The sequence below is a fragment of the Eublepharis macularius genome, chromosome 13, assembly GCF_028583425.1.
Source record: "Eublepharis macularius isolate TG4126 chromosome 13, MPM_Emac_v1.0, whole genome shotgun sequence".
NCBI lineage: Eukaryota > Metazoa > Chordata > Lepidosauria > Squamata > Eublepharidae > Eublepharis > Eublepharis macularius.
The window spans coordinates 44,201,501-44,309,261 of record NC_072802.1 but is presented as its reverse complement, the minus strand read 5'-3'; the positions used below and the strand labels follow the sequence as shown (position 1 = coordinate 44,309,261).

The 107,761-nt window shown below is 48.7% G+C and overlaps 7 protein-coding genes across 15 annotated transcripts; 1 reads left to right on the top strand and 6 right to left on the bottom strand.

Annotated features, from left to right (window-relative positions):
- Positions 1–1,617: 1,617 nt before the first annotated feature.
- ITGB1BP2 (integrin subunit beta 1 binding protein 2) lies at positions 1,618–10,842 on the bottom strand. Its single transcript, XM_054996374.1, has 11 exons — positions 10,688–10,842; positions 8,486–8,535; positions 7,962–8,018; positions 6,982–7,121; positions 6,427–6,545; positions 5,872–5,927; positions 5,464–5,534; positions 3,304–3,406; positions 3,026–3,145; positions 2,542–2,604; positions 1,618–2,167 (listed from the first exon to the last, which is right to left on the bottom strand). The coding sequence occupies exons 1-11, from the start codon at positions 10,749–10,751 to the stop codon at positions 1,889–1,891; spliced, it is 1,122 nt and encodes a 373-aa protein (XP_054852349.1). The 5' UTR covers positions 10,752–10,842; the 3' UTR covers positions 1,618–1,888.
- A 994-nt stretch (positions 10,843–11,836) lies between these two features.
- LOC129340901 (mitochondrial ornithine transporter 1-like) lies at positions 11,837–19,225 on the bottom strand. The gene is made up of 7 exons (XM_054995801.1): positions 19,137–19,225; positions 16,134–16,250; positions 15,321–15,579; positions 14,687–14,827; positions 14,224–14,396; positions 12,737–12,895; positions 11,837–12,364 (listed from the first exon to the last, which is right to left on the bottom strand). The coding sequence occupies exons 2-7, from the start codon at positions 16,201–16,203 to the stop codon at positions 12,237–12,239; spliced, it is 930 nt and encodes a 309-aa protein (XP_054851776.1). The 5' UTR covers positions 16,204–16,250; positions 19,137–19,225; the 3' UTR covers positions 11,837–12,236.
- A 1,168-nt stretch (positions 19,226–20,393) lies between these two features.
- On the bottom strand, positions 20,394–30,214 carry NONO (non-POU domain containing octamer binding). Of its 2 annotated transcripts, none has more exons than XM_054996235.1 (11): positions 30,106–30,214; positions 29,195–29,353; positions 27,635–27,855; positions 26,272–26,573; positions 25,951–26,046; positions 25,434–25,630; positions 25,241–25,325; positions 24,616–24,718; positions 23,737–23,779; positions 22,746–22,855; positions 20,394–21,269 (listed from the first exon to the last, which is right to left on the bottom strand). In XM_054996235.1, exons 2-11 carry the CDS (start codon positions 29,343–29,345, stop codon positions 21,132–21,134), a joined length of 1,446 nt encoding a protein of 481 aa, XP_054852210.1. In that variant the 5' UTR covers positions 29,346–29,353; positions 30,106–30,214; the 3' UTR covers positions 20,394–21,131. The 2 variants fall into 2 exon arrangements, with proteins under 2 accessions (XP_054852210.1, XP_054852211.1); XM_054996236.1 differs by having other exon boundaries at positions 27,635–27,828.
- Positions 30,215–38,423: 8,209 nt separating this feature from the next.
- Positions 38,424–66,872, top strand: ZMYM3 (zinc finger MYM-type containing 3). 7 transcript variants are annotated; one of them, XM_054996208.1, is made up of 25 exons: positions 38,424–38,501; positions 43,577–44,443; positions 44,907–44,950; positions 45,667–45,739; positions 46,578–46,869; positions 47,105–47,282; positions 48,172–48,384; positions 48,826–48,976; positions 49,475–49,590; positions 50,897–50,983; positions 51,288–51,438; positions 51,903–52,075; positions 52,666–52,831; positions 54,285–54,343; positions 54,599–54,758; positions 55,531–55,646; positions 55,731–55,905; positions 56,443–56,589; positions 62,001–62,104; positions 63,147–63,315; positions 63,433–63,584; positions 63,829–63,946; positions 64,884–65,138; positions 65,223–65,340; positions 65,810–66,872. In XM_054996208.1, exons 2-25 carry the CDS (start codon positions 43,594–43,596, stop codon positions 66,009–66,011), a joined length of 4,269 nt encoding a protein of 1,422 aa, XP_054852183.1. In that variant the 5' UTR covers positions 38,424–38,501; positions 43,577–43,593; the 3' UTR covers positions 66,012–66,872. The 7 variants fall into 7 exon arrangements, with proteins under 7 accessions (XP_054852183.1, XP_054852186.1, XP_054852184.1 ...); XM_054996211.1 differs by lacking the exon at positions 38,424–38,501 and adding an exon at positions 38,952–39,024; XM_054996209.1 differs by lacking the exon at positions 38,424–38,501 and adding an exon at positions 39,448–39,537.
- An 869-nt stretch (positions 66,873–67,741) lies between these two features.
- On the bottom strand, positions 67,742–68,659 carry LOC129341422 (gap junction alpha-3 protein-like). The gene has a single exon (XM_054996612.1). The coding sequence runs from the start codon at positions 68,657–68,659 to the stop codon at positions 67,742–67,744; it is 918 nt and encodes a 305-aa protein (XP_054852587.1).
- A 2,605-nt stretch (positions 68,660–71,264) lies between these two features.
- GJB1 (gap junction protein beta 1) lies at positions 71,265–79,316 on the bottom strand. Of its 2 annotated transcripts, none has more exons than XM_054996114.1 (2): positions 79,110–79,316; positions 71,265–73,370 (listed from the first exon to the last, which is right to left on the bottom strand). In XM_054996114.1, the coding sequence occupies exon 2, from the start codon at positions 73,356–73,358 to the stop codon at positions 72,522–72,524; it is 837 nt and encodes a 278-aa protein (XP_054852089.1). In that variant the 5' UTR covers positions 73,359–73,370; positions 79,110–79,316; the 3' UTR covers positions 71,265–72,521. The 2 variants fall into 2 exon arrangements, with proteins under 2 accessions (XP_054852089.1, XP_054852088.1); XM_054996113.1 differs by having other exon boundaries at positions 79,171–79,311.
- Positions 79,317–89,293: 9,977 nt separating this feature from the next.
- Positions 89,294–96,536, bottom strand: LOC129340945 (G-protein coupled receptor 143-like). The gene is made up of 9 exons (XM_054995840.1): positions 96,296–96,536; positions 95,898–95,977; positions 95,434–95,528; positions 93,970–94,062; positions 92,968–93,089; positions 91,289–91,397; positions 90,826–90,940; positions 89,835–90,078; positions 89,294–89,520 (listed from the first exon to the last, which is right to left on the bottom strand). The coding sequence occupies exons 1-9, from the start codon at positions 96,534–96,536 to the stop codon at positions 89,405–89,407; spliced, it is 1,215 nt and encodes a 404-aa protein (XP_054851815.1). The 3' UTR covers positions 89,294–89,404.
- Positions 96,537–107,761: the final 11,225 nt, after the last annotated feature.

Genomic DNA, 107,761 nt, shown 5'->3' with positions numbered 1-107,761 from the left:
GGTCATAGAGATCTGTTCCCCTGGAGAAAATGGTTGCTTTGGAGGGAGGACTCTATGGAATTATGTCATGCTGAGCTCCTTTCCTCCCCCAAAGCCTGCCTTCTCCAGGCTTCATCCCTCAAATCTCCAGGAATTTCCCAGCCTGGAGCTGGCAACCCTACTTCATCCAAACCGTGATTCTGTGCCAGGAGAAGCTGTAGCTAGTGGAACAAGCTTCCCTTTCAAGTTCTCTCAGCATCTGGAAGCAATGCCCCCACCACAGGTGCAGATAGCACAGAATCCTGGGAGTGATTGTGCCTAGCCTATGGCCAAGACTACACTAGCAGGCATTTATTAGACAAAGGCTTTGGGGGTTGGGTGGTGGCTCTCCCAAAGTCCTGAGGAGGGAATCGGTGGATATTGGTGCCACTTTATATAAGAGTACCAGCCCCCTTTTTAAAAAAAAGCACTGGAGAACTATCCAGAAACAATTTGGTGGGTGGGGTGGATTCTTGCAAATGCTTCAATATGCAGACAAATGTACAGAGATTCGACCAAACATACAATTTTTGCATCAGGGCAAAGGAACAAGTAGACACTTTAAAGGCAGGGGAACAAGTAGACACTTTAAAGGCAGGGGATACATATTTAAATAAATATGAGATGAGACAGAACACAAAGATATAGATCTATAGCCAACACAGAGCATGGCCTAGAAAGAAAGCAGGTTGTAATAATTTAGGCATATGTACTCAATACATGTTTCATAGAAGTTGGCCTCTTTAAAAAGAGATCATTGTGCATGTTTTGTCCTTCTCTGACCATGTCCACTTGGGCAGACTTCCATTGCAATCTTTTGGACTGTCACTCTTACCAGATAATTTTGTTACCTACTTGCAACATCCTTCCAGGGCCTTTAAGTGCCTCATGTGATACACCATGGTAAAAAGACATCACGGACCCTTTCTCCTATTTCCAACCAGGCTATTCTAATTTGCAGGCTCTATAAAGCAGCAACATCAGCATCAGAGGGAGTCAACCTGGCCTGGAAGGGGTTTTTCAGTCCCCTGAAGGAACAAGTCTGTAGTTTAGGATTGCTGATGGATGCCACTGGAGGCCCAAGTTTTTAGTAGTCTGTTCACTTTATTTGTATAGTGCATTATGATCATCATGTTTTAGTTTGTGAGTCGCCTTGATCAGGTTCCCTGGAGAGGTAACATCTATTTTTAAAATAAATACTTTCCTTTCTACTCATCTACAAACTGATTCATTCGACTTCATTCTCTTCCATCTTGAAATCTTTTAGCACTGATGAAAATTTTCCATTAACAGCATTAATAACAGCCCTGCCTCTGCTCCTTCTGAATCCCCTCAAATTCTGACAATATGCTGTGCAACGTTTTCCAGCATATTGCTTTTGTCCAATATTGCTTAAACTATGCATTGTTTTCCTGCTGTAGGAGAGTCCTGTTTTTCCAAGTAGGGTTGAGGGGCGGTCAAATTAGTTTGGCTGCATGAAATCAACCCTGACTCAAAAAAGAAATCCACAGAGCCATGGGGGAATGGCACATGCACGCTGCCCCACCTGGCCAGTTTCACTCCCGTATAGTCAAGCATGAATAAATACAGTGGTAAGGGTAACAGTTGCAGAACATTTTCGGTCTTCTCCCATACTCAAAGCATCTTTTATTTCAGAGGTAAGAAACAGCTGTACAGTAAGAGCCTAAAAGACTATGAGAAATTGTAGGTGCCAGTTCCCAGACAACTCTAAAGCTTTAGCCAGCAGTGGGTACTCCTGCCATACCCCAGGGCTACTGCCCTTCTGTCTTGCCCTAAGGAGTAGTGCCTTAAATGGAAGACAGTCCATTCTCTCCTGTCCCCAGTCCCATAATCCAGTGGCCATGTGCACTCAGTTGCCATTAGAAACCAGGCTGGAAAGGGTTGCATCCTGGCCTCCTTCCCACTGCTCCTCGTCTTCCTCTGACCAGCTCAAGCTGTCATCCGATTCCTCCTGGGAAGCTCCTCCAGCCTCCTGATTTCCCAAGTCATCTGCCTCCAGCTGCTGCTTTCCTTGAGGTCTGCTCTGTGGGTGCTCCAGCCTGGCCCAGGTGACCGGGCTGTCCTTCTGCAAGGTAATTTCCACCTTGGAAGGCACCATAGTCACACAGCTTTTCTCCACATTGATGACCTGGAAGAAGACCACAGAAATGGTTCCTGACCTTTGGCAGCAAGTGTAGCAGAACACTAAGCCGGGATTCTTGGAAAGGTCTCGTTAGCAGACACGGAACACACAAGGCTGGCCACCACTGCAACACCCACAGGTCCACTGGCACCTGCTAGGGAGCCAGCTCAGAGGCAGAGTCTCTTCATCCTCACTCACTGGAACTGCACCTATTAGGGAGTTTTTGTTCCTAGCACAGTTCCAGTGTTTAACAGCTGCACGACAGGCAGACATTCAATATGTTAAGCTTCCCTGCACATCACTGCAGGTACTCTCTGTCCACAGCCTCTTCTCCAAAGACATTTTTTTCAAGGAAAGAGACAAACAAAACTGAGACTTACCCCCCAAAGATCCATCTTTGCCTGGAAAACCTTATCTCCCTCAAAGATGATATGGATGTCAAGCTGGGGAAGAGGGGGAGGATAAGAACACGCATGAAATCAGCCCTCTACTGAGACAGACCAACGGTCCATCAAGGTCAATATTGTCTACTCTGAATGGCAGCAGTCCAGGAATTCAGAGAAAGGTCTTTCACTTTGCCTACTACCTAATTCTTTTTCTAACTGGAGATGCTTGGAATGGATCATGGGACCTTCTGCTTGCAAAGCAGAGGCTCTACCACTGAACTATGGCCTAGGAGAAAGGAATTACCTTCATCAGTAATCTGGGCTGTACCCTAGCTCAGACATGCTGGAGGAACCTCTCTCCTTGCAGGTCTCATTTGGAGTCACACCACAATGGTCCATCAATACAGATTCCCCATGCACAGTAAGCACCAAGGCTTCTTCACAACCCAGCTAGCATCAGTTGATATCTCACACTTACTACAGTACGGTTGGCCTTCACAGAGCTGAGCTTTGGCAGAGGAGTCTTGGCATAGATAGTTACCACCACTTGGCTGCTGGTTTGGTGCCAGTCTTGCCGGCAAGACACCAGTTTCTTGTCCTGTTCCCAAAAAGAGATAATTAGAAAGAGAACTCCTCTGCTAAGGTGTGTCTTGGGGTCTGATGAGAGCCATCCACAGTCTTCAGCAGCACATCATTCAGCCCCCCCTCCCTGAGATCTACCCCCTAGGCAGAGGGACTCATGGGGCAATCCCTCACCTGCTTCTTCAGCCAGGTGTGCTTCCCTCTGCTGCAGCCTTTCTGCTCCAGGAATGCAGTGAAGTCTGTTGTTTTAATTGCACAGCAGCTCCAGTATTTCATGCTGGGGAGGAGCAAGGAGAGAAGTACAGGAATGAGACAGAGGGTTTGGGTTCAAGAACTAAGTCACATTGGCCAGAGAAATAAGACTGTGGCAAAATGAGTAGGAATTTGACTGTTTTCTCAAGATGCCCCCTTTTTAGATGCCAAAAACTGCCTGGGCATTAACAAAAAGAAGCAATGTGCTCCAAGAAGGTCCTGAAGGACTTTTTCCTCCTATGTTACCCAGCCTGCCAGTTAAGCGCTGCCTCTCAAGCCCTGTTCTCTGTGCCCCTGCCTTCAAAGGTGAGGTGGGTGGTAACGGTACAAGGCGTTTTCTGAGGCAGCATCTCACTACTGGTACACTCTTCCCCTTGAGTGTACCACTCACACTGACTTTACCTTCTTTTAGGCCCCAAGGTAAAACACATCTTTTTACCCAGGTTTTTAATTAGGGGTTTTATTTTACCAGCTTTTCAATACCTGTTTCTATTTCATAGTTTTTAGGCTGCTTATGTCTAATGGCTTGGGGTTTTTAATTGTAAGCTACCTTGACCAGGATCCTGAAAAGGTAACTGTTATGATCTTTACTTTCCTTGGGGTAGATTTTCTTTTAATCTATCCCTTAACCCTCTGGGTAGTCTGCTGCCACCAGGAATATTTTATTCCAAGATATTTTATTTAAATTTTCCCTTTGGTAACGTTCCCAAAGCGTCAGGCTCCTTCAAGGTTCTATGTGGCCCTGAGGATAGGAATGGAATATAGCAAGGACAGCTGCACTGGGATATAATAAAACAAAATAAACTTTTATTTAGTTAAGAAGCGTATTGGTTTCATAAACGTAGATCTCGGTTCTTAAAGTTACTTCATTTACTCTCATTCACACACAGTTTGCCTCTTTCTCTAACTCAATATTTGTCTCACAGAAATGCTTAAAACTCCTCAGGCAGCACACAGCTAGCCTCTCTGACTCTTATTCACAGAAATATTAAACCTGCTCAGGCAGCACACAGCTGGCCTCTCTTTCCCTGACTGAGTGTCCTTTCACAAACATGCTCAGTTCAGGTTCCACACAGGTTATATTTCTCTCATAAACACTTCAACATGTTCAGGCAGCACACAGCTAGCCTGCTTTCTTCTGACTGAATATTTTCTCTCTGCCCTGTCAGTCTCTAACTGCATTCACTCTGCCCACACTCTCAGTCATCAACCAATCACATCACTCACTCTTCCCTCTCTCACCCCCACTCTTCACCTAGCTCAAACCAAGCATTTAAAGACACATGCACCCATTTCTTGAAATCGTTACAGTAACATAGAAATATTCTAAATGAATAAATAAGCAAAATTCTGCTGCTTTTGTAATGTATCATGAGTCATAGCCATATGCAGATGGCTAGAAGGTAGGTTTACTCTATGCAAAGGAAGGAAAGGGAAATATTTAGAGATCTGTATTTTTAGCAAATGTTGCTTGGGCCCAGTACTGCCTGCCACCTTGTGTGCTTGCTTCTGTCCACTGCAATGAGAGTTGCCAACTCTCAGTTGGAAAATTCATGAATATTTGAGGGTGGAACCTGGGGAGGGACCTCAACAGGGCATAATGTCATAGAGTTCACCCTCCAAAGCAGCCATTTTCTCCAGGGGAACTGATCTCTGTAGTCTAGAGATCAGTTGTAACTCTGGAAAAATCTCCAGGCCCCACCTGGAGGTTGACAACCTTGCCCACATAGCTTGTGCAGTTTGTACATAACAGGGTGCTGAAAAGCTTCTAATAGAGAGTCTCCAGCACTCTGAAGCAAAGTGGCCCTGCAGAGGCTTCCTGGAATGTCTCACTGCTCAGGTGAGGAAGTACAAAAAACACATTCAGGAAAATATAGTGAGTGCTGCTGCCTGCACTAGACCAGCAAACAGAGCATTTTGCCAAATGCGTGGAAGAGGATAAACTGGGAGATAAATCTCTGCGCTGGCAGGGGGTTCTGCCCATAGCAGATGGAGTCCAGAAGTTCTAGGTTTGGTCATTGATCTGGGCAAAGCAGTTGGGGAAAGGCAGTGAAGCTGATTGGTGTACCCCCCCCCCCTTACCCCTCATGGAAGACAGGGATCCCTCGGTGGAATATGCAGGTCTCTGTATTGCTCTCTTCCCCTTGATAAACCTGAAAGAACCGTGAGAAGAAGGATCAGCAAAGCAGCCCAGATGGCACCTGTGCCACACAGATGGCACCTGTGCCCCACCATGTACCACAGCCTCTACCTTAACAAAACATTTCTTCTGGCAGCCAGCAAGTACAGCTGGTGGCTCCCCCTGCTGTCCCAGAGTTAAGGAGCCATGCTTTCCCATAAAAGTCTTGCCTCCACAGTTTTGGCTAGAGAGGAGGGGAGGACTCTGACAATGGAAAAACACAACCTCCTTGCGGAGGAAGTTCTAAGGCCAAGAGTCCACAGGCAGGTCCAGCAAGAGTCCACAAGGGGAGTGGCAAAGTCACAACTCACCGCCTTGCAACCAGAGTTCTTGCAGGTGGTGCCAAGGTTCACCTCCAGGACAGCACCTGCGACAACCAGAAACAGCATCAAGGCATTTGGGAAGAGCCCAAATTGTAGCCTTCAAACTCTAGCCAGAGGATGCAACAGTCAATCCACTGGCTGCATTTAATGAGTAGCACTCTGCACAAGCTCAGCATAGGTATATTCCTCACCTCTCGAGCTTCTAAACAACAGAGAAGGACCCTCAAACTTAGCAGGAGGCCTATTCCACAGTTTAGTTATTAACATTAATCCAGCCCTAGCAGTAGAGATGTGGACTGAATTCCTAACTTTTCTCCCCCTGCCCCCACAGCATGGAGCCTCCCAGAACCAAAGTCTACTTCCAGCCAAACACACACAATGTAGAAGTTTGGCCCTTTACACCTACAATTCTTCAGTCCTCTTTTCTTATCCTAGGAGGATGCAGCCTTCAGGTTCTCCTTGAGGGCTCAGATAATGACACACAAATCTCAAGTACAATGCCCATCCCTTCCAAGTCCTGCCTCTTCTTCCTGAAGTTCTCACCGGTGCCCACAGAGTCCTGCACTGGAGGTTGGTCCTTGAAAGACAAATCAAACTTCTTTAGGGCCTGCTCCAAGGACCCAGAGACCTTCATCAGCAGTAGCTTCATTGGTTCATCAGCACTGGAGAAAGTCAATAAGAGAGGAGGGGGCTAGTGCCAAACCTCAAGCAAAGAAGAGTCGCCAGCCGGACAAGAGCCCTGCCACTCCCCTACACTGGCTCCTCTTTCAAACAAGGTACCATTAACTTATGGAACTTTCTTCCACTAGCTCAGGTGGCTCTAAAAGATTAGTCAAATTCCTGGGAAAGAATAGGTCTATTAATGACTTTTGGCTGCAACATCTTAATGGAACCTTCCTGATTCAGAGGCTGTGTACCTCTGAACACCAGATGGTTGTACAAAGAACAAGGGAAGTCTAACCTCCTTACTCTGCTTGTGGTCTTCCCATGAGCATGTGGCTGGTCAAGGTTGGCAACAGGATGCCAGACTAGATGGATCCATGTCTGATCTTTTATGTCTCCTCAACCAATGACATGGCCTCTTCCCCACAAACTCACCTGGGCCTCTCACGCTCCATGCTCTCTGCTGACTTGGGCCCCTGGACAATGATCTCAGTTTTAGTTTTGCTCTTTGACTCTGCCAACACCTCCTCAGGCTCTGGGGGCTTTTCATTGCTGTGATACCCTTTTGTGCAGCCCTTCAAGAACAAAATATAGAGAGTTATACCTTCTGCGTCCAGCATGCCAAACACTCGATAAGCAATCTCTCTAACAGCAGTGAGAAATGTCCTAACAGATGAATGAAACTCAACTCCCATGATAAGTATCTACTTGCTTCTTGCATTACCTTCATACAGCAACATTTTGCAAAATATTAACATCTTCAGGATTTCAAAGCTTTGAGATCAGGCAAACATGAGACCAGCCTGCAAGTTTGTTAGTCAGTGAGCACACATACATGAAAGAATGTTTCCATCATAATTATATCACAGGGCACACCAGCTCCTCTTTTGACGAGGGCCCTTCACCTGTTCCATGCACCAGCTACTTGCTTGCTTTGCATGAGTGTGGAATATCATAAAACTCGGGAGGTTCAGTATTTTGCCTGCTGGTCCCAGGTCCAATCCCCGGCATCTTCAGTTGAATGTCCATCAGTAGCAGGTGTTTCTCTGCATGGCAAGGTAAACTCTACTGGGGTACACAGACCAATTTTTTTGAATTGGTAGAAGATTGGGTTTTCAAAAGTAAGTCATGTGGCCAGAGCCATTGCCCTGTTATCCATTTCAAAATAATATTTTCCTCCCTACAAATGGAGGGGCAAACTGAGTCAGAATTTGAATAAATGCAACTCACGTTATTAACTAAGCCCAAGTTTCCAATACGGGACAGGATACAAATTGAAAAACCTAATTAAAAATGATGATTTAACAGAGATCAGCCCCTAACCTCATATAGTTTAGAGGGACCAGGCAAGGCCATAAAGAGCAGAGCCAGGCAGCCTGACAAGGCAGCCGGTCACATATGGAACACGGACATACCTTTATGGAGAGGAATTCGGAGAAGTCAGTGGTTCGTTTCTTGCAGCAAGACCAGCCCTAGAGACAACAACTGAGCATGAGCATCCCATTCCTCAGTACAGAAGATAGGTCACCAGTAATGACCAGAGATGTTCTTATGGCAACCAGCAGGGAAAGTATGTATTTGAAAAGCTACCGGCAGCACATGTCAGCAAAGACCACCAAATGGCACCAGGCTGGGTTTTGTGCAGGAAGGGAGAAGCTGCTAACAAACACACTCTCTATCCACTGCTTTCCTCCTGCCAGGCAATGCTTACTTGGCCTCTAGGGAAGTGAGAAAGACAAGCCTTGTTGGCTTCCACAGAAACAATAACTGGCTGCTAAACCCAGGCAAAATTTGTGACTTCCCTGTGCAAACACTAATACAATCCCTCCCTTTCAGTCCTCGTGCCTGCCTGTTGCTCAGCATCCATGCAATCTCATACATGTCCCCTTGCCCAGAATTTTGCTTAAGGATCCTTAGCTGAGCTGTCAGGCCCACTCACCTTCAAGGCATCATGGAAGATAGGAAAGCCTGGGTGATGGAGACAAGAGTCTGAAAGCAGGAGACAAAAGAGGGGAAGCAGGAAATTCAGTAAAGGTCTGTCACTCTTACCACCCAAACAACCCCTTGGGCTATTCTCACTGGTAGGGGCTGGGAGTATGAAAGGGGGGGCATGCCCCAGAGGTTCCACTGTTATAGCTCAGAGATAGGCAGATGACAGCCTTGGAACCACATCTGACCCATGGGAGCTTTTCAACCAGCAGTACTGGAAATGGAAAACAGAAAAAGCCAGCATCCAATCTGAAGCCTCCAAAAGCAGGCTAAAACCCAAATGTGACTCTCGGGGTGACAAATCTTCTCTCCCCTACTAACCCTGAGCAACATGCTCTGCTAGAAGTCAGAGGCAGCATTTTCCTACACAACCACTTCTGCTCCTGCTTCGGAACAGCATATTAAACCACTTTCAAATATCTCACAGTACCCAGCCAAAGACCCCTGAAACTGTAGTAGCAGTTTCAGGGTTCTGTGACAAAGATGTCTGAAGTAGCTTGGGAACACTACAATCCATACTGGTCCTCAAAGAAGCCAGAAAACCAGGCTTCAAACTGGTTTGCCTTTCTACTACTTGCTTGCTCCCAGTTCTGCTCACCACAGCCTGACATTCAAGAGGGGCCACAGCTCAGTGGTAAAACATGTAGTTTGTATGCAGCAGGTCCCCAGGATCTCCAGTGAAGGGGCTCAAGTAGACAGCAAGTGAAGTGAAAGACCTTTATCCAAAACACTCTCTGTCAAAGTCACAATACTGACCATGATAGGCCAATGGTCTGGTCCCTGCATAAGGTAGCTTCATGTATTTATATGCAGATCTAGGAACTCAAAAAGGGAGTGTGCCGGCTTTAGTATATTTCCTCACCACTGGTGCTCGATCCACACCTGCAGATGTCTGCATCAATTGTTACATTCTACCCCCGCAATCGGCTTGAGGTGGTCTTGCACCTGGTGATGATCTCACAACATAGTTTGCATTCTAGGTCCTGCTGGGCTTTTGCTTTGGGTGTGGTTTGTTATGCAAAAATACATCCCTCTCCAAATAGGTGTCACCCTTACTGCAAAGGCACCTCCACACTAGCCCAGTTCACTTGGATCAGAAGCCCTTCCCCCTAAGCTTGAACTATTGAGAGCAAAAGTTCTGCCTCTGGCGCTGTGCAGTTCCTCCAGAATAAAGCTTGGATAGTGAGTAGCTGTGGTAGCATAGCGTGCAAAATAGTAAGAAACTGGCCAAAGAGGATCAAAGTCCATTCAATGGATCAAAGTCCATTCAAGTGTCCCTTCATCTCCATCTCCTTCCCAAGGGAGATTCCAAGGCTGACATTCCTTGGGCTGGGTACAGAGTGTTGAAATGCTTGTGTTTATAGCCAAGCCTATCTGATCCCCAGCTTAAGACAGGCACCTGCCACAACTTGCCCGCAAGCAGCATCCACAACCTTCCAGAAGACCCAGATGTCAGCATAGGGTGGGGCTTGAGAAGCTGCCCCCCCCAGTGCAAAAAAGAAAATCAGAATTTTGAGGGCGGAAATATTGAATGCCATCTTTGCTCGTGTGGCCACTGGCAGCATCTGGCCATGACCCCTCCCCAGCCTTTCTGGAAGATAAGTCTGCCTTAGAGATGTACCCTTTCTTTCCCAAATGTATGTGGACTGATCTTGGTTAGTCTCTGATGCCAGAAACACAGCATATTCTCAGAGGCACTTCTCCTTACCCATTTGGCATTGCCACCTGCACCAGATGGCATATATCACCGTATCTCAGATCATTACCAGATGTTGCAGTGTACATTTGGGAGCCTGGCCTACAAAACTGTGTTCTTCTGGTGAAATCCTTGCATGAGAGTTGTTGCCTCTTTTGTTGTTTCCGTAACAGAGACTCCTGCTGTTTTAACCACTGCATGACAGGCAGAAATTCGACAGGGGAATCTCGGTGCATGTCCCTAAATAGCATCACCTGTTGAATCTGCCAGACATGCAGAAGAAGAAACAATAATAGCTACATATAACACCCACACTTGAAATGTTAGTAAGAGGAATCCAGACATGCAGCACTTGGCAACAAATTGTAATTCTCTGCAAATTCAAAGCAAGGCATTGTGGAAGTTCAGAGACTTGCAGAGCCAACTAGCCCTTCCCCAGTCCCAGTCCCTGCTTACCCTGGGTGTTCTTCTCTGGGTCAAATCTCTGCCCACAGCCCTTGTTGTAACACAGCAAAGCCATCTCCCAGATCTGGTGCTCACAAGGCCAGCTCCCGTTCCCAAGTGGGGCAGGCCCCAGTTCAGGCAGGCATCCCTGTCAGTCAACAGTTCTCTGTTGCAGTGCAAGAAACCAAGCATGGCTATCTTTAGCAGCAGCCAAGGGGCGGGCTTGCAACCGGAGCCCAGCCCAAAAATGGGCATGCAACTGCTGGGCCTCCAAGAATCATGCAGTTGCCCCTAGGGGAAGGGAATGTCACATGGGGTAGCAGGCACAGTGAGAACAGGGCTGGATTTTTTTGCCCCGCCTATGAATGATTCTGCACTGGTTTTCGCCTTGCCTATATCCTTGCTTCACAAATGCAAAATCAACACTGGGCGGAGGCCTGTCTTCGCTTCTGCTTTCTGCCCTATAGGTGTGCACTGAAAGAGGCTCTTTTTACTTTTCATGAGAAAAGATCTCAAGGCTACTTTCACAGCTGATCCTAAAGTCACTTTGGGCATTCCTGAAGCTGCCATTCAAATTGACAGAACCCACATTGGCTAGAAATTAGGTTGCATCTCCAGCTCTGATGTGTTGGCTGGGTTAACAACGTCCACATAGGTGCCCCCACAGCACTTGAGAGAGACTTAAGAACATTAATCACCACGTGGAAATTCTTCAAAATTACACAGACTGCCAAATTAGCATCCAGAGAGACCCTTTTCAGGTGAATTTCCGGCCATTATAAGCCAACACTTGGAATGGGCATCACCAACACAAGAACAAGGCTGTCAGCTAATGCAACCCAAGCATCAGGGGGGCATGTTTACTTAAGCTCTACCCATCTTACCTAAACATTGGGATACTAGGGAAGTCAGATGTTACCAGAAAGAGTTTAATTTGTCTGCTAACCACAAGTACGTAACCTAAGGGAGCAGATCTGGAGAAGGAAATATACCAAGACTGTAGAATCCAAATTTATTTCTGGGTATCTCATGATCCCACACAAAACTGTAGCTACATGGGGTGAACTTGAGAGAGAAGAGGAACTGAGATTGCTGGGCTGGTCTCCATCCAACAGGGTCTCATTCTGCCAGTGGTACAAAAATACGTGGACCAGAAGCAGCTGAGATACACACTTTTATTGTAATTAAAAAAATAGACATTTTTCAAAATCATTACCCACATGACATGGCAGTAGGGGGAGACAATGGGAAAAGGCGGCCTTTGGTTGTTTCCTACCGCACACTTGCCCCAGTATGTCCAACCATTCTTTGGAAAAAGGTATTTGTCGCTGCAGGTCTTCAGGAGATGTGCCAAGAGAGGAGGATTCTGGGCTGCCTCCTTCTTCCATCCCACTGACAGACATCGTGGAATCCAAAACAGCCCTGCTCTCTCTCAGGCCTGGCATGCCCTCCAAGAACTCTTTGAGATGGCTTGGCTGTAGCAGTCCCATTGACAAAGGGGGAATTCAAGCGCAGCTTCACCCTGAGCAAAAGTGCCTTGCTTTAGGGCCAGATCCTGCTATCAGGTTGCCCTTTCAGCAAGGCTAGTCAGTTTTTTCTGGGTCATTTCATAGGCGAGGAAGAGGGCGCCATTAGAGGGCAATGCTCGGATCACGGTGGGCATCAATCCACAATAAAGAGCCATCACACCTATAAAATAAATACAAGGCATATCAGTAAGGCCAGGAGGAAGAGGGGAACCGTAAGAGAGAAGCTGCATCCACAAACCCAGGTAGACCCCATTCCTCCTCACATATCTTGCATTTATATATATACCCTGCTTTTTTCCTGAGTGAGGACCCAAAGCAGCTTAAAATATTGTTCTCCGCTGCTCCATTTTATCCTCACAGCAACAGTCCTGTGAGATAGGTTATGCTGAGAGAAAGTGACTGACTCAAGATCACCCGGTGAGCTTCCATGGCAGAGTAGGGATTTAAACCTGGGACTCCGAGATCCTAGCCTAATGCTAACCACTACACCATGCTGGCATTTGTGGCGACCAGGGTTATATGTAACACTTGCCTTCCGTTCGTAAGATTTGCAGGAAAGAAAGCAGAAAGCCATCTTGCCGCCCAGCCATAGAGAGCACCTGAATCCGAGACTTCACAGAATCAATGGGATAGACAGCCAGCCAGAAGGCAGCGCCCCCAATTCCACCACTCACCGTCACAGGGAGAGCCCCTATAAAACAAGGTTGCCCTTACTGGTCACCGACAGTTGTTAAATGGATAGTGCAGTCACGCATAACAGCCAGATCAACTCTCAGAACTTTTTGGAAATCCCCAAACCTCACAGAACGCTTCATGCCCTGGACTCATCACAGTAGCTGGTTCTCAACAGTCGGAAAAAAGGAACTGAGTAGGAGCTTGTGCTTGGTATATGCCCCAAGGCTCAAAATGCCTTGGATGGAACCCTCCCAGTGTCTTCAAGCTTCCCAGCAGGTCCGCAGGACACAATCTTACAGGTGGGACTGCATAAGGGCCATGGAGAAGAACAGATCAAGGGAGCAAGGAGAGGTGAGCCCAGCAGGCAGAAGTGCTTGCACAGCACCAGGGTTCAGCTCCAGTTCTCACGAGATTTGGCCCAGAACAAGCAACCATGTCTCAAGCACATTCATAACCACTTGTGCAAACAGGAGAGTGTGGCCTCACTCTTACACCTCTCATCAGACATAAGGGACAGTGGCAGGGGAGGGTCAAGACCCTGCTCACCACTTGCTTCCTAAGGGGTTACCTGCCACCCTAAGATACAACCTGGTTGTCTCTGTTCATCTAGAAACAAGCCATCATTGGTAGAAGAGAAATCCAAGCAATGAGCGGTATCGCAGCTGTGACTAGAAAGAGATCAGGCAACTCTGAGGAAATACTAGAGGCCAAGGGATGTGCAGCAGTAGTAGGGAGTCCTTCCACTTGAAGATCTTGATAGGGCCTTCTTGCTGGGCCTGGGCAGAAGGAAGCAGCCATTTCCTTGTCTAGGTCAGTGTCCCTGCATGCACCAATACTAATCCACACATCCCCTCCAAAAAAGCACTAGTATTCTCAAAAGACTCCTGCATATGGGCCAAGTCGTCTTAGGACAGGCACAGTCAGCAAAGTTGATGCACTTCCTGGAATTCTGAGGCATTCCAGGCAGGCAAACAGCTGGAATGGGGGCAAGTTAGATCAGGCCTGAGGGCATTGCCCAGTACCAACCAACAGAGATTAGCATACTATGCATAGCTGCTTCCCAAAGAAACACTCAAATAGGAAGCTCTTAAGAGATGAGATTCTCAATATGCTAAATTCAGCATCCAGTCAGTTCCCTGCTTGCATGTTGCAATTGCAGAACGTGCACAAACCCCTTTTCCTTAAAGCGACTTGTGCTAACCATCCAGTTCCTGTGTTCAGCGTATTTTCTCCAATAGAATGTCCAGGTCAGCCCTCTGACTTTTCAATTAACTTCCTCCAATTCCTGAACAAAACAGAGCAACCAGTAACATTAAGTTGCAGTCATAAGCCAGCCTTGCTTACCCAGCTCCTCCTTTGACTGTCCAGCCTGAAGAAAGAAACTTCGACTGACTTCGTAACCCCCAAAGAAGAAAAAATAGCCAGGCACCTCACGCAGCCATGTACTGGTCAGGCCCTGGAAGAAACCCAGGGGGCCCTCCGATTGGAAGATGGCTTTCACCACAGCCCATGTGGAGCTGCAAGAGCAAGAAGCATCCTGTGACCCATGAACAGTGTGGAGGAAGAAATAAACTGTTCTCTCTCACACACACACTCACACACTCAATACACTTGTAACCTAAGAGAAATTGAATGGCAGTATAAACAAAAAGGAAACACTTCTGCTTGCAACATATGATTCCCTTGGGGAACTCATTGATACAAGAGGCATTGACAGTCACAAGATAAGACGACACTTAAAAGGAGTTGGACAGCTTCATGTAAAAGCATTCTATTGACAGCTCTTGCGTGTCTTGTCTCTGAGTACCTGTGCTGTGAGAGAGTTGTCTGTCCTGTAACTTTCATTTCATGGAGAGCTTGCATCCGGCACTTCACTAACTCCGTGGGGCATAGAACCATGGAGGAGAAGACGGATGAGAAGGAGCCGGCAATTGCACTGTGCCAGTCACTGTAACCAGACAGAGATCCTCAAAAGGAGAAAAACAGTTCCTAAACCCACTTCCATCCTGACCTGGATGACCCAGACTAGCCCAATCTCATCAGATCTCAGAATTTAAGCAGGGTTGACCCTATTAGTACTTGGATGGGAGACCACCAAAGAAGTTCAGGGTTACTATACAGAAGGCAGCCAATGGGAAATCAGCTCTGAATATCTCTTGCCTTGAAAATCTTAGGGGGGTGGGATCAGTGTAAGTCAGCTGCTATTTGACAGTACTTCACACAAACAAACCCACCTCCAGGCTATACTAGGAAGCAGCTCTAAAGTTATCCCTCCAGACACCTAGAATTCCTATTGCAGGTTGCCTTTTGCCAGCAAAAAGGACCCTGCTCTGCTAAAGACCTGCTTGAAAGGACTACTGCCAGACCACTTCCCCTTGGGGCTATACACATACCACTTTACATCAGCATTCCCAAACTCATGCAAAAGAAACCCCCCCTACCTGAGCTCCTTGATGTTGCCTAGTCCAAAGAGCTGTCTCACCAGCTGCTGGCAAAATCCATAGCAGGCAAACAGCACTGCATTCTCAGCAATATTGGCCAGCAAGGCTGGAGTGGTGCCCTGGTAAAGACCATACATGCCCTCCTGCTGATAGGTCTTGACCGAGCAATCGAAGAAGCCCCGGTACATGGCTGGAAAGGTCTGCATCTTCACTTTGATGGTGTCAAAGGGCTGCCCGCTCACCACACAGGCTATACCTCCTGCAAGGAACCCTCGTCAGTGCCATTTGTTTCCAAAATCCGCAATGACAAACAGCTTTCCAAAGCTACCACCAGAAAAATATCTGGACTTAAAACTCTAAAGTTCTCCACTCACCAAACATGATGGGACCAGTTTCTAAGCAACTGGGACTGAACTTCTCCGGTACGGACGAGTTTGGACAACAAAAGCACTTAAAGCAATAGTCAGCAATCATTCTGGCCACCCCCCCTCCCATTTTGAAAACATAAGCAGAGATGATAGGGCAGTCGTCTCATAAGGCCTGTTGCCCCAAACTGTTACTACTTCTATACCTTGCTCAGTTACAAAGTTGACAACTGGAGGCAAACTTTGGCTCCACCAACCCCACAAGAGCTCCTCCCCATTCCCTGCTTTGGAGCAAGTCTTCTATCATTCTTACCCAAGTCTAATATACTTCACCTTGTGGCTAGTGCCCAAGGTCCCCACAGATTGCCCCAACCGACCATCCTTGTTCTCCAATGAACTCCATCAAAGAGAGTGCTCCATTTACCAGTGCCCCATCCCTCAGACTCACCTGCAGCCCCTGCAGTGAGATCAACTAGCATTTGCACCAGCGGGTGGACTCTGGCTTGTTCAGAAGGCATCTCTGTGAAGGCAATAAAAGTGCAATGGTCCAAAGCGGATTTCCAGGCTGGGGAGAACGGAAACATAAAGCCAAGAGGGGTTCAGCAGATTCAGCAAACTTTCTCCCACTCTCTCTTAAAGGGTTAATTTCCAACACTGAAGTAATGGGGTGGGGAGGGGGGAGAGGCAGTGTTATGAAGGCTGGCAGGTGGCAATGCCTGCGGCATGGGGAAGGGAGGAGGTAGAAAGTAGAGGTGAGCCATGCAGCCTCCTGGGGTTTGTGTGCAACTAATGCAAGAAGCCCCAGGGAAGTAAGTGGGGTGGGGCACAGCTATTCCGTCTTGCTTCAGATAGCTAATGTTATAAGGAGGCAGAGGAGACTAGGCATAGCTTATTCTTGATCCTGACTATTGTGGAGGATAGAGAAATGCTATCAAATATTAGTCCAGGAATGGCAGCCTGCTCCCTCAAGCCCAGTCTTAGGAGATGATGACCATTTAAATGCCATGCCACGGAACTGGAGGACAAGAGGTGCCTTGTGAGGGGTTCTGGCAGATATTTACCTAGGAGGAATGGCAGCAATCAATTACTGTCCTCAACAGCCTAACGTCAGACCAAGAGATGCCCCTTGAGTTACCAAGGAAAAATCCAGCATGGCCTCTTTTGGTGACTTAAAGAGAGGCTGGGATGCATTACAGACATCCACAGGTGGAGGTTTTCATGACCAGGTGCTAGGCATGATCAGCTGCTTCTTACTGCAGTTCAAACTACTTTTAAAGGGCCATTTACAAGGTTCATTTACACGTCCTCAATGTTGCCACGTTTTCTTATAGCATAGCTTCTGTGACAAAGCAGAAATTCAGCTGATGAATTTTGGCCTATTGCTAGACTGGGGGGAGTACTCTCTACGCCATCAAAGCAGCATAAGCACGCTCCCCCTCTCCTTTTCCAGGAAGTGCTGCTGATAAATTACATTGACACGGTTGCTCTATAGCATTGGGAGGGGGGCAGGAGTCTTTCCCAGACTTGCTCATGGTAAAATCTTTAAAAAAAGATATATCCATTTTGAATACCTAATAATGTTAACAATGTTATTAACACTATTACTTTTTTATGAAGCAAAGGGATTTGTTCCTTTAGCATGCATTTCTAAGACATATCATGATTCAGAAGTAATTGTGTATGGATACGTGACCATCAGTGAATCAGATTTAAGTATTGAAAGTATGTAATAAGCTGAGTGGGGAAGACCCCCAGGAAGGTGGTAGGCTCCACTATGAACCGTTGTGTTCTGTCTCTGGGCAGGGCTGTCTGCTTGACCATTCCGGGCAAGTGGGGTCCAAGAGAAGCTGTTGATCACTGTTAGGAGCTCTGAGGTTTAATTTCTGCCTTGCATGTAGATAAGGATCAAACCTATACCCAAAGCAGCATTCAAAAGCTATTTGAAAGATGAAGCATCTGTAGAATTAAACTCTCTCCAGTCAGGAAATCTTGGACCAAAAATCATCTTCACAATCCTTCAGCCAGGAACTCTGAAAAATATGCTGGATTTTACTACTGGGAATTTTAACAGAGTGAGATTGGAGACTTGACTGAGAATTGGGCATTGATAAGAAAGGACGACAAGGTCAGATATGTCTTGGCCTGACACAAAGAACTGTCAGCAGAAAGTAGTAACAGGGGCCATTACCTTAGCTGGCTTTGCAGGGGACTGATAAAATACCTGTAATAAAGGGCTTCAGAGAAAATGGCCAAGAAGCTGAAAAACATGACACAGCAGAAAGTCACTGAAGTGAGACATTGCAGCGTGTGTGCATAGGGCTATCCACCATGGGCACAAATACCTCTATGGGCCAGGTTTCACCTCCTCTCCAGGAAAAAAAGTAGAGGTGTTTTTTTTTCACTTATTCACCCAATCAACTTAAAACTGTTTCTATATTTTAGGTCCAAAGGAACTTTGTATAATACCTTAAGAATATGTGCCTATGAATTAAAATGGTAATAGCAAAGCATATAGAAATCTTGAGTCATAGTAAGTGTTTAGCATGTAGGCCAGTTAAAGAATACTGAAGCCTACAGAACATGTTTATTCTGCTGAGGAACCCTTGAGGATAGCCCAGGCTCCATGACAGAAACAAAGAGAGACAGTGATTACCATCATGCAGCTGAACTCTGCCTGCCAAGTTTGTGCACGGGTGAAATTCCAGTTGTTGATTACAGCTCCCAACAGCCTCATGCCAAGTTACCTCAGCTACCCTTTCCCACTCCTTGCCACGCCTTTCTCTTTCATGCCAGCTCTGGAGAACACTAATCGTGTTTCTGCGGTGGCTAGAGTAAGCCAACTGCAAAGCACTGGGTAGAAGCTCATTAGAAGCCATGAGATGCAATCCTTAGCTCTTGTGCAGAGAGCAGAAAAAGGGAGGCAGGCAAAGCATCTCCATTTATAAAGGAGCCAGTTCTCTTGACCTGGCCACAAACAGCTGCAAAGAATGTTTCTGACACAGAAATGCAGCCACGTTCTCCATTACATTGTAGTAGGAAGAGGATGTATGGCTGTAGAGAAACCGTTACATAACTACCTGTGGACCCTGTCAAACATGCCTACTGCATCGATGCCTTGCTGTTGCATTATTACACTCCCCCAACAGGTGCAGCACAGGGGTGGGGTGGGGGTACAATAATCTGCAAGACCCTTTATAGAAGCCAATATTAACCTAGGGTCCAGTTAACTTGTTGCCCTATTATTATTGGCATGAAAGAACTAGAGAAAAGATCTAACCCACCTTGTTTTGGAAACCATGTTCTTATTTACCCCCACCCCCATGCAGTTAAGCCATAGCTCACTTGTAGGTACTAGAAACTGAATATTCTCTTCCCTGGAACTGAAACATTGATGCCATTACTCCCATCCCAATAACTGAGAAAAATTAAGCACATCCAAGTGCCTACATACCGACGGTAGAAGTTCCAGCAGCCAACAGCTCTGCTAAGCAAAAAAACTCATAAGCCCCACAGTTGACAATGCTTGGAGGCTGGATGAACTTTGAGCAGTACTAGTGCCCCTTCCTCCGCAACCTTCCAGCACACTCTGTTTATATAGCGCCGAGGTTCTTACGGAAAGAGGTTATCCGGGCTAGCTCTTATCTTGGATCATTATGCTAGTTACAACAACAGGTCCTGACCGGCTGATTGCAGCTTCCCAGTACATTTCAAGACAGGAGACAAGCTGCTGTGAAGTTGCTTCAGCTGTCTACTGTGCGATCTGGCTTGCCTTATGCTGACCTCCAACTGGAGGTTCTTTGTACCCAAAGAGCCCAGTCCAGTCATCCCTCCAGCAATAAGCTGAGGATTGCAGACATCAAACTACTGACCACCACCAGCCAATGATGTGGGCAATGCTTGGTGTTGGGTTGTATTTTAAGTGGGAGGTATAACACATGACTTTCCTGACTGCCAAAACTGCTTCATTTGTTCAGGCCAGAGCACTGATTTCCACCCCCCACCCCCAGCTATAGTAAGGAGAAGCCTCTGCTAAGGACTCTTTCCTTCACCCAACACATCATTTCATAGACAGGCCAACTCTTGCTCCTTTCAGATCAATTTACCCATCCCTGGAAAGAAAAGTATGAGAAACTGTGTATTACAGGAGAGACTTCATTCATTCTCCTGCAGACTGACAAGGAGTCCCCATTCCCAAGAGATGAGAGTCAAGTCTGGCATCTTTCTCCACCCCCATTTGGGCCCTAAAGTCACACATACCAACTTTTTTTCTACATTATAAATCCCATGCTTCCTTAAAAGGGCTCAGGATAGCCTAAGTTACTTCTCCTCCTCCTCTTTTATCCTCAGTGAAGCACAGGTAATGTCTAGGGCTACTGGCCAGCGAATTTCAGGGCTGAGTCCCAACACTAACCACTAGATGCCATACTGACTTCTCCAAAGCCAGAAGAATATTTAAAAAGGCATCTGGTTAACACTTCCAAGCTCACCTAGTAGGTAAGAAAGAGCATGTCAGCTTTGCCAGCGCAAGAAGTAAGCCAAAAAAGGAGCAGGGGATGTATTGAAGCACAAAGCCTTAGGCCTTTTCAGCAAGATTTGGATTTGGCTGCCATTTATGACAAGTACGGAAAGACAGCTATTTGATTCCCTCTATTGATAAGAAAGCAGAAGTGCACCATCCCACAAAGTAGAAGAGACTGCACACAAGATGAAAAAGGCTTAAAATCCCTTTTAATGTGCATTCCTTGAACAGTCTTCAGACAAACTTAACCTGTTAGTGGACAATTACAGCTCAGGTTCACACAAAGTCTCATATTTCTACACAAGACAGGCAAGGTTAGGGTTATACAAACAATTGTTTGAACTGAATCTTTAACAGGAAATTATTGTATTCTCTTGTCCAATAGATTGTACTTTTCTACCAGTAAAAAATAAAGAATGGTACAACACACTGAATAATTCATCTGCAAACCACCACCACTACCTGGCCCTCCTGCCTGCACAGCCATCTACCGTAAAGAAAAATGGTCCAGAAAATAAAGTAAAAAGCTACACGTTTTTTTTAAAAAAATCCCTCCCCTCCCTCTACATGATAAGCCATTTGAAACTACCCATGTGTACATACCTACAGGCTCTGCCCCGGCACTCTGAGGACATGCCTTTTGAGGGCTGAGGAAAACAAGAAATCCTGCAATTGCAGCTGAGTCAGCTAGGGGGCTGAACCTGTGCCGAGGTGCTTGGGAATGAGACACAGCAGGGTCCTAGCCTGATCTGACACTACACAGCTACTGAAGCCTCCTGGGATCCATTTTCACATTGTGGTTTGTAGGAATGCACCTTGTGGTGTTTACAAAGTCTGGCTGTGTACCCCTTTGCCAAAGCCAGCCCCTTTGGCCCAAGAAAAGCCCTCTAGGGAAGTGGCCGAGGCACTGTCAACCCCCCCCCCCCATTAGTATCGGCGACGCTTGTTTGGGCCAAAATCTCCCCCAGGAGCTCCTCTGTTGAATCCTGGTGCATTTCCTCCCATTGTTCCAAGTCCTTCCATTGCACTGGCTTGGCCAAAGCGATCCGTAGGTGGCGGTGGAGTCTTGTTTAAGAAAGGGGAGGAAAAAAGCTTGCGTTAGAACATCCCTTGCAGACCACTGCAACTCTACTGAGGAGCTTCATGGCTGTGAGATCTTCCCTGATCTTCAAATACCCCATTAGGAAAACTCAAGGATGCAGAAGTAGACATTAAGAATGTCTGCATTTCCCATGGACGTAACAGTAGAACCATGCAGAAGCCGGTTCGCCCTACCACTAAGACAAGCCATAACAGATACTAAAGCTCTGCCTAAAAAACAAGGACATTTGGAATAAGCATCAGGGATACAAGGGCCTTATTTCAAACGGTCATTAATAATAGTAATAACTGCACTTATATACCACTCTTCTAGACAGATTAGCACCTCACCCAGTGCAGTGAACAAGTTTGTGTTATTATTTTCCCCATAATACAGCTGGGGAGCTGGGGGTGAGAGGAGTGGCTTAGCTAAGGCCACCTACTGAGCTCATGACAGTAGTGGGATTCAAACCAGTAGAATGCTGATTTGCAGCCAAACCACTTAACCACTATGCCACAGCAGCCCTCAACAGGGAAATGGGAAACCTGCAGGGCCTCCCTTCCCACTTTGGGCCTGAAATATAACCACTACCACCACTCTCCATGGCAGAAGATAGAAATTATGGTACTGATACGGCTGTTAAGTATTGACACATTTGGTCATGTGAGTGCCACTGGGTTGTCTCAATTGAAATCGTTTTTGTTATGCTACCTGTTTTTATACCTTGATGTAATTCACTCAGAGTCTGCTCTGCAGAGATAGTGGAATATAAATAATAAAGTCCCTGTTTCAATCTGGGAATGACCTGCAGTTAGTAAGACATCACTAGGCAAGTCTGTTTCAGACTGCATTTGCCATCAGTTTGAGACAATTATTTAGTTTTCTCCCCTATTTAGTTTTCTCAAAGACAACCACAGCTGAAAAGAGATGAACTGCTCTGGGGACAGGATTCTTTTCATGACATCACCTGGATAATGCAATGGTTGGAATACTAGCCCAAACTCAAATTACCATGCTACAACGCAGCTCATGTGGTGACCTTTAGCCAATTACCATCTCTTTGTTTCACCTACCTCATAGGAGGAAAACAGACTTCAAAGCTGCCCAGAGCAGCTTGGAGGAAGGGTAGTAGACTAAGGTGTTTAGGGGATGCCCTTTCTTGTGATTAGTGAGAATGAATGCTAAGAAAATGCACAAGTAAGGCTTGCCAATACAACTATGCAGGAGAGAGCAAAAGTAGGTCATTACCCAAGCAGTATGTGGTCTGATGGGCTTACTTAAACTACCTAAGCTTCCACAAAGCCATTTCTTCTATTATGAAAGTACTTGTTTGTGAAAAATGCAAATTAGTTTGTAGCAGAAGCGTGTCCATAAACATGTGCAGCTCTTTAGTCTAGAAGTTTGTCAAATCAAATCCCTCCCGATTCCAATTCTTCTGAAATCTGATACTTTGACATTACCATTCCCATGGCTCCATCAGGAATCATTGGACCAGGACCAGTTGCTGGAGGTGGTCCTGCTGGAACGGTGGTGCCTCCCATTGTCCCCCTATTATTCATGCCTATAGCACCTGGGGTGGGGGGAGGAAGAAAAGAATATTGTTGCTATGGGGTTGGGGTGAGCTGCTGCACACTGAAAGCTCAGCAATGAAGGGTGTATAAACCAACAGCTGGAAAGCCCATTTCAGCTGTTACAGTACCCAGACAGTGACGCAGAGCCTGGGATTTCAGCTGCAAGCTCATTGCAACAGGCCTTGTTCCCTTGGCCTTTCGACAGCCCTTTCTCTAGGAGGCATGTGTACCTTTCAACACCCTTTCCATTGCAATTTCAGAGCGCTCCCCTCTCTGCAAAAGGTTCCTTACCACCAGAACTGTTTATCTTTTGGCCCACCCATATTTTCAGCTACATCTAGAACTATTATTATTTCAGGTACTGTTATTCCACTTTTCAAAGCCTCATAAACAGATCCCAAATTAAATCTAACAATTAACACTACAGATATATCATAAAGCAAACAAAAGATAATTACAACATGCAGTTCATTCTGGCGAACATCTATCCTGTCAAACCAGAGGCCAAGTGAAAAACAGCAGGCCCTGGAATACTTTCTAAAAATCATTAAAGAAAAACAGAACATTGCATTTCTACAAAAATTGACTGGAGAGGGCAGAAAAAAGCAACCATTCTACAGCCTCTGGGTAGCACTGCAAAGGACCGCAGTTTTAACTACCCACAAGGCATGACTGGAAGAATGTATCTGGCATAGTGGGCTGATACAGGGAAACATCCAACAAATTAAAATTACAGGATCAAAAGTTTTATAAGTATGTTTCCCACAAGCCAACTTGCATCCAATGGAAAGTTAACCGAGGAAGAATCTTAGCCCAAACAAAAAAGACCCAAAGGGATCAGTTAAAACCATGCCCCTTCTTGAACCTAACAGCATCTTACCTCCCATGCCCATCTGTCCCATTCGCATATCTGGAGGCTCCCTCTGAAAAACAGACAAATCTATCTGACAACTTCATTTGACAAAGACCTCTGTACTAAAGAAGATCAAAGACTTTAATAACAACAACAACATTCGATTTATATACCACCCTTCAGGATGACTTAACACCCACTCAGAGTGGTTTACAAAGTGTTATTATTATCCCCACAACAAAACACTCTGTGAGGTGGGTGGGGCTGAGAGAGCCCCTAGAAGCTGTGACTGACCCAAGGTCATCCAGCTGGCTTCAAGTGGAGGAATCAAACCCGGTTCTCCAGATTAGAGTCCCACGCTCTTAATGACTACACCAAACTGGCTACACTCCAGTCCTCTGCTCAGATCATAAACCAAGCAGTCCCACTAACTTCCCTCTTCCCCACCCTGGGCAAGAAAGAAGACTAAGAAGCAAGCCACACAGACCATTGTACTGCAGATTCGAGTCCTTTTATAAACTTCAAATGCTTAATATTTCATTTACAGGCATAAATTCATTGGAACCGCAGCTGTAAGCATGCTGGAAATAAATACACCGCCAAGGGGCGCCCAAGTCCAACCAGGGACTGCTCCCGGCGGGAGAACGGCAACGGGTTTGCCAGGCTACGTTGGAGCAGTCCCTGGTTGGACTTGGGCGCTCCTTGGCGGTGTATTTATTTCCAGCATGCTTACAGCTGCGGTTCCAATGAATTTATGCCTGTAAATGAAATATTAAGCATTTGAAGTTTATAAAAGGACTCAAATCTGCAGTACAATGGTCTGTGTGGCTTGCTTCTGTGTTCCTTTTTTCCTCATTTTTGGAGACCGTTCCCTTGGTGGACATTGCAAGAAAGAAGACTGCCTACTGCATCAGAGAAGGTCCCCTTGAATCCTTCCTGCTGTCGCCTCATCATTTCCTCCTGCTGCCGCCTCATGTCTTCCTCACGGCGCCTGCGCTCCTCCTCTTGCCTGTAAGGGAAACTCCCGAATAGTCTCACTGATTGAAGGGCTATCAAAAGTCAGCTTGCTTACACTCATTCCAGCATAGTTTTCTCTGAAGGATAACCTAGTTGGCACTCAACAACCTGTACAGTGAGATGCACTAGGCAGTTGTTCTGGCCCAGACCTCCAAACACACCCGTGGAGACAGCTTCCTCGTTCAGAAACAAGCTACATAGGACCAGAGAAGAATCCTACAGGAAGTAGCCTGGTACGACATGTCCAGCCGCAGCTAATCACCTACATCCCAAAAACAGAAGAATGATACAGGAACTGGTCAGGCAAGCTGAAATATCATTCATCTGGGAGACAGGGCCATATACATGAGCCAACGGCATATTCCAAGCTATATCATAAAGTAGGAACAGAGCATTCAGCTCTGCAGAAAGTAAATTGTAAGCAATGAGACCCACTATGGCAAATTAAATCACGAAAATCCTGTTAAACAGCCTGCCTTTGGCACAGGACTGGCATAACTCCCTCCATGCTTACCTAAGTTCCAGCTGTTTACGCTTCTGCACCTCCTGATTGTGCAGCTCCTCCATTCTTCTCAATTCTTCCTGGCGCCTCATTAAATCTGAAAAAAGTGTTAGTAAGAAAACAGGTCCATATTTTTCACCACCTGGACTATTTCAGTTGCCATGTCACCAGCCAGCCACTGCCTGCGAGAACAACTGGCGCTCACCTTGCCTCATGAGCATGACCTGGTGCTCATGACGAGCTGCCTCCATCTCCATCTCCAGTTTCTCCCGTGCCTCTTTGATATTCCGGTCCACCTGCTCTTGCTGCTGTTTTTCCATCTCAATTAAGGCCTTCCAACGCATGGCATACTCATACTCAAAGGAACCAGGTTGGGCAAACCGAGGAGGCTGCTCACGCTCCCTGAAAGTGGAAGGACCTAATCACTTAGGAGCAACCACCAATTCGGAAGAATTGCAGGATTGGACAATGGAAGCCAAGTGCCAAGTTTTGATAGCCAAGTTTTTGTGCACGTTTAAGAAGACAACATCAGAACCCAGGCTTTATCTATACTATCCTTTAGTCAGTCTATTTCATGTACTCTTTTGTAAAAAGGATGGACAGTAAAGTGCAAGGCTAACAAAATGTGTCTGCCAGTAAAGGGCGGAGAGTTAAGAGCCACGTCTTTCACTAAAGAGAATAACTATAGTCCCACACTCTTCCTTCCCCCTTTCAGCACTTACTTGTGATATTGCTGATTTTTGATGACCAGTTTTTCCGGCAAACCTTCCTCATCATCATACTGGTCCATGGGCTCCACAGTAACAGGACGAGGGAAACTGGCAGAAAAATACATCCGAAATTTCAAATGACAGCAGACTAAAACTACGAGTTTAGCTGCAAGTTTGTGTTATTTAGGAGAAGATAACCACCATCCATCCCTTGAGACTATCAAACTTGAATTTTTTTTTACATGAACACAGATCACATAAACACCATCACTATTGAATAAGAGCATTTTCCCTGCCTGCTCAAGTCCAAGATTTCTCACATTTTGAACTTACGTAGTTAACAAGAAGGACCCCTCACTACATCTGTCTAGGGCTTTTCTAGCAGCTGGTTTCCCTGAAAATTCGACAATGCCTTTCCCAGAAGGCCTGCCTCTGTCATCCACAATCACGACAGCCCTCTCCACCTGGCCAAACATTGAAAAGGCCTCTTCCAGGAGCTCATTGGACACAAACTGAGGCAGGTTTTTGACTGTCAGTGAGGCACTATGGCATGCAAAGCGCACTCGCAGCTGCTTCCCACGCAGAGGCATGTTGTCCAGCTCCACCTTGGCTATCTCAGCCAGAGTTCGGGTTTCCTGGAGACAAAAAGGTACCACCTGTTAGAACCCAAACCAACATATTTCCACTCGTTAAGATAAGCAAGCAATGTACTGGGATGAGCAACCAATGTCCAGGCTAAAATAAAATTTATTCCTGAAGAGGAAAAGGAAGACTCCTAAACTAAGCATCCAAAAAAAAATTATTCGACATTTAGGACAGTGACTAGACACAGCCCAAAAAGTCAGCAAAAGGAGATGCCGAAAGATACAGGGACTAATGAATGGCAGTTTCTAAAAGTTTACAGTTAGGCATTTATTCGAATATGTAGTTTTGTAAGGGTTTACGCTAGAAATTATTTAGCTACAGCTTCACACATGGGTGTGTGTGGGCATGGGGGCACCCTCAACGCCAGCATATCATCAAACTGCTATTTTCCTCCCTCTTTGAGCCATTCCTTTAAAATAAAGCTTGCATGGCTGAAGACGCAGGTCTTTCCACAAAAAGAAACAGCCCTTCAGTTTACCCTGTTCTGTTGAAACAATCAACATGTTCTGTAGGATCTCTGCCTCAGAGTCAAGCTACAAGAGACGAATTACACAAGGAGCCCTTGAACAGAGTTACAATGTTAGAGGGGAAGCTGAGTTTTAAAAGAGATCAGAAGGCTTTGTCAATTTCTCCTCTCTATGGAGCCAGGGAAACTGCTGCTCAGAGACTCTGCTAATTTCCTCTTTGCTTCCCTAAGGATCTGTCAGTTTCACCTCCCCTTCTCAGAGACAGAGGAAATAAACAAACCTTCTGAGCCCTGTCTTCCCTGGCTCTGTAGAGAGGAAAAACTGACAAGGCTTCTGATCTCTTTTAAAACTTAGCTTCCCGGCTAACACTGTGACTCCCTTTACGTGCTCCTCCTCGTATAACTCATCTCTTGTAGCTTAGCTCTCAGAAACAAGAGGTGACTTCATTTTCATAGAAGACAGTGAAATATGCAGCACTCTTATTTCTCTGATCATGCTGGGTTATGTTACCAAGGCCAGACATACACACACACACAGTAACCTCAAGCAGAAAAATCTCCTCAAAACCACATATATCTACTCACCAGCCTGATAAAGCCAAAGCCTTTGTCCTTATGAATGAATACTTCGCCTGCCTTCCCATACTTTTCAAATAGCTTCCTCATCTCTTCCTCTGTAATATCAGGAGGCAGGTTGCCCACAAAGAGGCGACTCCTCTGAGTGAAGGTTTTTTCACCAGGCTTTCGGAAATTCTTCAAATCAATTGTCAGGCCTTCATCTGAGGGGAATAAGGTACAGAATCGCTCTACAAAATTGGGGGAACAAATGCAAGCGTTAACACATTCAAGAGCACAATGGTCAGAATAACCGCCAAGTCTTCCAACACATCAAACTTCCAACTATTTTAACAGTAGCAGCAGATTAACACAAATAAGAGATCCCAAAAGAGAAGTGCTACTAAGAACCATAATCAACACTTGCAGTCTGCCACCTTCACCCAACAGAGCAAAAGTTCTACTTGGCCATAGATTAATGATGCAGAGCCACCTATGGGACACCCAGAGCATTGCAACAGCTGAAAGAATAGGACCAAGGCAACAGATAATGAGCAGCACCCATAGGAGAACGCTAGTGGGAACTCATTTCCACTCACAGCAGGAGATAGGGCCTGGTGCTTCAACATCTACAAATTTAACTGTTACGAGGAGGAACTTAAGAGACAACCCCATTTACCACACACACCACTCTCTTAGATCAATCACAGGCAAACCCAGTCCCAAGCACCAATATTAGTGCTGCTGGATACTCAAACCTGTGTACATCCTGCTATGATGGGGAAAAAAGATTCCAGAATACTCAGTAAGCCCAGAGAGAGGCAACAAACCTTAAAAAGCAAACCCAATGGCTCACAGAATTTACCATACAAGCATCAATACAGCTAACCTATACATGGGCATACCTTTCCACCACCATTTAATTAAGTTCCTAATTTATATGTTGCATAACTCTTTGTAGTTCAAAAACATACACATTCTTAAGACTAATAATGACCAAATCAATAAACTGTGATACCTTAACTACTCTGGTCACAGTAAAGACCAGAAAAATTTGTAATCCTCCTATCACACAGAAGTTAGCTATTAACATAGCATTTTTAATTTTGATGGTTGGTGAGGAACACATTTCACACTTCTAGGAACAAAGCCATGATCTTTGGTAACCTCCACATTTGCAAAGTGCTTATTTGAGGCCACAGAATGTCATTTCTAATCTGTTCATTTACACTACTGATTTAAAAACCCTACCCCGCCACTCAAGTTTTCTTGTCTATTTTGAAGTAAACAGTGCACTGACACGTTTCTCACCAACCACACACCCTCAAACCAAGAAGAACAGTCAACATACAGCACCTGTGAGAATTCTACCTGTCTAGTACTGTGCAAAACACCTCTAACACTTCACATGGAGGCAAGAGGACACTCTAGGTTACTCTTGAGCAATTGAACCTCCAATGGCATCTCTAAAAATACTGTGGTTTTTACTTGTTTATTCTTCCAACTGTGCCTGCCACAAAGTACAAAGCTTTACTGACATTATCCATCCATCCCAAAAGAACATGGATCGGCTATCAAGCACACACTCACTTTGGCTGTTGGCCTGTTGCCCATTAGCTGGGGCAGACTGCTGCTGCTGTTGTTGCTGCTGCTGCTGTTGTTGCTGCTGCTGGTGATGCTGATGTTGCTTTCGTGGAGTGTGATTCTGCTTCTCCATTGCAAAGCCCTTGTTGCCCTGCATTTTTCACCCTGGTAGGAAAACAAGCATGACAGTATATTAGTAGACACTGCAGAAAGAGAGAAACCCGTATCTGAGTGGCACCTACTTGGGGTACAGCAGGCACAGGTATAATTCCAGGCACAGCTCTTACATATTGCAAAGCCACTGCCACTTCTCAGTATATGAGAAAAGGTTGAACAGATTCAGTTCAAGACAATTCCATGAAATCTCAAACAACAGCGCACATTACTATTCCTTGTAAGCCAGATGGACCGCTGAGAGGAGGGGTGGTTGTTTCTAAGTGGTCCCATCTGCTCATAAGACCTGGAACAGTCGTTTCCAGCCGGATGGAATAAAACTAGACCAATTCCGACTCGGATCGCTCATAAAAGAGATTCGTATCTGTGGTGAGTTCAAGACCCCCCCCCCCGTTCAACCTCCAACCCATTTTCAAGAAAGGATGCCGAACGAGTCCGAGAACCTCTGCCGGTCTGGAACAAATGGTTCTGGGTAGGCCGAAGCGGCTTCGCGTGTTCCCAGAGGCGGCGGAGGGCCCTGACCGGTCCCCGGAGCATCCGCTCCTGGCAACGGCGCGGGCCAAGAAACGGGGGGCGGGACCAAGGGCGCTCCGAGTGGCGGTGGGGGGGGGGATCAGCGCGGAGGAAGGGAAGGGCTCTCCCCACGCGGCCCAGGCCTCACAGGGCGAAAAAGGAAGAAGGCCGATCGAAGCCCACCTGCTCCGCCATAAGAACCCCCCAGCCGCCGCCCGCGACCTCCTCACCTCAGAAAAGCCGCCGGACTGAGAGAGAAAAGCGACAAGGCGGGGGGGGGGAGGGAAAAAGAGAAAAGGGCGCGCGCGGCCGGAAACCGTTCGGTAGAGCTTGCTGTGTGCAGCACTGCCCGCCCCTTCCCCCTCCTCATTGGCCAAGCAAGCTCCCATTCGCTTTCCGTCCAGTAGCCAGAAATAATGTCAATCAAACGTCAACACTAGACGGAAAGAGCTCGATACTCCTGATTGGTCAAGCCCTCTCCACCCGGCCCGCGCAAATAGCTGTCAATCAGGCTCTTTACAGTCAAGGTTGGGTGAGATGCGAGAAAGGGACAAAGGGGCAGGGGGGGGAAGACTGAGGGGTGGGGAATCAGGGGAGACGTGACCGCATCAGTTTTCCCGCATGCGCAGTGAGCTGGGCGCTGTTTCTTAAAGAGGCAGGGGCGCGATTCACGGCAGCCTGGATGCAACAGAAGCAAGGACACTGGGAAGGCTGGGCCGAAACCTGATTAATTTATTTAAATATATGTAAATTCTATTCAAATATATGTACCTTAGTGGAAAAGATCCAGAGGAGTTAGCCGTGTTAGTCTGTAGTAGCAAAATCAAAAAGAGTCCAGTAGCACCTTTAAGACTAACCAATTTTATTGTAGCATAAGCTTTCGAGAATCAAGTTCTCTTTGTCAGATGCATGGAACAGAAACTGTTTCTGTTTATTTGACCAGTTTCTGTTCCATGCATCTGATGAAGAGAACTTGATTCTCGAAAGCTTATGCTACAATAAAATTGGTTAGTCTTAAAGGTGCTACTGGACTCTTAGCGGAAAAGGTTTTCGAACAGTTCTAGCTCTTGCCAGCGTTGGACTTGGCAACAGGAGAAAGGCCCAAACAGGCAGGCCACGTGTGTACCTAGTAATTTCGTGCCATCGAGTTCAATGTGATTTAATCCCAATAAGACTCTCACCTAAATAGCCCAGGCTAGCCCAATCTCGGTCAGACGTCGGAAGCTAAGCAGGATCGGTTTTGATTAGCAATTGGATGGGAGACCTCCAAGGAAGACCAGCATTGCAGAGACAGGCAATAACAAACCAGCTCTGTTCATCCATTTCCTTGAAAACCCCAGCAGTGGTGGTAGCCATAAATCAGCTATGACTTGAGGTCACTTTCCACCAAGGAAGTCCAGGGCTTCTATGGTAGGGTTGCCACTTGCCAACTCCAGATTGGGAAATTCCTGCGGGTGAAGCATAGATCAGGTAGGGTGTGAAAGGATGGACAACAGCAGGATATAACACCATAGATTCCACCCTCAGAAGCAGTGGCCTGGAGGTTGGCAACCCTACTCTATGCAGAGATAGGCAATGGCAAACCATCTCTGTTCACCTCTTGCCTTGAAAACCCCACAGGTTTGCCATAAAACATACATAACCCTTACAGCCTTAATCTGCATCCACGTATCTATTTTATCATGCTGAGAGGAGGACATGAGTTAGCAGGTCAGTAGTGTATGTTCTGCATGGACAGAATGAATAACTGTTCAATTGAAAGAGAATGTTATGTTGCTGGTGAAGAACTATGCCAGCTTCAGAATGATCCAGAACTCTTCAGAAAACCCAATGGGGAAAAGTCCTATTACATTTCATAAGAATGAGGCTCTGGACCCCAGGATTTTTGTACTGATACATGCCTTGGGCTCAGAGCAGCTAACAGCCACTTTCATCTCCCAAAGGCTCACATTAAATATAATTGATTAGAATATAAATCTGAGGACCTGAAAGACGAGGTCGTCTTTGTCGTCGTTTCATGACATCTGAGCTCTGCCCAGGAGGTAGATACCTCACTGCCAGGTCTTGGAGAAGCACTGACTTGGGAGTTAGCCCCTTTGAACAGGGTGGAAGTAGATGAGCATAGGGTTAGGCTGCACAATTGACTGCATACACCAAATGTTTCCATAGGCTTCAGTGAGTGGGCTGTTTGGCAAACAGATAAATATGTTGTCTGGGGATATTAAAACTTGCATCCTCTACAAAAAAAAGCATGGCGAATTGCTTTATATGGTATTTTTAATTTATATTTTCAGGACCAATCTAGCAACATCTACAAATGCTTATTAGGACTCACAACTAATCCTGTTTGTGCAACTTGCTTTTCATATGTGGTTCCAAGCTCCTTCCATCCCCTACACGTAAGATTTTATCCCAAACATGCCTGGTACACAAATCCAGAACGCGGGCAGGCCATTCACTAGCAGATACTGAGCTGGGGGGTAAGCAGAAGAATGGGGTAAGATGAAGTCAGACACAGTCCATATCACCAGCCCCAGCCTTACAACTTCTGAGGTCATCCCACAGATGCACACACACCCTTGCTGTGCAAGAAAGTATTGAAAGTTTCAGGGAGGGGAAGTATTAAACAGACCATCAGATATGCTTGCAATAAGAAGAGTAACACATTTACACACTAAAAACAATGGTTTACTAGCTCTATAGATTTGTTGCTCACTCCTCACAAGCAACCTGGGCCTTGGCAGCCATCCCCACCCCAGGCCGAGTTATACATGTGCTCTGAGGAACAGATGCTAGACAAAATTCTATTTTCCTGCCCTCTGGTCACACAATGAACATCTGTGTAATTTGGTTTTCCTCCCACTATTTATTTATATATATATTTGCTTCATTTATAGTCTGCCATTGCACACCATAGCTCCAAACTTGCAGTATGTCATTTGGCTCCATCCAGTCAAGCTCTGTGATAAGGTTTCCAGCTCCAGGTTGGGCAATTCCTGGGGGATTTTGAGAGTGGAGCCTGGAGAAGATAAGTTTAAGGAAAGGAGGGGTTTCAGCAGGTCACAATTCCCTATCGTCTACCCTCCAAAGCAGCCATTTTCTCCAGGGGAAGCGATCACAATCCCTGTTGGCCAGATCTCCAAATACCAACTGGAGATTGACAAACCTAGCCCAAACCCAATTTATGTTCTCCTTGTTTGTCTCCATCTCTCTCTACCTGATTTTCCTCAATCTGACCCCACCTAGTAGAAGGACAGGTGGAACAGGTCCAAGAGAGGACAGTATCTGCAGATTGACACGATCTCCATTGCTGAGTTCCATATATGATGTGCCTGGCAGGAATGTAATTCTCTTCACCCCGGTAACTTCTGGATAGCTTTCCTCGCATAGCTGTTGCTGTGCCAGAGTTCCAGTAACAGCTGCTTAGACCTCGGCTTTGCCAAAAGGGCAGGTCCCCATTCAATTTCCCACTTGCCAGGCCAGGATGCAGCATTTACTCCTGCTGCGCATATCTACGCATGCAGTAACTCTCCCTCCCTCCCTTTTAGGGCTTCCACTGAAAACAAACCTCTCTGGAGAAAGCAGCAGGAAATGCACGCCTGGAGGCCATCGCAACAGGAGGCAGGAGAGGCCCTGGCAAGGAGAAAACCTGATGTGGAGGGGGAGGGAAGTGGAGGAAGGTATCCAACAGAAGGAAAAAGAAATTGTGTGCGCCTATTCCTCCCACCACCACTCCACCCTGACAATGCTCCCAAACATAAAGCTCTATATTTTGAGAAAATCTGCCTCCATCCCTTTGCTTTTCAGGAGATGCCATACATAGCTTGTGCAGTGTTAACAGCAGTAAGAGGAGAGGCATGCTTTTGGATTGGAGGCGGAGCAAGCACCATCAGATTAATTCTCTTCCTTGCCTGCCTGCCTGCCTCTCTCTCTTTCTCTCACTCGCTCTTTCTCTCTGTGTGTGTACATGCTCCTGATCTGGCTGCTCCTATTGTTTAAAGGCAGGCAGGACTCTGGTACCAACCCAAAGCAGCCCTTGGTAATTCTAATCTTGAGCACCAGAGAAGTGAGTTCAACCATGTATCTGCTGGCACCCTGACCTCACCAGTGTGCCTTGCTCAAGTTTCAGTTTTTATCTTCAGCGGTGTCGTAACTTCCTCTGGAACAGCTGCCAAATCTCTTCACCAGCACTGCAAGTCCCATCTGGCTTGTGGGCTCCAGGAACTTGGAAACAGAGGCAGCAGCAATGTGGAGAACAAGACTCTCATCTCATTCTACAGCCTGGGCCTGCAGAGGATGTTTGGATGCTGTAGCCTCTTGCTTGCTGTCTTCCTAGTTAACAATAGCAGTCTCTGTGGCTCACCATAAGCACCTCACTCAGTCTCCCCAGCAAGTTCCCACCTCCTCACCAATATGAGAAGAAATGTGTTGGAGTCCCTCCACATTTGCACTAGAAAATTGCACATTGCAAGAGATGCTGATACATATTCTTTAGCAGGGGGGGCATGTCTGGCCCTCACTATTGCTCCATGTAAGCAGATCATTCCCTAGAAAACATCCAATAAAGGATATGATTGCCTAGGTAGTAGTTCAGCAAGATTCAAGTCTGGTGGCACCTTAAGGACCAACAAAAGTTTCCAGTGCAGAAACTTCTGAAAGTCAAGCTCCCTTTATCAGATAACAGTAGGAACGGAGATCTCAGTGTCTTTTTATCCCAGTCAAAAGGTGGGAGGGGTGTTGCAAAGAAGTAAGATAGAGTGCCGCGGTACAATGTGAAATGTAAGTCGCTTGATTAGAGCTGGGGAGGAACTACAGAAAATTAGCATCTGTAGTGAGAGAAGAATCCTGTATCACTATTCAGCCTGTGTTGGCAGCAGTGGGGGGGCAGGGAACTATTGTTCTGAATTTGTGAATGAACTAAATTTCAAGAAATAATATGCCTTTGAAGTTCCTCTGAGGATTGCCACTAGTAGATATTTCCCTTACCAAAGCTTTGCCTGTTCCTGATCTTCTCGGAAGAACCCTGCAATCTCCCAAAACACAGTTTGCAAATGAAGTGAATTATTTGAACAAAGCTGCTGCAACAAACTCAGATTAAAAGGAGGATGTCATCCCAATTTGACACTTTACAACAACTTTGTAGGGGAAGACTGGATTATCCATGCATTATGTATTATTAAATGATTCTGCCTTACACTACATTGAACTATTTTTCTATCTAACTCTTGACACTCCAGAGCCTTAGGTAGATGGGGAGCAGAGAGAACGAGAGGAGGAGTTGTGAATCAGTGGAAGGTCCCAGGTTCATCCTCAGGCATCTCCAGTGAAAGGGCCCAAGCAGTAGGTAAGGTGAAATACTTCTGCTTGAGACCTTGGAGAGCCACTGCCAATCAGAGTAGACAATACTGACCTTAATAATCCTTTTGCTTGAATCACTAAAAGGAAGCATCATATATTCAACAATAACCTTACCTAAAGAGCAGGAATTTGAACTAGGGACTTCTAGCTCAGTGTAAGATCCTAGCTCGGTTTACTTATGTGTAAGCCCCCTAAGTGCAAAGGCACTGATCTGGCATATGTGTGCATTGCGCTGCAACTGCTAATGGGTGTCCATTGATTGCTGTATCAACATTTTATCCCACCCTTCCCCCTAATAGCAGCCCTAGAGTATGTTAGACTAAGACTGTGTGACTAGCCCAGGGTCACCAACCAGGATTCATTTACTTAAGTGGATAGATTTTATTTTACAGTCCAACAGCAAAATAGGAAAACAGAATAGTTATAAAATTATGTACAATCATTATGTAAGGAATATAAAAAGTAGCAAATATATATCACTAAATCAGCGCTGAACCTCGGTAGACTGGCAGCTGCACCAAATCTGACCACTGTCCGAGGTTCCAGGTTCAAGATCAGCTAACAGGAAGTAAGTATCCCTCTTCCCAGGATTTTTGGGAGAAGAGATGAAATATATTTGTGTCTAACCACGTAATCAAAAAAAGAGACAGTACAGGAACACATGACTAAACATTTCAGTTAACCTGATAGTATGAGGGCATAAACGGTTATGGAGCAGCTCATCACAGTATCGTCTTTCTAATACAGCAGAAGGAAGAATTTACTTAAGTGTATAGTTGCCCCATCCTTCTTTCAGGGAGCTTGAGATGGCTAATGTAGGTCTCCCCTTCTCCAGTTTATTCTCACCATAGACCCTTGAGACAGGTTGATCTGAGAAAGAGAGATATGGATGTGTGGGGGAGCGCAGGATGGCTTCCATGCTGGGCAGAGATTTTTAAACCAATTGCTCTTTGAAAAATTAGATTCTTTAAGCTGTTAAGGACTTCATTTTCCCCCCTAGAAGAAAGATAAAATGCTAAGATCTACCAGGAAGGGTATGAAAAAGTCAATAGTTTATAGTTCATTTGTATTACTGCCTTTACATCCAGGAAAATACTGTTACATCCTGAAATGTAAGAATGAGGGTATACAATGCTTTAAAGAGCAAACCTGTAATTTTGAATATTCTAAAAAGGTTAGCTGGGTTCTAAACAGAGTGATTAAGATGGAATGGTCTCAATATTTTTTTTAAAAAAGTTTATCTGAGTTATCTGTTATTGTACAGACTAACTACCACAAATAATAGTTGCTAAGTAGTAGCATGCTTTTTTATGGGTTGCTATAAACAGAAAAGTGGGGGAAGAAGATCAAGGATGGGCTATCAGCCTTTCCTTGTGTTCTAGGGAAGCCCTTTTTCATTTCTGCTCTTGTAAAGCTGCCTCTGCACCCAACTCTGAGTTCCTACTGGCAGCCAACAATAAAAGCACTAAAACAAGATTTTAAAAAACACATCTAACTTTATATAAAACAATTAAAACACACAAACAGGAAGAAGATTCAATGTGAATCACTGAGGAAATGGAGGAAAATAAAGGTCTCCCACTTATAAATAAGGGCACATGGCTTTCTCCACCCCACCCCAAATTGTACCTGCGCTGAAAAATGCTATGAAAAGGCAAGGTTTGTGTGTGTGGGAGGGGGGAGAGTTCCCATCCAGATCTCAATTGAAGACAGCATTAGAATAAAAGGAGCTGTCTATAGCTTACTTCTCTCTTGCTTTATTCATTCCTCTTATGGAAAGAACTTCCTTAAAGATGGCCCATCTCTCACTTTGAGAACCGGAATAGTACAAGTATTAGATCTGGAGCTGGTCTTACCAAATGAGGGAGACCTGGGTGCAAATTCCTGCTCTGCCATAAAGTTAACCGGGTGACCTTGGTCTTGGGCCTATCATTCTCTTTCATCCTAGCCTACCTCACAGGGCAGTTACGAAGGTAAGGGAGGGAGGAGAATCACATATATTTTTATGTACCACCAGCCCAATAGATCAGGGGTAGGCAACCCCAACTATACATGCCAAACAGCAGCATTTCAAACAATGTTGCTTGGCCCACATGGCTGGTTCTCTGCCCAAGCATCTGAGGCAAGTCCTGAGGCACTGGCAGAGCTGCTGGGACTTGGCTGGCTCCCACTGTATCCATTCATCTACAGTTCCCATCCACCCTTATTTGCCAGCACTCTACCTTCTCAGGTTGGTGCTGCATTTTTTTTCATCACATGGTCCGAAAAGGTTGTTTAACCTGGTTGATAAATGGATTTTGAGGTAGAAAGAACGTCTGCAAAAGCCCCATTGAAAATCTGCATTTTGATCATCAGTCTGCAAGTATAAGCAGAAGGTACAGAAGGGAAGAATCTTAGAGGCTGTGGAGTAGCCTGCCCCATTTCTGGCTACTGGTGTGGGGAGGGCTGAAGCACCCTGTGCTAGATTGCTGGAAAAGGGTGACAATTAGGGCTTGGAGTCCAGTGGTACCTTTCAGACCAGCAAGATTTTCAGGGTGTAAGCTTTCGAGAGTCAAAGGTCCCTTCTTCAGACACCAAAGTGTCTCTTGAAATCTCATACCCTGAAAATCTTGTGAGCCTCTAAGGTGCCACTGAACTAAAATCTTGTTCTTCTATTGCAGACTAACACGACTACCTACCTGAAATTAGGGCTTTGTAACTTGAGGAATGAGTGGAGATGCCTGGTGCCAGGGTGCTCAGGAGCAAGTTCTCCTGAACAAGAGCATAGTGAAATTTGTAGGTTTGCCATCCCCCAGGTCTCCAGAGCCTGGAGATCTCGTGGAATTACAACCGATCTCCAGGTAACAGAGATCAGTTCCCCGGGAGAAAATGCTGCTTTCGAGGGTGGGCTCTATGGCATTATACTCTGCTAAGGCCCCTCCCCTCACCCCACCCTCCTCGGCCTCCATACCAAAATCTCCAGGGATTTCCCAGCTCAGAGTTGGCAACTCTAAGGGACCCCCCCTCCCCGGCTTCTTTCCGTCGCCTGCTTCCATGGCTCCAATGCAACATCTGCATTGGGCTGGCTGGAGCACACAACAGATCGATCTCCAGAGGTCTCTTCTCTGCTTTCCACCCTTGTGAACAAGCAGGCACTGCAAGGGGGGAGCCCTCCCAGAGTCACGTGTATGGGGGGGGGGAAGAGGCTTGGGTGCAATTCCCGGCATGGTGGGTGATGGCGACCGGCTGGCTCCCGGAGGATCTTCGGGAGAAGCGACTGTTGCAAAGGGTCAGATCCCAGACAGGGACTGGCGGGAGGAGGGACTCTGAGTAGGAAGAGCAAAGATCGCAAGTGTGCTTGGCCCGGTCTAGGAAGAGCCAGTATGCATGGGGGAGGCGGGTTGCGACGCGTGTACGTGTGAATGCGCGTGTTGATTCTACTCTATGAATCGCGGGCTAAGTATGGAGGGTGGGTACTGGAACAACCCCGCCAGGTATTTACAGGGGGTGAGATGTGGGGCTAGAGCGAGGAGGCGGGTTTGTAAGCAATCCACCATGGGGCAGCCCCCTCGTTGAAGAGGGAGGGGCGGCGGCGCCTTCCTAGGCGGAGGCGCTGCCAGGGGGCTGCGCCTTCCTTCCCTCCCCGCCGGGGGTCTCGGGGCGGCCCCTTCATCCCGAGGCGTCCCGGGGGCGGTGCCCGTGCCCCGTGTCCGCCCCGCCCGGCCGCGCGCTCGCCCGCTCGTTCTCTTCTTCCGTCGCTTCGGCTGCTAAGGGGGACACTCGGGGCGCGCCCCACATCGGCGGGCAAGCAGGTGAGGGGGCGGCGACCCCGGGAGGGCGCGCGGATTCCGGGGAGGGGGAGGAGAGCTCCCCCCCCCGTAACCCTTCTTGGATTTGCGAGGCAAGCGGGGGAGCGGGGGGAAGGGAGGGTGGACGGCCCCACAGGGGGCCCCCTCGCCCCAGGCCCCCCTCGCCCCACTTCCCCTCCCGCCACACCCGGTGGCGCTCCGGATCCGTATTTTTCCTCTCCGCGTTTTGCGCCTTCCCCTTCCGATCCCTTGCGCACGAACTCCGCTCCGGGTTTTGCGGCCAGCCGAGGCGCCGCGGCGAGTCTCGCGAGCCCAGCAGCCTGTCTGTCCAATGGGAGAGCGGGCTCCGGCCGCCAGTAGCCAATCGCCACCCCGCCCTTGCTCGGCGGCGGCCAATGGCCAACCTCCCCGACCTCCCCCCTTTCTCGGGCTGCGGCGCGCTGAGGGCTCGGAGCGGCGCCTCCATTTAAAGGGGCCGCCGCCAAACCCCGCGACTCGAACCCAACCAAACCTCGGGTGGGCGCCGTGCTGAGGCGGGCGGGTGGCGGGGAAGGTGGGGAGGCGAGGCAGGTGAGGGGCCGGGGGGGGGGACGGCGCGGCCGGGGGGGGCGGCCATGGTGGGTCAAGCGGGGGAGGGGCGGAGGAAGCAGCCCCAGACCAGGAGGAGAGGTGGGGGCGGGGGCTGGCTGCAGGGGCGGGGCCTGAGCCGGGGGGCGGGGCCTGTCGGCGATGGGGGCAATTGGACTGCGCCCGGGAAGGGAAGGATTCTGTAGGTACTTGGTGCTAAGGGGGCGGAGTTCGGCCACGTTCCAAGATCGGGGTCCGAACGGGCTGAGCCAGGAGTGGTCTAGCAGGCAATTGCCCCGCGCGGGCAGGCGCTCTTGGGCTGGGCCCAGGCTGGCTGGCGCTGTTGCGGGGAGGTCGCCTGCTCTCTCTGCAGCCAGTGGGGTCTGATCCTGCAGGTACTTGCTGCGAATGGGGCGGAGCTCCCCGGCTGAGCCAGGGATACTCTGGGAGGGGACAAATATAAGACGAGGTGGGGGACGTACACCTGCAGGTACTTGCAGCCGATAAGGAGGACCTCCTTGGGGAGCCAGGCCTCGCCTCAGCTTGGCTCACACAGGGAGGAGAGCAGATGAAAAACAGGGATCTGCAGTGATGGGAGGGGGGAGGCTGTATTGGACCGGAGGGAGAAGATCCCGCAGGTATTTGCTAAAAAAAAAACCTAATTTTTTGAAATTGAGGCCAGACTCTGGCTGGGACAAATGGTTTGCAACAAGGTAGATTTGAGCCAGGAATGAGGTGGGGAAGGATGCTGCAGGCACTTACAGAAGGAGGAGCTGTTAATGGGACAAGAGCAGCTTAGGTTCATTCTCTGAGGGGGGGGGGAGAAAATTCAGAGTTAAATCCAGGGTGTCTCAAGGAAGGATCCTCCATGTAGTTGCAGGAAGGGGAAGACCAAATGGCTTGAGCCAGGTCAGGCACTCCCTTCAAGAAGAGAAGATGGGGATCCTGCACTGAGATCTGGATTGCCCTGGAGAGTGATCCTGAAGGAAAAGAACAAGGATCTGAGTTGACTTTTACTCCCTGGGGAGAGTCATCTGCAACAGGAACAACTAGCTTTGGGGTTCACTAGGGAGGGATCCTGTAGGTGTTTGCCAGCAAGAGGAGAAGGGGAGCAAATAGCCTGTGCTGTGCCAGGTCAGGTTTCACCTTGCAACAGAAATGCTGCTTCCTTGTGGTTATTCATGGGCTTCTGGGCAATCTGGGAAATCTTTTGAGGCAATCCTGAATAGGACACTATTAGCTCCCTCTCCTTGACATCACCCACTAGATAATGCTTGATGTTGATTCCACCTGCCACCATACCCATGGAGGGCTCTCTGTGTCTGGTCCTGGTTTGCAGATGAGTGCCCTGATATCTCTAGCTAGAGAAAAAAATGTACTTTAGATATTATCTACATTCTAAGTTCCCCCGATCTCACCAATAGCAGCATTGGACTTTATTTGTGGTTTTGTAGTGCCACCCCTTGCCCCATTAGGCAGACTGGGCATTTGTTGTCCTCAAGATCTGAATGCTAAATTGGGTGATCAAGAAAATGTAAAGGAACCTGCCCCCCTCCCCAGTGTAGAAGTAGTGATGGACTAAATTGGGCATTTGTAGTGTGATCCTATGCAGGCTAACTCCAGTCTAAGCCCATTAAAGTGAATGGACTGAGACTGGAGTAAGTTTCATAGGATTGCTCTGTCTATATACTAGACTTTTGAAATGAAATGGTGTTAGAGGGCCTGCTGGATATATTGGAGGAGTCTGGGGCAACTAAACAATGAAGAGGAAAGGAGGCCTTCTCTTGACAGTGTTGCTAAATGGAATAGGAGGTGAAGGAAAAACTTGTTCACTATGGAGGCAGAAAAATAGGCTGGGGTAGCCTCTTTTCTGTTCCTCTGAGGGGGGAGAGAAGTTCCGTGCAGATACACAACGAAGGGGTGAAAATGCGGAGGACAGCCTGTAGCATGTTCCTGCGGTACAAGACTGAGAGAGGTAGAGAGGTGCTTCTGTGGACTGAACCAAAAACGTTTGACAGGGTGCTGTTAATAAACACGGGAGCAGCTTTCCCAGAACTATAGAATCTTGTTCCCAGGGGATTTTTAAAAAAATTTCAAGCATCCAATGATAGAAGAAAAATTGATTGTTGTGGTTTATTCAGGTCCCTTTTAAATCCTAGATTCTTTTTGCACGGCATTCTGTGCTGCTTCCATGAGGGGCCTCTGTGCATTTAAAGACCCTGAACTTGGGGCATGCTTCTCCCTCCGAACTCCCATCTTCTATCCCTTGTATAGGTAGAACGACTTTGGTTCCTAATTTAGCAGTTGCTGGCAATGTACATCCTGCAAATATGTATTTGTGTGCCTTCTACTCTGCCTGGCACACCAGCATCCACTAGAAGCGAGGCTGCTGTTTCCTTGAGGGACTGGTCCGCAGGACTGGACTCTGAGAAGAGTGCATAACATAAGGGTCAGATGGGCAGTTTTTGGTTTGGATCAGAGAGTACTGGCCAGATCTGTGCAGTTGCACCTGTTCCCGAACCCAAGACAGACCAGTGCTGTGGTTGTGCTCCAGGGAAGTGCAAACAGAATCCTTCGTTTGGGAAGGCTCACTAAGGCAAAGGTTGGCCAGAAATTCAAAGCAGGTATAACCCATACACTTGTCCCTCTGAGACAGATCAGTGTTCTTCCCATTTTACAGACTGTGGAACAGTAGTTACGTATTTACTCCATGGCAAATGAAACTTTAGTCAGACCTCTGACGTCATGATAGCTGTCCGTGTTCTCTGTGAGATGGGACAAGCATTCCCTACACCTCAGGCAAGGCCAGAATCTGTGCTTCTAGTCCCTCCTCACTGCCTCCTCAACACTGTTCAGATGAAACCAAGGTGAAGCAGGCAGAAATTGAAAGCTGTAATCTTTCCTATCTTGTACAGAGGTTGCTTGCTGAACAGGCTCTGCCATTACCTCTCAAGAACCATTTGGGCCTTTTGTCCCCTATGCTAATGCAGGGACCAACTTATTAATGACCAAAGACTGTGTCGGGAGCATGCCAGGAGACCACAGCTACCTTGCATATTTCAGAATTACGCATTTGGGTTTTTGCCAGCTCCCTGTGGCTCAGCCTAACAACTGCACTTACAAGCAAGCTATCCAAATGATTTTTAAAACCGTCATCCATTAAAAAAGCCACCCATCAAGTTCCTGCCCAAATCTGAACATGTTGGAGGGGCGCATTACATCACGTCTGAATGATAACTTTGGCTTGGGCTGCTGTGGGCTTTGAAAGGGAATTGCAAATTTTTGAAGTATTTGTTGAAAGTGCCCCTCTGACTGGGGGCCACCAAAGTGCTCTTTTGAGTTGGCTGCCTGGATTGTGGTGAAACCTGATAACGGAAGCCTCTTCAAAGAACCTTGGGCGCCCGAGATGAGTTCATTCTGTCCAACAGTGCAATCCTAAAGGGCTTAGACTGGAGTAACTCTACTTAAGATTGTACTGCAAATCTTTATAAGAGTAGCTAATAGATAGAACATTTCATGTACCTTCGTAGCATTTTGAGAATAAGAATTAGAAAAGGGCACAGTCTCCTGTCTCGGTACTCCCCTTAGCTCAGTAATTAGGTTTTATTTTCCAGCTCTGCTTTTTCTGAAATTAAGCTGTGCAAATATGAAAAAAAAAACACCCCAAAATTGGTTCGGTATGGGATAGAGGTACAGACAGAAGGAATCACAGTACTCTCAAAAGAACTTCTAGAGCTTTGAAGCTACTTTAGAATTGGTGACAGGTTTTAAATACGAGGTCCAACACTTGTCCTTTCTGCCTCTGATTAGGGGTTCAAAGTAACAAATTATATGTTTGAGCGCCATCAGTTAATTCAGTTTGGATTCAGGTTGGGTCCCTAATTCTAGCAGCTGATTTCCTCCTGGGCTGCGTTCTGTTACAGGAGTCATGTCAGTCTTTGAATTAGTTAATGGTGCTGATGTTATTTCCTGTCTCTCTGTTTCCTAGTTATTGGCTCTTTCTGAATGGATCCTAATGAATTTCCTGGCTCCTTGGGGCCTCTTTCTCTGCCTGATAAGCCGCTAATAGGAGACCTCCCTGCAGACATGGAGTTTGGAGAAGATCTGCTGGCTTCTCAGACAGCCTCTGTCCCACAAGCCTCAGCTCTTCAGTCCCAAGAGATGGAGTGGGAAGGGTCCAAGCAAGCAACCTCAGACAGTGACTTGGGCCTGAACTTAGTGAAAACAGATGGCTTGTCAGACCTAAGTAAGCCCAATAACATGGGACTGAATAAATCTGACTCTTTGGCTGTCTTGGAGAAGCCAGGCATCCTGGATAGCCTGAGCAAAGGAGATGAGCTTGTGGCTCCAGATAAGGCGGAAGACCTGGACAGCTTGTACAAGGCAGGTGGTTCTTTGGACCCAGAAGATGGCACTGTGCCAGGAACGGAAGCCCTGGTGCCAGAAGCATGGAAAGAGGAAGGTGTGTGTAAAACTGAGCCTGAAGGCCCAAAAGATGAGGGTCCAGAGAGTGCACCATCCCTCCCAGAAAACCCTGCCCGGGAGTCACCAGATGTAGTAGAGGTGAGCAGCAACACACCTTCGCAAGAACGAACAGCCTCACCTGTCAGCTCACCAGGAAGTCAGCGGTTGGCTAAGAAAGCCCGGTTAAAAGCCCCGAGGAAAAGCTCCCCATTACGGAAGGAAGAGGCATCCATAGAGGAGGGGAAGGAGTTGGTCCTCAATAGTACTCCAGATACAACTCCTGAGCCAGTGGAAGAGAGCCCAGCCGAAGCGGAGAAGGAAAGCGGTGCCTGCCAGAAAGACCCTGCCAAGCCCAAAGCAGAAGAGGCAACACAGTCACCATCCCTTCCAGGTGGGTATGAACAACAAAGCCTCTCTCTATAGCATGGTTCCTCTTTTCCTCTTCTGCTTCTCCTTTGGTACCAAGCTGGGGAGGATGCCAGCAGCTGCACCACTTGCTGTGCTCGATGAAAAGACTTTGCAGCTTCCTTGTCCACAGTTCTGCCCTGCCATTGGTTCCCAAGCAATGCATTCAGGATCCGGCTGCTCCCCCTTCCATTGCAAGCTATTTTCTCCCACTACTACTTCTGCTGGACCTGAAGAGTCCATCTGGATCTCTTGAGTAACACACCAATTGTTAAGAAGTTCCTGCTTCCCCCAGATATTTCCGTGCCATTCCCTTCAGCACTGCAGCAATTTCCCCCCTGTCTTTCTTTGTAGCTTCATGTCATGTCTCACCTGTCACAAACCTTGTCCCTTGGCATTTTTGGAGCCTCACAAACAGCTTTTGGGTTTTTCTTGTGCTTCTCTTGCAGGAGAAGGTGCTGCTGCAAAGGGAAGTGAACAGCCAGTTGAAAAGGTAAGGAAGGAGGAGGTGCCAGGGCCAGATTGAGGGGGGGGCAGGGGGGTAGTCTGCCCCTGCCACCTCCAGGGAGGGGGTGTCGGGAGCAGCTGCCGGGAGCGTACGGGCGGCAGTGCGGGCAGCCTCCCAGCCCCCTGTGCTGCCTTTTGCCTGCCTTGCAGGACAGGGGGCGGCCGGCTTGCTGCACACCCCCTGTCTTGCGGGGCAGGCAAAAGGCAGCGGGGGGGGGGGGGATTGTGAGGCCGCTTGTGCCATTTGCCTGCCCAGCAGGACAGGGAGCAGCTGGTGTCATCACGCAGCGCCAGGAGGACGGGGCGGCTGGCGTCATCACGCAGTGCCGGGAGTATGCGCTGTGCACGTGCGCAAGGGGTCAGGCTAGGGTTGCCCTGGGTGCCGGCAACCCTAGGTCTGGCCCTGGGAGGTGCAGGTGAACACTGGTATCTCTACTAAGACTCTTCCAACCCCTCCCACCGTTTATTGCCCATATGCTGCTCTGTTAGAAAAACCAAGCTTCCCATCTGCTATATTTCCATGTCACTTGCTGCATCCGCATTACTGTTTGTCGTCGTTCTTTCCTGTTTGTGGTTTGGATCATGAACTTGGGGGCTGAGCTTACCTACATTTTTTGAGTGGTGTCTAGCATCCCTAGGGGCTCAGTAAATAATTGCAGTGTTAGGGATTCTCTAGGCTGCTGATTCATTGATGTCTTCCAGGAGCAGAAGAGGAGTGAGCGAGCCAGGAGGTCAGAGGCATCCCGACCTGAAACAGTAAACTCCTCTGAGAGCAGTAAGTTGCCCTTTGGCCAGCAGTCTTGCCTTCAAGAGGTACAGGCGGCTCATAGAGTCTGAGGACTGGCTGACCAAAAGAGCAGTTGTCTAAGGCCAATATAGTGTAGTAGACAGACAGTGCAATCCTATGCAGAGTTACTCCAGTCTAAGCCCATTGACTTGACTGAGAGAGTCAGACTCTGCAGCTGAGGATTGCACTGAGACAGTCAGAGCTGGAGCGGGGAACTACAGGTGCAAATCCCAGCTCATGAGCTTGGTCCAGTCTCTCAGCCTAACCTACATCACAGGGGTGATGTTGAAATGAACCATGTCTGTGGCTCCAAGCTCCTAAAGTGAAGTGGAACCAAAGTACAATATTGTAATATTGATATACAAGGAAAGGGGGGGGGGCTCTCCTTCTCTGGGTGATAAAGCATCTATTCAAGAAAGGGAAAGTATGTGGGAGATGGTCTTGGTGATTCTTGAAGTCGGCTTCAGGCTTCAGGATGCTGAAGGATGACAGTTTTGTATACGAGGTTTGGCCTCCTCGAAGGTCTCTTTCCTGCTGATTGGGTTTCATTTAAGTCTTATTTGTTTATGTCCTGGTTATCCTATATCCCTTCGGTTGTGGAACTTCAGGCAAGTTACCACAGGAGGGATTTCCTGAGGCATCTCCCTCTCATCAAGGCACTGCCCGGGTCCAGCTCTCTTTAGCTTCAGCCAGGTTCCCAGGAACCAGGTTCCCAGGTTAACAAGGCTGGGGAAAGGCTTCTCTCTGCTTGAGACCCTGGGAAAACCTGTGCCTTCTGCCCCTACCCCACGGCCCTTCTGATGCCCATCTCTCCTGCTTCCTGTAGTCCCGGTCTCTGATGAGGACTCGGATGCCATGGTAGATGACCCCAACGATGAGGACTTTGTTCCCTTTCGCACACGGCGCACCACTCGCATGTCTCTGCGCAACCAGATGGCCCAGCGGGCTGCCCGCTCCACAGTGACCAAGATGACTTGTGCCAACTGCCGGACACCACTGCAGAAGGGCCAGACAGCGTATCAACGCAAGGGGCTCCCTCAGCTTTTCTGCTCCAGCACCTGCCTCACCACGTTTTCTAAGAGACCACTCAGCAAGAAGAACTGCACCTTCTGCAAAAAGTGGGTGTCATTGCTGTCATTCCCCTCCCCTGTTCCGGTTGCCATTTGCTGCACCTGGGCTCCCTATTTTCTGTCTGCTGTTTTTGATGCAACAGGCCCCAGCCCTGCAAATACCCTGCCTCCCTCCACTTGTTATTTTTCTTGGTGTCTTTGTCCTCCTTGTTGCCTTTTGTTTGCTGGGATAGTCCAAGGTGCAGCCAGTCCCTCTGTTTTACTGATGCCGTGCTATCTGCAGGGAGATTTGGAACACCAAGGAGTCCGTCGTGGCCCAGATTGGCTCCGGCAGCTCTTTTCATGAGTTCTGCACTTCAGTATGCCTCTCGCTATATGAAGCGCAGCAGCAGAGACCAGCACCGCAGACAGCGGAAGCTTCAGACACTGTCCGCTGCAGTGTGTGCTACAAAGCAGGAGAGGTGAGCATGGCTGGTTTTTGAAGCAGAGGCAGGGAATGGAGGGCTTGACGTGTTGGGAAACGGGAATCTGCGTGAGTTTGATGCTGCCTGTAGTTTAAGGCCACCACGCAGTAGCATTGCTCAGCGGCAGAGTGCATGCTTTGCAGAAAATACCAAGTTCAGTCTTGTGATCTCCACTTAAAGGTTCCCAGGTTAACAATGCAGGGGAAAGACCTCTCTGCTTGAGAGACCCTGGGAAACTATTGCCAGATGGAGTTAAAAACGGGCTAGATAGACTGATGATGTGGGCACACTAAAAGCTTTGCAGGTTCTTGTCCCCCAGTAGCAAGGTCAAGAGAAGAACGGGAAGGAAACTGTGTCAGGCAGATTCCAGAATAGTAGTTATGGCATAAAATGCCCTGTGGCTCCTGGGGGACGTTTGACAGGCTGACGGCATGAGCATGTGTAGGCAACTGCCTATTTTGTCAAGATCTTGAAAGGGGCTAGGGGAGGAGCCTGTAAGGAATAAAGAGTGGGTTATAAAGGAGCTTTACATACCATGTGGGATGGAAGTACCTAAGAATTGGACTAGTTCCAATTTTGCACAGAATATAGTTCAAGAAACACTTCATTGTGTACATAACACTGTCTAGGCTTTGTGGACAACAGAAATCTGAAATGCAGTAGGCTCAAATGATGCATTGCTACAGGATCCGATTTTAATGTAGGCTATCAGAAGGCTCTGTACTGGGCTTCAACCCTTACCCAGCCTGCCCTACCCTCCCACTTGGACCAAAGCATGCTGTCCCTCCGGACCTACCAGCTCTCATGCCTAGCAGCTCTTACCCTTCGGGTAATAGAGGCCCTTGCTAATGCACCCTCTGCTTGTGAATGACTGTCTTGCCTGCAGATCCAGCACGAGGTCAGCAATGGGAACGTGGTACACCGCATCTGCAGTGATGCTTGTTTCACCAAGTTCCGTGCCACCAAGGGCTTGAAAACGAACTGCTGTGACAACTGCGGCCTCTACCTTTACAACAAGGGGCTGCCTTTGGAGTACCTCTTCCACGAGGGGCAGCAGAAGCGCTTCTGTAACACCACCTGCCTCAACAGCTATAAGAAGGTGAGGATGGGCGGAGGCAGGGGTTCACCTCCACACCCCTCCAGACCCTGATTCAAGGAGAAAACAAAGGGCTCTCGAACCAGATCTCAGGTGAACTGCTCAATGAGCCACAAGCCCCAGGCTTCCCCTCACCACCCCTCCTGCTGCTGCTAACAGTTCTCAGGACCTGCAAAGCCACCAAGGCTGTGCGCTTATTCCCTTCCATTCAGAATCCAGAGTAAAAAGGCCCCCAACTTGCCCCTCTCCCTTGTGACACTCGGAGGGCTGCATGTTCCCCTCTTAGCAGTGCACAAGTGTTCTCCTGGGGAACGTTGTAGGAATGTCTTGTCTCAGTGGACAGTTTGACCCTCTGTGAAATCTGCAGATTCAGAGTAAACTGGAAAGGGCTCAGCAGTGTGGCTGAGCCTGTCTGGAAGCCACTCTGCACTTTTGTCGTTTCAGAAAAACACCCGTGTGTATCCGTGCATGTGGTGCAAGACACTCTGCAAGAACTTCGACATGTTGTCTCACAAGGACCGGAATGGCAAGATGGGCCTCTTCTGTTCCATCTGCTGCACCACTTCCTACAAAGTCAAGCAGGCAGGCCTGACAGGTAAGAGTTAGCTGACTCCCCTCTAGCTCCACTACCTGTGGCAGACGCTAATGCCGCTTCGTAGTGAGGGGAGGATGTCCTGCCCGTGAGGAAGGAGAGCAGGAGGCAGCTGGATCACCCCCTGTGCTAGAAGGATTACCTGATTGTGCATCAAGCCGGGGTCTCTTCCACTGGAGCAGCTTGTGGCTTGGATTAATAGATGGGTTGACTTTCTGGATGCGTGATTCTGACTTACCCAGATTGCTCACAAAGAGGCCTAGATCTGGAGGACTGAGTTGGTGGGAGCCACTGTCTGGGTGTTGGCCACAGTTTGCTCTGGAAGGAGGACTGAGTTGGGTGGGGACAACTTCCAAGTACAGTTTCAAGCAATGTGCCCTAGTATGAGGCCTGGTCGTCTTTTCTTGCTAGGTTAGGGTCCCGTGTCAAGCCTGGGGGAGGAGTCCCACATGCCCTCCCTCACCACCCTGGCCTCACTTCCTGCCTTATCTTTCTCCGCAGGACCCCCTCGGCCTTGCAGCTTCTGCCGGAAAAGCCTGTCTGAGCCCTGCTACTACAACAAGAATGAGCAGGTGGTGTACCAGTTCTGCAGCCCCAGCTGCTGGACCAAATTCCAGGTACATACGGAGGCTCTGCCGCCGTCACAGTGACAGGACCAAACCCAGGAACGTGGGTTTTCTGCATGGCTGCGATCTGGTGCATCCATCAGACTCCTGAAAGTCTCTGCTTTCATACTCTTAAAAAAAAAAAAAAAGCTTCTAGCTGTCATTGTTTGCTGAGAAAAGCTTTGGAAGGTGAAGGTTGTGTCTGCTAAAACTCTAAGGCTAATGAAGATGGAGAAGGGGAGGGGCCATATCAGTCTTCAAAGTTGCCCATGTTCTCCCAGAATCACAAGTTCCATCTCGCCTTGATCTGCATTCTTGCACTTAAGACAGAGTTTAAAAACCCTTTATGCTCTGTGTTTATAATTCAGCTCTTCTTGTCTGTTGGCACTATTTTTTACTAAGAGCACATACCCTCTTCTGTCCCTCATGTTAGGTTTTCCCATCTTCCTAGCCCTTTGCTGCCCCTTCTTCCAATCGCCACCTCTCCCTGTGCCACTCAGCCCCTTCTGTCCCTGAGTAAAGTTCCATACCCCCATCTTTCCCCAATCAACCTTACCTACAGCAACTGGTCTGAATTTCAACATTCAATAACCAAACCTTCTCCCTCAGAAGTTGGAATGTTTATGAACACTCTGACATCACAGCAGCTCAGCCAGTGGCCAGAGATGGGATGGGGAGGGTGAGGCTTGCTTAGCTAATTCTTAGCTTATTATATATTTATATATGATGTCTAATCTATCGTGGGGGTCGTTGTCTCAAATAAACTGTTTCTACTTCTGCTGATGCCGAAGAGAGTTTGTGTCTGCTATCCAATAAATCAGTCAAATAACATTTGTGTGATTTGCATAATTTATTCTACTCGCAGACTGTTGGTCTTTTACTTTCATTGTCCATGGCCAAACCCTGTTCCCTCTCAGGAGCAGCTGCGGCAGCTGGATGTCCCCTGGGAAGAACCTGTTTGGGATGCCTGCTGAATACTGTTCCCCTCCTTAAGGAATGGGATTCAGTCAACCCTCAGTGGTGGGGAAAGGGGAGATGGGGGTCTTGTGTCTACAGCCGGGGTGATGTGGGCATGGATGGGGGCTGCCAGGGAATTCATGTGAAGGGGGATCTGAGCCTAGTTGGGGGAAACAATGTATGGTATATGCTGTGGAGGGAAGGCAAGAACACCTTGGTGGGTGTAAGTCTGGCAACTCGGGCACTCTAAATAAAGTGAGTGTGAGACCGAGCAGACAGCTCCAAGCTGGGCACAGTGGGCATAGATGATCCTGTGCCCCCTTCTGAATCTTTCTCCCCTTCCCCTTCCCTCAAAATGCAGCGCACCAGTCCAGAAGGTGGGATCCACTTGACCTGCCATTCCTGCCACAACCTCTTCACTGGGAAGCCCGAGATCCTGGACTGGCAGGTGAGGGGGATGTAGACAGGAGGCAAAGGAATTGCCCGGGAGGGAGGAAGGGAACCATTCCTGGGCGGTTATGTTGCTGTTTGGACAGTCCAGGAGGCAGCTTCCCCTAATGCCTGCGCTCTCTGCGTGGAGAAGAGGTGGGCAGGTTATGCTTTGGGAAACGGGGAGCCCAAGTCTGCCACTGGTCCTCAGAAAGACAGTAGGAACCCAGCTGGTTCAGCAGGGCCCTTCTCTGCTGCCAGAAAACCCCACTGCTGCTTTCAGTCAGCTGAATGTGCCCCTCCCTCCTCGCCCCCCCCGGCAGGACAAGGTCTACCAGTTCTGCTGCAGAGACTGCTGTGAGGACTTCAAGCGGCTGCATGGGGTGGTGTCCCAATGCGAATACTGCAAGCAGGAGAAGCTGCTGCATGAAAAGATCCGCTTCTCGGGGGTAGAGAAGAACTTCTGCAGCGAAGGTACCTGGGAAGAGTACAAGCCAGACCTGGGCTGAACCGAGTCCTGTGGCAGAGGAGAAGGGCCCGGCAGCAGAGGGAAGTCCTAGGGCAAGAAGAGGGTGGAGGGCCTATCCTGCTGGGGCCTGGCTGCCCATAGAGTGCCAAAGGAGGCCTCCTTGCATGGCTGCAGCCTGCCCCCAGCACCAGCTGGCCTTGCTGTGCCTTGCAGGTCCTTGCATGTGGTGGGCTTGGGCCGAAGGTCATTTGGAGTAAACTCTACTTAGAACCAGAGAGGTGAGCGATGGCAAGTCCCTCCCTGATTCAGTCCCGCTTCAGGGGCCAGTGCAGGATTGTTGCTTTCAGGCTGCCTCTGCGTTGCTATGCTCTGCTGTTCCTCTAAGCTGTTTGGCTCTGGGTTCCCTGCTGTGGCGCGGGGGCCGTCGGTGCCCCCCTGGGAAGGTTTCACCCATGTTGTTTCTCCGCAGGGTGTGTGCTTCTTTATAAACAGGATTTCACCAAGAACCTGGGCCTCTGCTGCATCACCTGCACATACTGCTCCCAGACGTGCCAGCGTGCGGTCACCGAGCAGCTTGAGGGCAGCACTTGGGACTTTTGCAGCGAAGACTGCAAAAGCAAATACTTGCTTTGGTACTTCAAGGTGAGTTGGAAGCAGCTCTGGGCTAGTTGTGGGGGTGTGCTGCCAAGCGCTGCTGTGGTGTCATGCTTGGCCTTGCTGTGTCTCTGTATTGCATCCCTCTGATGGGCTCCCTGTCTCCTTAGTTGGGACCTTAGTTTACTGGAAATTAAAACTCAGCCTTGTGGGAAGTCAGATTATATTACGCTAGTCATTCTTTTAATTGTGGCATTTGATCTGTTGGGCACATGCAAAACAGACTTGCCAACTGCTTTCCACCTCACTCAGAAATGGTAGCAAATTGCTTGAGGTGGTGCTGGATCTACTAGGTGTGGTGAATAATGCAATAGGGTTGAGCATTGTGAAGAATGGGGAAAAGGAGAAGGCAGAGAACTAGCCACTAGACTCCATTCCTCCAGTCTCAGGGGCCATCAGCAGCTTTACCTTTTATAATTTCTCTTTTGAGGAAGTCTAGAATGTTTTTCTTTAAAAAGAAAAAGAGAACCGTAAGAGACCATGAAATCCCACATTGCACTGGCAACCGGCCAGGTTCCATGCCCTGGGGTGGACTTTGTGGCTGATGGTCTGCTTGTCCCTTTTGTTGTACATTTTAGGCAGCTCGGTGCCACGCTTGCAAGCGCCAGGGGAAGCTGTTGGAAACCATCCACTGGCGAGGGCAAATCAAACATTTTTGCAACCAGCAGTGTCTGCTGCGCTTTTACAACCAACAGAATCAACCCAACTTAGACACCCAGAAAGGGCCTGAGAGCCTGTTGAACAGTGAGTAGCCCGGTGCTTTCGCTAGCCTAGAGCAGCAGGGAGCATGACTGCAAGGGGGGGCCTGCTAGAGCTGCTAGGGACTGATTCTGCACTGGCCCCTGTGGGTGGGTTGGATGGGACCTCGCAGGATTGCCCCCACCTCTCCCTTCCTACCTTCATTGCTAACCTCTCTGGTTCTATGACACACAGGGCCAGCCAGCCAGGAGGAGCCGGTACCAGCGCTGCCCGTAACTCCCATTCTTAACAGGGAGGCTCCGATATGGCTGCTAAGGGTGGCTCCATTCTCCAGCGGAGAGTTCCGTGTGGAGGGCCAGGCTTGGCCTGGAATGCCAGGGCCAGCTCTCACTCTCCTGTTCCTCTCCCCAGAATCAAAAGCTAAGCAGTGTTGGGCCAGGTCAGTTCTGGGATGGGAGACCCAGAGGCTCCTAGGAGAGGGATGATGCTCCTGCAGTAGGCATGGCCTGGTGTGCTGGAGGTGGCATCTCGTGCCCAAGACAGGCCCTGGTGTTGCCAGAGAGCTTGATGGGTACCATCATCTCATGCTGGGAAACGGGCAATGAAGCACCGAGATTGCTTCACTGTATCACATTCAGATTGCTGTGTTTCGAACTGGCCCCTGCGAGCTCCCACCTTAGCATAACTTTTCTGCCCCGCTCAGCACCCTCAGACCTTCTCAGCTAGCCAGGACTGGGTGTGCTAAGAGGTCGAGATCTTTGCTGTAGTGAAGAAGCTGAGTCCTGTGACTACAATTTAAATGATGTAAAGCTTGCATAAGTTTCTTAGCTGTAAGTCTGAGAACTCTTTTTCTAAAGGCAAGTTTTGTTCTTAGACTACGGAATTCAAAATTGATGCTCTCTTATTATTTTTGTTTGTCTGTTTGTTTGTTTTGAGCTTATGCAAAACAGCAGAGTAAAAAAACCAGTCCCGACTGAAGAGGTTGCAAATGGGTACAGTGGGTCTCACTGAGAGAGGTCACGGCAATGGCTGGGTGAAGCACAAATGCCTCCAGCTCTTATGTCTGTCTTGACTTAGACCACCCTGTTATCTTTTTGTTCGTTTTGTTTTCTTCTCTTTTTCTCTGGCCCTCACTTCCAACCAGGATAAGGTGAGCAGCAGCCATGTGCTTCCCCGTTTGGTATATTGAGGGATGGCTCAGAGGTTCAGTGGACAACGGGGGGCTCCTCTTCCCTATTTTCCTCACTCTGCTAGAACAGGATTTTGAATCTGGTAAACTCCTTGTCAAGGCTTCTCCACTCACAGGTCAGGCATTGACTATGGGGATAGGCTGGTACACACACAGCTTTCCCAAGCCACAGAAGCAGGAGACGTGGCCATAGCTCCATTGTCCTGTTAGCATCAAGTGACAGCTGTTCTGTAGGATTTCCTGCCTTCCAAACTTGGGCAGGTCACAGCCTGTGGGAAAGCAGCTTATCTCTGAAACATTTCCTTTCAGGTCAGACCCCAGAGCCAAAACATCCGTCTTCTACCCCACCAAAAGCAGAGACCAGCACGGTGAGTGGGTGGTTTAGAGGGTGCTGCTGCCTGCTGGCCTGCTTCGTGGTGGGAGGTGGCTGTTGGTTTGAGCCAGCCTTGGAGGCCGGTGGGTGGAAAGCAGCACCAGGCTGTGGAAGGAGCCCTGCTTTATTTAGCAGCTTGCAAGTGCCATCGCCCAGTCATACAAAATGTGGTTTGTGGAAGATGATGCTGGGGTCTTTCTCTCTACATTGACTGCTAATGTTTGTTCTGTTTGGATCGGTGCCATTGAAGGTGCCTGCAAAGAACGCTTCTGCCCCGGTGACACCGGCTCCCTCACTGCCATCTCAGCCAGTCACACCACGGAAGAACAAAGCTGCCATGTGCAAGCCTCTGATGCAGAACCGGGGGGTGTCCTGCAAGATAGAAATGAAGTCCAAGGGCTGTCAGACAGGTGAGGGAGGGTAGGAAAGGAGGCTGGCTTTCTTGAGCATCCGTGGCTTACCTTTGCACACAGTTGCTCCCTTTACTTGCTTTTGCTCTCTGTTTGTGATACAGTTAATTGGATTGACATAGGACAGCTTAGAGGTTGGGGTAGGTAGGAGGATTTAAGCCAAGAGCCAACGGCAGGCATTTGGTCTGTTTGACCACATTCTCACAAACTCTTGGGCACCAAGGACTCATTCTGCTTGAGTAAACCAGGAACACAATACCATCAGGCCTGTTATGGAGTATTGTGGGCAATGCTTTTTTAGAAGGTAGCAGATAAATTGGAAGAGGCCAACAAAGGTGGTCAGGGGTTTGGAAAACATCCTCTGAGGAAAAGTTGAAGGAACTAGGTACTCTTTTAGTCTGTAGAAGAGAAGAATGTGCTCTTCTGTTCGGTAAGAGGCTGTCAGATAGAAGAGGACAAGACTTGTTCTCTGCTGCTGTAAATGGCAAGACTAGATCGAGTAGGTATAAGCTGCAGGGGTGCAGATTTTGGTGGAACACTGGGAGGAATTTTCTGCTGGTAAGACAATTTTGTCAGTTACTCAAGATTGGGGGGGGGATGTCCCTCCCTGGTTGTCTTCAAGCCAAGGCCTGGACAGGGATATTCTAGCTCTGGATTCCCTACGTTGAGCAGAGACTAAATGGCTCATAAAGACCTTCTGAATTCTTTGCTGGGAAAGGAGTTTCCCCTCACCTGCAGGGAAGTTTTACGGCTTGCCATTTGATCCTGACAGAGGCTGACTGGAAGCCCCAGGTGGTTGTGCTACCCATTCCCGTGCCGATCTTTGTGCCTGTGCCTATGAACATGTACTGCCAGAAAATTCCTGTGCCTTTCTCCATGCCTGTCCCGGTAAGTGTGAGCCTGTCCTTTTCCTGCTCTTGTCAGGCCATCCTTTCCTGGTCCTTTGCCCCTTTGATGTGTCTTCATTTGTAGGTGCCTGTGCCAATGTTTCTGCCCACCACACTGGAGAGCACAGAGAAGATTGTGGAGACGATAGAGGAACTGAAAGTGAAAATCCCATCCAACCCCCTGGAAGCTGACATCCTGGCCATGGCTGAGATGATAGCGGAGGCAGAGGAACTGGACAAGGCCTCATCAGACCTTTGTGGTAGGTCTTTGGACAGCCTTGTGGATAGCCGTGGCTACCTGAATTATGCCTCCCACTGCCAGGCGAAAGGGAGAAAACGAACTGTAGTTCTGCTCAACCTACATGTCCTAAACCTTGTGCCAGAGAGAGTCTTTGTGCTGTTGTATGCATTTGTTCTATATATGTCCTTTTGCATGTGATGCCATTGAAGAATTCTGATTCCAAGATGTTCAAATAATTTGGAATTTTGTAAGGAGGAAAACAGATGAAGGCCTCGAAGGGGGGCTTATATGGTCAGCAGGAGTGGAAGGCACCTCAGAAGTGGATGTTCCTCCCTTGCTCCCAGTACATTCATGCTGGTCCTTAGGAGTTAGAAATTGTCTCTTCCAGGTGTGCAGGTTTAACTTCTCTGCCTTTTATAGCTCTGTGTTCTGGTGAGCAGGAAGCATTCATCTGGAGGTACATATCTCTGACTCTCTCATCTTGTCACTGAGGAGTTGAGGACACTTCCAGGGCACCAGTAGGGAGCAGCTGCCTGACCTACTTCTATGTTCACAGATCTGGTGAGCAACCAGAGTGCCGAGGGCCTTTTGGAGGACTGTGACCTGTTTGGGCCAGCTAGAGATGACGTGTTGGCCATGGCTGTAAAAATGGCAAATGTGCTGGACGAGCCGGGTCAGGATTTGGAGGCTGACTTCCCAAAAAGTAAGAGGAAAAGTCGCCTGGGGCCATTGGGCATGAGGGATGGAGCACCAGCCACTCCTGAACAAGGAGGAGGCACAGAGGGGGAGTTGATGAGCCCTGGCTGACAGCCCCCACCCCATCCTGGTGGCAGGAAGAGTAGCTGCATTGCCTGTAAAGACGTCTGCAGGAGGGGGAATGATGTCGCTGTGGCCTGCAGAGCCCACAAGACAGCGGGCCGTGGCTGACCAGTAGCTCTCTTTCTAGGCCTTTGAGGTTGGTGTGTGTGACAACCCCAGATCCAGGCTTTCTTTTATATTTTTTCCTGTCTTTCTACCATTAAGAAGACCCTCAGGTTGGAGAGTTGTGCACCTCCTCACCACCCATACCTTCTCTGTATTTACTTAATACCAGGTTCCCTGTTCTCCTTATGGGAATGAGGTTGCAATGTTTTGTGTTTTGTTCCTGCTGGTTAAGGTGGGGGTTTTCAGAGTAAGTCTTTGTGACAGGCAGTGCAGTCCTAAAGGGTGCTGTGGCAGAGGTATCTAGATGCTTGCAAAAGTTTTGCAGCATTAGTCTACTCCCTATAGACTTTCCACAGGAAGATACACCAAAGGACAAATCCAGCCAGGTACAGGCAACAGAGCAAGCCGTCCAGGTTCCATAGAAACACCAGCAGCATCCACCAATCACACAGCAGCTGCCATTGACAGCTCCATGAGTGGCAGCTACAGGCACAGCCAATCTCCAGATGTGACTGTGTGCCCCTCCCCCTGAGAGCCAGAGGGCAGGGTGGAAAGACCCTGAGACTCTTAGCACTCCAGCAGAGGCACTTGGGTCAAGAGGCCCTCTCCCCAGCCAAGAAGGGACCACCCACCCCAGTGGCAAACACAGCCCATTCTTGCGAGGGCCTGACTGGCAGCAAAAGTGCCACTCACTCACAAACCCCCCTGCTCTGAGCCACACACCCCCTTTCTCTAGAAAAGTAAAAACAGAAGGGCAGAAGAACCCAAAAAACGTAGACCAGGTTTGAACCCATAGCCTCTTACGACCAGCCTCAAAGCCCCAGGGCCAGAAGAGGATGTTCCCAAGAGACATGCCAGCAGGGACTAAACACTGTGCTGGAACTCTCATGGCACCACCATGAGAGTTTGTGCATAACACCAGCCACATGGGAGAGGCCAGAGAATATCACACAGATTGGCATGGCTCAGTAGAAAGGCACTGGGATAGCACAGCTGGGGCTCCTGGTTCAAACCCCCCACCCACCCCCCATGGGCAGAAGGGAGAGGCAGACTAAAGCCCTGAGTCTGAACCCTCCTTCTCCCCCCCCCATGGCAAAAGGAAGATCAGGATGGCCTGGCTGATGGGGTGCCTTAGAGATCCATCATTTTGGCTGGAATGTAGCTCCACAACTCCCCCTCTTCTGCAACCATGGCAGCAGCATCCTGCCATCAACCTTGGACCCTCTCCATGTGCTAACAAATCTGCACAGCTTATCAGACACCAGTGGTGCTGTGGGAGAGAGTGGGACCTCCTCAGCGACACAGTAGCCCACACGGTATCTTGGACAATCGTCCAAGTGGCACCTGGCCCCCTGCAGTACGTGTGAGGGAGGGAAAGGGGGTGCAGAGCTAAGTGTCAGCTCAGCCTCCAAGGTGCCACTGGACCACTGCTGTGTTGTGCAGCAGAACAAAACAATGGTCCAGTGGCAGCTCGAAAACCTACTGGAGTCACTCAAGCATTACCATCCCTGAGTCAGAGCCAACCCTCTGGGATGTGTGAAGGGACAGCCCAATGGGGAAGTGACAGATGGCGGGGAGGAGTTGGGGCAGGACGGTCATGGAGCTAGTGTCATCTGCACACACACAAACAAGGAGAGAGTTGTGGAATGCCCCAAACTTTAGTGAACCACCAAGCATGAAGTGGGTGCCTGGACACATGTTGCCAACCATATGGCAACTGTGCCTGTGCATGCTGCTCCCAGGGGTCTTTTAGAGGCAAGCTGAGCCGTTCCTTGTGCTGCTTGCTTGTGAACAAGGCAGTCTTGTGTGTCAAATGGCAACCTGAGGAAGAATGCTCCTGGACCCGACCTGGAAATGCATTCTGAAAGGATTGCCAGGGTCTGTGACGGCCATGCTCCCAAGTCTCCCTGTTGACTTGCCACTTGCCTGAAGGAAAACAGACGTGCAGTAATGGCAAGCGATGCAGCCATGTGCAAGCCACAACCAGGTTTGCTGTGCCTCAGGAGGGTCCATGACATTATGGGGGGGCAGGAGACCCCCCCCCCCACTGAGGCAGATGCTGCTGCCATCGAAATGACACTTCCCCATCCAGAGAAGAAGTGCTTTGTGACTGCAACAGCTTGATTTGTTCCTACTGCTGCCACTGCTGTCACCGAGCAAAGGTTGCTTGGCCTCTTTAATGTTGGGAGCACAGCCCTCCATCCACGGTTGTGCCCAGTTCTTGCTCCTGGAGGAGCGGAGGGGTTTCCTGTCAGTGTAGTACAAACAGCCCTGTGTGAAGCTGCAAGCATCCCTACTCCCCCGCTGCCCCGTCCAAGGCAGCTCTGTTGAGTATGTTTCCCTGGGAGCCTGCCACAGTTCCTGGAGGGCCAGCCTCCAGCTGTCCCCCACCCCTAAAATGCTGCCAGCCTAGGTTGTGGAGGCTACCATTCTGAGGGTGGTGTCCAGTGTTCCCACTAATGTGAGCACGTGAGCAATTGCTCACAGATTCTGACTCCTCCGCTCAGAGCTTCTCAGATGTAGCTCACAGATACTAACCCTCAGGCGGCCCTGCCCTCCCACTCAGCCAGCATCTGCAGGTGGGCCCCATAGGGATGGAGCAGGGATGGAGCCTCATCCCACTTCTCTCCTCTCTTCCTGGCTGTGGCTGATTTGGCCCCCAGGGTGGTGCCAAAGAGTGCCTCCAGCCACTGCTGGCTCTCTAGCTGGGGAACAGAGCAGAGCTGAGTGATCGGGTCTGGCCTGACCCATGCAGCCTGAAATCGCTAGGATCCCCTCAGCCCCAGAGAGCGGAGGAGAGGAGGTAGTGCCTCAGCCGCCACCATGGTGAAGGCATCATTTAACTTGGCCTTGGCGCAGAAGGAGGCTGAAGAAGTAAGCACTGACACACAAAAGCTCATCTTGAAATAAACGTGCTAGTCCTTAAGGTGCCATTGCACGTCTGCTTTATTTTGCAGCAACAGACTAATACAACTACCTCTTTGTAATCAGCATGGACATATCCATTTTTATACAGAGGTATACTCTGATTTTTGTGGCCCTTTCACCTAATGGCTTTTATTGTTAAATTGTTTTGATTGTAATCAAAACAATTTGATTGTATTTTTTTTTTAAGGAGGTGCACTCAAAACTTTAATGAAAGTTGTTTTGGCTCACAAAGTAGATTTTTAGCTCAGAACACTGCAAAGCTTAGAGGGAGGCACATGTGGACCAGTGAGTTGGGGTAGGCAGATTCCCTACTCTTGCAGTGCGTCCTTGCCGCTGGAGCCGAGCAGTGGGAGATGGGGTACCTGCTAGTGGTCTGCAAACACTCTGGACTTCGCTCTCCCCTAAGGATGTAAGTGCTAAGCGTTTGCCTACTTTTGCAAAGTGCCCACTCTGTGCTTTTTCCACTACCAAGGTGCCTTGCATTCTAAGCTCGCACGGCAAGGAGCTCTGAGACAGAGCCCTATGCTGCACCCCCTATTTACTAGTTTAGGGGCATTCTGGCCAGGGTTTATGTAAGAAGGAGGCCATGATTGGATGCTGGGGAGGGGACTTGTCTGCCACTGAGGTGCAAGGGGATTGGTTGCAGTTGTAGTCTGTATCCTGTCCCCTTCCAGGCCATTTGGAGAGGGCCATGCAGGTGGGGGGCGGGTTGATGTTTCCCTTTGCATGGGTGCTATGGGCTATGGTGTCTTTTTCATGAAGTAATTTTTTGCTGCTGTTTGGGGTGTGCTACCCAGCCTGGAGCAGCTTAGGAAGCCAAGTAACTTCCAGCCCACCCATTTCCATGCTGGTGCAGGGATTTACTCCCAAAGCCCACTGGCAGCTGACGGCAGCGGGGCACCGCTGGGAAGCTACACCAGAGTAACTCGGGCTCATATCAATGTATGTGTGAGACATGTTGGTGTAAGGGCTAGTTTGTTCCCTGAGGACTCCTCACCTTAGGATTGTTCTGTGAATCTATTATTTCTAGCTTAAGTAGCATCTGTGTGGAAAATTAGTTTTTGTGCCTGGTCTTTGAATAAACATTTAAGTATCTATATCTAACTGGAAACCAAAAAGCTTATGAATTTATTCTAAAACCAATACTCTTACCAATACTCTGCAACCATTACATGTATGCACCTAAATAGATTCTATTTCTAGTTAAACAAAATGCCTATTTCATCTGGAACATAGGATCGCTCTTTTATCTTACACCCCGCCCCCCACCATGCGCTGACAGGTCTGTCATGCTACCATCTATAATTAAGCCTTCCTATAAAGAGGACAAACTGAAGAGATCTAAGACAAAAAGCCTTTTGGTGGCAGCAAAAACCATTTTGAAACACTTAAGAAAAGCAGGGAGGCAGAATAATACAGGCCATTTCAGAGCTGTATAGCAAGGTCTCATTATAGCAGTTACAATAATCAAGTCACATAAAGAGGGCAAAATGCCACAGAGATGAAGTGGATTTGTTTTAGTGTGTTTACTTTGACACGCTTTCAGGATTTATTAATCATGCACCAGAGAACACATTAGTTTGTATTCAGACCTCATTGTCTTGGATCCTACAGAGAGAGGACTGAGAAACTCTGGGTTGTGGAGAATGTGGGAGTCAGATATAACAAAACAAACAAGTTGATTCTAATGGTAAAAGTGAATTGTAACTTTTTCCCAGTTCAACCAGCTAGATGACACAGCGCTGGAGCTGGAGGTGCTTTATACTAAAGAGTTGCAATGTTGATTCAATCAGCATCTTTTACTGTAGCAACAATAACCAGACATAACCCTTTTAAACTGCTTTTTAGCAGAGAACAGCACCCAAATGCCTCCTTGTCAGAATCAGTAACTATAGTCCTCTAGTGGATTCCCTGCCTAGTCTAGGATACCTCCTCATCCTGTTCCCTCTGAAACTCCAACTGCCTCTTTTTTCCATTGGTGATTGACGGTCAGACTGCTCTACTTCAGACTTCTGTTAGCCTTTTGATTTTGACTGGTCAGCTCTGACGAGGGAAACAGAAGGCGGAACCTTCTCCTGTTCATCATAGTGTGGTCTGGGTTGATACCTACCAGGGAAACGAGATGGTGTATGTGTGTATGTTATGGGCAGTGCTTCGCTTCAACCTACACAGATAGGGGAGTTGGTAGGCCAAAGCCCGCAGGGCTACTTGTGTCTGAAGAACCTGTTGTATCACTGACCCTCTTTCCTTGTTCTCCACCAGACCCCTTGGACATTAATCCCAGTGTGGATTTCCTCTTTGATTGTGGCCTGGTGGGCCCAGACGATGTTTCCGCTGACCAAGATTTGCCTCGTGCCATCCGCAAGGTGAGTTTGCTCCCCGCTCCAAACCTGGGAGAGCAGCTGCTGGAGAAGCTGCATTGTTCACTGTGGCTCTAAGGTGAACACGGACTTTCTATATCCTACCTTTCCATTCAGAAAGGACCCTCTAGGTTGGTATAAACTGACACCACATTAAATAAAGCAATGCAAAGGAAATGCAAGAAAAACCATCAGCCAATTTGTTCTTTTCCAGATTCATTTAAAATCACTTGTATAAAGACTCAAAACCTGGCCCTGAAAACAGCCAATACGCTTTGGTAGCCAGAAAAAGCTGTCTTCTAAAGGACATTCAGTACATGGTAGAAAGACAAATAGGGGTTAGGGGAATTTCACTGCTTTGGACCACTCTAGAGAAGGCCCATTTTCTGTCTTACAGCTATCCACTGTTCTGTAGCATGGGAACCTTTGTTGATGACATTGGTGCCTGGGCAGACCACTGTGGGAGGAGGCAGTCTTGTGGTCCCCAACATTTACATCTGCAAAGGTTACAACCTGTCCTTTGCAGTGGGAGCCAGAAATGCATTGACCAGCACAGTTTGAACAAAATGGGAGTAATATATTCTCCGAAGTTTGTTCCTATAATCAGTTTGGCATCTGGGACAAACTGCTGCCATCAAAAACTTTTCAAAGGCAGCCATTCCCCATAGAGCATATTACAACTACACTGTGATGCATTTTGCTAGAAAAGGAGTGGGGAATCCTCAGTGGCACTGTGAAACCCTTCACCAAATCTAGGATCATGAAGTATCAGCAGCTGCCAAACCTAAAAGGAATACTTAGTAGATGGTGCCCAGGTGCCTGTGATGACTAAGTATGAAGGTATCATTGCTCAATTATGATAGTTCTGGCTGCAGCCTTGATTTAAGAATGCATGCAGGATGCATGCGGAGGGGCCAGAGGCTCAGCACACCAGTATTGCATGTGAAAGGTCCCAGGTTTAGTCCCCAACATCTCCAGTTAAAAGGAATCAGGGAATAAGTGATGTGAAAGACCTTGACTTGACAAGCCCCCACTGTCCCCACTGCAGGGCCAGAAGCGCCTGGTGCTCTCTGAGAGTTGTTCGCGCGACTCCATGAGCAGCCAGCCCAGCTGTACGGCACTCAACTACTCATACGGTGTGAATGCCTGGAAGAGCTGGGTGCAAGCCAAATATGCTGGAGGCGAAACGAGCAAGGGTGATGAGCTGCGCTTTGGCCGTAAGTATGGGCCGAAGGTGACAGTGGAGATGGGAATGGCAGTAGTGGGGAGGGGGATGCCAGGAAATCTGAGCCTCTCCTTCCCAGCCTAAGGCTGCCACATTGCTATTCCCACAGCGAAGCCCATGCGGATCAAAGAGGACATCCTGGCCTGCACGGCCGCAGAGCTTAATTACGGCTTAGCTCAGTTTGTCAAGGAAATCACCCGGCCCAATGGCGAGCGCTATGAGCCTGACAGCATCTATTACCTCTGCCTTGGCATACAGCAGGTAGGAAGGCCCTGGCTGCACCCAAGAAGCAATAGGACCCTGTACTATTTGTCAGCATTGACTGAGCAAAGGCTTGGAGGCCTTTCTCTTATGCACTCCCTGTAGGCAAGCAGCGCCTCTGCAATGGCTTGTACTGTGTCCTGGGAGCCTGGCAATTGCTCAGTGTGCAGCTACTTTGGGTACAGGTTGGAGAGGGGAGCTAATTTTGTATTCCCTGCTTGACTCTATGCTTCTCCCCCACCAGTATCTGCTAGAGAACAATCGCATGGTGAACATCTTCACAGACCTCTACTACCTGACCTTCGTGCAGGAGCTCAACAAGACACTGAGTGGCTGGCAGCCCACCACAATCCTACCCAACAGTACGTGGCTTGGTGGGGCACGAGCCTGCTCTTCTCTTCCAGCACTCTGGGGTTTTTGAGGGGCCTTTGGGAGGAGAACTGGCCTGATTCTGGGAAAGGGTGAGCAGGCAGTCAGCTTTCCACAAGGGAGACAACGGTAGTACCCCTCTGTGAGTTTGTCTGAAAGCTTCTAAATCAGCCTTTCTTCCTAGTGTCATTCCCCCCCCACACACACACATACACACACACCACACCCAGCTGCCACAAAGTGCTGATTCTATTTAAGATTAATCACCGTATGCAGTAGGCTTGCTGCTCCTTTTACAATCCTACAGTCCCATCCTAGGTAGAGTTACACCCTTCTAAGTCCCTTGAAGTCAGTGGCCCTGTTAATCTCTCAGGATGTTTTCATGGTAACTCCAGGAAGAGGGTCTCTGTAATCTGCAATTATTTTTTTTTACTGCTGGGACAGAGGGTGCCCATTAAAGCTTGGGATGAGCTGTGCTTTGAACCTAGGCACAAGTTCAATGCATTTGCTATTAAACTTGCACATTCATGTATGTTATAGAAAATACAAATTTTACATGAGCCTTAGAAGCAAGATAAAACATTTAGGTTTATCTCATTTTGGCTCCCCTTTCTGCATACTATTAAGAAATAACGGATTGGCTTCTCCCTACCTGTTTTTTGCCATGCATATGTGGCGCACACACAACCAGAGCTGAGCAGCTGAATTGCTTATAACAGGAGCAGGTTCATCCAGGCCTGGCAAAGGCTGCTGACTTGGCTGTGAACTGCATGGTGTCATGAATTCGAGGAGGCCACATGTCAAAGGACTGGCCTCCCCCGCCCCCCCCCCCCCGCCCCACCGCAGGCTGTTTAGTGCAATTCATCAGGGCTCTCTAGCTTTGTGGCCAGAGATGCTCTGACTGAGGTGGTTTGGCTTGAATGTTTGCAGACACAGTCTTCTCACGTGTGGAAGAGGAGCACCTCTGGGAGTGCAAGCAGCTGGGCGTCTACTCTCCATTCGTGCTCCTCAACACCCTCATGTTCTTCAACACCAAGTTCTTTGGGCTGCAGACAGCTGAGGAACACATGCAACTCTCCTTCACCAACGTTGTGCGACAGTCGCGCAAGTGCACCACAGCACGGGGCACCACCAAGGTGGTGAGCATCCGCTACTATCCTCCTGTGCGGCACCGGAAGGGGCGAGGTAGGGAGCATTTTTGGCACATGTGCTTTTCCTGCCCGTCGACCTTGGGGGCAGCCCCTGACCCAGCTTTCTCTCTCCTTGCAGATAGCGGCCTTGGCAAGCGGAAGCGGGAGGATGAAGCACCTGTCTTGGAGCAGCGAGAGAACCGCATGAATCCGCTGCGTTGCCCAGTCAAGTTCTACGAGTTTTATCTCTCCAAATGGTGAGGGGCTCCAGCAGCTACCAGAGTGTTGGCTGAGGCCGTAGGCAGATGTTGTCAGTGGAAGTGGAGCGGAGGGGCTGGAGTCAGTGTTGCAGCGATCGCAACTGATCATCAATGGGAATGTGGGCATAAACAGTTTAAAAAAAAAAAGTCCACAAAGGCATCAATTCCGAAGGACACGAAAAGAGGCAGTAGTCGCTTGCAGGGCACAGTGGGTATGGAGGCATCCAGCTTGAAGACCAGCTTAGTGTGAGCAGTACTAATGGGTCTGTGCCGATCAGGTTGGGAGTTGGTCCTCCTTGCTTCTGTTCAGCTATGTGGATTCCGTTCCCTAGCCGGAAGTTATCTTCATAGGCCCAGTAGGCGCAAAGAAAGTGCTGGAGAAACGGGGGCTGTGTCCCAACTGCTGCCAGTACCTGCCTGTTTCCCACCGGGGTGAGCATTCTCGTTTCTCTTTTTCTGACCACAGCCCTGAGAGCCTTCGAAACCGCAGTGACGTGTTCTACCTGCAGCCAGAGCGATCGTGCATTGCCGAGTCACCGCTGTGGTACTCTGTCATCCCCATGGACAAAAGCATGCTTGAGAGTATGCTGAACCGTATCCTGGCTGTGCGCGAGATCTACGAGGAGCACAGCCGCGGGGGAGGGGGCCTGGATGACGATATGGACTGAGCAGCGACAGCTTGGCCGGAGGGAGACTGTGGGGCCTGGCGCTGCTGCTGCAGCCAGGTGGGGGGCGGGGGTGGGGAAGTGTGACGAGCTGCCCCTGCCCTGCCTGAGTCTACAGGCACGTAGGACTCTTTTAACACGCCCCACTCCATGCTAGTGATGAACTGCTCCCCCGAGGGGCTGGCGCCTCCTGCCCTTTCTCCCTTCCTGTGCTGCCTAGGAGTGCCTGCTTGCCTGCCCCTTTTCCCCTGGCCAGGGTCTTTTCCTGTGGCAACAGGCTGGGAGGGGAGCTTAATGAATTGTTCTTTGGGGCAAGGAGGGGAGGACATGGAGAGTATCCTGGCTAGTGTTAGGCCCTTGCAGGGGGAGCCCAGCTTTGTGGATGTGAGCCTCTCTCTAATAGGGGGGGAGAGGGGGCCTTGGCCCCTTGTCTGCGCATTCTCTTGCTTGGGGCTTTCCTCTCTCCTATGGGCGGCAGTGCTCCCCCTCCCCTCCCAACAGCTAGACACTCTTTGTGTGTGTGTGTGTGTGTTGGGGAACAGGCCCGAAATGACATCTGGACAGTCTCCTGCCCTGCTTCCTTGAAGCATAGCTTGCCCACCACCCACCTCATGGAGCAAGTGGCTGCCCGGCATCCCCACTCCTTCCCCATTTGTGTGTGTGTGTGTGTGTGTGTTGCGTTGAACTCTGAGCTATGGCTGGTGGTGGTGCCGTCTGTCGAGCCTGTATATATTGTTCTGGCCCAGCCCCTGTCTGTGTCCTTGTCACGAGTGAGCCAGTCGCAGGTCTCATTGTAGTGATACCGGGGTGTTAGGACCCGCCCTGTGTCTCTCTGGAAACCATTCATTTCAAATAAAGGCACAAAACCTGCATGCCGTCTTTGCCTCTCTTTCAGCAACGAGGACAGCCTGCTGCACCTATTTCTGCTGATGGAGGAGTGCTGGTTGGGGCCTGTGTGCCAGTTGGCACCCAAGACTTAGGCGAGGGGCCATGGCTCAGTGGCAGGGCATCTGCGTTACGTGCGGAAGGTCCCGATTTCAACCCTCGCATCTCCAGTTAGAAAAAGGATTAGGTAGTAGCCCATGTGAGATGCTGGAGGCTCTGGAGAGCCACTGCCTGTCAGAATACAGTCTCTGATAAATGAGTGGCGGTATAAGATAGACGCATGTTCACATGAGAGGCAAGTTCGGTCTCTCTCGTCACTGTCCTGGCTTTCCTTCCCCCTTGCAGCTGTGGGACCCAGGGGAGTTTCATCCTGCTGCCTGGGTGTCCCTGCCTGTTTCTGACCACTAGGTGGCAAAAGACTCTGCAGGCCTCATCTTAGACCCAAGCATGGCCCACACACCCAGCACTCTCTCAGGCTGCCTTCACTTCTGTTGCTTCCAAGGGGTGGAAGGAATGGCTCTTACCACATCCTCTAGAAAGGAGTGGGGAGTGTACCAGGAAGAACAGTCATTCTAAGATGCTATGATCAAATGAGAGGCCAGTCCAGAGCCGTCCGCTGCAGTCTGTGCCCCTGTCTTGCAACTCAGCTGCTACTCCCTATGTTGAAAGGAGTGAAGGCAAGTCCCTCTTGTGGCTAAAGGCCAGGCCAGACAATGAGAGGGCTCTCTCTCCCTTCCCCACAATTCAAGCTCCTGCATTTCTTTTTCTCTGGTCAGGCAGTGGGGAGAGGATTTGGGTTCTAGGCTGGCTCTACCGTTTCGTTGACTTCCAGCCGTGTGAGTTCTGGGCTAAATAGCGAGGTCAGTGGGCCTCAATTTGCTGCTGGTCTTGCTGCACTTGCTGTCTCGCTTCTGGCTTGCAACCCAAGTGGGGCTGTCATTCACCATCCCTGCTCTAGAGCTGCCCCCCATGGTGGCCTTGTCGCCAGACTGCAAAGAGAGGCTATGGGGTGGACTACGGGGGTCAGGATTCTCAGCCTGCTCTTCTAGGCTGTGTGTGTGTGTCTTTCTCATCCTGCATTTGGTGAAGGCCACGTGGTACATCTCTATTATGTTGAGCAGGAGTGAGAGGCAGGCCACGGCTAGCATGAAGAGAATGAAGATGGTTTTCTCGGTGGGGCGGGAGATGTAGCAGTTGACTGTGTTTGGGCAGGGCCAGCGGCTGCAAGTATAGAGAGGTTTCAGCTCAAACCCATACAGGATGTACTGACCTAAGATGAAGCCCACCTCAAAGAGGGTCTTGAAGATGATGTTGCAAATGTACGTCCTCAGGATGGCTCCTTGGAGGCGGATCCTGCCGCGAGTGTCCCGAATGGGGACTTTGGTGGGTTCAGGCTGTCCCATGGGGTGGCTCTTGATGCTCCTACCCTGAACTTGCAGACTTTCTTGTTCCTTCTGTTCCATGCGCACCAGGTGCAGGATGTGGCCCAGGTAGATGAGGCTGGGCGTGGAGACAAAGATGATCTGCAGCACCCAGAAGCGGATGTGGGAGATGGGGAAGGTCTGGTCATAGCAGACGCTCTGGCAACCGGGCTGCTTAGTGTCACAGGAGAAGTTGGACTGCTCGTCCCCCCAGACCTTCTCTGCAGCAGCCCCCAGGACTAGAATGCGGAAGATGAAGAGCACTGTCAGCCAGACTTTGCCCACCACCGTGGAGTGCTCTTGCACGCTCTCCAGCAGCCTTCCAAGCAGGTGCCATTCCCCCATGGGCACCTAATTTATTTGCCCTGAAAGAGAGGGATGGACAGGTGCCATTAGAGGCACTGGCACTGCAGCACCTTCTGCCAACACAAAGGGAGTAAGGGTGCGAGGAGGGGCAGGAGCTTCCTGTGCTGAGCTAGCTGACCTGGCTCATTCTGCCTTTGTTCTCTGGTTGTCCCCATTGTCTCTCCAAGCCTAACCTGATCAAAGGCAACAGAGGCCCAAGGCCTGGTTAAGCAGTTGGAGTAGCAGCTCCACCTCTTTCCTGCATTTAAGTCTGGCTCTGAGCACCTTGCACCTGCAGCGTGACCAAACAGTATTACCCTGGGCCTTGAATCTAGCATAAAGAGCATACAGGGACCATCTTGCCACTGCCTTGTACAGAATGAGAAAATGGAGGACTGAAATTAATGCAGGCATGCAGCCAAGGGCCAGGGCAGTGGAGGCAGGGCAGGAAAATCTCTGCAGTTGTGCTCTGTCCAGCTGCAGCAAAACTCACCACTTCCGGCGTCAGAGGCATCAGCATCAAGCAGTTGCAGTCCTGTCGAGCATCTCTTGCTCAAAGAACATTGGGCCCTCCTCAACGGAAGCGAAAAGCCAGAGCCCAAGAGCGCCTGACCAGCTGTTCCCATTCATTGGTGCCACCACCACCGGAGCACTGAGCTCTTGGGTCTCTGTCATCCAAGGCAGGGGCTTGGTTGCCATCAGAGCTTTGCTGCTTATTGGCTCTTGCCATGACTGACCGGCATTGTAACCACTGGGGTGGGGGTGGGGGCAACCTTTTCTGCCTTTATTTTCAGCCTGGGCACTTTGCTAATTATAACCCCTCCTGCAGGGTGAGTGCGCATGGTACAAGGGGTTATATTTAGGTAAGTGCTTTCCAGCTCAAGAGGACCTTGGAATGACCCGCCTCTGGCTGCTTGCATGCTCTGGGAGAGTCATTCCATTCCTCTGGCTGACCCAGCGTGGAAGCCATGGCAGTTGGCTCCCCTTTGCTTCTTGCTTCTTCCTCCAACCTGGAGCAATGTGACAATGTGGGGTAGCACTTCCTCCACTACACCCTTCCTGATCCAACAGCATCTCACAGTTCAATGACAATGTTGCCAGCCACTTTCCTTTGTGACTCCCCCCCCCAACCCCATCTAGGAGAGGTAGGTGAGTGGCTTGTGCTGGTGCAGTCAGAAGTGTGGGCTCGGGTATTTTGTTGTTCTCCTGGCAGGCATTTCCTGTGCATAGCAATTGGGCCCTGCAGAGGTTAGATACCCCTTGGAGCAAAGTTTTAACAGTGGACACAGCAGTTTCTTCATCCACCTGCCGTGTGAACCTGACTTGGCAGCTTGTCTTGCATGCATGCCTAACCACAATTTGAGTGCTGCTGACCCTTCAGCCTTGCTTCAGGTGGGCTATCCTTTATTAAAAAGCGGTACAAGTATAGGTGTTAAAGATGAGCAAAATTCCAGGAATACCAGTTGTGGAATACCATTCTGTTTTCTATTATAATAAGTACCTTCATGTGATACTTGGGTTTTCTTTCAGCCTAGCGAAGTATCTTGGGAAACAACACCGCTCTCCAATATTAACTCTGCTTCCCTAAATCCTACCTGAGGGAGCAACCCTAAGCAGCTTATTTTGTTCAGCAGGGCTTGTGTGTGTGTTATGTGCTGTCAAGTCACCTCCAACCTACGGCGACCCTATGAATGAAAGTCCTCCAAAATGTACTCTCATTACTTGCTCAGATCTTGCAAACTGGAGGATGTCGCTTCTTTTATGGAGTCAAGCCAGGGCTTACTCCCTGGCTTGACTTGATGTTCTTAGGACTGAAGCCTTGGTCACCATAGTCAGCTGGGAGCATTCTCCATCTAGCAGTGTCTGTCATGCAGCAAGTTTGAACAGGGAGATCACGGGGAAAGGTTCGCCCTCTGTCTCATAGCTAAATGTGTGCACTGCCTGTATTTGAAATATCCTGTATTCAAGGTACCTGTGGTTTTTGATCTGTGATAAGAGTTCACACTTGCAAATTACCATGCTGCTTCATTTGCTCATTTTCTGATAATTTTGTAAAACTCCTTTGAGCACCAAAGGGTTTTTTTTGGAGAGGGCCACATACACATTTCTGTTAAACTAACTGTTTATCCCAGTGTGAATGCAGGGCTACTTTTTCCATAGTACAAGACTGGGTGCATCTTTTTGTCACCTCAACTGTAGAAAAGTGTGTGCTTGCAAATTCCCAGAGCCTTGCCAGCTAGTGCTGGATTTGCCCTAAAATTCTGGCAAAGCCTCCCAGACACATTGCCAAGGAGAACAGCTGCCCCTGCTTTACCAATGTATGATGGATCAGTAGGCACTGGCCTGCAACTACATGTGGAGGAGGCCTGTGTCGCCACAGTCCCTGTGGAAGGAGGGGGGGGCAGTGGAAGCATATGCTGTACCTCCCTGTTGCTCTCCCAAGTTTTCAGACAGGGGAGGGCCAGTGCATACCTGCTCTTCCTTTCTATTCCAGCCTTCCACAGGGAGTATGAGCCTGCCCCACTTATCACAAGAGAGAGTCTTATGTTTTGGTATGTTAAGTTACAGGTAAGAGCCTTGAAGACAAATGACTGAAGGCAGGAACTGTAAAACCAGCTTTTAATACTATGACTGCTTTGGTACAGTGATTTGTAACCAGGGAGAACAGCCGTTTGCCCTCATCCTCCCAATCCTTCCCTTGTCAAATGAGAGCACCAACCCAGATGTATGATTGCACCCCCATTTTCACATCTGCACCACATTCAATAGGGGCACCTTTCCCTCATTGTTGTCCTGGCAAGAGGCACTTCTTGAACTTCTCCCTTCCTTGCCTGTGAGAGGCACAGGAGCCCAGCCCTAGTGGGGAAAGATGGCCATCCTGCATGGGGGCATCTCCCTTTGGTGCTTGTGTTATGACAGCCCAGATCTAGGATATGAAAGATGGGCATTAGGCACTGGGCTAGAAACACAGGGGTTGGATTAACTGCTCTATTGCCTTTTGGAAAGATGACAGTCCTTATTCCTGCATCGCAAATCCCAAAATGTACAGTGAGCAGGGCTTTTTTTCAGCTGGAACGTGGTGGAACGGTGTTCCGGCACCTCTTGAAAATGGTCACATGGCCAGTGGCCCCACCCTCTGATATCCAGACAGAGGGGAGTTTAGATCGCCCTCCACAATCCGGTGCGGAGGGCAATCTAAACTCCCCTCTGTCTGGAGATCAGGGCCATGTGACCATTTTTGCCGAGGGTGATTTAAACCTTAAAAAACTACCCCCTTGTTCCAGCTGACCCAAAGTGATGTCATTGTGCGGTCCTGAGTTCCACCACCTCTTTTCCCAGAAAAAAAACCCTGACAGTGAGGAAATCTAAACTTTGCTTCCAAAATTTACAAAGCAAAAATATGTGTAGTGTAAGATAAAAGTGATCCTTCTGCCTTTTTTCTTTTGGAGGAAGGATGAGGTATTGTGGAGTACAAGGAAGAAGGGGAAGGGACTCCCCAAAACTGCAACTGTGGTTTCTTTGAGAGTTTTGAATGGAGGCCACCATGCCTGCCCTATTCTCCCAGGCAGCAATGGCTATAGAGGCTGAATTAAAGTCTTCTTGCAAATAGTCTGCATCTGGCTGGTTTTGCGACTCTACTGAATCTTACCAAGTCCATGGAGGTTGTGCCTCTAGGCAGCTGGTAGCTAAAACCATAGCCAGACTGTGAAGATGTGAAGCCCTGGCCATGGCACTGTGAGGGAACTTGCATAAAGAGAAGACCTGCCAGCTCATACCCACAGCAATCCACAAACAATTCCCACATTCTCCTCTTAGGCCTGGTCTGCTACAACCAAACACCACCTCCATGGTCCCAATATCCTTAGCAGGCCGAACAGCGGTCACTCTTCTCCTGTACCCCTGAATTGCGACGAAGAATATCCTTGAGGGAGCTGTCCTGTTCTGTCAGCATCTGGTTGATTTCGTTCTGCTTGTACTCGGACAGCTTGCAGCCCAGGAAGGAGCCCTTCCCTGAAGATGGGTTGGGGTTTCGGTGAGCACGGCGCGCACAAGCCCGCACCAGCAGGTACACTAGTTCAACCAAGTTGAGGACAATACAAATGCCGGAGGTGGACAGCATGAAAACTGTGAAAATAGTCTTCTCTGTGGGCCGTGAAACAAAGCAGTCAACAAGGTTAGGGCAGGGGTAATCACTGCATTTGACCAGACGGATCATCTGGTAACCAGGGTAGATAACGTAGAAGATGTACATGAAGGTGCCTTCAAAGATGATGCGGAAGATCACGCTGCAGACATAAGTCCACCACAGGGACCCTGAGATGCGCATCTTGTGCTTCTTGACCTCTTCCAGGTGCTTGGCATCGCCATGGCCTGTCATGACTAACAGCTTCTTCTCCTGATGCTGCTGGTACGCCACGTGCATGGCCACAAGCAAGGCTGGGGTGGTCACCAGGATGAGTTGCAGAGCCCACAGGCGGATGTGGGAGATGGGGAAGTAGTGGTCATAGCAGACATTCTTGCAGCCAGGCTGTAGCGTGTTACAGATGAAGGATGACTGCTCATCTCCCCAGACACTCTCAGCAGCCACTACCAGCACCATGATGCGGAAGATGAACACCACTGAGAGCCAGATGCGGCCAACGGCTGTAGAGTGGCGATTCACACCAATCACAAGGGAGTAGAACCCTTCCCACTTCATTCTTCTTTACTCCTGCACAGAAAAGACAGTCTGTTCAGAGCAGTCGTGCCAGGGGAATCGGCAAGGGTCACATCACATGCTGCTAGAAGGACAGAGGTAGTAGGAGTACTTGGCTCCCAAGGAGCATCTTCCAAAATTGCCCGTTTCCTCTCTCTCATATCAACACGCAAAGCTCTAAACCTGGAATCAGCACTCAAGTACGCCAGTTTCTGTGTCTGGTTTCATTCTGCTTAAAACTTCTTTCATCCTAGCCCTGCACCCTTAATAAATTGCCGTATCTTAATTCTGGCTTATTCCAAATTCATACAACCATTTTTCTTTGCTGGCTTTCACACAAGCTGCCTTCTACACTGTGGGGAATATAGCTTTGTGGTAGAACACCTGCTCTGCATGCACAAGGTCCCAGGTTCAATCCCTGGCATCTCCAGTTAATGGATTAAGTAGGAGGTGATCTGAAAGACCTCTGCCTGAGATTGTCTACTATCCGTAATACTGATTGTGATCAATGGTCCAACTCAGTATAAGACAGTTTCATGCTGGGAATATTTTTACCTGTCCTGCTTATGATTTGAAAAAAAAAATTGAACCAAGGTTTTGTACAAGGAAATGTTGAGCTGCAATCAGGACACCTCCCTCCCTTGTGTTCCTAAGGATGACTGCATTGGGAGAGAGACATCAAATTATTCCAAATCATCCTTAACACACAAACAATGGCTTTGCCAGTGTGTCCTCTGGCTGCAGTCAGAATGGCATAGCAGCTTGGTAAAGCCAGAACACAGCCTGACAGCCACAGGCAAGGCCACTTTAAATAGCTCCCTACAAAGAGTAGCTACCCCCATGAATCACTGGCTCAGTTACACTGCATGATCCATCCTTAAAAGACCAGGTTGGGGGGCTGGGGGTTGGACTGATGACCGTTAGAGCTGTGGCACCGAGAGGGTTAACTTTCCCTCACCTATACCCTATACCATTTGCCCAGTAGAAATAATTCTACCCTTCCCTAAGCTGCTATTAGCCCACCTGTGCTTTTTCTGCCCCTACATTATGGAATTTATTTATTTACTTTATACCTCGTTTTTCTCCCCATTAGGGACTCAAAGCAGCTTACAACATTATTCCCTTCATTTTTTCCTCACAACAGCCCTGTCAGGTAGACTATGCTGAGAGTGGGTGACTGGCCCAAGCAAGCTTCCATGGCACAACGGGGATTTGAACCTGGATGTTCCGGATCCTAGCCCAACACTCTAACCTCCCGAGCAGGTGAGGAATACACTATCCTTGGAAAATTTTGGATGGTGCTGTAAGGCTGTTGTATGTGGCCACCAGAGCTTTTGTGTGCATTTTATTGGATGTTATTAAGCTTTACGGAGTTTATTTGGCCGAAGAGGGACTGGGCGTTTTATTATTGTTTTTGGTGTGTGTTGTAAGCTTCCTTGAGCCAAAAGGATATAAATGTTTTAATACATAAATACAATAAGGGCTGCTTTTTAAGGGTAAAATAATACACCAGGAGATCTCGTCATAGATCTTTTGTGTACAGGCTAGCTGAGCCATGATCTGGCCATTCTCTGCCTCACACTTGATTCAGGTCCACCAGGCGGTAAATTAAAAGGTTGGTTCAGAAACCTATCGCTAGCTGGCTTTGGCAGCCGGCCGCTGTTTCATTGTAGAGTTTCCTACACAGAGCAATGCAGCTTCAGGGACATCTCTTCAACCTCCCACTCTCCTCTCTTGCCACCTCCCACTGTTGCTATGAGAGGCACGTGCAGTGCGGAAGAGCAGTATGTTTGACGGGAGGCCCTGAATTCCACAGTGGGCAAAGCTGCCCTGAGGTTGCTGCTGAGGCCTTGGGCCAAGACAGGGGATGGAGCTTTTTAGGGACTCTGGACCAGCTCCTGCATCTAAGCCAGAGTCAGCCAGATGAGGAGGATCCTGGGGGGAGACCGTACAGCAGCGAGTTTGAAACATGCCTGCTCTGTCACAGCAGAAACCAACCAGAGCCCTCCTTCCATTTGTTCTGGGGAAGCGAGAGAGAGCCAGTCTTGCATTTTCCCTGCCAGGAGGATTTCTCTTCTGAACAGAGGAACAGCAAGTTGCAAAGGGAAGGATGCACTATTCGTCACCCACCCTAGGCACGGAAGAGAGGACGCTGCTGAGCAAAGCACCACAATTCCCCGCTTAGTGCCGTACAATAGCCAAGATACCAAGCTGTAAACCAAGAAGCCTCACCCCTGCCATAAACTCATTCCATGGCATTAGGCAACCTAATCACAACCTCTCCCGCCCACAATAAGGTTATGATAATACTGAATATCTCCTCCCAGAGGTGATGCAGGGAATATTGAAATGACACATGCAGATTTTAAGTATGATGACGATTACTCCTGGGAAACAGATCCCCAGCTTCTGGGAGACTCTGCAACCCAGTCTGTGGGTAGCTGAACCATTCAGCCCTTGCATCTGCAGAATAAGGCCCAAAGCGAACATCCCACCGTATAGAAGTCATGCTCCTTGCCCCAGACCACCCCCTCCAACCAAACAGGGTTGTAATGGGGGCTCCTCCGTCCCATCACTGGAGACCCCCAATGTTAGGCTGCTACCACCCAGCCACAGCCACCAGTAAAGAGATCTGAGGCTGGCAGCCTGAATAGGGTCAGACCAGGTCCCATATCCTGGACCTTACCTTGCAGTGGGGAATGGATCCTTCACAAGGTAGCCGCAGGCTCCCTCTACAGGCTCATGCTGCCCCGCAGACTGTGCCTGCTCTTAGCTGCTCAGTTCCAGCGAGTCATATGCTGCTTTATAAACTACTTTGCATACAATGAGGCCTTTATCGGCCCCCAAACAACACGCTTTAGAATTCAGATCCATCGCCCGGACTTCCGCCCACCCTTGCCAAACAAAGTGTCTGTGTATGGCATTCCAGACTGTCATAGCCTGCACCAACACCTGGTTCCAGGCTCCACCAGGGATGAGGACCCCACACAGCAGTCTTTCTCCCATTTGCACCTAAAGGGCTTGGGGCAGAATGCTAGACTGCATGGTAGAGGGAGCTGTGCTAGAGGCAGCTCCTTATCCTGCACATCAGCAGGAGAGACCTTTGGCTGCTGCCCCAGACATGCCTTGCAGGCACAGCTGCAGCCCCGGGGGAAGGAAGAGTTAAGACTGGACTTGCCGCCTGCAGCCCTGGGGGTCAGAGTGCTTAATGCACGCCAGCTGCCTTAGTCGTGACGCTGCTTGGCGTCAGCTGGACCGTGTTGCTCCATGAAAAGGCCGACGACTTGCGTCTCTTTCCGGGGCCCAGTGCCGGAACCCAGTGCCGAGCCTGGCAGAGTACAAAGGGGCCCTCAGTTCTTTGTGTCCAGGCTGACCCTGCTCCAGTACATCCTTCCCCCACCCCCCACACACACACTACATCCTTCCGTGTGGAACCAACTCAAAAGTACAGAGCTGCCCGTATCAGCAGAAGGCAGGGGCTACTGGCCACCAAAACTTAAACTAGCAAACTGCAAACTTGTTATGACACACACACAAATGGCTCCCTCTCAGCATATCAAATAATGGCACAGGGAGAAGAACCAGGAGCACCCTACAGGAGCATCCTGTCCCAAGCAGCTCTAGCTATCAAAAGACTTGGAGGCTGGGTGACTGGGGGGCTGAAACCTTTCCCATGCAGACCAGCGAGAGGGCTGGTGGCCAAGGACAGCTCCTTCAACCGGTAGCTTGATGGAGGGCCCGACACTGCCTCGATAGACTGCATAAAGTTGTCATTTGCCTCCAGCTCCCAATCTGCCACTTGCAGTCAATGCAAAATGGGCAAGCGGTCCAGATTGTCATGGTTCTTCTGACCAGGCGGAAAGCTGGCCAGAAAGGTAACCATTAAGCCAGTTCAAACACAGCCATCGCAGGGGCCCTTGGGCTTAAAAGAGCAAAGGTCCTCAAGGCCCAGTCCTGCTGGTCTCTGACCACACCCCCCTCTCTCCCTCAGAAACTTTGGGGGAGGCAACTCAACATGTGTAGAAAAGAAAAGGACACGTAATATAAGTATTTTCTTTAAGACAAATGGGAAACTGGGGAAGTAGTTGAGGGGCAGAGGAGTTTTAAGTCTTTACTCTGTGTGCTGTTTCCCAGATAGAAATCCCGTTCCCAAACTAGCTGCTGGGACTGGGGGTGGAAATACACCTACCCTGTCAGAAGATGTTTGTCTATTGGTAGAGAGGTCAGTTGCTTTGTCCAGGATGGATTCCTGGGTCCTTCACACCCATTTCTCTTACAAAGCCTGGTCAAGGTGTTATACCTGTCTTTTTTCCTTATCCTTCCTAATATCAGCTGGTGGAGGGAACAGTTCTATCTAGGAAATGGTGCAGGGAATGAAGGATCAACTCGCCACAATCTTGACCCAAATCATATAGCCTGACCACCGTAAACAGCAGCATACAGCTCTTCTGTGCTGGGACTGAGATTTCCTTTGGCTCAACAGCTGATCACTGTGGGCCTCTGCCAACAGAGGCGACAGCAGATGATGGGTGTGGTGCACAAACCGAGATAGCAAATGACCACACCACAATGAGCCACAATCACAGCAGCCTACCCCCTTGCCTGATACTAAAGTTTGCTTATTGGGAGAAGCGGGTGGGGGTTTTTCTGCTTGATGGCAGATCTGACAGCAGGGCTAGTTCTCCAGCCAAGCCACCTAAGGGGAGGAGGGCACTGATGCAGAACAGGGGCCTGGCTCAGTCCCAGTGGTTGAGCACCTCTGCTTAGTCCTGTGCAAGTTTTGGGGTCCAAGGAAGGCCTCTGTGGCAACAGCAACCTGGCCAGGAATGGCACAGACAGGAAGGGATGGGTTTACCTTAGAGCAACGAACGAGAGCAACAAACTAGCACCCTGCTCAGTAGTGCCATCAACAAAGTTTAGCAGGGTGGCAGAGCTCAAGACTGGCAAAGAGCAGCAGGGTCTGCCCTGTGGAGGAAGGAGCCCAGGAGGCCGTTCCAGATTAGAAAGCTGCCTGGGAGGGCTCTTAGTCACCAGCGAGCAGCTCCATAGCAGCTCCACACAGGCTCCCCTGAAAGGCTGCTCTGCCTTAGGGTACAGTTGCAACGCCAGCCACAGCTGCGACAGCCGGGCCAAAGGGAGCCAGCAGTAGTGGCCCCGGGCGCTGTATCTTGAGGCCTAACTTGAGCAAAGCCTCAGCCAGCGGGCGTCCGTTCCATAGGAAAGAGGAGCGCTCCCTTTCCTATCCCGTCTCTTTCCCTTTCCTATCCCGTCTCTTCCATGGATTCCTGTATTTAATCAGCATCTAATGATAAGGAGCTCTGCAAAGGCCTTCAGCTGGAAATCCTGTTCACCCTTCCCCGCCTCGGGTGTTTAAGGAATTAGAATTTCTTTTCGCTTTTGAAGGGGGGTTGGGGAGGAATCCTCGACTTCCTAAAATTTGGGTCGAAGCTCCGAGCGAGTCACAGAGCCCCGCTGGAGTCGGAGGGAATCGCTTTCCCTGTCTATCCACACCCGTTTAAACTCCTAAAGGTGGTGCGAACGACGAGAAAATCTATTCCACAATCCACATGTACATTTCAGCTACCAGTTGGACTTGTTCTCTGAAAAGTATCGGCTTGCAAGTTTCAGACCACCCGGGCTTGGCTGCTCAGAGCTTAGGAGGTGGCGAGGAATTGCAGAGCCGGAGGAACCTGCAAGAAGCGCCGCTCTTCGCCCCCCTCCCCAATAAAGTCCGGAGTTGCCGCCACTCCTCACGTTCCTCGGGCGCAGAATCCCAGCCGAGCCCCGCTGAGCGACTCCTTTCCTGCGCGCTCACCTGTAGCAAAGCCGTCTCCGTCAGCCACCAGATCCCTCTTTTAGAAGACGGCAGCCAGCACGGCAGAGACCTTTATACCTGGGCTGGTCCCTCCCAGTTTCTTCCCACTTCGCTGCAGAGAGAGAGAGGAGAGGAGCCCGATTTGCCCACCCGGCCCCCAGCAGCCTTTTCCCCCTACCCACACTTCAGGCACGTAACACCTGGGGGTGGGTCGAGCATTGGCAGCTCAGCCCAGGGCCGTCCCTGGAGGCAGAGGGCAGCTCAGCTGATGCTTCCCCGTTCCCCCGTTGGATCGCCGCCGCCCCCCCACCAGTGCTCAGCTAATGCCATCTGTGAATGCCACACTGTGCGCCCTCTCCTCCCTCAGTAATGCTACCCCCAAGCAAGAGGGGTTCCGAGGATTTCTTGCGTTCCTTAATCACAACAACTTCACAAACATCCCCTGAACCAAGCGCTGACCAGGCACTGCAAGTGTGAAATCTTCAAAGCCTCCCAGGTTCTTGCCAAAATTTAACTCTGTCTGTAAACATTAACTCGTGTACTTGGACGTCGTATTCCAAGGTCCCATCAGCAGAATGACACAAACAGCTGTGAAGCAACCCAGAGATCACAAGATCAACAGACGCTGCTACAGCAGTGGCTTTGCACCATGAATAAATACTGCACTTATATATCGCTCTTCTAGACAGACAGAGCAGCTAACAAAATCCATGTATTATTATCTCTACAATACAGCTGGAGAACTGGGGCTTGCCCAAGGCCCCCTACTGAGCTCATGGCAGTATGGGATTCGAACCAGACACCCCCCCCCCAGCACCACTACTGCCAAGCCCTGACCCACCAGGTGAAGCTGCCACTAATCCCAGCACTTCCTACTGGTAAGCCACAAGCTCATGCTATGGTTGAGACACTGGCATTTCCCAGACAGCAACATGGATCAAGACTTTCCTTACCTCCAAGGTGCCTCTGATGACCGTGCATTTGGGATGATCATTCCACACTGTTGGTTTTTATGTGGTCTTCTTCCTCCATGTGTGTGTTCTACCTTCCTTTACAGACTGTTCACTTTGCAGTGGAGTTTTTTGCACTTACACTGTTGCACTGGGGCTCTCTATCGAACAATTCATTTGTGCGCGCACTGTATCGAGTTGCTTAATCAGTTACCACCCCCAAAGCCCACCAGCAGATTGTACCTTGTGTATGTGTGTAGCCTTTGATTGGTTCGCTGCTTTCCAGTATTTGACTGGTTGCTTTCATGGGCTGTAAAGTCCTTCCTTCCCTTTTTGAATTACAGGTAATGGGCAAAGAATTCTGCATAGGGACGATCATGGCTGATCACAGGACTAAGGAAGAATATTGTTGAGATTCTTCAAAGCACCCTTACACTGTTTAGTTGTCTTGTTCCAGTCACCAATAAAGAATTTTGCTGTGTTTATACTCCATATGTCAAGATAGAACATTATTACTGTGCACAAATTTTGTTCACAATGAGTGTATGTGCATGTGTGTAATGAGCAAATTCTGCTTCAGAATCACCTAACCGCCAGTGAATCGCCATTAATGCCAAGGAATGCTTCTGTAGCTGCATTCTGAATAGTGAATCATTAATTGTGAACTTTTGAACTGACAGTGACCAGTTACTGTGCTGGGTCATTGCGGGCGGGGGTCCCTTTGGTCGGTTTCTGTGGAGGGCATTCTGGGCATCCTTCTAGAGGCAGGACAGGGGGCATGGGTGATGAGAAGCATCCTGAACCTTATCCTAACCCCAGATCAATAGCAAGGCGACAGTTTACATACGCATACACAGGCTTGTTTTTCTCTTTAGGTTCCTATGTTGAAAAGGAACCTAGCGCATAGTGCACATAGTGCATAGAGCTTGAAGACAGCACCTACGAATGGTGCTCAGCTGTGCTCTTAGATGACCCATTCCAGGTGGTCAGGAGGAGAGGACTGCCTTTTTTCCTGATGTTATTATTTGTTCCTTTAGCACATGTGTGGTATATTGCTGTTTCAAGATATCACTAATATGCAAATTTTAAAATTACCATTCACCTCCCACTACAACAAAATGGGGATGTGGGAAGAGCTCTTGGGGCTGCTGTGAAGTGTGTGCCCTCCAGATCTGGGCCTTGCGGCAATTTTAAAAGAAAGACAAATACTTCAAAAATGGCATCAGTAGCCACGGGGCAGACCTACAGCCACTGTCACTTATACTTTGCCTCTCAGCATCCAGTTACTGGACCTAGCAGTTAGAATGAGTACAAAATGGCAAAAACGAATGTCAGGCTTCAGTTGGTCAGTCACCCTTCTGCAGGGCTTTATTTTGAGTTGGTTCTTAGCTTTGATGGCCAGGCAATTTTTCTAGAACATTAAAAATAAGACTGGAGAATGCCTCCTGAGCATGTGCAGAGTGTTTTCTCCTTTGCTTTCAACCACACATACAATCAGCCATGGGCACATGTTTAATTTAAAGAGCCCAGTCAGGCACGGCATGCACACCCTGCACAGGACCCAATTTTGTCCAAAGAATACAGACTGAGGAAGCCCATTGCTTTCACCATGACCCACAGTCATAAGGCATTTCAGAGCCCCCCCCCGCCCCCCAGGAATAGTACCAGGCTTCAGCTCAGACCATATCTGAATTTTTGCTGCTTGGGAGTTCGTTTAGGAGCACACCTGCCACCTCCTGCTCCTCCAAAGCATCTGTGATGGGCCCTGAAGTCCTGGCTCCGGAAAGGTAGAGCAGACTGGGGACAGTTCTGGGGGAAGCTGTTAGCAGCTGCATGGATGGTTTTCTTCTCTTCCTCAATGGAAGATTCTTGCCAAAAAGGTTTTTTTGGGGGGAGGCAAAGATTCCCCAGTCTCTTGAATTGGGGGAAGTGTATGGACTCTTGGACATGTCATGCAGGCAATATTGGCATGATTTTGCCTCCTGGAACTCAAGAGTAGCGCCCTCCCCCTATCCAGTGACTCCAGTTACGCAGTAGGCAAGGATTTCAATGGTTTCTTGACGTGCTTCCTCCACCCTGAAGAGAAAGGGTAGGGCAAGCTGGGGTGGATGCCAGCTCAGTTATCGCTTTGGCACAGCTCACACTGTACTCAACAAGGAACTAGGAGAAAGTTTAAAATCAATCTAAACACCCAGCAATACAAGGAGGCCTTGCAGGACCTACTGCTGGGTGGCTGGGACAAAATTCCAGGGAAAACACTTACTGCAGCCTACAAGTCCAGCAGAGGGAGCCATAAAGGAGCAAACAAGTAATGCTAGAAACAGGTGTGAAAAACATAGACAGAAAGCCACAGCGAAAGCCTATCTGAAGTCCCCAAATCAGGGCAAGGCACAGTCAAGAAGACAGAGCACATTAAAATGCAAAGCCTGAAAAGCTGGATTTTGTGACATGCACCCACTGTGCAAAATTAAACACATTTCCTAATGCACAGGCCACAGCCCCTCATGCTTACTTTTGCAAACTTACACCTGCTTTAAAAGGAAGTTTAGGCCAAGCTTTATGCCCATTCTAAAACTCTGGATTTAGCATCAGAAGAGCCCTGAGCTACAATAGAGCAGATCATCCAGCCCAGTAACTTGTCTCTGGCAACCAGGGACAGCCTTCCTTGATGTTGTCCCCTCCAGCAGCTGGTGTTCAGGGGTACATGGCTCCTGAATATGCCTATTTAGTTATCATGGCTAACAGCCATCAATAGCCTAATCACTCTTTAAAGCCTTCTAAACTCCCATCTATCATCCCATCTTCTGGCGTTGAATTTCAAAAATATCCATTGTGTGAAATTGCCAGGCCTGAGTCTATTGCCCATCAGCTTCACTGCATGACCACAGAACCCGTACTACGGAAAAGAGAAAAATTATCTATGCACTTTCTCCACCCCATGCATCATTTTAGAGAATTCTATTATGTACACCTGCCCTTGTTATCTTGTTTTTTTAAACTGAAAAATCCAAAGCCTTTCCTTGTAGGCCACTTGATCATTTGAACTGCCCTTTCTTCTCTGTTTCCAGCACTATGATGTCCTATATTGCAAATGCAGATGTACCACACGGCATTGTAATACTGAACGCTGTTTACAACGTCAGTCCAAAAGTAAAACCCAAGAAACCAAGAACATAACCCATGTATTATCTTTTATTAGGAGTAACCCAAGGAGTGTGCAAGCTTTTGAGCTCAATAGAACTCTCCATCAGGCCAGCCATTACAAAAGATAAATTGAAGAGAGACAAAAACACAAGATTTTCCAGGTCATGCTCCTAAAACCTGGTCATGCTAGCATTTTGTCTGCCAGCATTATAATACTAGCCATTTTGTTTTCATTCTCTTTCTTAATAATCCCATGAATGGAATTTTTCACCACTGCTGAGTCAATATTCACCACACACTGAGTCAATATTATCATTAAGTTATTTGCCACAACCTCAAGATCTCTTTCCTGGTTAGTCACTGTTAGTTCAGACTCCATTAGAGTGTATGAGAAGTTGTATTTTTTCCTATCAGTGTATCATTTTATATTTCCTGTTCATTTGGGTTGTCCTTTTCTTCACCATTTTCAGAACTACAATGTCCTGTTTAAAATGGGATGTCTACAACAATACTTCAGAGAGATCCTATCTGAGTGCATCAGTATTTGTTTATATTTCCACCTTCCTGAATAACTCGGTACTACCCATAACCTTGGCAACCTCACAGCTCTCCCCACCATCTCCAGATCACTTGTAAGTTAAAAAAAACCCACAGGTCCCAATACAGATGCAAGAAAGATTCTACTGCTTGCTTCCTTCCATTACAAGAATGGGTTGTTTACTCCTGCCTTCTGCTTCCTGAATGTAACCCCTGCTTTAAGAGAGGACCCCTCCTCTTACCCCATGGCAGCTAGGTTTAATCAGAATTCTTTCATGAGGAACTCGGTTAAAATCTTTTTGAAAGTCCAAGTATGCAAGATCACCTTCTGCATGTGCTTTGTGACAGTCTCAAAGAACTCCAGCTAACTGGTTGACAGAAGCCAGTGTGGAGTAGTGGCTAGGCTAGAGCTGAAGAACTAGGTTTGGGTTTGAATTCCCACTTAGGTATAATAGAAAAGAGTCCAGTAGCACCTTTAAGACTAACCAACTTTACTGTAGCATAAGCTTTCTGCAGCTTATGCTACAGTAAGTTTGGTTAGTCTTAAAAGGTGCTACTGGACTCTTTTCTATTTTGCTACTACAGACTAACACGGCTAACTCCTCCGGATCTATGACCACTTAGGTATGAAATTCATTGAGTACCTCTGGACTAGTCATTTTCTTTGCCTGACAAACCTCATAGGGTAGATGTGAGGATAAAATGGGGGGAGCTATATATGCCACCCTGAGTGTCTTGAAGGAAAGGTGGGGGTCAAATTACATGGCCCTCCTTTTCCAGTAACCGTGAAGGTTCTGCTATATATTCCATAGTTTGAGCTTCATTCACATTTTAAACCAATTTACCTGAGATAAAGGCTGCATTAACTGGCCTGTGCCCTGACCTGGATAGCCCAGGCAAACCTGATCTCGTCAGATCTCAGAAGCTAGTAGGGCCAGCCTTGGTTAGCGATTGGATGGGAGGTCTCCAACGAAGATCAGGGTTGCATAGGCAAGCAACAACAAACCACCTCTGTTAGTCTCTTGCCATGAAAACCCCACCATGGGTTGCCATACGTCAGCTAGGAGCTGGTGGCACTCTCCACCACCACCAACTGGCCCATAATGTCCTAGATCTCCTTTTAAAAAAGGAAGTATAGTTGCTATCTCCTGGGTTTCCAGTTTAAGAAGTCAACTTTAGTGAAAAGTTCCACATTTCCATAAGAGCAGCAATTACACTTTGAGGTCCTTCAGAGTTTTTTTTTGTTATCTCGACCTGATGTTAATTTTTAATTTGTTATTCAGCCTTAGATCCAAATGTCACTTCTCACCTCTATTTGTCAGGTGACACTCCTGATTCAGTCAGAGTTATCTGACCAACATCCTCCCCAGTGAAACTAAATGTAAAGAATTCATTTGGCTTCCCTAGTAATCTCCCTCTTGTACTTTAGTAATGCCTTTCCCACTTTCTGACCACCTCCCTGGCTTTCTTCACAGCGTCTTTCAAGAACGGGTGCGTTTTTAGCAATGTGCTCTTCAACTTCTTTTCTTCAGTGGCCTTGGTCTGCCAGCATTTGCAGTGCTTTTTAAATGTCCCGACACTTTTCAAACAAATTCTTTTTGCACTTTGTAACTTTCCTGACTTTCAGCGCAATCCTGGGGGGCGGGGGGCAGTGTATGAAAGCGCCCTGGGAGCCAATCAGGAGTTAGGCCAATGTATCCCAGACTTATGCTGGTGTAAACTCCACCCCCATAACGACGCAGTGGCCCAGCATTGCTCTGTCCAGGTCCTTCACAGGCACCCAGCCATGGCGGTCAGCCACGGGCTTAAACCAGGGCATATGTCCCTGTGTTGGCAGGCCAGGGGGTGGGGCGCAACCAAGCTGTTTTGGGCATGGGAACACCCCCAGCAGCAGAAAGTTGCACTGCACAAAATGATGGTGTAGCAGATGCCAATTGTTCACGAAAAGTCAATCCCCCTACTCCACGCCCAGCCAAGCATGTGATGCTGAGTGCTGTGGGGGCCAATCCATGTGCAGCCCCATGCTGGTCGAGCCACCTCCCCATGCCGAATCAGCTCCCCAGGCACCCTACATAACCTTTTGCAGGGATGCTCATGGCCCCAGGTAAGTAGGGAGACAGCTGAAGGCTCTGCCCGAGAGCCCTGGCCACAGGGCAGGAGAGGGTGCTCATGGTGGCAGGTAAAAGTGCGCAGGGGGAACTTAGCGGAATTCAGGCCACACCTCGCACTCACATGTGGGAGAAGAACCATGTCCAGAATGCCTAACAACTACCACCCAGATTCCATTGCAGGTTACCCGTCTCCCGAGTACTGGCTCATGGAGGGGCAAGGGCACACCAAGAGGTAAGAGGGAGCTGGGGGCCAGCTGCCCTGCTTTGGTTGTCCACACTGACCTCTCCTCTCCTGCTCCTCTCCAAATGCTGGCCACTGCGGCTGAGCTTTCCAGGGAGGGGCATGGCTTATGCCTCCCAAATAGGCAGTCGCCCAGGGAGCCGTGCTCAATGTAGCAGTTTTGAGGGGGGGGGCAAGCAGCCCATGCCAGGGCTCCAGTCACCCCCTCCTTGGCCAGCCTCCCCCTTGGGCAGAGGAGGAGATGCAGCTGTGGGCTGGGGTGACTTGGTACTTGCTCTGGCAACTTCCTCGCAATAGCAGGCACACGACCCCTTGACTATTTCCCTCACAGGATTAGAGCTCCAAGCAGCCAAGAGAACAGGACAAGCACCTTCCCACCAGAGGGGCAGCCATCATCTGGTTGCCAGGAAGCACAAGCTGCCACCACGGTCTCTGGCCATGGACACACTCCCAGGACGTGGACATGGTTTGCCACACGTGTCTGTTTCTCTTTCAGACAGGCAGCAATCTGTCAGAGAGGCCAAAGAGCATGGCTGTTCCAGCCCCCAGTGATCCTTCCCAGATGCCGTCCAAGCCCAGCCCACAGAGCAGTTCCCCAGGCAGCCCGTGATTCAATCCTGCTCACCTATGTGCAGAGGGAGGACTGTCAACCTGGGGCCTGAGACGCCAGGCAGATGACCACCGGTCTGGAGGCCATGGGTGATTCCGGGGCGGGGGGGGGGGAGGCCGGTCTCCATGCTGCACACACATGCACCCCTGGGGTAAATCCCTCTGAGGGAGACAGCCATCACGAGGTTCTTCTCTTCACCAATGAAAGCGGGGGTCTGGACAAGGTGGCTGTCCATTCTGACTGGGACCATTAACCGAAGCTTCTGTGTGCTTCCACAGGAAATACTGGTCCAGGGAGGAGGAAGCATGCATGTGGCGATGCAAGCAAGCACCAGCTCTCTAGCAGTACTCTCAAGATTAACAGCCTCTTTGAACCAGCCCAGGTGGCCCGAAGGCCGCACAAGCTGGATGAGACACCTGTTCATGACCTCCCCACCCACCCTCTCCAGGGGGGCTTTAGGGTTGCGGCAAGCGGCCCATTGTCCTGGAACGGGGATATCAGCTGCGGGAGGTCCTGGCTGGCGATAGCAGCCACCGGAGCAAGGTTTCCGTGACCATCTTCCCAGCAAGACATGAGTGAAATCGATTCTCGTCAGGATGCCCCCCCTCATTTGCACAGAGATCTTCTGCAGCAGCAGAAGGGGCAGGGAGCGGACCACCCCCTTGCATCCACATAGGCGCAGCCAGGTGGGGATGGCCATCCCTGTCCAGTGGGCTGCGCAATGCCAGCACAGGAGGATGTCACTGGATTGCAAGCTTCATGGGCGGGACACAGCCCCCACACATCAAGAGCCCAGCTACTTAGGCCATGTGGGGCAGCTAGGCATCTCTGGCAGAGCCCTGGGTGGGGGCTGCAGGCCCATGACCTGCTCGGAAAGTTGCAGGGCCCACTACCCCAGAACCGGGGGTCCCCCCCATGGATGGCTCCCCCCCCCAGCCAAATGCCTTGATGCAGATGCCATGACCATGGCACCACGTGGTCCCTGGCTACCTGTTCTCCTGTGGGGGGCAGAGTTATCATGGCCTGCACATTGGCTGCACCTTCACTTGCCCCTCCCATGTTTGTTATGTGGCCAATGAGGGATGCTGGCAGAATTGTCAGGGGAGCAGTGGGGTGTGTGCTCCCAGCTGTGGTCTTGCCGTGCCTTGCCGGGCTCAGCAACTGGTGTAGCTCTCCTGTGAAAGTCCTTAGGGAGCAGATGCGTGACACAGCAAGTACGTGGATGCATGCTGTATGGCAGGCCTCAGGATCATGCTGCCCATCTGTTAGCCATGCTGGAAGCCTCTCGAACTTTCTCAATTCCGATATCAAGCTTCAAGGGCAAATCTGCATGACCCTGTGCCCAATCCCATCACTGCTTGTTGTGGCTGCTCAAAGTGCATGAAAGACATTCTGCACATGTTCAGGAGGAACTCAGTTACTACTGCATATTTGCAAGAACTCTTCAGTCTTTTAAAAAGGAACAGGTTCAAGGCAGATCCTTGTTGAAAACATGATTATTCACAAGAAGACCTATTCTGTCCTGGTTCACACCCATCTACGTGAAGGGGAGCAGATCAGCACTCTTGTCTTTTGTCCCTGGCTGCCACTAAGTTAATCTATTGCTGAAAAGACAGACCAAGGAATTCCCCTTTTCTCCTCCCCCCTCCCAAATCAGGGACGAGACGGGCTTCAGGTGAGCCATCAAGTATGGCACTGGGCAGGGCAACCTCCTTCCTGCCAGGAATACGACACACCTGTAAGAGCCATAATAGCTATAAAGTGGTCATCATGACTTAAGAGAAAGAGGAGAATGTTTTTCTTCTGAACTTTTTTTTAAAACCAGGAACTCCTCAGAGATGCTTTTTAGCGTCGTTGTTGTCTGTTTCTTTAGTATCCCACGCTTAAGCTACAGGCAAGTTTGGGGGACTCTCTGTGCCCACACCTTCCTCATTGTTTAAGGGGAACTTATCACAATTTGGGAAACCTGTCTCTGCCACACCAGTCCTCTTCTATGCAGCAAAGCCCAGCCTGATGAAAGAAGCCTGATTATGGCTTGGCTGAACTTGTTGCCAACCTACCAGATACTAAAGGGAGACAAACACACAGTCCCCAAGGGGGAGGAAGGGTTACAAGGGGACAGTGCTGAACATCCAAGTTGAGCCAAGTCTGACCTCCAAAGAGCAAATCTGGAGATTCAGTCATCTCGCCTCATTTCCTGTTGAGCTTTTGAGATCCAGGAGTAAACGTGGACAAGAGATTCTTTACCATGCGTCTTTCCCCCCCCAGTCCCAGCCCAGCAATGTAACCAGAGGCACTGATGCCACCTGCTGGCGGGTAGTACAAGGAGGAAGCAAAGCTGGAAGCTTCCCTCCCTTTCAAGCTTGCCTTATAGATAACTGAATGGTCTTTCACCCTAGTCGAACTTGCTCCCTGGGCCCAGATATCATTGGGATGCCCATTAATGAGATGGGACAATTGTTACTCGCTGCTAAATTCCTGCTTTAATTACATATAGAAGTTTAATTTCCAAGTGATTTCAAAGGGACTGTACCTCTCCTCAGCTGAGGATCCAGGGATTGTGAGACAGCTTTATCATTCCAGGCCAGCCATGTGGGAAGAGAAGCAAGATGCCAGGTGGGGAGGGGGCACACAGCAGCCTTTATTTACCCTCTGTGGCTCCAGCCCAGGAGATTCCACTGGGGCTTGCCCCTTCCAGAGCCTCACCCTTTTTCAGAGGTTGAATGGAGCCATTTTCAGCAACTGCAAAAATGAAGTCTGTGGGGACAGGAAGAGCACCTGAGGATGCAAGAGTAAAGCAAGAAACACCCACTTTGCCACAATACACTAGCCAAAGTCTGCTCTCCAATCGCTACCTAGTGAAGCAAGTTTCATTGCCGGAGAAATCTCCTCAGGAAAATACTCCCAGTATTCACATGCCTGCATCAAACTCAGCATACCCACCCGACACCATAGCAAAGCTTTCTATGACTCTGATCCTTCCTTTCTCCAGGCCTCGCTTGCAACATCTTTCTGTGTATCCCCTGACCTGCAGCCATCCCTTGATGGCAGCCTGGTCCTTGTCTCCTTACCCATGGAAGTGCTGGTATCCACAGAAGCCAAGAGGCCGGATGCCTCCACCATGCCTGGGTCCACCAGAAAGCCGAATGCAGGGTCAGAGGTGGATTCTGGGAGCGAGGCAACGTTCTTGGTGCTGTTCATAGTGCTTTTACTTGAGGATCTCCAGACAGCCATCATCCTTTTGGCACAAGAGCTGCATCTCCTGGCAGAGAATGCCAGTGTGAGCAAGAACCCACTTAGTGGGTTCAGAATGGCCTGGGGAGAAGAAACCGAACGCGTAAGGGGAGCACGGCCTGAGAAGTGGGAAGGAACCTCCCTACTCTTTCCCCTTTCCCCTAGGAAGTGGCTTGGCTGGTTGGCCTGCATAATCTATGCATGAAGACATCCTGATGTGGTACAGCTGGTCCATCTCTACCCTCTCTGTATGGTATGCTGCAGTCATCAGTTACTATGAGGGGGATGCTCTGTGGAGGACACTCTCTCAAGGCAGGCAGAGGTAAGTTTCCAGATCTGTGATTTTACAGTCTCTTGACAGGGAGGGGAACATACAAAGACATAACGCTGGGGATTCAACACTATCTCAAGGAAGGAGCTGAGTCCCATAGGCTGTTGTGGCGGGGAGAGACCCGGAAAATGCATCTGCAAAATTATTCTCTTTGCACCATTCAAGCCAGTTTTCATTCTGGTCTCATGTCTCTGAAGACCCACCGAGGTTGCACTGGAAAAATCTCTGCATTACTGTTGTGGTTGCGGATACCAATTTAAAAAGGCATTGCCTTTTAAATATTCTGAACTTTGTCAGGGAGAAAATGACAAGCCATTGGTAACATTGATCCACAGGGAGAAAAATCTGTTCCTCGACAGGGCAACCCACCAGAGGGGACACTTCTAACAATCAGCATGCAATTGTGCAACTTTGGGCGCAAGCTGTTCTCTTTGTTCCTTCGGGCAGCCAGTCCCAGTGCAGCCAGTCACCCTGCAAGGTGCACACCTCCAACCCACCATGGCAATCCAGCAGGTAAGGGCTGCCAGGTGCAGCAAGCGCCGGGTCTCCTGCCTCCATATGGGCTCTGGCTCCAGGAGCAACAGTATCTCATTCAGTACATTTGCTGTCCAGCTGAAGAAGATAGGAAAGCAAGCAGTGCTGACCCACAGGATTCTCCTCAATTGCTGCTTGCTCTGAGTCACTGGAAATAGAGACACCCCCCCCCCCACCGCCCCATTTTACCCAACTGGTAGCCACCATGAGCAGACATAAGGTCACCAGCAGGGGGAGCATTTGCTCCTCTGATGTCCACTTCTTCCCATTATCCACAATACGGCAGCCTTGGTAACTTTCCAGATGATTTAAACATAACACACAGGTGTTCTACTCCCACTGAACACCTCTAGTGAAAGATGCACCCCCCCCCCATTCATACAAAAGACACTAATCCTGACCAGGATTGGAAGAGCCCTTTTATACCAGGCAGCAAAAGCCACTGAGATGCCAATAAACCTCCTGTAGAGCTGCAACTCCTGGCTCCGTTCACTGGCTGTGTACATCCCTGTACCCCTCTGCAGCAAAGCAGGCACTGTGGGAGAGAAAGGTCATAACTAGGATTGTTATTCCAGGCTGCTAGGATTCTGGGATTGTTATTCCATGACTTAAAATGTACACCACCTCCTACCTGCTCATATGAAACATCTTCAGGCCTGAGAGAATGAAATAGCAAAAGCAAAACTCTTTGGAAACAAACTCCCATGCAACTTCACACATTAAAGGAAGTAGGGGGAAAAGGAACTATCACTTTCTCCCCAGTTCTTGGGACAACATGCAAATGGAGAACTCCTGCATTTTCCCCATTGGTAGATGCACAAGCCCTAGATGCTCCCTTTCACACCTTTTTCCTAGAAGCATAAGGAGAAGCTCAGCTTCTTTGCATCCCTTTTGCACAAAGTCTCCCTGTTCAAGTATCAATACTTTTAAAAAAGATGACCAATTGGTACACGCCAAAGGATGCTTTTCACAGCCTACAGTTCAACCTCTTCCCCTCTCCTTCCAGTCCCAATCAGATAAATCTTGTCTACATTGTGAACCTGCCCGCCCTTTTAAGACCTGCTTCTCGTCTTGTCTCTGCAGCAGCCCCAAACCTCTTCAGGTGGTTGCTTCAGTCCATCATCAACATTCTTTAAAAAAAAAGGTGCAATATTTTTGTTTGTGGAGAAAGGGATTATGGGGGGGGGGGCGGGATCTAGAATACAGAACTTTTTTGGTGCCCATCTCTTCTTTGCATGTTTATGGATATTTTCTACAGCTGTAAAAAAAAAACATTTTCACTAGTTGTTTCAAGCATCCTGGAGTTGAAAATAAGGAGGGACATAAATAGGTAAATAGCACTTGCATTGCTTTTCTGTTATGGATCTAACACACAGTTCCCGAGGAGCAACTGCATATCTGGGGGTGGGGGCAGAATCTTGGGAATGTCTCTATTAGCTGAGGAAGATCTGGGCTCAGCTGTGATTTCCTTTCCCATCACAGGTATTTTAAGCCTGGGTGGTGGACAGAGGCACAGGTCACACCACTTTCAAGCCAGGATTTTCAGCCTGGAAACCCAGAGTGAGCTGGTCCAGTGGACCTGGGGTGCTGGAGCTGCACTGTGTATTTTTGTCTAAATTATATTTCCTGGTATGCTGCTCTGAGGTCTCAAGGGAGAGAAAAGTGGCACAGAAATATTTAAACCAAAAAGGCCTTAATGGACATTATTGGGTATGCATTTGGCAGCAGTAACTGGAGGTCTCCCTTGCTGACACAATACCTGCAAGCTGGAGTTCAGAGCCAAAGTGGGACACCCATCAGAAGTGGAGTTTAGTTGTAGACAGAATGCTATTCCTTTATTTAGAGTGTGTTTGCACCTTGTCTTTCTCAAAACCAGCAGAAAGGTAACATCTGCCTGACATGCAGTCCAATGATAATTGTTATGCAGAAAATGTTTCTGATTGGCTGATGAAAACTGTAGCTGATTTCTTACCAAGCTACTCTGTTCTTCTCATCATCCAGCTGTCTCTATTCCCATCATGCTCAATGAATCAATTTTGGAGTTCCAGAAGCAGCAACTGTGAGCAAGGATGGCAGCGGGGGTAGCGGCATGATATGTGGCTTACCTGTCTGGAGTGCCTTGGAAAAGAGCACAGGACTTCCCAGAAACACCAGGGTGAGTGCAACGTAGGTAGCAGCATAATGTAGGACTTCCAGGACTTGTGTCAGTGGCCAGGGGGAGCTGCAGCTGGAATAACAGGAGTGGAGCATCCAGTTTCAAAAAAAGAAAAACAGATTATGTGGGGGTTTTTAGTTGCCAAAGCTTCTTGCATTTATTATAAGATTGGATACTTATATACAAAGAGACAGGCCACTTTATTATCACTGAGCATGCTGGTAAAAGGTCCTGCCGGATGGGGGAGGAATTTTTCCTTTCTCTCACAGAGCCTACAAAGATGCCTTCACACAGCTAAACAAACTGCAGCTCTTAGCTTTGGAGATATAACCATATCCTTGAGGAGACAGCATCAGAGCAACAGGGGGACCAGCTGGATTTCAGCTGGGGATGAGGCTCATCTCCCAAGACTACAGAATTTGGACCCTGAAAGGTGAAGGAGGCAAGCACTCCGGACTGCAGTCTGAGAGGCTTCAGGCAGCAACCAAAGCAGGCCAAGGGGGCCTTCAGCATTCTGAAGTGGGAAAGGGAAGAGTCACTCACCAGCATTGTCTCAGAGGGTCGGAAGAGAGTTTCTCAGGGCTCATACACCCTCTTCAAATAGTGTGTAAAATAATTTCAAAGGGGGTAGCCGTGTTAGGTGGATGCCGCCAAAAGAGTCTTGTGGCAACCTAAACGTTTTTATTCTAGCAGAACTTGTAGATGTTTCCCATCATATTTTGTTAACTAGTACTTGTTTTTAAATCTTGTGTTAAGCCACACCACTTTTGTGAAATCTATGGCTGTTGTGGGTTTTCCGGGCTGTATTGCCGTGGTCTTGGCATTGTAGTTCCTGACGTTTCGCCAGCAGCTGTGGCTGGCATCTTCAGAGGTGTAGCACCAAAATCTGTTGTGAAATCTGTTTGCCAGTTTCCCAGGACGGGGCACATCGAGCTGGAGGAGAATTGCTTACCAGGCATCTGCAGGAAACACCAGCAGCTGAATACCTGGAAGGCAGTGAATGGCTGGCACACCCCAGCAAAGCAGGTAATAAATGGCCAAGGACCTGGGCAAGAGCATAAGAGAGGACCAAAGGGATCAAAGCAAGGATACATCTAGTCTAGCAGACTACTGAACATACTTTAACCCATGAAGCTGCCATATATCAAGTCAGGCCATTGGCCTATCTCAAACTAAGGTCTTTCACATCATCTGCTCCCTGATCCTTTTAACTGAAGATACTGGGGATTGAACTTGGGACCTTCTACATGCAAAGCAGATGTTCTACCACTAAGATTTGGTCCCTCCGCTGTTTCCGACAGCGGAAAACAGATGCTTCAGGAAAGTCCACAAGCAGGGTTACTTCTACACACAGACGATTCTATTTTTCGTTGCTGTTGCAACCACGGAAGCATTCACACAAAGTTTTTCCTACACTTCCCTTGCTTCAGCCCTCCATAGCTGCCATTCTCTCCTGCCACCACTAGAGACCACTAGAGGGATTGGGCAGGCTTTTAAAAAAAATCAGTAGCAGCTAGTTCCTTTTAGCCTCAGAATGTTGTAATGTTCAATTGCAAAAATATTCGTTTTTTAAAAGAGCAAATCTCTAGTCCTTTTGATTGAAGAATTAAAAGGAGAAATATGCAGCCAGTATCTTTCCCCTTATAACTGCACAACCAAAATGAAAACTAGGAAATAGTAAATTATTTTAACATAATGCTACAGTGATCTAATTATTACCGGTAAAAATACTTGAAAAAAGTATGGGTGAGTGGCCACAGCAGAGACTGAGGAAAGAAAAATGGCACCTATATGGGCCGGATCTGAAATACTGCTCACTTTCCTATCTACAAGGTGTCTAAACGTGCTTTGATTGCAAATCTTTTCAAAAAGATATATCAAACCAAGTATGAGGAGTATCACAGCAAATCAGCAAAAAGACAGAAACAGGTCAAACAGGAGAACATCACGTGGATTCTCCTGCAAACAACACTGTGGCAGGGAGGGCAAGGCAGAGCAAAACATCCATCTAGAAACAATCCTGGATACAAAGGCAACAGCCCTACCTTGTCATTTCCCCCTAGAATCTATTAGTCACAGCCAAGCAGCCCCTGAGCATGGAGGCTCCATTTAGCTAGTAACTCTTATTGCGTTTGCCTGTCCTTCACAAATGTGTCCAGTTCTCTTCTAAAGCTACCATATTCCCCGTAATTCCGGTGCCACCTCCAAAGCTCTCAAACCACAAGAATCAGCCCCACCAGAAAAAAACCCAACACCAGCCAAGTGACCCTGCTGGCCTGCCTGCCACATATCTCCAGCAAAATGTGGAGTTTCCAGGCTGGGGCAAATTCCTGGTCCAGCTTTCTATTCTGTTGCTCCTAACCAATATTTAGTCATTTGCACAGTGGAAATTCCAGCCAAGAGGGCCCCTTCTGACCTGTGGCCTGTTGGGTTGCGCAGCCGCAGAAAAGCCTCCAGCGAGTAGCAGAAGAGGGCCCAGAAGTGGGAGGCAAACCAGTACTGCACCCAGGTCTGTAGAAGAAGAAGAAATCCTGGAGAACAGAGCAAGGCTCCACCCCCTTGGCTGCCTGCATTTGGACAGCACTTGGGGGGCGCAAGCTTTCTACAAAGCTCTGGCCAACATTTCATACAAGTTTTAGAGGGGCCGTGTGTTGGTCTGCAGTAGAACAGCAAGATTTGAGCCAGGGGCACCTTGAAGACCAACTAGATTTTCAGGGGGTAAGTTTTCGAGAGTCAGAGCTCCCTTCTTCAGAGCCTGAAAATCTTGTTGATCTCTAAGGGTGCCACCAGACTCAAGTCCATTTTATACAAGAGCCCATGGAAGAGATGAGGCGGCCTGGCCAGCTTCTCCTCCTCCAGGCGCCCCTTCGCTCCACTTACCAAGACTCCGACGCAGAGCGGAAAAGCCGTCCCATGGCCAGGAGGCACGGCCAGCCACAGCACTGAACGCGCCAGGATTCCTGGGGGAAAGCCACAGAGTGAGGGGCCAGCCTGGCGCCGCTTTGAGATGCCCCCACTAAGCCCACAGCGCCTCTGAGCTTCGAAAGAGAGGCGCCTGCCTGCTTTTGAGCGGGGCGAATGGCTTCCAAGATATCGGCTTCCTTCTGCAGACTGAGACTATTTCCCTTCGCGCCAACAGGGCCTGGAGGTCCCTGAGTGGGGCTGGGGCAAGCTTGCCCCCTCGTTTCCTCGGCGAGGCGCCTGTCCCTTTAATTTGGGCCTGCGCCTCCGCCTGACGCCCCAGAAGCGCTCTTGCGCGGGCGCCCTCAGCTGCTCACCCGCGGTGCCGAGGCAGTTGCTGGCGAGGGAGCCTGCCCAGAGCGCCCCGGCATCGGTCGGCGGGCCTTCAGGAGGGCGGCAAGAGGCCTGCCGGCCGAGCGCCTTCAGCCCAGCCACCCCGAGCAGGCCCAGCGCCGCGCTGCCCAAACACAACCAGTTCCAGAGGCGCGGCTGGAAGGCGCGCAGGGCATCCACCCTGGACGGCGCGCAGCAGAAGCGCTGCGCCCGCGGGGAAGCCATTCGACGGACAAGCAGCGGGCGCACGTCCGAAGGCTGGCTTTATCGGGGCGTCGCAGCTGGGGGCGGAAAGCGGTTGGATGGAGGCCCTGCGGGGCAGAGCTCCTGCGTCTCCGGGCAGGCCGGGAGGAAGAGCTGAAACCTCGCGTGGATAGTCTGCCGTCCTCGAGCCTTTCGTTGCCTCGCCGGATTCTAAGCCCGAGCACCTCTCCTTTAAAAAAGACATTTCTTTCTGAAGAGAAGGTGTTGAGTTTAAAGGCAGGTAGAAAATTAGCACTCACTGTAACTTTCCAGTTTTAGTTACTCGGGGGTACATGGTGCTTCCCTTTTTATCTTCATAATAGCCCTGTGAGGTAGGCTAGACTGACTAGACAAGTCGCCTCAGTAAGCTTCATTGTGGGAGCAGGCAGTCCTTCGTGGCTGAGGTTCAACTATAGGTGACTCTGGGAATACTAAAGATGCCACTAGTCACTTGAATTTAATGTTCAGATGTGTAGAGGCCTGCTTTGGATCAAGGCTGCATTGTGAGGGAAGGGGGGGGTTAGCCAACCCCAAGCTGTCTTCCCCATCTGAGAGGCCCTGGGGAACACCTCTTTGCCCCTTTGGAGTAAATATTTATTTATTTAGATATGTATTCCTGTTTTTTTCCTGGGAACCCAAAGTAGCTTACAGTATTATTCTCTGCCTTCTCCATTTTATCCTCATAATATCACCACCCTGTGAAGTGACTAAGAGGGATTGACTGGCCTAAGTCACCCAGTGAGTTTCCATGACAGAGTGGGAATTTAAAGCTAGGGGAGCAATCTTAAACATGTCTACGGGAAAGTAAGACCCATTTTATTCAGTGGGGCTTACTCCCAGGAAAGCATTCTCAAGATGGTACTGTAGGTGTCCCAAACCTTAGTCTGACACTCTTAATCGCTACACCGTGCTGGCTCTCCAGCATGCAGATAATGATGGGGGGAATTTGAATCTAACCTACGTCTGGAAAGTCTGCTCCCTCTGTATCTTCCTGACATACGTGTGACAGTAAAGATTCCACAGCAGTGAGGAGAAGGCATTTTGGATGTGCTCATATGCAGTCTTCTTTATGCAGTCTCCTTTTGTATGCTTGAGTTTGAGAGAATTTTCTCTGCCACTGTTACATTTGCACAGAGCAAACCAATTATGCTGTTTAGGGTGGTAAGAAGCCGCTTGGAAGCTGGGTGCCAGGAACAAATAGCAGAGCCTTGTATAACTCATTGTTACCAATTTGCAAGGCATTTTGTGGATAAAATTGCTTCCAATCCAGCTTGGACTGTAGTAATGGCAGTGGTGGTGAATGTTCCTGAGGTTTGTGCTTTTGAGGTTCATATAGATACTTTTCAATTAATTCAGCCAGGGGAGAGGTGAAACCTACCACCTGTCCATTAGACCCATGCCCTTCATGGCTAGTGAAATCAGCCAGGAAGGGGCTGACAAATTGGATAAAGTAGAGTATTAATCATTCCCCACAGGAAGGCACTGTGCCTGCAGTGTTAAAAGAGGCTATAGTCAGATCCCTCCTGACGAAACTGTAATTAGATAGCATGGAACTAAAGAGTTATTGGCCAGTATCCAATCTCCCTTTTGTGGGGAGGGGGAGAGGTCTTGGAAAAAGTGGTATCTGAGCCACTCCAGGCTCTCTTAGATGAAATCGGGTATCTGCTTCCACATGGGGGTGGTTCTCCCCTTATGGATTCATTGATGCTGTGAATGCAGAGGCATTCACAGTGGTAATAGAGCATCCACGTGAGGGTGATGTTTTTTCCTCTCCATCCACTAACACATGCCTTTCCCTCCTCCTCCTGTGTTCTGGAAGGATTTTAATTCACGACTATCATTTTTTTTAATGGCAAAAATGCCTCCAGATGCCTAGGATAATGGCAGGTGCAAGGAGATGGGAAAGAGAAATGACACTGGATGTGGCTGCCAGGGTCTGGAAGTCGGCATCTTCCCATCCACATGTGGGCTAATCCACTTTTTTGGAAAGATCAGATCAAAGCAGATTCCAGAAACATTGGAGCAAAGGAGAGGAAACGGAAGAAGAATGGGAGGAGGGTGATGTTGTGTGGATGCTCTGGAAAAAAAACATGCCATTTTTTGAGCAGGTCCTCAGTGTGGAAGCAGCCTAGATCCTTTTCAGTCTGGAATCAGCCCTGATGATAGCAAAGAAACTGCTCTAGTTGCCCTGTTAGATAATTTATGTCTGTTGACATAACCTTCAGTGGCCTTCAGTATTGGCTTCACTGGGGCAGAGAAGGCACTCATATTGCACTCATTTAATTCCTTCTTGGTAGGAAGGGTTGGCTTATAGGATACTGCAGGGGTCAGTCTTCTCTGGATGCTTTTTAACTTGAACATAAAGCTGCTGGTGGAAATCATCTGGACATCTGGAGTAGAGTGTCATTAGTATGTAGATGACATACAGTTCCAAGTCTATTTCCACACAGCTCATTGTTTCCCCCTTTTTCCCACTTTCCCACTCTGTGTTTTGCTGAGTTGCCCCAACAACTCATCCTCTACATGCAGTATCCTCAAGTGCTTTCCTTTGGTTGTGTAGTAGCACGAAAATGTCCAAACAGTCCCCACAAAAAGGGACTTTGAAGTGTAAGTTGGGCACTTTCATCATCATAGACTAAAAACACCCATCCTCCTTTTAATTGTTTTTCCTTTGCACATGCACAATTACACACAGCTACTGTTGCAAGCAGGCTTCTGTGGCTGAACAGAAATTTGAAGAAGGAAGGGCAAGAGCTTTGGGGGACAAACTGGGTGGAGATTGAGAGGAGTAGGAGGTTTCTTCAGAAACGCTTCAAATTCGTATGCCAGAAAAATGCTATAAATAAATAAAACCTACTGGAAACCCACAACAAAAGAAAACATCAGAGCAAGTGAGGTCCTGGTAAATATGCAGAAACCCCAGTAAAAAAAACAATATGCACACAGTTGGCAAACAGTAATGTGTGCACACCTCTAAGGACCTGCAGAAATGGCCTAACTCCCCTTCCCATCAAAATCCATGGAGGCAGTGGCATTGTTAAAACTGGTATCTGTAAACAATGAAGGATGAGGTTATTAAACTGAAACTTAATCCAGACAAGACAGAAGTGCTAGGGATGAAGACTGACCTGGGAATGATGTAGCATAGGATTACTTTCTCCTTGAAAGGTCAGTGCACAGTTTGGGAGTACTTGTAGGCTCAATATTGTCACTAGCTTTTTGCCTCTTATCAACTCAGACTGGTTTGCCAGCTGGTACCTTTCCTGGAGAAAGCTGGCGACAGTCTCGGATGCCTTAGTAGCATCTAGAGTTGATTACTGTAACATACTGTAAACCAGGCTTCTCTCGAAGATGGTTCCAAAATGTCAATTGGTCTAAAATGTGGCATCTGGGGTCCTTACGGGATCCAACAGAGTTGTAAGTGACTGCTGTGCCATAAATGTTAGCTTCTTACTTGTTTTCAGGCTCAATCAATGCAAGGTGCAGGTTTTGTCCTTTAAATCCCTTCATGGCTTAGGCCAAGGACCTCAAGGACTTCCTCCACTCATATCAACTAGCCAGAGACTTGAGATCAACCCAAGAGAACCTTTCTCTGGGACCCAGATGTGGAGGTTCAGCTGGCAGGAACCCAGGGGAGAGTTTCTTCAGCTTCTCCCAGCTGTGGAATTCTCTTCCTCAGCACCTGAGAACGGCTGTTTCCCTAAAGGTCTTCTGGATGAGTCTTAGGACTGGTATTTTCTGGAGGACCTTTGAGGTGAAGAGTTAAATGGCGCTTGTGGAGTGGGTGTATGCACTTACATCCAGATTGTTGGCTCTACTGATACCTGAGGTCTTGAAATGGTTTTAATTATTTTGTGGGGCTGTAAACTGCATTGAGGGTTTTTTAGTTGAAAATTGTTCCTATAGTCTGCCTTTCTCACTGAGACTCAAGGTGTATTATGCAGTGAATCAATGCAATCAAGAGGATGAAGCTAATAGATTACAGAAATCTGAATCAAAGCCTAAGTATTAGATGAAATATGTTAGACAATGCAGAAAAGCAGTCTGCAAATAAATGGAATAACAACAATAATGGGCATTGAAAACTTTTTTTCCTGGGCAGAGCCTTGGCCTAATTTCCGGGCAGCAGATTTCACTTGGCCCACAGCCAGAGCCAGCAAGCCAGTTGTGGGAGACCACTTGACTGGGTTCAGCATCACCCCAGATTCTTGCCTTGCTGGTTAATTAGAGAGTTGCCCTTTTTACACTGGGCTTCGCTTGCTCTTAATGTAACCAATTACTGCTGGGATAATTAAATTTAATGCAGTAATTTATTATCTAAATGTTTCTAATTGCATCTAAGTGGTAAAGAAATAGGCTTGGGTGCCATGGCCACCTGGGGGAATTGACTTTCCCCTACCCTTTCATGGCTCCCTGAGGATTTGGGGTCAGATATGAGATGCTATCCCAGCTGTACATGCTGTGGCCTTAAGGTAGAAAACATTGGGCAGGAGGCCTGGAGAAGGTGCCCCGTGTCACAGGGGGTGATTCCTCCTGGAGTCTGAAGATGGTTTACAGACTATATGATCCTGGGAGTCCACTTGGTGGTGGCTGTTTTGTACCATAAAATCCTGAATGTGGCCTCTAATGGGTTGTTGCTCTGAAATGCTAAACTTCAGTGTTCTGCTAAAAAGACATTCTTCTACGCCTTGTGGGTGCCAAGGGAAAATCTACCGAGTGGCCAGCCTTTTCTTTATGCAAAGGCTTACAGATTCTGACACCTCAGAGTTCCTCAAAAGCTGAACAGATTCATAATGGCAGACAACCTTCCGTGAAAGACCACTCATCCTCCACAAAATAGGCATATGCCCTTTTAGCAGTGTGTTGCTGCAAGGGAGTGTTGGGTGTGTTCTTGTCAATGAGGAGGCCAGAAGTGGTCAGAACACCACATGAACTAGTGTGTGCCTCAGAGACACTGTGGTTGCATGGTAAATGCACAAGAGGCTCCTTGGCAAATGAGTTGTGCAAAATGGAGTCCCTTCTACTAGCCAGTTTGGAAACCATAGAAATATGCTGCTTGTGTTGATAACTAGATCATGAATTTCTGTCTCTCCCCCACTCATATTTAGTGTTCCATGATAGAGGCGCTGGTGGGGAGGGGGACATTACTGGGTGGTACATGAAAGCTAGGGCATGAGAGAAGGGAACCAATCTCTTTATGCAGCTTCACATGTGATAATCTTCCTCTTGGGAAAAATATGCACAAGAAAAACCAGCCATCATATGTGAAGAATATACAGATGTCTTCTTTGGGTATATTAGAAGACTGATAGAGCTTTACCACTGAAGACTTCTCAGAATAGCTCTAAAGGGGACTGCTGCAGGGGTGAGCCACTCCTGAGAAGCTCTGCCCAAATTGATAAGGCCCCAGAGACGGTCCCTGCCATGTCAAAGATCCAGGGGGCAGCAGGCCCACGCCCTCTCCTATTCACAGAGCAGTTCTTTCGCTGTCTGAACCCAGGGCTCTGCAGAAAGGCCCCAAAATGGCACAAGAAATCACACTGTTTCTGTACATCAGAAAAGGACTTGCAGTGAGCAGACAGTACCCTGCTTTCCAGCAATTCTAGAGAGTGTTTGGCTGCCATAAGCATGTCAAATTTCTACAGCTGTCAATACTACCCCAAGATCAAACTAATGACATACCCATGGGTCAGGACTGGGGTGCTGCTGAATTCCTACAAAGTGGGGAGGGGAAGCTGAATTCCCTCCCCACGCGCGCACACAGCCCTTTTAGGTGTTTCCAGCAGGGTTTCAAGGCCAGAAGAAATTCCCCGTTAGAAGAAAATGGGGGGGGTTCCCCCACAGGGAGGGGGAGGGTTTGACTGCTTTTCCCCCTGTTGCACATTACACCCACTCCCAACACACACCCATCCCTAGGGATTCAGTATGAAGTTGAGTAATGACGCATCACCTTGAGTTTCAGCCAAGAATGCTATTTCTTTAAGAAGCAAGGCCATAAAGACAGTTTGATTAATGAAACTAATTAGTCTGAATGGGGGAGTAGGTATATGAGCATATGTTGTTGTCTTATACTGAGTCAGACCATTGGTCCATCCAGTCCTGCTTTGCCTTCCCTGACTGGCAGCTGTTTTCCAGGATCTCAGCCAGAGAAAGGGCATTCCCAGATGCTTTAACTGGTGTCTGCATCTCTCCTTTTGTATGCACACCAATCAGGAAGTTCAAAGGGTGGGGGATAAAGCAGGCCCAGGGAGGACTAAAATAGTACTCAAACACATGTTCCATTGCCAATTCTGGATTTTGGTGTACCTTATATGTGTCTAAAAGCTGTAGTATAGTCAGAAAATTGGCAGGTGAAGGTTTCCCTATCTGTGTCCCGCTTATGTCCAGTGACTGTCACAAACACCCAATTTCTAGCAGCGTCTGTGTGCAAACGTAATCCTTTTCATCTCTGGCCAGCTCAAGAACATCGTCCCATTCTAGGCAAAGGTTATGCAACAAAGACCAGACTTCGTAAAAGTCACTATTAGGGCAGATTCTGTTATATGAACTAGTGGCACATACTTTTGAGCGCAAGGTGACCCTGGGGTTCTATACAGGTTGGGGCTGAGAAGGGGGCTTGGATGAAACTCCAGGATGCTGCATACAAAAGAGTACACTTTGGTCCTCTGCCTTAATGGATGGGAGCGGGGAGGGGGTTGAGGCTATGCTTCAGTTACAGATTCTTCCGTTGAGTAAAATTCCCACTTTGCTTGTAACAGTGAGAGAATACAAGTTTTTGCCACTTTTTAAAACCCTGGATTGTAGGGTGGTTAAGGGTAATGATCTGCAATAAATGATCTAAGGTGCAGACCTGCTCCATTCACTTGGTCTCTGTGCAGTGGGGTGGAAAGGATACACCATTCTGCTTCCTCTTATATCACGGAGAAGATGGGCTGAATTAACAGCTGCCAAGCATTGCTGTTGCCATGGCAACTGTATCAGAAATAGACCGTCAATCTCTATTCGAGTTTGCCCTGGGGCTAGTCTATGCGTTACCTTATTATCCACATGGGAGGCCATGACTCTCCATGCCCAGCAGGGCTGTCTAGTCCTGGCTTGCTGCTTAATGCACCAGCGACATATGCTCAAGGAACGTTTGGTGCTGTTTGGTGTAGACACTTGCTGCTGAACTAGGTTGGTGTCTTTGTGGCAAGCTGGGGCAAGAAAATAATACAGACCATAGAAGCAGCTGTGCAGGCTATTTCCCCCCTGCTATTAGCAGGGAGGAAGCTTGAGAGTCCCTCAGAGTAGAAAAGAAAGATACCCACAGCAATCGCCTTCTTCAGAGAAAAACAAATGGATCTTAAGACAGGGCCATGAAGAGATGCAAATAGGGAAGAGGCTAGCAGGAAGGGCTATGGGGTCAGCCACAGGGAATGGGCAGAGAGAAAAAATAGCAGAGGCACTGGAGCTGGAGTAATAGGGAATTGAGACAGAATGCTAAGGTAAACCCCCGCCAAGGTAACCACAGCTAGTCTTCAATAGCTACACACAGACACACAAATTCCACGCAATCTCTTGATTTTCCCACCATGTACCAGCTGATAACCTGTGAGGGTTTTGCTAGTTTTCTTGTGTGTCAGACCAGTTTGGTGGGAGCCAAACTGCTTCTCTCCTTACCTCAATTTCAAGGTAATCTCAAGTACCTCAGTGTGATCTGTCAGTCTATTTATTTATTTAAAACATGCCCTTTTTCATATGCTGAAAGTGACTTTTGAAACTAAAAAAGCACCAAATGTTTAAAGAAGATCCAAACCCATTGTTAGCTCAACCCACAACTCACAGGAGACAAGAAAGTTGGAAGAGAAGCTGTTTCCACAGTTCTCAGAGCGGCTGTCCTTGCTGCTGCAATTGCAGAGGCATTCATCATGGCACTGGGGTGCCCACGAGACAATTTCTCCAACACTTTCCTTGCCTTAACCCCCACAGCTACTATTCCCCACCATCACCACGAGAGGGTGTTTTCGAAAAAAATCAGTAATTGGTAGATTGCTATAGCATTATAATGATCTCCTGCCATGATCTACTTGCTTTTCTGAATTCGTTTTCTGAATTTCCAGCTTTTTTTTTTTTTAAGTCGTCCTTTTTGTTGTAGAGTTGCTTCATACAACATGATCCAGCCAAGGTGTGCTGCTGAATCAGAGCTAGTTAAGGTGGGATACCCAACTGATCACCACCACCATTACAACTTTGCCTATGGAATTTGAAACTGGATCTCACAACTTTGCTAGCACATACAGAACTCTGAAATCCCAAAAAACAAACTTGTGTTGTGATTGCAAAATATGGTGTTACTGTTGTAAGACTTAAGATGCAGAAAATGCCCTTGTGGGATTGTTACATTTTGAAACGAACATTGCCAAGGCATGAGAGTACCAGACACTGTGGAGACAGCTGGATGCTTTTACCGCCGTCCTATGAAGTTCTTGGTATGTAGTTTAAAGCGACAAACATACGGATTCCCCTCTGTCCAGTAAAGCCTGCCCTCGTTCCCAGCTCTTCCTTGTGAGGCTTCCTAGGCACAGGAAAGTTGGGTGCAACCCCAAGAGCTGACCCCAAGGCTGACTTGGAAGTGCCTTTCTTGGATTTGTTAGGGATTCTTTAAATTAATATTCTCAGATTCAAAAACAGCCGCTAGGCAGAACCAGAGTGGGGGCTGCTGGTCTTCCTGAAGCAGCAGAATCACAGAGCCCCGGGCTTTTGTGGGAGCTGAGACCAGCACATCTGGACATTCAGAATCTACAAAAAACTGGCCATGCACAAGCTTGTTTTACAAAACATTTGGCAAAAGATGCAGCCCTCCCAGTAGGATAGCAAGCAAATGGCACAAGCAGGCTGCTTCTCTGGGGGCTGCTCTGTGGCTTGACATCCCCATAGAAGTGTTTTGGAAAATATCCAAAATACACTTCCCCTCCAGCCCCTGTGTAATTCATAGTCTTCTTTCAGGTCATATTTTTAGCAACCCCAAGTCTGTAGAGAATGCAGTGCATTGTAAAAGGCGAGCTCCAAATTCTACAGCAATCAGAATTTATTAATATTAGCAAAGCCATTCAGTGCAGTCCCAGAGCAGGAAAACAAGTATTTGGGCAGCCAGATGGGTATGCCTGGAGGGTCGCTTGGTTATTATTAGGTACAGATTCAACACACACCAGTGATTGGCACACAAAGTGAGAAAATGAATGGTGTGCGCTTCTGCAGATGGTACAGCCAGGGGATATCAAAGATCAAGGCTGGGGAATCCACCTCATTGTTGCTTGCCTCCATCCCCCGCCGTGCTAGTGAGCCACTTTCAAGGGATAATAATGAAACAGAGCCTTCTTTGAGCTCCATCTGATGCCCTTGCTACGGTGGGTTGGCCCTCCATCTTGCTCTGCCCAAGTGTATGATGCAGTCTCTTTCCCAAGTCCCCCCAATCCCCCTGTTCCCTTGCGCTGAGGCTGGGTACCTACCTAGCCCTTTTCCATTTAGAGCAAAGGCTTATGCATCCCACTCTCCGTTCTACATATACATACACAGCTCCAGCCAACATCTGCATGCATGCACTGTTAGCCCAGCCTGGCTCCCTGCCCCCAACCCCTAACCAGGCGCAGTGGACCATGTGCTTGCTGGAAAGGACTCGGCCCTCAATTCCTAGTTGCCATGGAAACGCCATTAGAAATTGCATTAAAAAGAAATGAAACCGGCAGCTTCTTGGCTGGGCACAAAAGGAGATTGGGAGAAGAGCATGTGTGTGTGTACTGAGTGGGGATCCCCTCCCCACATTTGGACTGATGCAAGGACAGCAACAAATTGAGAAGAAGCACCTGACTGTACCAGCTCCAGACACATGCCCAGCATGGATGGATCTGGTGACTTTCCAGTAATGAAAGTCCATAGGAAGAGAGATTTCCACTTGTACTAACCCGGGGGGTCACCACTTTTTAAATGAAAATGGATAGAGGCTCAGTGCTTCATGAGTTGCATAGCAAACACAAATTCAACAGGTGATGTATTCCCCAGCGTGACATGAGAGTGGGCCATAAAGTGGACTGCACTGGAATTCCCTTGTCTTCAGTGCTGTCCCTCAGACTAAATACATTTGGGTTATGTTCATGAATTGGGCATCCTCCATTTGGGGGGGATAACCGTGTTTCCCCACCTCCTGCTTGCTGGTATCAGTGGTCCTTCTAGGCAAGCAGCTGCCTCTGGCCATTTTGCTGCATGTGGGGAAATGATGTGGTGGTTGCTAAGCAACTACAGGATGCAATGCATGTCTTCATTCCTGGAGCTTGTAAAATGAACCAAAACCTTCTACTGGGGATTTGTCAGGGGAAGACACCTTGGAGCAAGGATTACAATGAAATTGCTACACAAACATCACTTTTGCACAGACATTGGCATGAAGCCTGACTGGTTGTACTTGCATTGATCTTGCATTCCCTCAATTTGCACTCAGCAAATAACATGCACATAGGGTCATCATGTATGTTTATCCACATACAGCACTCATCAATTCCTAGAGAGAAGCAAGAATTTTGGTGTGCCGGGTCATCCCGAAGGAACATCACATCCATTTTTAAAAGGAATGGAACAGTATTGTTTATTTTAAACTGGTCAGAATGGGGCCTATTTTATGGAACAGGGCTGTTCTGGCTGGAATATGCTGAGGTTTCTGAAGATATTTTCCTGTTGGCTAGAGGGCATTTACTGGTGCCCGCCTGACTGTTCTCTTGCCCTCTGCTGCAAGAAATGGGGGAGCTGTACTCAGGAACATCCCTGATCATGAAATGCTAGGGGGGATGCAGGACCTCCAAAGAGACAACTTGCTGGTCATTGGCACAGTTGCCACCATTGGCTCCCACCAAATGACTGGCTTGGAATGGAAGACTGTGGGGATAGCAGTACTAAAAGAGAAAGGGCCAAGGAGCTGGCCGGACTGTGCTTGGGACAGGGAGAACATAGTCTTATTTCAGAACAGCTATAGGTGACCATGCCTTCCTGGAACAGATTCAGGGTCCATCCTCCATGGATCGATCTAATCCTGTTAAAAACACCTTGGCCTTACCTTGGTGCTGCTAGATTGTGCTGCTGCTGGCTAAAGGGGGGCAAAGTCATTATTCCTGGGGTATTCAGCAAGCACCAAACTTTATCCTGAGTGCAGAATTCAGCATCCTGGGACAGTCAACGTG

Coding starts and splice junctions, on each gene's coding strand:
- ZMYM3 (XM_054996208.1), top strand. CDS start 43,594: ATGGATCCTAATGAATTTCCTGGCTCCTTGGGGCCTCTTTCTCTGCCT. Junction 45,740..46,577: donor AGTAAACTCCTCTGAGAGCA/GTAAGTTGCCCT, acceptor TGCTTCCTGTAG/TCCCGGTCTCTGATGAGGAC. Junction 55,906..56,442: donor GGCCTCATCAGACCTTTGTG/GTAGGTCTTTGG, acceptor CTATGTTCACAG/ATCTGGTGAGCAACCAGAGT.
- LOC129341422 (XM_054996612.1), bottom strand. CDS start 68,659: ATGGGGGAATGGCACCTGCTTGGAAGGCTGCTGGAGAGCGTGCAAGAG.
- LOC129340901 (XM_054995801.1), bottom strand. CDS start 16,203: ATGCCTTCTGAACAAGCCAGAGTCCACCCGCTGGTGCAAATGCTAGTT. Junction 15,580..16,133: donor TCTCACTGCAGGGGCTGCAG/GTGAGTCTGAGG, acceptor GGTTCCTTGCAG/GAGGTATAGCCTGTGTGGTG. Junction 14,397..14,686: donor ACAACTCTCTCACAGCACAG/GTACTCAGAGAC, acceptor TTGCTCTTGCAG/CTCCACATGGGCTGTGGTGA.
- LOC129340945 (XM_054995840.1), bottom strand. CDS start 96,536: ATGGCTTCCCCGCGGGCGCAGCGCTTCTGCTGCGCGCCGTCCAGGGTG. Junction 93,090..93,969: donor GTGTTTCCTGCAGATGCCTG/GTAAGCAATTCT, acceptor CTGTTATTCCAG/CTGCAGCTCCCCCTGGCCAC. Junction 89,521..89,834: donor GGATACCAGCACTTCCATGG/GTAAGGAGACAA, acceptor CTGTCCCCACAG/ACTTCATTTTTGCAGTTGCT.
- GJB1 (XM_054996114.1), bottom strand. CDS start 73,358: ATGAAGTGGGAAGGGTTCTACTCCCTTGTGATTGGTGTGAATCGCCAC.
- NONO (XM_054996235.1), bottom strand. CDS start 29,345: ATGCAGGGCAACAAGGGCTTTGCAATGGAGAAGCAGAATCACACTCCA. Junction 26,574..27,634: donor GCTTTGGCTTTATCAGGCTG/GTGAGTAGATAT, acceptor TTTTGTCTCCAG/GAAACCCGAACTCTGGCTGA. Junction 25,631..25,950: donor AAAAATCAGCAATATCACAA/GTAAGTGCTGAA, acceptor TTCCACTTTCAG/GGAGCGTGAGCAGCCTCCTC.
- ITGB1BP2 (XM_054996374.1), bottom strand. CDS start 10,751: ATGGCTTTGCTGTGTTACAACAAGGGCTGTGGGCAGAGATTTGACCCA. Junction 6,546..6,981: donor ATGGAGCGTGAGAGGCCCAG/GTGAGTTTGTGG, acceptor GACTTTCTCCAG/TGCTGATGAACCAATGAAGC. Junction 2,168..2,541: donor CAAAGATGGATCTTTGGGGG/GTAAGTCTCAGT, acceptor GTCTTCTTCCAG/GTCATCAATGTGGAGAAAAG.